The following is a 144179-nucleotide window of genomic DNA, read 5'->3' as shown; positions in this document are numbered from 1 at the left end:
TGTTGGCTTATGAGAGCAGAGATTCTGTCAGTGGGGGCGCAGTAAGTGCCACAATGGGATGTTGTAGATGGCTGGGTTTATGGACTTTAGAAAGCACATAGAAAGTAAGAGTCAGAGAGTGGTAGGTGTGAGGGGAGAGATGGACTCTGGAGAGAGGTTCTGGGATGGGCCTAAGGATTTCAGGAGACCCTGGAGATCTTGTTGGATTTCTGGAATGGGGTCGCTGTGGCAGGATTTGTAGGTGGATGAATCTGCCAGCTGGCAGAGTCCTTCTGCCAGGTAATCACTGTAGTTCAAGACAACAATGGTGGAGCCTTTGTCAGCAGGTAGGATTATAAGGTCATGATCGATTTTTAGGTGTTGGATTGCAGTTATTTCTGTGGATGTAAAGTTAGGTTGCATGTTGAGGGATTTGGGGAATGATGGCAAGGCAAGATTTGTGGTTAAGAAATTCTGGAAAGTTAACGGGGTGATTTGGGGGCAACGGGGGTGGATCATGGTTGGATGGGGGGGGGGGGGGGGGGAGGGTGAACTGAGTCAGGCAGAAATCAACACTGGTCTTTGGTTGAGTCTGATTGGTGGTGAAATAGTGTTTCCACTGTGTTTCAAGAAGGAGAGAAGGTCTTTAACAAGTCCTATCTGACTGAATTTGGGAATGGGACAAAACATGAGGCCCTTGGAAAGGACTGATATTTCTGTGGGTCTAAGGCTTTTGGATGAAAGGTTCATGAAAAACTCAGCCAGTATGAAATTCTAGAAGCTATCCCCACACCTATTATTCAATTATGCACCTCTTTTAGATGATGTGATATCATCTACTTTTATGTAGGAGTTGTGATAAGTAAAACTTTGGCCCTCAATCTACAAGTAAATAAAAGGTTCTAAGCTGATGATTCAAACAATGGAAAATCCAGGATGTAATGTAACAATATCATGAGAAGGAAAGTTGCTACTCACCATATAGCAAAGATGCTGAGTCGCAGATAGGCACAGCAAAAAGACTTTCGCAATTAAAGCTTTCTGCTATTGACCTTCATCAGCAACAGACAGACACACACACACACACACACACACACACACACACACATGCAAACGCAACTCACGCACATGACTGCAGTCTCAGGCAACTGAAACCACACTGTGGGCAGCAGCACCAGCGCATGATGGGAGTGGCGACTGGGTGGGGGTAAGGAGGAGGATGGGGCAGGGATGGGGAGGGATAGTATGGTGGGGGTGGTGGACAGTGTATTCCTAGGTATGTTTATTCATGTTAGTGAAATTGCTGAATTGTGTAATTCCATATGTAATTTTCCAAAAAATGGTCATTGAAGTAATTTTACATTAAGCAAAGGATCAACACATTAAGAAGTTGAGGTATTTATCTTTGTCTTATCATCATTTTATCTTTGCTTTATCATCTTTTGACTCAGTGATGCACTTGAAAATGGGCGTATAACCCAAAACCTAGGTTGTGCAGCAAACATAATAAAATTTGTGAAATAAGGCAAAAAACCATGTTTGTTTAGTTAGTTTACAATGTTTCAATAAGCACCCACAGTCAATTCAATTAAAATGATATTTAGATAATTTTAATGCCTAATGTGTTAAATGACTGCTGGGGTCCTTTATACTTAGCATCCACAAAAGAGCAGCATTGTCAGTGACCACAGTGAAATTTCTTCTGTAAAAATAACATTTTAAGATGTTAACTCCAAATACAAGCACTAGGAACTCTTTCTTCTTGGTACTGTAATTGGCTTCTGCTTGATGTAACTTGTGGCAATCATCGAACACCAGAATCAAGTGTCAACACAGTGTGCTATATTTGAATTATCAGAATCTTTGACTATTCAAGTTAGTGCCACCATTGTAATTTTCTCTTCAGTCTTATTCCAGCGCTGGTCATGTGATGGTGTACTGTGTACAGTGTACATAATAGATATGGAGTTTATATACAGGGTGATTCAAAAAGAATACCACAACTTTAGGAATTTAAAACTCTGCAATGACAAAAGGCAGAGCTAAGCACTATCTGTCGGCGAATTAAGGGAGCTATAAAGTTTCATTTAGTTGTACATTTGTTTGCTTGAGGAGCTGTTGACTAGGCTGAAAACCAAACTACCCGAGGCAGCCCGTGACAGAGCACTTCATCACTGGCCTCCAAGAAGCCCCTATCTTACCCCATGTGATTTTTTCTTATGGGGGTATGTTAAGGATATGGTGTTTCGGCCACCTCTCCCAGCCACCATTGATGATTTGAAACGAGAAATAACAGCAGCTATCCAAACTGTTACGCCTGATATGCTACAGAGAGTGTGGAACGAGTTGGAGTATCGGGTTGATATTGCTCATGTGTCTGGAGGGGGCCATATTGAACATCTCTGAACTTCTTTTTGAGTGAAAAAAAAACCTTTTTAAATACTCTTTGTAATGATGTATAACAGAAGGTTATATTATGTTTCTTTCATTAAATACACATTTTTAAAGTTGTGGTATTCTTTTTGAATCACCCTGTATAAAGTGGTGTTTACATTTTTAATACAAGAATTATATGATCTGTTCCCCATAGCCGTGTCTCTGGCCTTCTGTGGTATGACCATGCACCTGTTTTCGCTGCACACATTTTGTATTATTCATGAGCCATAAAGTACTAATGAAGCACCATGTGGAGTGTGATTTGGAAGCTGCCATGAGTTTACCTGCAGTCTCTTCCACTGATGAAGTGCCAGCAGTTTGGACATCGACAGTTGCAAGTACATTTTCACATCTGTATGTTCCCATGCCAGCACAACATAACCTAATCAGTACTGTCCATAAGATGTGGAGCACACAGACTACACTGAGTCTACATGAATGGCAGTTCACAGACTTTGTACCACATCTGTAACAAGAACTACCTTCGCCACAGTGCCCCACAACATTTGAAGGGAAAACATTTCCTGCCAGCCCAACACATAGACATGTACTCCCACCTGACTCGCATGTCATTACATTCCCACAGCAACAACCTGCAACCATCTATGAAGCTGCCATGATGCCTGCACCTACCACATTTTCTCCCATGTCTTGTGTGTTGTGTGGACAGACACTTACACTGCATTACAGACAGATTGTATATCAGTTTCTGGGTAGCCACAGCCCATCTCCACCACCCCCTTGCACTGCCATCTTCCAATGACGCTACAGCAGCCACTTGTCAGGCAGTATCAAAAGCTTCGACAACCTCAGAAACACAACCCTACAATATGGTGGATAATATCCTGGACATACATGGCATGTCGGGAGACAACACATACTTCATGTGTTTGATGAGCCATCTATCTGACAAAGCAGACCTGGTCAGTGATCTATTGCTAATGCCACTGAGCAAGCACAAATATGCAACCACAAGAGCTTGTATCACCAAGCATCTATCGCATCCTCCTGCAGAGGCCATCCACCCTCTTATTCATGAAGTCTCTTTAGGGGACTGTATGCCTCCTCAACTTTGGTGCCACTTATGAGCTCAGGTCAGCGTTAACAAACTCCCCGACCTCATACTCTGGTTGTTGTGCCTCGCGACATTGCCATCAGATCTTCAGCTATATCTGTTGACCCATAAAAACTCCACCCTGGAAGAAAAGCTGCATGTGCAGGACCAGGCATACAACATCATTAAACACCACCAGATCATGTCCTCCTGTTTTTTGGATACACCAGAAGTTGGTAGCACAGCACTGTCCCCAAATCCTGCATTTCATCAGCCAGCCGGCAGAAGCTGGGTGTGCGGCATACAATGGCAGCCGATGGTGCCACCTAGCAGCCAGACAACCATACCTGCTGCCACTTCTCACCCAATTGCCCCGCCCACCCCCACCCCATGAAACCAGCTTCCTGGGCCAGGTGCCACACACAACATACCCACTATGTTGGCATCATGTTATATTGGGGGATGACGTGCATTCTTGTCGCACACTCTGCAATTACCCAAAAGTGAAGCGCATGTCTAAATAGGCACCATGACTCACACCAACACTTCAGGGCACCAGTCACATCTGCAGCTGACCACTCCCACTGCTCATCATCTCAGCAGACTATATATCTATGACAGGATCACCACACTCTATTTCCTTGTAGACACGGATGCTGATGCTAACGTCATTCCCAAGTTGAGCACTCCACCTGTGCTCTTTCTGTCTGCTACACTTCTCCAGGCAGCCAACAACTCCCAGTTCATGTCCATGGTTTGGCTGAACTTCACCTGCATCTCTTGTCTGCCTTCCACTGGACTTTCTGCATCATGGATTTCAACTGCCCCATTATTGGCATGGATTTCTTATGCAACCTCTGGTTCTCACCAGATCTCGAAGCAGCGACCCTCTTGCACTATGCTATCGACAGCCAGATATGAGGGGTCTTTGATACCACCCCACTGCCTCCTGCCACTCACTGTGACGACCTGTCTGCTGCTGCAACCGAATGTGCCCACCTCACTGCAGAGCTCACTGCGACTCTGGCCCACCTAACAACTCGGTACTGTGAGACCACCGACCTCTGTGTTGAAAACACGTGTCTACAACAGCTGATTACCACTGCATCAGCTGACCTGACATGCACACTCGACGCAGCAGAGGATGTGGCTGCAATGCAGGGACATGACCTCGCTGATACTGCCATGGTGCAGATGCTGGAGACACCCTTGAAGCGATGCCTACCCCGACAGGTCAGTGACATTCCAGCCTGTAATGTCGCAAGTGTTCCTATGGCTGCTTCCACTGTTGTTGCTCAGGGAATCCTATTGGTGGTAGGCATGATTACCAACAGTAATTGTCACTGATTGAACACAACGGAAGGCCCAACAGTGTGCCATGAGGCTCAATGCCTTAGTGCCACACAATTGCAGCACTCAAAAACCGCAGTACGAGAACTGCTCAACTCCAGTATTGTACACCTGTACAACAGTATCTGGTTCTCATCAATTCATTTAGTTCCTAAGAAGCATGGTTCATTTCATTTGTGTGGCAACTACCGGCAGTGAATGCCTGGATAATCTTAGACAACTAGCCCATACCGCACATACAGGATTTTGCCAAATAGCTCCATGGTGCACAGGTATTCAGTGTGATAAATTGTCAGAAAACACACCACCAGATCCCAATGTGTAAGGATGACATCCCTAAGACTGGGATAATCACCCCTCTACTGCTACATGCCATACAGCCTTAAAAATGCTGCACAGACTTGACAATGTTTTATCAGTTCCATACTATTCTCACTCCTGTACTGTTATGAATATCTAGACAATATTCTTATTTCATTAACTGCCTCTGAGGAGTATGAACAACATCTGTCAAGAGTCCTTAATATAATCACTGAGAATGGGGTTGTGATCAGTGACAATAACTCACAGTTGCGAGCTGCTAGTGTGATTTTCCTAGTGTATACTGTCTCCGTGCAAGGGATCCGCCCCACGTCAGAAAGAGTCACCTTTATCTGTGGCCTTCCTCTGCCTGAGACTTACCATGATCTATGCCATTTCCTAGGCATGATAAACTTTTTTTCTACAACATCCCACATGCTGCATCCCTGCAAGCACTGCTGACTGATGCACCTGCAGCAAAGAACACTTCTGTACTTCACATGGTGTGATGATATGCAACCAATGTTTGACATGTTAAAAACTGTATTCATAAATATTGTCACTCTCATGCACCCAGTCTCCGACACTCTGATATCAATCATGGTGGACTTGAGTGATACAGCCATTAGCACTGTGCTTCTTCAGCAGGTCGAGGGTGATGCACAGCTGCTTCATTTCTTCTCACAAAATTGTCTACCTCCCAGCATAAGTGGTCCATTTTACCGAGAACTTTTTTTCCATTTCACAATGATGTCTAGGGCAGGTCAATGACCACAGATACGGACAACAAGCCATTGGCTGATGCAGTGTGTAACCCCACAGCCAACCTCCCTCTCTCATGCTTGTGACTCATAGACCTAGTATGTCAGTTCACCACCAATGTCAGTTACATCAAGAGTGCAGACAACATCATCGCTGACTACATGTCATGAGTTGGTATGATCACATTCTCTTGGGGCTTCAATGAAGTAGTGGCCTAGCAACAGATAGATGATACATACAGCAGTTACTACACAGTGAGTCTACCTCACTTTCCATTGAGCCCCACAGAATTCCAGGTTGTTCCCTATTCGTCCTCTGTGACGTTTCCACAGGCACTGATTGCCTCCTGATTACAGTCATCTTGCACCATAAGATATCTGCTGCTATCCATAACCTGACACATACTAGTATTCCGGCCACCATGCATCTAATAACATAGCTTTATGTATGAACCAGGGTTAGGGCAGACTGCAAAAACTGGACCCGTGCACTCATACCCTGAAAATGCTCCAAGGTCGGTTCCCATGCATACCCATTGTTGTGCTCATTTGACATTCTTAAAGGTAGGTTCTGTCACATACATCTTGACCTGGTCTGCTCACCTCCCCCCTCAGAGGGTTTTCAATACAACCTGTCTATCATTGACCACATTAGCCCGGGGGTCAAGGCCATTCCTATCACAGATATAACGGCTGACTCTGTTGCATGGGCCTTTATCGCCTCCTGGACTGTGCAGTTCAGCTGCCTGTCTTTGGTCATGGCAGACCAGGGGTGACAATTTGAAGCTGTTCTTTTATCCAAGCTGTGTGACCTGTGCAATGCAAACAAACTACGATATGCAATCAAAAGTATTTGGACACCCCCAAAAACATACATTTTTCATATTAGGGGCATTGTGCTGCCACCTGCTGCCAGGTACTCCATATCAGTGACCTAAGTAGTCATTAAAAATCGTGAGAGAGCAGAATGGGGCACTCCGAGGAACTCACGGACTTCGCACGTGGTCAAGTGATTGGGTGTCCCTTGTGTCATACATCTGTATGCGAGATTTCCACACTCCTGAACATCCCTAGGTCCACTGTTTCCAATGTGATAGTGAACTAGAAACATGAAGGGACATGTACAGAACAAAAGCGTACTGACCGACCTCATCTGTCGACTAACAGAGCTTGCCGACAGTCGAAGAGGGTCATAATTTGTAATAGGCAGACATCTATCCAGACCATCACACAGGAATTCCAAACTGCATCAGGATCCACTGCAAGTACTGTGACAGTTACGAGGGAAGTGAGAAAACTTGGATTTCATGGTCGAGTGGTTGCTCATAAGCCACACATCACGCTGGTAAATGCCAAACGACACCTTGCTTGGTGTAAGGAGCATAAACATTGGATGATTGAACAGTGGAAAAATGTTGTGTGGAGTGATGAATCAGGGTATACAATTTGGCAATCCAATGGCAGGGTGTGGGTGTGGCGAATGCCCGGTGAACATCATCTGCCAGCATGTGCAATGCCAACAGTAAAATTCAGAGGTGATGGTGTTATGGTGTGGTCATGTTTTTCATGGAGGAAGCTTGCACCACTTGCTGTTTTGCATGGCACTATCACAGCACAGGCCTACATTGATGTTTCAAGCACCTTCTTGAAGAGCAATTCAGGTATGGCGACTGCATCTTTCAACATGATGTAGCATCTGTACATAATGCATGGCCTGTGGCACAGTGGTTACACAACAATAACATCCCTGTAATGGACTGGCCTGCACAGAGTCCTGACCTGAATCCTACAGAACATGTTTGGGATGTTTTGGAATGCTGACTTCATGCCAGGCCTCACTGATCGACATCGATACCTCTCCTCAGTGCAGCACTCCATGAAGAATGAGCTGCCATTCCCCAAGAAATCTTCCAGCACCTGATTGAATGTATGCCTGCAAGAGTGGAAGCTGTCATCAAGGCTAAGGGTGGGCCAATACTGTATTGAATTCCAACGGTACCGATGGAAGGCACCACGAACTTGTAAGTCATTTTCAGCCATTTGTCCAGATACTTTTGATCACACAGTGTATGTGCAACAGTCAACCAACTGCAGAGCAATGGGTTGGTCAAATGCTGACACTGAACTTTAAAAGCCTCGCTGATGTGCCATGACATGTCTTGGTCAGAGGCTCTCTGCTGGATCCTGCTTGACCTCTGGATGGCCTATAAAGAGGATTTAAAAGGCTCCCTAGCTGACCTGTTGTAAAAGGAACCTCTCGTCCTTCTGGCACAATTCATTAAGGACTCTGTCTGAACTTCTGACACTAGTAGAACTTGTCTGACACTTTGCCACGCACGTACACCCCCACCACAAAAGGCACACATGGGCCCTCGTGTCATCGTGCACAGAGACCTACACATTTGTGACTATGTGATGACACAGTACGACCCACACTGCACCCTCCTACTTGGGCCCATAAAGTATTACTCAGCTTGCTGCAGACATTTGACATTCTGGTCCATGGTAAAAGACAAGCAGTGTCCATCTCGCATCTCAAACCAGCTCTTGGTGGCTCGACAGAGATGCAGACTTGGAGGACGACTCTCCCCCCGATTCCAGTTCCACATGACCCAGTGCTCTTAATGATCTGAGCTCTCCCTCTGACTCTGATAGTGCATGTAATGACACATGTGATGCTAGTGCTTTGTGTCCTCCACCCAGCTCAGAGATTGCGCATGATGTTGCATGTGAAGGATTCCCATCACTTTCCTCCCACCCTAATGATTCCACTGACCAGCCAAGCCATCCGATGACACCTGATTTCTTGTCTTCCACGTCAACATGTCATCCTTTCCCATTGAGGACCTCTTCCTGCAGCTACATGACAGTACAGTGTTCACCCTGCATGCCCCTCCATGCACACTGGACGATACCACCTTCCACTTCTTGCTCCTCCGCATGTTTGTGATCCCTCCAGATACAGAGGAGACAGCCATTACCACCTCAATTGAAGACAACAGCCACTTCTCCATTGATGTGCCACTCATGGCGCCCCATGCCTCCACATTGCTGGGCCACCCGATCACGGTTTCCCGGTTCGGCCGCCTGTTTCGCCCACCGTAACTTCATCATTAACAGGATCCACACCTGCAGGGATGCCTTTAGACACAACCATGACTTAGCATCACGCCAGTCTATGTCATCACCTCTCCCCATGATATGCACGAGGGAGGGGGGCTCTGTGGCACTCATCAACCACCAGAATCAAGTGTCGATGCAATGTGCTATCTTTGAACTACCAAAATCTTTGACTATTAAAACTGCGGTTTCTTCTTCAGTCTTATTTCAGCACTTGGCATATGATGGTGTATTGTGTACAGTGTTCTTAATAAATATGAAGTTTATACACAATTTTGTGTTCAGGATTTTAATACAATGAGTGTATCACCTGTTACTCATAAACTGTTGCAAAGTGTAGCCTATGGGCATTTCTTAATAGAAGAGAGCTTGTCAGAACTTCAATTTATTTCATAGCTAACTAACAGTCTTCCATCCACTCAAATACTGCACCTTTCTTTAGCATTTTAGTTAATGGCCTGTCTACCATGGCATACACGAACATGAAACCAGATCAAGTCACCAACTATATCTGAGCAAAAAAAAAAAAAACAAAAACACAGAATAGTGTACTATACAATGGACTTAAACTACTCAACAAACTTCCACAGAATATAAAAGATAGAAGTGAAATACATGCCTTCAGACATAGCCTAAAAAGTTATTTATTAGAAAAGTGATTTTATACTGTCAAAGATTACCTGGAAAGTAGGTAAAATTTCGTCAACAACGTGACTGATTAAGTACTGTAACTAGTGGCTTTCTTTGGCATGTTCAATAACAGAGTGGTACAACATGTATAATCATGAAACACATTATACAAATAATTGTAGTTTAAATTTAGGAAATGCAATTGTACTTTTATATACCCTTGTGTCTGTATCATACATATGTACTTGTTGACAAAATCCTTATAATTTATATTGTCTATGGATGGATAGAAAAATAAAATAAAATAAAATAAAAAATGAAGTCCTCTTCACCAATACCTTTGAAGGTCCTGGGAGTAACATCTAAAACACAAACATACAAACATGAACTTTTCAGATTCATGGATGGAATAATACATAAAATAAAGGAAAGGCAACCACTCACCTATAGCTGATTCATGTGAGATGCATTACAGAAAATAGTCTTTACACTCGCTTTCACGTTCATATAACTACCATTTTCTGTTGCATGTTTCTATGTGCCACACACCAATCAGCTAGAGATGAGTGATTGCCTTCCCTTTATTTTTGCAAAAAAATTGACAACTCATACACTTGTTTACTACAAAATGGAAGAATAAAATGGTGACAATATTCTTTAAATCTTACCTCCATAACTTGACACACTTTATCTGAAAGATTTGTCTTCTCTTTTATTTCAGCTGATCACTCTTGTGCTTTTCTGAGGCCCCTTTGGTTCCTAGCAATAATAAGATATTTCTTTACTTTCTTTGGAGAGTTCATGTCCTCTGCTGTGAAATTGCCCAGTTTCTATGGTGATAAAAATGTATGTAAAGATAAATATAAAATCTATTGATTTATGAACATTTTGGAAAATATGTGAGGAGGAAGTTCGGGTAGGTTACACCAAACAACACTCCCATTTTGCAGTAGTTCATTTATTCACCTCTTTACACAAGCAAGGCTTACAAAGAACTGGCCACGACAGAAGAGAACAAAGATAATCTTAGCTTGGTGTCCAAAGACAATGCTCGGAGTCTAGAGACAAACGTATATCGATGCTGGTGTCGACCTCATCGGCACCACTAAGACCCCCCCCCCCCCCTCGCAGTATGGAGTACTCTTGAGAGGCTGGAGGGGGGGGGGGTGACCAAGGCATCGGCAGGGGTGATCTGGACCATGGTCAGCTCGACAGTGTCGTCGGGGAGCTGCGTGGGTAGATGTCATGAAGGAAGCTTCGGCCACCGAACCTGGAAGTCGATGAAGCATGCCGGGCGTTGTACTGGGCGTGCTGGTCGTGTGGCGACTGGTAGGCTGGCAGTTTGTGGGTGGAACGGAGCGACAACAACGATGTCTCCATGAGTGTGGCGAACACACGAAGCATGTCCAGGTCGACGTTGGGCGAGGGGGGAACACATTTCACCAGGTGGCAGGGAATGGAGGAGGTTGTGTCATGAGCTCCGGATAAGGGAAACACACGGCAAACAGTGTATCATCGTGTAGTATTATAGAGACATCGTGGATTATGTCTGGGGGAACAGGCACAAACACCTCGAGTGAGGGCACGTTCAAGATGGGGGCATGATAAACCTCGACAGGGCGAGGCAGGCAACGGGGGAGAGGTTGAAGGGACTGGCGAAGGGCCCAGTGGCAAGGGCGTGATCGTAGGTAAGCTCGATGTGGGGAGCATGGGGTCACTCAATGGAGTGTGTGAGACCAGAGTAGGGGCAAGGTTAGAGGAGAGCTTGACGATTGGACCTGGAAGTCACTCGATTGAGTGTGTAAGTCCAACCTGGAAGGAGTGGTCGGAGTGTCGTGAGCCACAACAGTGAGTGGCATGGTCGTGGCCTGAAGGGGGGGTAGAAGAAGGCTCGATATTAGCAGGATTAAGTCTGTTGAGAGAAAGTGTAACAGCCGAATCTTTTATCTGGATGTGATAGGTGTTGGCTGAGCACCGGAGAACTCAGTACAGGCCGGTATATGGAGGTTGGAGGGGAGCACGGACAATGTCATCTTGGAGCATGATGTATTCGCAATTGTCCAGAGATTTGAGGATGTGAACCTTAGGGCGGGAGTGGCTGGCAGTCAGAGGGATATGGACGTCGATGAAGTGGTGTCTTCTGACGCGGTCCACAAAGGAAGGTAAGTCAGACTGAGGGAGAGAAGTGGAAGGGCTCACAAGTTCGCCAGGGAGAACAATGTTCTGGCCATATACGAACTCGGCTATTGTGCCTCTGAGGTCTTCCTTATAGATCACATGAATGCCGAGTAGCACAGGTGGAAGGGCTTATGTCCATAGAGAGTCGCAGCATCGAAGAGCTGCCTTGAAAGTGCGGTGCCAGTGCTCAACTAGCCCGGTACTTTGCGGGTGATATGCTGTGGTATGGATGCGCCGGATGCCACAGATGTTACAAATCTTGTTGAACAGGATCAACTCAAAATGTCTGCCCTGGTCAGTCGTGATGATAGCTGGACATCCGAAACACGATACCCATGACTCGACGAAAGCTCAAGCAACAATTTCTGCCGTGATATTGGGGAGGAGGACAGCCTCGACCCAGCGAGTTGTTCGGTCGATAGATGAGAGAACATAACGAGAGCCATTAGAGGGGGGTAGAGGGCCGACAATGTCAATGTGAATATGCTGGAAACGCCCAGGAGGGATCGAAAAGGTGCTGAGGGGGGGGGGGGGGGGGGTGAAGTGTGCTTGTTTACTTTGCATCTTTAGCATGTGACGCAGGAGCGTGCCCATTGCTGGCAATCCTTGTTGACATTTCTCTACACAAAGCACTCTGCTATGAGGCGGGCAGACGCACGAACACCAGGGTGGACTAAATTATGCAATGCATTGAGGACAGCTCGACGGAGCATGGTGGGGACGAGGGGGCATAATGTACCCATACTGTCGTCGCACCAGATCTCACCAGAAATGCCAGGGAAGGTGGTGCGGATGAAGTGTAGTGAAGAGGTAGAGTCTGAGATCAGGTTTTGTGTGTCCTCGTTGGCGGGTTGGAGGTTAGGCAGTTCAGAGAGGTCTAACAGCGAATGGATGGCGTCAACTCGTGAAAGCAAATCAGCAACTATATTGTCAGCACCCTTTAAGTGTCTGACATCGGTGGTGAACTGAGATATGAAGTCCATGTATCTGAAGCAGTGAGGAGGCAGGTCAGCTTGCATGTTGTAATGGCTGCAGCCAGGGGTTTGTGGTCCATTAAAACATAGAAACTGCATCCCTCAACGTCAGTCTTAAAATGCTTGATTGCTTTGTAGACCACGAGCAACTCCCTGTCAAACATGGAATATTTCCATTGTGCATTGGTGAGCTTGCGCAAGAAGAACTGCAGAGGCGAAGTCTGGCCGTCCATTGTCTGGCTAAGGACAGTGCCGATGACAGTATCGCTCGCGTCTGTGGTGATGAAAAGCTGCACATTGGAATGAGGATGCACAATGGTGCAGGCCTTGGCAAGAAGACCTTTGAGGGCAGTGAAAGAGTCAGTCATAGCAGGGGCCCATGGAACGGGCTGAGATCCAGAAGTGTTGGTGCCTGCTAAGGTGTCCATCAGTGGAGCCTGAATCTCCGCAGCCCGAGGTAGATGTCGGCGATAATAATTAACCGACCCCAGAAAGCGCCAGAGCTCTTTGAATGACGCAGGTCTAGGTAGGTTTAGTATTGTTTGTGCCTTCTCAGGGGGTGGTGAAATGCCGTCGACAGAAAACCGAAAAAAAAAAAAGTGACAGCGGGTTGATGTAGCTGCAATTTGTCCTGGTTGGTCTCGATGCCTGCTGCTGCGAGAGTGTTCATAACAGTTTGCACATGTCGAATGTTGTCCTCGACAGAGGAGCTGAACACAAGAATGTCATCAAGGTATGCAAAGCAGAATTTTAGGTCGAATAGCACTTCATTGATGAAGTGTTGCCCGGTTTGGGTTGCATTTTTCAGACTGAAGGGCATGAACTGAAACTGAAATAAGCCTATTGGGTTGGTGATTGCTTTCTTCTCGATATCTTCAGGTGCCATGGGGATCTGTTGGTAGGCCTGTTTGCAATCAATGACAGAGAACGTGGTCGCACCTGCGAGGGAACTGGTAAAGTCGGCAATGTTGGGTATGGGGTAGGTGTCCATAATTGTTTGTGAGTTTAGTCAACGGTAGTCTCTGCACATGCGGCAGGACCCCTTTCTTGGGTGTCATATGAATGGGCGTAGACCAGCTACTGGCAGAGGGTTCAATGACGTTGGAGCTTAGAAGTTCAGAAATCTGCTTTTTAAGGTCGGAGAGGCGCTCGGGACAAAGTCGACATGGTTTACTGGAGATCGGGGGGCCTGGCGTGAGGCAAAGCTTGTAACCATGCTGTTGGTGACGACGGAAATGTTGCTGGTGGCGTGAGAGGTGGTTTGTTTACAATGTGTGGCGGGTGGGTCAGGCGAGGCGTGGTCGTGGTGTTTGGAGCCACTCGGCGGATCCGACGGGAGCCGAGGCGGCGAAGTGCCCCAGGAGTCAATGTAACAAGATGGCCTCCATGGTCGGGTGTGCTTGGTAGAGCTCGTAAAGCGTTAGTGAATCCATTGTCCGAGGGCGCGGCCTGTGACAGCACGGTCGCGGGCGAAGTGCTAGGTGCGAGTGCACTGTTTGTGTTGTCAGTGGCGGTTGCACGGTGGCGCACAGTAGCAGAAGTTGCATAGTCTGAGGTGCTGTCTGAGAGGGGAGGGGTAGGAGCTGTCAGTTTGGGAACACGTGCCGCTCATCGTGCATGCGCACTCGTGTCGGCCGAGTGTCAAATGCTGCTGTGTTAGGGTGGTGTGGTCCTGCGGAACTGTCACTACACGTTATGGTAGACTTGATAGCACAGTTGTGAGGGTAGTGGGAGGCAAGCACACGGAGGCTGAATTGCTGGGACTACAAGCACATTCGGATCGTCGCCACATATGCTTACATCAAGGTACCTATAAGGCCTCCTCTTGTCTTCTGATGTTGAGGGCACTGAAGGAGACATATCATTTTCACTGTTATTTCCCTGCACATCATCCACATTTTGGTAACATTTATTGATGACCTGATTAACAGATAAGATGAAGTTCAACATATTTCTTTGGAAGAATATCGAAAATAAAATCACAAATATGGTAAAATTAACACATATCAGTACTTGGTAAATTTCTTTTTGTTGGCAATTTTCTTGAAGTCACTTTTGGTAACAGATGTTGCAGAAAATCAAAAACTGTTAGCACAGCATCAGCCTTTAACCATACATTTCCCAACCTCTCCCTACTGAAACATTGTTGTGCAAAGTGTTTATAGCACACTTTTGAATATTTTGTTGGGACAAAACTCTTCCTTTTTATTTTCTGGAGCTGTGTTTTGACATTCTGTTTAACTTTTTGGAAAGTAAAACAGAAAACTTACATAATGTAGGAAAATGTTTCATATAGAAGTACTTAGATCTGCACAAGGGTTTCAGAACCTGCATCAAACAGAGTAAATTAATCTGATTTTCACATGGAAATTTTAGTTGCACATGAATATAGCATGAATTTGTATACACAGACTAACAGTTTACTCAAATATACTTCAGATTTATCTACAACCAGTCCTGTAAACACAAGACCAAAAAAAATCACAAAAATTAGCTCTAAAATATGAAATCATATAATGTCACATCTTGATATTTTGCAACATATAAAGTCCCTTATATCAATACTGCATTTACAAGGAGACGTAAGTTGTATGTACCTATGACAAATAGCTAGTCCTCCTTTCACGTACTTTTCCTTGCATCCATAGCAACAACATTACTGCACCATAGCTGCTACTAATACTCCCGTATATAGAAAGGCATGTGAAACAAGGCAAATATGTGTAATGTTCAAGTTTTTCTGATATTATAATATGCGACCCAGCAGCGTTCTCCTAATACCATTTGACTAGCCTGGTCTGATAATGAGAACATGTGAAATAGGCTATACTCACTCCATAGATATTTATAGTCCATGAATCTACCACTGTCTGGTGCTGGTGCTGGAAACTATACCATAGGATTACAGCAAAACCCTTCCTGTGTCTTCTCACAACATCCATACTGGAAGTATACTTCTTACAATCTATCTCCAGATTTGCAAAACAAGTTCTTGAGGGTATTATTACTTCTTTCCCTAGTTCATTAACATTTTAGCAGTGGCATGAGTGCATGCTTATGGTTATGAGAAACAGATAATACACTGATTTAAGCCACTGTGTCTACTAATACTTTGACAGTCCTTCCACTGCTTCTACCTTCTACCTTGTTTACATTTACACATCAGACAGGAATCATTACTTGTGTTGAGGAAGAGGATGGATGGCGGGGCCTGCCCCCTTTATTGTGTCCATTACATGGGTGTGCATTCTGTCTGTTATTTCATGGATAATTCCACTGTTGGTAATTATATCTCTGATTCTGTGGTCAGCTGTTGCTCATGTGTCTTACTACATGGCATTTGACACAATGCAGTGCGCAATAGCACATTGTTGGCAAAAACTTGGTGTGGCCCATTACATTGTAATATAGCACAAACAACCATTCAGCCTCCTCCCACAATGAAGCTAATCTTACTGCCTTGTGCAATAAATTTGGTGAGGCTACCTTCACCTCATGATCTATTTGCAGATTTATACCCTTAATGAATACATCAGCAGCATGGGCTTCAACCTCACAATCAACACTTTATTGCATGTAGCATACCATCCCAGCACATACTCGTGATAAGATACTGCTCTTATTCAAACAGCAAAAGCTTTGAAATTTTTGTTCGGCTTTTTCTGCAATGTTGATAAATGGTCTCTGTAGTAACTGAGCCCTCTTTTGTCTGAATAGTGCTCTGCTAAACCATTCATCAGGATTTCAAATGCTACTGCATTTTGTAATGCATTGACAGATCTATGTATGCATGTGCATGACCTGACAATTTTAATTGTTATAAATCATTGGAATTGGTCCCGCCATGAACACACATGACTAATATAGCTGATGTTCCATAAAAACTTATTTATTCTCTCATCAGGTTTTCCTGTAAAGGGGAGAATTAAGGCAACCACAATGGGTTATCTACAGTAGCAGGTTGCCGTGTGATATTTTGCTGCTCAGTCTCTAGGTCCTCAATTTGATCCAGTAGCTTGCTCAACTGGTTACTACTAATTTCATTACTGGTTTATTTTATCACTACTTTTCTTGCTTCCTCACTATTTGCCTCCATTTGAGAGGTGTTTTTATTAGCATCTCTATGGTCCTATATTGTTCTTATCTTGATTACTCTGTAGGAAAGTAATAATATTTTCATTCAGATTCCCAGGGAAAGTACGAATAAAAGGTACAACAGGGAAGCTGCTTGCAGTGTAGGTATAGGGGTAGCAGAACCAGCTGCAGATGCTCCAACGAACTTGTAGAAGTCTGATTGGCTTTTTGCTTAACTTCATGCACTCACAACAGTTCATCACACTGTTCCTGTAACTCTACTTGCTGATGGGTAAATCTGTTAATTCATTCAGCTAGCAGAGTGGCAAGGTCTGTCCTGGCACTTTCAGCAGTGGCCTTCTGCCTATTTGCTCCACAATGCGTATCAGGTATGGTTACAAAATACAGGAAAAATGGTTACTTAAAGATTACAACACTTTAACAAAAATGAGTTTCACAGTATTCAAATGAAAATTAGGTCCTAATCATGACAGTGCCCAATGGCAGCTCAAAATGAAGCAGCAACAAAGTGCAAGTATGCACAAGTGTTGAGACTTACTTGACTTCTGCAAGGCGTTTGATACAGTTCTCCACAGTCATTTAATGAACAAAGTAAGAGCATATGGACTATCAGACCAATTGTGTAATTGGATTGAAGAGTTCCTAGATAACAGAATGCAGCATGTCAGTCTCAATGGAGAGAAGTCTTCCAAAGTAAGAGTGATTTCAGGTGTGCCGCAGGGGAGTGTCGTAGGATCGTTGCTATTCACAATATACATAAATGACCTTGTGGATGACACCGGAAGTTCATTGAGGCTTTTTGTGGATGATGCTGTGGTATATCAAGAGGTTGTAACAGTGGAAAATTGTACTGAAATGCAGGAGGATCTGCAGCGAATTGACGCATGATGCAGGGAATGGCAATTGAATCTCAATGTAGACAAGTGTAATGTGCTGCAAATACATAGAAAGAAAGATCCCATATCATTTAGCTACAATATAGCAGGTCAGCAACTGGAAGCAGTCAATTCCATAAATTATCTGGGAGTACACATTGGGAGTGATTTAAAATGGAATAATCATATAAAGTTGATTGTCAGTAAAGCAGATGCCAGACTGAGATTCATTGAAAGAATCCTAAGGAAATGCAATCTGAAAACAAAGGAAGTAGGTTACAGTATGCTTGTTCGCCCACTGCTTGAATACTGCTCAGCAGTGTGGGATCCGTACCAGATAGGGTTGATAGAAGAGATAAAGAAGATCCAATGGAGAGCAGCGCGCTTCGTTACAGGATCATTTAGTAATCACGAAAACGTTACGGAGATGATAGATAAACTCCAGTGGAAGACTCTACAGGAGAGATGCTCAGTAGCTCGGTACGGGCTTTTGTTGAAGTTTTGAGAACATACCTTCACTGAGGAGTCAAGCAGTATATTTCTCCCTCCTACGTATATCTCATGAAGAGACCATAAGGTTAAAATCAGAGAGATTAGAGCCCACACAGATGCATACCGACAATCCTTCTTTCCACGAACAGTACGAGACTGGAATAGAAGAGAGAACCGATAGAGGTACTCTGGGTACCCTCTGCCTCACACCGTCAGGTGGCTTGCGTGGGGGAGGGGGGGGGGGGGGTTAAAACACAATTTGTCTGTACTGCAAACAAAATTTGAAGAAATAAAACTTTTTATGAAAAGTGAAGCTTTTTCCACTCATTCTGTCAGTCTGCCAAGCACTTTGTGAGATGAATGCTAATTCCCCACCAACTTTCACTCAAATTTACACAGTTTTGTCACACCAAATATTGACATCGTGAGGCTTCCCTGCCTGGGAGTTTCACCTTTTCTTTCTTTCTACACCACTCTGTGCCAAGGTCACCCACATAAAATGGACTGAAAACTCACAGTGGATCCTGCCTTTGTTATTAGCTTACTCAGAAGTGTAAGACATTTTGAAATAGCCTCTGAATACCACAGTTGTTACAACGACTATAAACAGTGATTATTATGCTCTTAGTATCTTTGAAAAACAATTATTCATGTGTTTCCTTTTAATAGGTAGTCATACAATTGATATCTCATTTATTGATTATTACAGTTACAGTTTAAGCGAAAAATTTTAATAAAGATTTAGCCAAATTTTAGCTGTTACATTACAATAGTTATTCTTGCATCTTAATTAAGCTTCCTTGTGACCCTTGTGACACTTTGTGCAGTCACCACAATGGCAATATCCCTCAGTCACTATGATGTCATTCTGCTACATTGCTGGCTTAAGTGCTTGTCTCATTTGGAGTGTCACATAGCTCCGTGTTTGCTGCTGCACCATCAGTGGCGCTTTCTTGCTGGAATTCTGCCTGACTATTAACCTGTTGTGCTCTGCCTCTGGTTTTTTTTGGGGGGGGGATGATCTTTGAAATTTTTCTGGCTGCAACAAATATGCTGCTCTGTTGTGCAACATTCCCCCAGCCTTTAAGAAATCCACTTCAGCTTTCTCTGAGGTGCTTCCGAAACAAGCTTGACATACACACATAGGACACAATTTATACAATGTTTCTGATTCCTCACAAAGTCAGAGATAAAGGAAAAAGCCTCAGTGTGAAAGTATCCTGGATTCCTGTGCTGCAGTGAATGATTGTTGCAGGTAGCAAGGGAAAACTGCAGTAGAAAAAACCACAGTGGTAATCACCTTGGACATTGGCATACCAGGTACACATAATCTGCAGCTGCAAGGTTGACTCCAGTCCATCACTGACAATGGAGGTTGAAACTTTGGCAATGTCAGCCACTCGTGCTGGTGAAACATCAGAAAAATCATCAAGAAAATGTCGGCCAAAGAATCTGACACAGAAACCAAAAGGCAATTTGTCCACAAGTGACCACAAAAATCTTAGCAATTTTGTACTATGCATCTACATGGAGGAGATTTACAGATTGCACCAATGTCTTGACCAGCAACAAAAGAAGAAAACATGACTGATATCCTCTCTTGATGTTCTGTGCGTAGATGAAGGGGCCACACCAAAAAATTTGTTATGTAAGCACCTAATCACCACTGCCCAAGCTCATCATTTCTATGACAGAATGGAACAAGCTTTTCTTTGTGAGACATGTTCAAAAGAACAGATGCCATCTTCATATTGTTATGGCTAACTGGCTGATGACCTTCTTCAGTTTGGATGCGCATGAATTGCCTGAACTCTTACGGGACTCGGTAGATTGTCCGCCGCTAGTAATGGGTATAATGGAAGGGGGCTATGAATAAGTTGAGAATGTGGGTCTCATGGGGAGGATGCCAGTGTTAAGTCCCTGCAGTCACACTATCCTCTGTGCCCTCAGTGTCTGAGATGGATAGAGCATCTGCCATGTAAGCAGGAGATCCCGTGCACACGTTTTCATCTGTCCCCGTTGATGCATATCAATGCCTGTCAGCAGCTAATGGTATTGATTTAATTTTAATTTTGCAAAGAAAAAATTGTCAACATGAAAATTCCTTCTGTAGAGAAGGGCACTCACATCTACTTGTTAAGGGAAGCTGTAGAAATACACAAACATGACAACAGTTTCAATAAGAAAGAAGAAAGCCTCAAGGTGAATAAATGCTGGATTTCCATGTGTAGGACCATTGCAATTAGAAAGGGGAGAACCACAGTGGTAATGGCCATGGAAAAGCCCAAGGACCTTGACACACCAAGTACATATAATCTGCAGTCACTAGCTCAGTTCCGGTGCATCACCAGCAACAAAGGGTTAAGCTTTGATAATGCCAGCCTCCTGTGCTGGTGAAACATCAGAAAAATCTTCAAACAAATATCAGCTGAAAAACCCAAGACAGAAACCAACAGTAATTTATTGGCAAGCAGACACAAAGCCATAACAATTTCCTACAATGGTACTTGTAGTAAAGTACCTACAACACCTTTAAAAGGCTTTACATGTCCTACATGCACAACAGTTGTTTTCACTGGCAGTTGCAAATTGAAGGTGACTATAACCTGGTGCAGTCCTTCATACCAATTCAAGAATTTCTTTGTTTTCCCATTAGGAATGTAGGAACTCATTAATAAAACCCATTGTCCAACTCTATATTGAGGTAACCTAGTAGGTATGCTGTTTCATCTTTTCTTGTCATTCAAGCACTTTGTATTTGTTTTTTTCCCTTTCTGCCAAACATCGTGCACCACCTTTGCAAATGTTTAAGTCAAAAGGTGATGATAACATACTTTTACTGATACTTCTTTGTAAGGTGATGAACACATTCTTTTTTTCCATTTGATTCGGTGTGTAAAGTGCTGGTCCTAAGCTTACAAATATGTAGTAAATGGGCTAGGTGTTTCATTAGATTGAATTTACACACATCAAAAAAAGTTTTGCATCACCCCAGTTCCCAGAACTCCTGAAGATAGACATTGACTGTGGATACTGCATTACAGACTCAGTCCCTTTGACTGTTCAGAGATGTCACTAAACCCACCCAAAGATGTAAGTAACCATGCATGAGCAGCACCTATTAGATGGAGGGGGTCTGACAGCTGATCACTTCCAGTTATTCCACCGGAAAGGAGGTACATGGCTTGTGTTGTCTGTAATTCAACCATGCCTAGACAGTCAGTACTGTGGCTTGATCACATTCACATTGTTACTTTGTGCCAGGAAGGGTTCACAACAAGGGAAGTGTCCAGGTATCTCAGAGGAAACCAAAGCTATGTTGTTTGGACATGGAGGAGATAGAGAGAGACAGGAACTGTCAATGACATCCCTTGCTCAGGCCACCCCAGACTTCTGAGTGATTTCAGTAGCCAAAATTAATGAACATTTTAACTGAACTGTAATTGGCAGGAGTGTGGAATGTTATTGTTATAGAAATGAGTGGTTGCTGGACAGGGTGATGCTCATGATGGACTGAATGAGTCAGTTGTCATTTTTTTTCCTTGGTATTGACTGTGAACTGTGAAATATTCTTATAAATGTGAACTGTGTTTTGTGCCACAGTTAAATAATTAGCTTACCCACTGAGCTGTTGATAAGTAATTGTAGGTACTGATCTGGTTTTATTGGCTGGAATATTAGTAATTGAACTTGGTGAAGAATATCTGTGTTACAGCAAACTAAATTAAGGTGCTGTGCACATCTTTAAACAAACACTATACCACACTCATTTAGACTTTTAGCTTTTTGATGATCAAAATTGGTGCTCCCAAGGAGACACTATGAGAATCCAGTCAGTATTGCTACAAGACCCCTACATTTCAATCTGCTTGGTAGGTCTCAATCTAATTGATGGGTCTTTTAATCCCAGTAACCACTCCAACACAGTACTACCTTAAATTTTCTTCAGTAAAGATAACAATGGAAGTATGTATTACCATAGAGGTCAGCCAAAGTTTCCTTTTGCAAAGTAGAAGAATTTTGTTCTGCTTTATTTAACTGTCTGACTGCACATGCCACTGGGTATTCCTTACCATCTACACTTTGGCTGAGGATACATCTGATCATCAAATTGTCTTATCACATAATAATATTAACTCTTTTTTAATGTTTGGAAGTACCAGTACTGGGCTCAGCACTAATTCTTGTTTTATCTTATCAGATGCAGTCTGACAGTCAGTAAACCATTGAAACTTTGCCCCTGTCTTTCACAAGTGATTTAATGGCTCAACAATTTTGGAAAAACCTCTCTAACAAATTTTCAGTAATAATTACAAAGACTGAGAACTGACTGAAGCTGCTTTGTTGTCTGTGGTGCCAAGGTACACGTATTACTGCAATTAAATGTGAATCAGTTTTCACACCTTAATGGTTAATCACATGCTTCAGAGAATTCACCTCTATTGCTCTAAACTGACATTTATCCTCACTCAGCATCAAATGTGCTGCACATAGCCTCTTGAACACTTCCTCCAATTGTTCACCATGTTCCTCCATGTTTTTAGAAAACACGGCTATGTCAATCTTATAAACCAGGCACTCTTTTGGTTATAATCCTCATAGGAATCCATTCAATAAGCTTTGGAATGTGGCTAGGGCATTTCTGAGATCAAACGGCATTGTAAGGTATTGCCAATGACCCCATGGGACCATAAACACATTCTTGGGACAACATTCTGGAACCATAACCAATTGGTGATAACCACTTTTTAAAGCCATTGTAGAAAAGTATTTACACTGACCTATATTGTCCAAAACCTCCATTATGTTTGGTATAGGATATGATTGATGATAGTACTTGTGTTTAGATACCTGTAATCATAGCAGAGTCAATGCTTTCTGGTACCATCTTGAAATTTTTTCAGACAATTATGACCAGTGCACCTGATGGGCTGCTGCTATGTTCAATAATGCCATCAGCTAACTGATGCTTGATAAATTCCTCCATTATTGGGTGCAGCTGTTTTGGGACTATGTATGGTTTGCTGTTTACTGGAGCATTATTTCCTGTTGGTATTCCATGTTGTGTATATGGTGTCGCTGCTAATGGCCACCAGGATTAAACAGAACCATAAATTATAGTAACTAGCTTTCCATCACTGTTCTCTGTGATTCATCTTTTCATGTAACACCCATGCCTTGATGGTTTGCTTGTGGCAAAGATCTCCACCAGACCTCTCCAGGATGTCTTCTTCTAGGATATCTAGGCCGGCAACTAGTAAACCCTTTGGCAGGCTTACCTCACCCATGCCAAAATTATCTATGCTCACTGGGACCATATAAGATCTGTTTCCCAAGTGCATACTACACTTCGACATACAAAACAATGATACTAATCTGTCTTACCATTACAGTCCAATAGCTCTGCAACACACAGTAATTTGCTTGGAAAGTCAATACCCACATTTACTCAGATTAAATTTCCTGTACCTCTTGGTATATGGCAGTTATCATGTGAACAGGTCTTTTAATGCACACGTCTGCAGTTTCTTTAGTACCACCTTCATATTTGGTGAATCTTACAGCAGCAAGTAGCCCCAGTGATACAGTAGTTGCTGCAGTAGTGCTCAGCAGAAACAATGTCACACTGATTGTGACTATATGCCGCAAAAAGGTCAGTTTTACTATGATTGTTATCCAGAAAATCAAGTTGTAGGCTCACATAGTACCACTTGCTGATATGTAGCAGTACCTCAATATGCTCCTGAAATTTTATTCCAGTGCTAAAACTGAATAGTGTTGTTCCTAATTATGTCACATCATTGTACCTATTCCACATAATCAGTAATGTGTACACTTCAGTCTCTTTCTTCCTAAGAGGTCCAGACTGATAACCAGCACATGCCTACCGGAAATGTATGCTTCATTCCATTCAATGTGCCCAAGAAGCAGCATTTGGTCTTTGCATTTGTTATTGCAGTGTTTCATTTTACTGGGAATTCTGTCCAATGATTGTGGCATTTCCTTCATTCCTGAACGAGATTTTCACTCTGCAGTGGAGTGTGCACTGATATGAAACTTCCTGACAGATTAAAATTGTGTGCCGGACCAAGACTCGAACTCGGGACCTTTGCCTTTTGCGGGCAAGTGCTCTACCAACTGAGCTACCCAAGCATGACTCATGACCCATCCTCACAGCTTCAATTCTGCTAGTACCTCATCTCCTACCTTCCAAACGTCACAGAAGCTCTTCTGTGAACCTCGCAGAACTATCACTCCTGGAAGAAAGGATATTGTGGAGACATGGCTTAGCCACAGCCTAGGGGATGTCACCAGAATGAGATTTTCACTCTGCAGGAGAGTGTGCGCAAAGGTCCCGAGTTCGAGTCTCGGTCCAGCACACAGTTTTAATCTGTCAGGAAGTTTCATTCCCTTCATTGTTTAATAGATTATTGTTCCCCTGCATTCGAAACATTGGGGATCACTTCTTCTTAACATGACCTGTATGCCCATGCGCATAATATGTTATCTCCAAAGAGAACACGTTTCATCTTTGAGGAGAAAAGTCAATTTCCTCAAACTGCATGGCAGCTCTGATATCAGCACCTAAATGACTTGGGTTTTCCATTCTGATCCTTCTACTGATTCATAGTACTTTTGTGGCAGACTCATAAGCTATTCTGAAAAAAATTCTTGCACTGTCCTGCTTGTGGTACCATTGCTAACGCCAGTTCAAACGTCTGCACTTTATTTAATTCTTTGTGGTACACAACACAAGTCTTCACATCACCAACCAACCTCATGAGCATGTCTCATCCATCCAACAACCTAATTTTGCAGCAGCCTTCAAATCATTAATAAATAAATGTACATCCTCAGTTGTTTTTCCTGAAAAAGCAGTCACTAGCCTAGCTGCTACATGGTCTGCAGAAGGAATAGGTATCTTCAACAAGTTTTTTGTCTCCACTGACTTGGAGTGTGCTTGACCACTACAAGGTGTCTGCCTGCATTACTTTCTAACACTGTGGTTAATTGTCCTTTCAAAAGCTCAACCACTTCATGCATCATCACTGCACATGTTTCTGGGATTGTGTAACCTCCATCTGACAAATACATGAATTATGAGAGACTACTGATGGAATTATATAGCCAGATACACTAGAAAACTAATTGTTGCCCCTAATTATGACCCTGTGAGATTCCGTACACTGCTGTCTTTTATGGTCAACACTTCTATAAGTACTGCAAGTAACTGGCACTACCTTTGTACGTGGCAACTCATGCCCAGATAAATTACAATATTTGTACCTAACACACTGCAAGCCCTTAAACCATGACAGCTCAACATCGGCTGGCCACCCATGGAATTTGAGTATGCTGACCTGGAGGATAGGAGTATGTCTGACATTCAAAGGGGTTATTAAAACAGTATTACAATATTAAACATTACTGTCCATAAAAATACAAAAGTTGATGTATCAATGTTAGGGTGTGAGTGCAAGCAGTAAGTGCTTGCATGATATGTGCTGACCAGGTTGCATCCTGTAGCCCCAGCAGTGGTGGCAGAGTTTGTACCACCAGCATCAGTGTTGTCATGAGGCTGTTGCCCCACAAAGTTAGCAAGTGTTGCTGTCTGTGCTGTTCAAGACAGCCAACAGCTTCCTGGAAAAGATGGCCACAGTATCCACCACACTGTTGGACTGCACACAGGAAGGCATCTATCAGCTCTGCTCAGAGTACTTGAAGCCATGCAGAGAAGTGCTGGCATTTTCCATCAGAAGAGATGTACTGATACCATGGAAATCTGTCACAAGAACAGATATGAGCAGAAATAACGGCCCACTCATACAGTGACGGACAGTGATCTGCTCCCAAACCCTGCTAGTTAGGCCGTCAGAAGGCTTGCCAGATGGTGGAAGCCACTGCTCTCCATCAGTCTCAATTCTGTAGTCGGCACTGCAGCTCACAGTGACCAAGTCCCTATAGGCAGGACTTGTTGTTCTACAGGCGCTGCCCCTACCAGCATGTTCATTTATGTACTATCTGATTGGTAAGATACCACATTATTGTGTCCACTGAAGCAGTTTAGAAGCAAATCTAACTCACGTCAGGAACTGGGTATGTGATTGTAAAGTCATGCATCCAGCATGTCAGTCTCAGTACACATTTCTGGCAATCTTAGGTGTGTTGTCCTATCTTTCTGTGTACTTTCTATATATAATTAATAACTTATGTGGTCACTGGCTGTGTCCACAAATTATTACTGTAACTGTGTTTTATCCTCCCTACCCAGCTGTGCCAAGGTTATTCCCTTGTCTAATCATTAACTTTTGTTTTTAAGATGTAACTAGGTAACTTTCAAGTTCAAAGTCAATAAATCTATTTGTTATAGCAACCGTTTGTTTCCATTCATAGATAGAAAATCCCTCCTCCCATTAATACTGGGTGTACATAAAGTCCAGCAACACTTTCAATTATTTATTGCACAAGAACTAAATATCATACAGATGTCATTCATATTGCATTTTGAAGAGAAACTCTGAAAGTTTTTTTACAATCATACAATATGCGAACCATGAGTGACCTGGCAGATGTCAATATGGTAATCAACTTCTTGCCATATCCGTCCCAACATGGCATCATCAACTGTGTTCTCTCCCCAAGCTCTGCTACATCACATGGTAGAGGCGGTACATACACCAGATCTTTAATGTGTCCCCACAGAAAAAAGTCTGCCAGAGTGAGATCTGGTGATCGGGAAGGCTATTTTGTGAAACAGCTGTCCCCTTCTTTAGCACGGCTGATCCATCAATGTGGCAGCTCTGTGTTCAGGTACCCATGAACTTTGCAATGAAAATTGGGTGGAGCTCCATCCTGCTGAAAGATGAATGGACAGTCTGATTGCATTTAAGGCATGAGCCATTGCTGCAACACGTCCAAGTATGAATATCCAGTGACAGTGCTCTCGGTGAAGAAGAATGGTCAGTACAGTTGTCAGTGTGACAAGGCACAAGAAACATTTACCTTTGGGGAATCATGCTGAAATTAATGAAGCCATGTGGATGCTTTGTACCCCAGATCTGACAAATGGTTCTAAACATCTGTTGAACAGCTGTAGTGCACTTGTTTTTTTCAAACTCCAACACACAGGAAACTCACTTTGCACCTGAACTCACCATGTTTGTGACTAGCGCTGACTATCGGCAAATTGCCGAACTACACTGTGGTGGTATACATGAAAAACTTGCAGGGTTTCTCTTCAAAATGACATATATATGATATCTGTGCAATGTTTGGTTCTTGCGCAATAAATAATTGAAAGTGTTCCCATACTTTATGTACACCCTGTAAATAAATATGTCAGTGGTGTGGTACTCATTTGTTTCATGCTTAATTAGACCCCCTCTATTAACCGCTATTAACATTCACCTAAATAAGATGTTTTCCATTGTGCAACAGTATCCTTAATTTCAATTAATTTGTATGATGATTTGAGGTAGCTTCTCATACTGCTGGGTACCTGAATCTGGTTTTGGGCATCCTAGGGGTATGCTACTATAACAGCCAATTCATGACAAGATCTTCTATTTCTCGTATTCAGCTAATATTCCTTTAACTAATTTTAACCAGAAAAGTAGGACAAACACCCAATAGTAGATAAACATCATCAAATTTAAATTAATGTTAAATGTATGTGCTTTTACTAATTCGAGCTTGTTCCTAGCAAGCAACAAAAAGTTGCTGAGTAAAAATCTATAGTTGTTCTGAGTTCTTGTCATTGAAATTGGGGGAAATATTTGTATGTGTTTGTATCTGATTAGAGCTTTGTTATTTTTCATGAAATAAAGGGAAAAATTTGGTTATTAAGGGGAAATATGGAGCCTAATTTGAAGGAGGGAAATAAGATTGGGACAGATTTTGAATGTGAAACACATGAGGAAAACATTAGTAGTCACTGCACTGAAATATTTGGCATCAGAATGAAACAGTGCAAGAGAATGTTTCAGAGAAATGGTAAAGAGAAACAACATGTTAGATGACCCATTTATATCAAAAGACATTATCTAGCTCTGTTTCAAAAAATTACTGTGTAGGGTGAGAAGAGAGATTGTGTTTGCTTTGTCTTCCTTGCACATTGTGTGGTTCTTTAGTGGATACAGGAATGAGGAACACATGCCATTCATGAACAGAGATTTCAGATACTAATTTATTTTACATCTAATATCAAATAGTAAAAATAATATATAATTTTGTTGCTCCAATTGCAATGTCAGTTGCTAACAGTAGCTGTGAATGCTGAAACATATACAGATACAAAAGATTTGTAAATCAGTCGTTCTCTAATACTGTGTCTATTCAGAAGATAGTGAGCCCTGTCCATGTTTTTCATTCTCTCCCCTGATACTGGAGAGTGGGCTGTTTCAAGGCTTGTGTTGCTCTTCTCAGCCATTTGTAGTTGTCTATTACTTTCTTTAGTTAAGATTTCATAATTTTTGCAATTTGTTTACAAAAGTGCCTTGTCATTATATTTACATTACATTTCATTGAAATTGGTTTTATGATTAATAAGAAAATCATAATCTAAGGAACTTAATCTATGTACATATATACAGTATTTTATGTAGGATTTTGTTTGGGGTATACAATATACAGATTGAGTTTGGACTTATTTGGGTTTTGCGAGATGTATATACATTTACATTGTTACTTAATATTGGTTGAGTCATACATGAGGGTATTAGGTGTATGGTTATGCAAATGTGTGGGCAGTTGGCTTTTGTGTGTGTGAGTGTGTGTGTGTGTGTGTGTGTGTGTGTGTGTGTGTATGAGGGTGGGTACGTGTGTGCATGTGTGCATGTGTGTGCTTATGTGTCTGTGTATCCTTCTGTGTAGTTTCATGGCTCTGGTCGTTTGTCTGGGTGTGGGTATTGTGCCACATTTTGTGTTATAGGTTCCATGGTGGTGGCGGTTCTTGGAAATATTTTCGATGTATTATGTCGTACTGTACACGTTGGTACTATGTATTTGTGTCAAGGTATTCTTTTGGTTGATGGTCTAGTTGTGATTATGTCATCCATGTAGGGGCATCTTTGTAGAATGTGTTTGCCGTAGTTTGGTCTGAGTCAGGTAAGTCTTGTCTGTAAGGACTCTATTTTTGTGATTCAGTATCCATCATTCCTGGGAGTTAGTGGGGGTAGTCTTTGTATACTTTGAAGCAGTCATCTTTTAGTGCTGTAGAGTAGGTTTGCAACTGGTCTTGAGATGCCTCCTAGGGGTGCTGTGGTGTATTCTTTTAGTGGTCTGATGAAAGTCTTGTATGTATATATCGCCATCTTGCTGTCACATCCATGGAAGTGTCCTTGGATTAGTCTTATTAGGTTTTGTCTTCTTCTTATTTTGTCTAGTAGGTGAGTTAAATGAATGCTCCAGTTCATGTATTTGTCCAGTTGGACCACTAGGTATTTGGCTGTTCTACTTAGTGGTGTGTCCCACAGTGTTAGTCAACTCTCTTCATTTAGTTGTGTTTGTTTTCTTGTCATGTTTCTATGTCTGAAAAGAATTGTGTTTTAGTAGGGTTAGGTTTTATCTGCCATTTTGTCATCCTGTCTTCTGTTGTATTGTTGTTGTTTTCAGTCCGGTACACCAGTATATCATGCACATACATTGCTACTGTCTCATCTGTTGTAATGATTTTTAATATATCTATAGTCTACAGCATGTACAGTAGCTGTGATTGTATTCCTCCTTGGGAGGTTCCTGCTTGTGGGGTAAAGAGGTCTGAACTTTGGTCTCCTACGTGTATTTTGCAGATTCTGTTGCTTATGTAAGCATTTATTGAGCAGATCATTTTGGTTGGTATTTTTAGTTGTGACAGTTTGAATAGAAGGCCCCAGAGCCACAGTTTATCAAAGGCATGGTCAATGTTGAGGAAAACAGCGAGCATGCATTTGCCTGTATTGTAGCCTTTTGTCACAGTGTTTGTTAGTTTAAACAGGGGGTCATTTGTTGGCTGGTTGAGTCAGAAGCTGGATTCTGTTGTGGGGATTAGGTCTTTGTTTTCTATGTGTTTTTTGAGTCTGTGTTGTGATGATGTGTTCATACGTCTTTCCTGTGATGTCTAACAGAGAGATCGATCAGTATGATTTCAGGTCTGTGCATGGTTTGTCTGGTTTTGGCACCAGTATTCTCTTACTTGCATTCCATGTAGTGGGGATAGTCTCATTTGTCAGGCAGTAGTTGAATATTATCGTTAGTATTGGTGTCAGTATGTGTAGTGATACTTTCTGGAAGTGTACGGATTGGATGTTGTTTTCACCTGGTGTGCAGTTTTTTCTTGTAAATACCCCATTTTCTGTTTCCTCATTTGTTATAAGTCCTGTTAGTTCTTGCCCATTTTCAGTTTTGCTTGTTAGTGTTGTGAGTGTTTGTTGTAGCTGTAGTACCTGTTTGAATACGTTAGCTTGCTCTTAGTTGTCAATCATTGGTTGATTATTGTCTATTAGGGGATATCCATTTTTTGTTTCTGTCCTGTTAGTGTCTTTAACCAGCCCCAGTAGTGTTCATTTGTCTGTAGTTTAGTTTGCTGCAGATCTAGTCCCATTGTGTTTGTTTGTGTTCTGTTATGATTCGTTTGATGCGTGCATTGAGTCTGTTCTAGAATTGGTTCAAGAAGTCTGGATTGTTGGTATGTCTGATTTTTTTTTTTTTTTTTTTTTTTTTAAATCTGTTATGCTGATTGGGAGGGAGAGTTGACTTTTTAGAATATCTCTGTACTTGTCCCAGCCAGCTTTCATGTATAGTCTTATGGTCTGTCTGTTTGGGAGAAGGTCATGGGGAACTGTAACATCTGTGGAGAGCATAATAGGTAAATTGTCACTTGTCACTGAGTTGCCCATACTGTAGTCGGTGATGGTGTTTACTAGTTGGGGGTTGTGTAGTAAGTGGTCAGGGGCTGAGATTCCTCTATGTCCCACAAATGTTGGCTGATATATAGGCAGTCTCACTATCAGTTCTGTTAGTAGTAAGTAATACAGTATTTTGGCATCGGCATTGTATGTTTTATTGCCTAGCATCGAATGCCTGGCGTTCAAGTCACCCAGAAGTATGAAGCATCCCAGTGTCGTTATGTACCTTACAAATCTTGTTGGTAGAGGTGTTCCTAGAGGGTTGTACATGTTAACAATGGCGACTGGTCATCCATCAGGTCCTTTGATTTTAATTAATGTTGCCTCTTCATTTCTAAAGTATGCTGGGAGAGTGAGTTCTGCTGCTGGTATGGTACTGTGCTTTGTTCCTGTCTTTTCTGTGGTATGAGTAATGTGGTATGTGGAATTTTTTTCTTAGTGTGATGCATGTTTCATTGAGACATGCCATGTGGATGTTTTTGTCTTTAGTGTGCTTTTCATTGTTTGGCTTATGCAGCCATATTTGTTTTTAGTGGTCTGTGGCGCTGTTTGTTTTGTGTGATGTTTAGGTTCCCTGGATGTGTGCATGTGAGATGTCTGCTTGGTGTAGGTGTTTTCAGACTGCCGATGCTCTTTAATGCTTATATGCATTTTGTTTCCTGTTTATGTTCCATGTATTTTTCTTTCAAGTCTCTGGTCAACTGCCTGACCTACCACTTCCACAACTTCCTCTTTCCTGGCTTGGAAGATGTTTAGTAGTGTGTTTATTATGACTCTTATGAAGTCGTCTGTTACGAGCACCTGGTGCCTGAACATGTCTTCATCTTTTGAGATTGTTGCGTATTCATCTGCTGATTTTATGGGGACGTGCGTTTCGGTGGTCATTGCCGTTTTCGGTCTTTCTGGGCACTTGTACGACAGCGCTGAGTGCGCACCTTTTCAGTTCATGCATTTTTCTCTGTACGCCTGCCGCTGCAATTCCAGGAAGGGGAAGCTTCCTTCTCATTGGCAGCCATGCGATTGATAGTGGAAGCACCCTCATGCCACAGTTGCGACTGTAGGAGACACAGTGGCATAACTTGTGACACGTTTATTTGAAAGTTCAGCTGACCGGATAGCAGCCGATTCTGCAGTGTTGATCAGTAGAGGCATGTGTGCAAAGGATGAATTTCAAGAATGGTTGGGAGAATTAAGATTTGTGCATGAAATAGATGGACAGGAGTCATCATACAGAGAATATTAAGTACGACAGAGGACAGTTCGTGTTGCGTATAGGCTTAGGGTGTGAAATTTCTGTACATATAAATTGAATCTGTAAGATTTGTATATTATCTCTGTGATCATCATGTTTGTGTTGATAAACTATGCAAACTGAGTACAAGTTGTGTGTGTTGTGTGTCATCTGCTGTGTCAGGGTGTTTGTCAGTTTTATAGAATTTTGGGTGCTATGATTTGTGATTAATTACAAAAAGCAAGAATATTAGATGCCATACTAGCGGAAGTTTCCATTAATTAAGGATGCCAGTTTCGAGGAGACAAGAGAACTTGTAGACAATGATACACTGCATGCGAGGCTGTGCTGCTGACATGTGTTATTGGAAGTAACAGTTTCAGGTTTGCTAAGTACTACGATCTTACTCACCATATTATTAGCTGCAAAAGGCAGATGATTTGCTTTGTTGGTGCTGCACAGTTTAGTGATTTTTGTTTGAGATAAACTCACACCGCAGTGTTCTTCTTTGGCAAGCCAGTGTAGAAGTGTGCACAGAATCAGTTCAGTGCAAAACCCGCGCAATACGCACGTTTATTTAGTTTATTTATATGTTGTTGTTGTTGTGGTCTTCAGTCTTGAGACTGGTTTGATGCAGATCTCCATGCTACTCTATCCTGTGCAAGCTTCTTCATCTCCCAGTACCTACTGCAGCCTACATCCTTCTGAAACCCGAATTTTTCTCTTATGTGAGATCACTTGTACAAGATCGTGTGTCGATTTAAAGTTCTATTTTCGCATATTTTACTGTTTGTGTCGCTTCTGTGTAATCTTTCACTGATTGCATCAATACCCATTTGTATTGTGAAATTTTGAACATTTGCGATTGCCGTGATGAACTACACTACTGGCCACTAAAATTGCTACACCAAGAAGAAATGCAGATGATAAACGGGTATTCATTGGACAAATATATTATACTAGAACTGACATGTGATTACATTTTCACGCAATTTGGGTGCATAGATCCTGAGAAATCAGTACCCAGAACAACCACCTCTGGCAGTAATAACGACCTTGATACACCTGGGCATTGAGTCAAACAGAGCTTGGATGGCGTGTACAGGTACAGCTGCCCATGCAGATTCAACACGATACCACAGTTCATCAAGAGTAGTGACTGGCATATTGTGACGAGCCAGTTACTCAGCCACCATTGACCAGATGTTTACAATTGGTGAGAGATCTGGAGAATGTGCTGGCCAGGGCAGCAGTCAAACGTTTTCTGTATCCAGAAAGACCCGTACAGGACCTGCAATATGCGGTCATGCATTATCCTGCTGAAATGTAGGGTTTCAGAGTGATCGAATGAAGGGTAGAGCCACAGGTCGTAACACATCTGAAATGTAATGTCCACTGTTCAAAGTGCCGTCAATGCGAACAAGAGGTGACCGAGACGTGTAACCAATGGCACCCCAAACCATCATGCCGGTGATATGCCAGTATGGTAATGACGAATACACACTTCCAATTTGTGTTTACCATGATGTCGCCAAACACGGATGTGACCACCATGATGCTGTAAACAGAACCTGAATTCATCCGAAAAAAATGATGTTTTGCCTTTCGTGCACCCAGGTTCGTCACTGAGTACACCATCACAGGCGCTCCTGTCTGTGATGCACCATGAAGGGTAACCGCAGCCATGGTCTCCGAGCTGACAGTCCATGCTGCTGCGAACATCATTGAACTGTTCGTGCAGATGGTTGTTATCTTGCCAACGTCCCCATCTGTTGACTCAGGGATCAAGATGTGGCTGCACGATCCGTTACAACCATGCGGATAAGATGCCTGTCATCTTGACTGCTAGTGATACGAGGCCATTGAGATCCAGCACGGCGTTCCGTATTACCCTCCTGAACCCATCGATTCCATATTCTGCTAATAGTCATTGGATCTTGACCAACACGAGCAGCAATGTTGCAATACGATGAACCGCAATCACGATAGGCTACAATCCGACCTTTATCAAAGTCGGAAATGTGATTGTACGCATTTCTCCTCTTTACGCAAGGCATCACAACAATGTTTCACCAGGTAATGCCGGTCAACTGCTGTTTGTGTATGATAAATCGGTTGGAAACTTTCCTCATGTCAGCACATTGTATGTGTTGCCACCGACGCCAACCTTGTGTGAATGCTCTGAAAAGCTAATCATTAGCATATTGCGGCATCTTCTTCCTGTCAGTTAAATTTCGCATCTGAAGCATGTCATCTTCGTGGTGTAGCAATTTTAATGGCCAGTAATGTAATATTATTATCATCAGCCTTAGGATTAATCTGAATTGTGCTATTTCAAAATTTTTAAGACCAACAGGCCTGTCCTCGCTTATAACAATCTTTCTCTAATTTAATTGTACAATTACGTGAAAAATAGGATAGTTTCAGAATTTTCGGATGCTTAAAAAACTATATATTCATAAGTTAGCAGTATGAATGTTTTGGATACGAGATTTAATTCGTAGCAAATAGTGTTTGTGGTTCACAGTTCAAGCAAAGTATACATAATTCCTGTATTTCACCGTACGCAAATAAAACGTGCATATTTGAGAATTTTCGGAAGTTACCATTGCCCTTTGCATAATCTACGAGCAATTCATAACAAATCAGGGTTAGTGATTTAGTTACTGTAACAGATTTTCTAACTAATATATTGTGTTATATCTAGTTTTCCCTTAAAGAGGAAATAACCCCATATATTTTCTGCGTATATCATAAATTAACTCTGTTTTCGAGTTTGCTAACAATGATAGTTAACATCAAAACATTTTAGAAAACTAGTAATTTTTACTCCCGGTTTTTGTATGGCCTTAACAGAAAACTCGTTTTTGTGTATGTGCTTCAATTCATATAGAGAATTAGCAACTTTTTAGTTCAGAGGATTAAAAGATAGTCAGCTGGTTTAATTTTAAGTCATTTGTTCACTGCCTTGAAATAAATTGCACCAGACAAAATGCTTTTCTCAAACATGGGATAAGTTGGTTGATGTTCATAAGCATCTGGAAACCACCCTGACAGTCAAACAATTGGCAGCTACTGTGAATTGGTGTGTTGGGAGAGCTCCTGAGAGTTGTGCACCTGTGATACCTGTACCAGAGGTACCTCAAGTACTATCCTGTGGATTCAGTCCACTCTGCAGAAAGTCATTACCAGTACTCTTGACTACAAGTGGGTGTCAGTGATCGAATCTAAGCCGCACTTTTTTTGCTGTTTTTGCAATGCAAAAAACCGCTTGCCGCTTAGAATCGAGTGCAAAGCAAGCGGATGTTCTGAAAAATGTTGGTAGGTGCCGCCACTAACTTCTGCCGTCGAATGTATGTAGCGCTACACAGGTATGCTTTGTAGGAACAAAGATAAATACTGGCACCAAAACCTCTGCGTCAGTAAATAAATTTTAAAAAAAGGTGGTAAACGAGCTTTTTTTTCTCCGCTCCGAGTTTCGACCACTGCATTTTCGTACATTATTCAACGAAGTAAATACAAACTCCGTATTGTTCATCTTCAGATGTAGCAGAAATTCAATGTACTACGAAAATCCGACTGGCAAGACTGTTCGGGATGTTTGTCAATATGGCCAACTCTACGTTCTGAATTTTTTCCTACCTGTGAGAAGAGGTGGTTGCTAATAGGAACCTGATGAAATGTGAATCACATGCAGCATTCTCTTCACCATAAGAATAATACGAATATAAACATTTTGCCATGTATTCTTTCGTGTTTGCTGCTACCTCATTTAAATCTTGTCTGCCTAATAAACTACGAAACTAGAGTGAGACAACAGCAAACGCGGAAGAATATACGTATCGTGTCATGTTTATATTTGTATTATTCTTTTGCCTAGTAGTGATACAGTCAGAAATGAAGCACGGCAACTGACTAGATTTTTAAATCTAAGATTACTCTAATTTCTGTGTAGAATTTTATGTACTAAAGACGCGGCCGCAAAGATTTTCAAACGGAGAAAAATTTTCGTCTAACTCTCGTTCAGAACATGTTCTATCATACTCGGTCTATTATTTGGTTCTTGTTGATCATTATCAAAGAAAGCAGCAGTGTAAGTAACAACAAATAGCAGTCTCTTGCCATTGTTTCGCTAATGAGACGATTCCTCTCTTTTTGTTCTTAATTGTAAGCGGCGGTAGCGTGCACAAAAGCAAGCCATGCAGCGAGCGGCGACAGGCCGTAAACACGCACTATCAGAATGCGACAAACAATGCATGACACAGTACAGTAATGCATTTTCAGCTTAAAGTGACGTAAACACCTATTACAAAGAAACGGCACTTATCAAGTCAAAGCAAAATAAGCAATCGATTAAAACCAGACGAAGCACGTGAAAAAGGAAGGGTACGCGTATAAATACGAACGGAGCGCCTGATGCATAGCAAAGGCTACCTGGTAAAGCTTAACTGCTAAGCTTACGACTCGAACCAAACTACTGTAGGTGTATCGTCATTCATTCGACCTAAATTGTGTCTCATATTACAATGGACCAACTTTGTTTCGATTTGGAGGTGTGGCCTAAAACTTTTCTCTCCCCTTGAATTTCGAGTCTCAAATTTCATGTGCGGCTTAGATTCGGGAAATTTTTGTTTCCTTTATTTCGGGTCTCATTTTTCAGGTGCGTTTTAGATTCGAGTGCGGCTTAGATTCGAGTAAATACGGTAGGCATCCTGTACATGATTGATGAGGACCAAGAAGGGCTCAAGGTACTGTACCAATCCCCCTAACCAACATGTTTGAGGTGCTGTCTTTCACTGAAACTGAAACTGAGCCAGTGGGGCTAACTTCACTTGTTTCGGGAAAACATTTATTTATTTATTTACACATCAAGCCCCGTAGGACCAAACTGAGGAACAAATCACCAAGGTCATGGAACATGTCAGTACATGAAATTACATCATAAAAGTAATAACAGATAAAAATAAAAGTTTATGAACCCGTAAAATGTCAGCCCATAAGTTTAAGTAAAGGTAATCAACAATACAACAAGAATCAGCTTAATTTTGCAAGGAACTCCTCAACAGAATAGAAGGAATGGCCCCGTGAGGAAACTCTTCAGTTTAGATTTGAAAGCGCATGGATTTTTGAATTCGAGTGGTAGCTTATTGAAAACGGATGCAGCAGTATACTGCACTCCTTTCTGAACAAGAGTTAAGGAAGTCCGATCCAAATGCAGGTTTCATTTCTGCCAAGTATTAACTGTTTGAAAGCTGCTTATTCTTGGGAAGAAGCTAATACTGTTAACAAGAAATGACAGTAAGGAATATATATATTGAGCGGCCAATGTCAAAATACCCAAAGTCCTGAACAGGGGTCGACAAGCGCTTCGTGAACTTCCATCACTTATTGCCCAAACTGGCCATTTCTGAGCCAAAAATATCCTTTTAGAATGGGAAGAGTTACCCCAAAATATAATACCATGTGACATAAGCAAATGAAAATAAGCAAAGTAGACTAATTTTCATGTTGAACGATCACTCGCTTCAGATACCATTTGAATAGTAAAAAGGCAGTATTAAGTCTTTGAACAAGATCCTGAATGTGGGATTTCCACAACGGTTTACTATCTATCTGAACACCTAGAAATTTTAACTGTTCAGTTTCACTAATCATATGCCCATTCTGTGAAATTAAAACGTCATGTTTTGTTGAATGGTGTGTTAGAAGCTATAAAAACTGAGTCTTACTGTGATTTAGCATTAGTTTATTTTCTACAAGCCGTGAACTTAGGTCATGCACTGCACTACTTGAAACCAAGCCAATGCTGCACACAACATCCTTTATTACCAAGCTAGTGTCATCAGCAAACAGAAATGTTTTAGAGTTACCCGTAATACTAGAGGGCATATCTATAAATAAGGAACATAAGTGGCACCAACACTGATCCCTGGGGCAGCCCTCACTTGACCGTACCACACTCAGACCCCACTCACAGCCATTCTCAACATTGTGAATAATGATCTTTTGCTGTTTGTTGCTAAAGTAAGAGGTGAACCAATTGTGAGCTACTCCCCATATTCCGTAATGGTCTAACTTCTGGAGCAATATTTTGTGATCAACACAACCAAATGCCTTAGTTAATTAAAAAAATGTGCCTAGCATTCGAGACCTTTTGTTTAACACCTTCCACTACCCATTAGAGGAAAGAGAATATAGCATTTTCAGTTGTTAAATGACTTCTAAAGCCGAACTGTACATTTGATGGTAAATCTTGTGATATAAAATGATCAATTATCCTTACATACACTCCCCTTTCAATAACTTCAGCAAACATTGATGGCATAGAAATAGGTCTAAAATTGTCTACATTATCTCTTTCTCCCTTTTTATAAAGCGGCTTTAATACTGAGTACTTTAACTGTTCAGGAAACTTACCATTCCTAAAAGGAAAAATTACAAATATGGCTAAATACAGGGCTAACATATGCAGCACAGTACTTTAATATTCTGCTAGGCACTCCATCATAACCATGAGAGTCCTTAGTCATTATGACCTTGTGCTGCTGTCCAGACACTTCCTTCACAACTGACCATATGGTTTTAATTTTATTCTGCGAATTAGCTATTCTATTTGCATATCATGTACTCTTTGCCTTCCTAATAATATTTTTAAGCACCTTACAATACTTCTTCTAATAATTTCCGGGTATGCAGCCGGATCCCGTCGACATTCTGCCACGATATTTCGGCCCAGAGATGTCCGGCCATCATGGCAGAATGTCGACGGGACCCGGCTGCATACCCGGAAATTATTAGAAGAAGAAATACGCCGGGAAAATTTCAGAAGTCACACCTTACAATACCGCTTGTAATGGGCTGCTGTAGCTTGATTGTGACTACTTCTAACATTTTGATATAATTCCCACTTTGTTCTACATGATATCCTTATCCCACTATTCAGCCACCCGGGCTGCCTATTACTGCTAGTACCCCATTTAGAACATTCTAATGGAAAGCAACTCTCAAAGAGCATGAGAAATGTGTTGAGGAAACCATTATATTTATCATCTATGTTATCAGCACTATATACATCCTGCCACTCTTGTTCCTTGACAAGATTTAAAAAAAACTGTTGCTGTTGCATTAACTTTCCTACAAAGTTTGTGTTGTGACAGTGCCACGACATTTAACAGTGCCGCCACGTCAGTACGCGCAAACGGCGATAGAGGCGCTCCGCAACTCGTCTGAGCGCGGGAGCGCCACCTAGCGACGAATGGCGCCGGCCGCATGTCACGGCACGGCAGTCGAATGACCGATACGGAATTGGTAGCATGTAACCAGCTATTGTTTCTACGCTTGTATATCCACGCAATTTATTAATGATTAAAGGTTATAACACTTTTTGGCGACGAGGATGGGATATTTTTGTTCCTGCGTTGTGGATTTGTGTGTTCCTGTCGGGGCAGACATGGAACAGCTTATGCAAGCGCTCATTGAACAGCAAACACAGCTGACAGCTGCTATTCAGGCGTTGCTGATGTCGCTTACTCATCGTCTGTCTTCCTCTTCTCCGCCTCCGTTCCCCCCCTTACGACGAGGCCGCTGAAGACTAGGAGGATTATAAGAAGCGTTTGCGGCAACACTTCTTGGCTTTCGGCGTTGTCGACGCTCCTATGTGTAAGTCGTTATTTCTATCTTGGATTTCCCCATGGATCTATCAGCTGCTATCTCAGTTAGCCCCGCTGCAGGAACCTGTCTCTCTGTCCTTCCAAGAAATGTGTGACTTATTGTCTAACTATTACCGAAAAAACACCCACGTCGTTGCCGCCCGCGTGGCGTTCTACCGGTGTTGTAAACAGCCCCATCAATCTTACCGGGCTTGGGCGGCGGAACTACACGGTCTGAGTAGGAAATGTCAGTTTGTCACGGACACTCATCATGAGTCTTATGCTGATTCAATGGTTAGGGATGCTATTCTACAGCTTGCTCCTGATAAAGAAGTTCGGCAACGTGCCTTACAACTGCCAAACCCGTCGTTGTCGGAAGTTCTAAGCATCGCTCAATCTTTTGAAGTGTCTCACACTGCTGGTGCGCAAATAGACGCGTGGTGTGATGTAGGCGCTATACAGAGCACTTTCGACACCGACAATTTGCTTGTTTCCCAGGGGACCGACAATGTGGCGGCGGTTCACTCGCGTCAACAATGTCACGTTGGGCCGCCACACTCGCAGCAAAAACAGCAACCACAGAAGCATGTTTGTTCCGCACTTCCTTCTTGTCTATGTTGTTTCGTACAGCATGACAGGGCCGTGTGTCCAAAACGTTGGGCCACGTGTAATTCATATAGGAAAAAAGGCCATATTGCTTCTGTGTGTCAGCCCCCTAAAGTTCCTCTCGACGAGGACGAGGCATCGGACATGGATGTTAATTGTGTGCTTTCTCAAACAAATAAGTTGTTTGTTACTGTTCATGTTCTGGATAAAGACATTCGCATGCAAGTGGACACTGGCTCTGCAGTAACTCTCATTAATTCTCGCACGTATTTGGAGTTGGGCTCCCCTCCCTTGTCTCCAGTTACGCGAAATCTGAGAACTTATAATAAACAGAAAATTCCTATCGTTGGCCAGTTTGATGCTTCCACTGCCTACAAGTCTGTTGTTAGGCCCCTCACGTTTTATGTGGTGGATCATGCGGGCACCGAAAACCTGTTTGGTTATGATGCTTTCCAGTTGTTCGGGTTCTCCATTGATGATGATGTGCACCTCATATCTGAGGATATTCCATATCATCAGCTGGATGGATTGTGTTCTGAATTCTCGTCCGTGTTCTCTGCTGGTCTGGGTCGTGCCAAGGATTTTGAAGCCCACATTACTCTTAAACCTACAGCTCGCCCTAAGTTTTTCCGGGCACGCCCTATTCCAGTGGCGTTGCGTGCACCTGTCAAGGCTGAGATAGACAGGTTAACAGCTTCAGGGATTCTCCTTCCTGTTACCTCGAGTGAATGGGCATCGCCAATCGTGGTGGTTTCTAAACCAAACGGGAGTCTGCGATTGTGTGGTAATTTTAAAGCCACTGTCAACGCTCAGAGCCTCATTGACACTTATCCTCTTCCCCGTCCTGAGGAGTTATTTACCAAGCTCGCTGGGGGACAGTTCTTTTCCAAACTTGACTTATCAGAGGCGTACCATCAGTTGCCGTTGGATGTGTTTTCTAAGGAATTTCTCGTCATCAACACTCCTTGTGGGTTGTATCATTACCAGCGGTTACCGTTTGGCGTCGCTAGCGCGCCGGCCTTTTTCAGCCGTTTTTGGAACAGCTCACGGCTTCCGTTCCCAGCTGCATAAACTATCTGGATGACATTGTTGTCACGGGGGCCTCCACTGAGGAGCACCTTCGTAATTGCGTTCACTGTTTCGGGTTCTGCATTCGGCTGGGTTGAAGTGCAATCTGGACAAGTCACAGTTCTTCCAACCCTCCATCGTGTATCTTGGTTTCCACTTGTCCCGTGAGGGTATACGTCCTCTACATCAGCATGTTGCTGCCATTACCGCTCTACCCCGGCCATCTATGGTAAAACAACTTCAGGCATTTCTAGGCAAGATTGCTTATTATCACAAATTCATTCCATCTGCAGTGGCGGTGGCTCATCCTCTGCATCAGCTGTTATGCAAAAACGTTCCTTTCTGTTGGTCCGACGAGTGTGAGCAGGCTTTTGTCTGCCTGAAGGGTCATTTGCAGTCGGCGCCTTGTCTTGCCACATTCCGTCCGGGTCAGCACTTGGTTCTGGTGACTGACGCGTCACAGTATGACCTAGGGGCTGTTCTCGCCCATCGGTATGAGGATGGGTCGGAACGACCCATCGCCTTTGCTTCCAAGACCCTCAACGATGCGCAACGGCGTTATTCTCAAATCGAAAAGGAGGCGCTCGCTATCATTTATGCTCTAAAAAAGTTCAGCGTTTTTTTGTATGGTTCTAAGTTTCACCTCATCACCGACCACAAGCCGCTGGTCTCTCTGTTCAGCCCATCGGTGTCGCTTCCAGATAAGGCAGCTCACCGCCTGCAACGTTGGGCCTTATACTTGTCTCGTTTTCACTATGAGATTCACTATCACCCCATGGCCCAGCACGCCAACGCTGACGCGTTGTCGCGTTTGCCAATGGGCCCCGACCCGGTTTTCGATCGAGATGAACTACTCTGTTTCCACATTGATGAGGCAGAACGTCGTGCGGTCGAGGGTTTTCCGCTTACAGGTTCGCAGGTCGCGTCGGCTACTGCGCGGGACCCGGTCCTGTGTCACGTAATCGGTTTTATTCAACGGGGTTGGCCGGACAGGACCAAGGGCCGGGCATTGGATCCCCTTCGCAACTACCATGCCTTGCGCCTTTATCTGTCTGTTTGTGATGGTGTTGTTCTTCTGGCCACAGATGGCGCATCTCCACGGGTCGTGGTGCCAGCCTCTCTTCGCAAAGATGTTCTCAAACTGTTGCATGAGGGCCATTGGGGGATTTCTCGGACTAAGTCCCTGGCCCACAGGCATGTTTATTGGCCCGGTATTGATTTGGACATCGCCCACGTGGTGGCTGCGTGTTGTCAGTGTGCTCAACAACTGGCTGCACCCCGTACAATGCCCTCTCCGTGGCCTGACCCGGCGCAGCCATGGGAACGGGCGCACGCTGACTTTGCTGGCCCCTTCCTCGGCACTTATTGGCTGCTGTTGATTGACGCCTTCACGAAGTTTCTGTTTGTTGTTCGACGTCTGTCACCCACCACTGCGGCAACGACGCTGGCTTTGTCCAAAATCTTTGCGCTAGAAGGTCTTCCATCCACGATCGTCACGGACAATGGCCCTCAGTTCTCTTCGCAGGCCTTCCGTGATTTTTGTACTGGACACGGGATTCATCATGTTACAGCACCACCCTTCCATCTGCAATCGAATGGGAGGTCGAATGCCTTGTCCGCACTTTCAAAAGCCAGAGGAAAAAATTCCTTAGTGATTTTTCCACAGATGACGCTCTGTTGCATTTTCTGAGTCCTTATCGCTTCACACCTCTGGGTGATCGCAGCCCTGCTGAACTCTTGCATGGCCGCCAACCGCGCACTCTACTGCACCTGCTTCACCCTGTCAGGCCTTGTACTGTGTCCCCTCGTGCGGGAAAATACTCGGTGGGCGCCGACGTGTGGGCACGAGGGTATGGATCTCGCCCTAAATGGATTCCAGGGGTGGTGAAGGCTCTTCGCGGCCGCCGGCATTGTGAAATACGTACGGACGACGGCACGGTTGTTCGCCATTACGACCAGATGCGCCCACGAGTGGTGGCCACGCCGGTGCCACCGCCCCTTCCTTCGCCTCCACCAGCCCGTGAAGCCAGTCCTGTCGCTGCTGCCGATCTCCCATGCGTGTTGCTGCAGCCGACGTCACTACTGCTTCCGAGTACGCCGGAACCGGCCCCAGTCACGACGCCGCCTTCTCCAGGACCCATCTCGCTGGAGCACACCCCCGGGTCCACGACACCTATGGATGCTGCTCCAGAGTTTTCACCCATCATCTCGTCCAGGAGGCACGTTCCACGCACGGGCTTCCGTCCTGGCCATTTTCGACCGTACTCTCGTGTTTCTCCGCGGGATCTTCTCGGGGCCTCCCAAGAGGCCATGGATGTCTCCGCACTGTCCGTGTCTCCCAGGAAGTGAGTGTTTTTTTTCAAGGGGGGAAAAGTGTTGTGACAGTGCCACGACATTTAACAGTGCCGCCACGTCAGTACGCGCAAACGGCAATAGAGGCACTCTGCAACTCGGCTGAGTGCAGGAGCGCCACCTAGCTACGAATGGCGCCGGCCGCATGTCACGGCATGGCAGTCGAATGACCGATACGGAATTGGTAGCATGTAACCAGCTATTGTTTCTACATTTGTATATCCACGCAATTTATTAATGATTAAAGGTTATAACAGTTTGTAATTAAATGTGACATTTGTTTGAGTACAACAGCCTTTTAGTGTTAAAATTTGTGCAGCATGGCCTTAAAGGCCATTCACCCTTTTACTAAGAGAATGCCCATCTAGTAATGAAGAATGAATAAAAATATTGTCTATGGCTGTGCTACTGTTCCCCAGCACCCTAGTTGGAAAAAACACAATCTGCATTAGATCATATGAATTTAGGAGATCTACCAACATTCCTTTTCTTGTATCATCATATACAAAATTTGTAGTGAAGTCACCACATGTAACTAATTTCTGGTACTTCCTACAAAGTGAATCGAGAACACTCTCTAGCTTGAGCAGAAATGCTCTGAAGTCAGAGTTAGGCAACCTATAAACTACAACATTTAGAAGTTTAGTTTCACTAAATTCAACTGCCCCTGCACAACATTCAAATATCTGTTCAGTGCAGTGCCGTGATACATCTATGGACTCAAATGGAATTTGAAAAACAGCCAGCTAATCTGTATCCTGGAAAAGGAAGCCTCTGAATTGTCAAATTAGTAAAGTGGCACTCCGACATAGCAATAATTTCAGAGTCAACCTCTATAAGCAGTTCACTAACTTTATCTCTAATACCTCTTATATATTGATGAAATATGCTAATTCCTTCTCTATTTGAAAACATGACATCCTCTGAAGGTGAGCCCTTAGTTAGAGGGACTTCCTTTAAGCAGAGAGGAGGCAAACATAAAAGGTGTGGGTCTATTAATCATCAGCAGCTCAAACATATGGACAATGATGGCACCCCATAGGGAAAATGGCAGCAATGGACAAGAAAGGACCCTGGGTGGCCTCATTACGTATGCCTGGGGGCCTCATTCGACTTGCTGAAGAGGCTGTTCCAGCAGCCATTGAGGGAACCGGGAGCAACCAACTGTAGGGTGTGACGCATGTTGGAACAAATGATACTTGCCTGGGCTCTGAGGTCATTCTTGGGTCATTCCACCAACTGACAGAGAAGGTTAAGAAGACCAGCATTGCACATTGAATTTCAACAAAACTCACAATTTGCAGCTTTTCCCCAGGACTGATCATGGTTCTTTGGTTCTGATTTGAGTGGAAGGACTGAACCTGAGACTTCAAAGGTTCTGTGACAAGCTAGGGCGTGACTTCCTGGACTTCACCACAGAGTTGAGAACTGTAGAGTTTCCCTTAATGGGTCAGATGTGCACTACACATCTGAGGCTGCTATTAAGGTAGCTGACTGTATGTGTGGTGCACACAAGGATCTTTTAGATTAGGCAACTCTCCATCCGATCCAGGTAGCAATAGAAAACACATAAATATCAGTGTAAGGTCCAAATAAATGCTTTCCACAGGAGAGAGTAATGAAATCATAATGATAAACTGCCAAATCATTTGCAACAAAGTGCCAGAGTTTGAAGTTTTCATGAAAAGTAGTAAAGCTTACATAATATTAGGTACAGAAAGCTAGTTGAAATCTGAAATTGATAGCAGTGAGATTTTTTGGAGAAAATTTAAGTGTAAATCAAAAGGATAGGCAAATGGGAAATGGAGGTAGTGTATTTGTTGCAGTAGACAAGAAACTCAAATCCATTGAGATAGAAATTGAGGCTCCATGTGAGTTTGTATCAGGGATGGGTGTAACATGATAATAGGATCCTTCTGTCACCCACCAGACTCATCTTCTGGTGTAACCAAAATCTTCTGAGAAAATCTCAGTTCACTTGCATATAAGTTCCCCAGTCATACTGTAATCATCAATGGAGACTTTAATCATCCAACAATTAATTGGGAAAATTATAGTTTGTGATGTTTGAAATTTTCCTGGGTACTGATTGTTCCATAAAAACACGGGAGAACTGCCGTAAGTCAGTAACATCTTGCCACGCTAAACAGTACATGTGCAGTGCATGCGCAATGCAGCCCCCTTTGGCTTTAAATAGCAGAGCTCAGCGCATATTTGCCAGTACTTCTACAGCTGTACTCACTTGAAGATGGCCAAAAGACTTTGTGCTGAAATATCGTGGCAAGATGTTACTGACTTACGGCAGTTCTCCCATGTTTTTATGGAACAAATTATAGTTTGTTAGTGGTGAGCTTGATAAGACACCCTGTGAAACTTTACTAAATGCCTTCTCTGAAAACTACATAGAACAGATAGTTAGGAACCCCACTTATGATGGAAATGTATTGGATTTAATGGCAACAGATAGACCTGACCTCTTTGAGGATGTCCATGTCTAAACTGGTATCAGCAACCATGATGTGGTTGTGGCAACAATGATTACCAAAGTACAAAGGACAACTAAAACAAACAGGAGGACATACATGTTCAGTAAACTGGATAAAAAAATTAGTAATGTCATATCTCAGTGAGGCTCCTGAAATTTCCAGCACAGGTCAGGAGCATACAGAGGAACTCTTGCTAAAGTTTAAAAGAATAGTTGACCGTGCACTGCATAGATAAGTACCCAGTAGAACATTTAAAAACAGAGATTACTGCATAATAGGCTTAAAACAAAGTGTAGGGCTACAGGTAGAGAGATGCTGAATGAAACATGTTTGTCTGTCAAAAAAGCAATGCATGATATGAAGGCTATCCACAAAGTACATTATGTTTTGAAATTAAAAATAAATAAAGTATTGGAATTTTTTTTATTATATACAGATGAAATCCACACTTAAATACTACTTTTCTACATAGTTGCCATTTAAATTAATGCACTTATCATAGCAATGGACGAGCTTGGAAATTCCTTCGTCGTAAAATTCGGCCGGCTGCGCCTTCAACCACGTGGTTAATCGGTAACCCGGTAGAAATACGATTTTTGTGGATTTCCTGGAAGTAGGCACTACAATAAACTCTCAAAGGTATTGCCAAACTCTGCACAACCTCAGAAGAGCAATACAAAACAAGCGCAGGGGAAAGTCTGGCTCAAAGATCTTGCTGATTCACGACAACACCCGGGCCCACACGGCAAATGCCACTCGTGAAGTTCTTGAATCTTTTAAGTGGGAGTTGTTTCCTCATCTGACCTGGCACCGAGTGACTTCCACTTATTCCCAGCAATGAAGAAGTGGTTGGCTATGCAGCGTTTTGATGATGACGCACAGCTTCAAGAAGAGGTAACCACGTGGTTGAAGGCGCAGGCGGCCGAATTTTATGATGAAGGAATTTCCAAGCTCATCCATCGCTACGATAAGTGCCTTAATTTAAATGGCAACTATGTAGAAAAGTAGTATTGAAGTGTGGCTTTCATCTGTATATAATAAAAAAAATTCCAATACTTTGTTTATTTTTAATTCCAAAATGTAATGTACTTTGTGGATAGCCCTCATATGTTCAGTGAGTACCATAGCAGAATATTGTCAAATAAAATTTCATAAAATCCAAAGAAATTGTGGTCATAAGTAAAGGTTCTATACTGAACTGTGTCTTAGTTAGCCCATTTCTAAATGTAATCTATCATAGATCCCTTGAACAAAAAACTGTATCCAGTTCTTGGAAACAGCTCTAATGTTAGAATTGTAATGCATTACAAAGAATACAGTAAAATATTGAAGCAAGTAATCCAGAAATCTAAGCAGCTTTATTATGATAAAAAGATAATTACATCAGGCAACAAAATAAAAACTGTGTAGGATATAGTGAAGACAGAGACAGGTGGGGCCAAAAAGGAAGAGGAACAGATAGATCTAAACATAAATGTGACTTTCGTAACAAGTACGTGTAGCGTTGCAAACCTCTTAAACAAGCACTTCATTTCTGTTACTGACAGCTTGGTGTTATCAGGGTCGGTGAACAGTGCACTGGAGTATCTGAGACCAGTCCTTAAAAATAACTTCAGTAAAATGGAAATGACACTCATGTCTCCCAAAGAAGTAGCATCCATCATAAAACGTATGTATTCCAGTAGGTATGATAACATATCAACAAAGTTAATCAAAGAGTGCTCATGCGAGTTGTGTTCTATCTTAAGTTATTTGTGTAATCAATCTCTTATCAGTAGAACATTTCCAGACTGGTTAAAATATGCTGAAGTTAAGCCTCTTTACAAGAAAGGGGAAAAACAGATACCATCAAACTATTGATGAATTTCACTTTTGTCAGCTTTCTCAAAAATATTTGAAAAGGTTGTGTTCAAAGCATCTCCTTAAGCATCTGACTGCAAACAATATATTGTCCAAGTCACAGTTTGATTTCTTAAGGGTTCTGATATAGAGAAAGCTATTTACACTTACAGTAAGAATGTCCTTAAATCATTAGGTAATAAATTAGAGGATACTGGCATTTCCTGTGACCTGTCAAAAGCCTTTGACTGTGTGAACCACAGCATTTTCTTAAGTAAATTAGAATATTATGGTGTCACTGGCAAAGCTGCGAAATTGTTTGAGTCATATCTGTCTAACAGGAAACAAAGGGTGTCGTTGCGAAATACCTGTCCAGTAAGCAGTCAGTCTTCATCTGACTGGGAATTAATTACATGTGGTGTTCCTCAAGGTTCCATCTTGCTTTTTGCTTTTTCTTGTGTACATTCTGTTACATTGCCAGATGCTAAGTTTATTTTGTTTGCAGATGTTACAAACATTGCATAAGTAGCAAGTCAAGTACAGATTTAGAAATAGCTGCTAATCAAATTTTCACTGTCATTAATAAGTAGTTTAAAGCTAATTCACTGTCATTAAACTTTGAGAAGGCACAGTATATGCAGTTCACAACCTGTAAGAAATTTCCTTCCAGCATGTCTATAACATATGAAGACATGCAGATCGAAGAGGTTGACACTGTTAAATTTCGGGGATTACAACTCGATAATAAATTCAGTTGAGAAGGGCATACCACAGAATTGCTTAAGCGCCTAAACAAGTCTGTATCTGCAGTGAGAATGATGTCAGATGTAGGAGACACAAATATAAAAAAACTTGCATACTTAGCTTGCTTTCATTCTATTATGTCATATGGGATCCTATTCTGGGGCAACTCATCAAACCGGGCAAAAGCTTTTATCATGCAAAAGCACGTAACATGAATCATTTGTGGTGCAAATTCAAGATTATCATGTAGAAACCTGTTCAAGGGACTTTGTATTCTAACTAATACTTCTCAGTATATTTATTCCTTAATGAAATTTGTTGCAAGTAATACATCTCTATTTCCAACCAATAGCTCAATACATAGTATCAATACTAGGAATAAGAACAATCTACATAAAGACCTAAAATCACTTACCTTGGTCCAGAAAGGGGTCCAATATTCAGGAACACACATTTTCAATAAATTGCCAGTAACCATTAAAAACTTGGTTTCAGATGAAGTACAGTTTAAACAGAGTTTGAAAGACTTTTTTGATGAGCAACTCCTTCTGCTCCATAGATGAATATCTCAACAGAGACTGTTAAGCCAGCTTCAGTAAAAATGTCTGTTAGTTTTAAGTTTTTGACAGCACTTGGTCACAACAATCAAGATTAGGTATTTTGTGTATGATAAATCTATTAATAGTGCATAGCAATGTTTCACTCTGACAGCGTGTTAATCCTGCAAATATTCCCTGTTCCAGTTTATCACATTTTATTCACCTATTTTGACAATCTCCTGACAAATGATCAGGGTAGTAAGTATTATATTCAAATGTTTTATGTTTTTATGGAACACTTTCTGACATGTTCCACACCGACAAGAATCATCTCAGTGTTTGGGTCTATGGAACAAAAACTGAATCTAATCTAATCTAACAGGCACAGGTCACACTGTTCTACAAGAACAGTAGTAGAAGTGATCCACAAAGCTAACGTCCAATAACCTTAACATTGATTTGTTGTAGAATCTTAGAACATATTCTGAGCCTGAACATAATGAGGTATCTTGAACAGAATAGCCTTGTCAATACCAAGCAGCATGGATTTTGAAAACATCAGTCATGTGAAACCCAACTCACACTTTTCTCACATGACATAGTGAAAGTTTTGAATCAAGGTAACCAGGTAGATGTAGTGTTTCCTGATTTCTGAAAAGCATTTGACTCAGTACCACACATATGCTTATAGTCAAATGTACAATCATATGGGGTAGCAAGTGAAATTTGAGACTGGATTGAGGACTTTTTGATAGGGAGGACACAGCATGCTATCTTGGATGGAGAGTCATTGTCAGATGTAGAAGTAACTTCAGGTGTGCCTTAGGGAAGTGTGTTTGGACCTTTGTTGTTCGTGTTGTCTATTAATGACCTTGCAGACAATATTAATAATAAAATCAGGCTTTTTGCAGATGATGCAGTTATCTATAATGAAGTACTCTCCGAGAGAAGCTGCATAAGTATTCAGTCAGGTCTTGATAACATTTCAACATGGTACAGAGATTGGTAACTTGCTCTAAATGTTCAGAAATGAAAAATTTTGCATTTTGAAAAACGAAAAAATGTAGTATCCTATGACTATAAAGTCAATGAGTCACTGTTGGAATCAGCCAACTCATACAGATACCTGGTGTAACACTTTGTAGGGATATGAAACAGAATGACCACATTGGTTAAGTCGTGGGTAAAGCAGGTGTTATACTTCAGCAAAAGAGAATGCTTACAAATCACTTGTGCAACCAATCCTAGAATGTTGCTTGAGTGTGTGGAACCCATACCAGATAGGACTAACAGGGATATTGAACTTACACACAGAAGGGCAGCACGAATGGTCACAGGTGTGCTTAATCCATGGGAGAGTGTCACAGAGAAACTGAAGAAACTGGACTGGCAGACTCTTGAAGACAGACGTAAACTATACCAAGAAAGTCTACTAACAAAGTTTCAAGAACAGGTGTTAAATGATTACTCTAGGCATACACTATAAACACCTACATATCGCTCACACAGGGGTTGTGAGGAGAAGATTAGAATCATTACTGCAGGCACAAAGGCATTCAAATGATCATACTTCCCATGCTCCATACGTGAATGGAACAGGACGAAACCCTAAAAGCTGGTATAATGGGACATAGCCACTGCCATGCATCTCATGGTGGTTTGCAGAGTGTAGATGTAGAGGTCCAGGCAGGTTGGAAATCTCTGTCTTAAATAATGTAAAATTTATTCTTGTTAAAGGTACTTATTATCAGATACTTTTGGGATTAAAAATATGTAACAAAATGGACTAATTTTAAGACAATAATTATTTTTGTAAAAACTGGATATCAAAATAAGTAACTGTCTACATTTTTCTATGTCAGAAGGCTCTAACTTAAAAATTCGGGCCACAAATCTAAAAGTGTTGAAGAACTTTTACACAGGGAAAAATGGTCACAGGCACAACATGGTTGAAGAACTAGAAATTTTCAAGCATGGAACAATGGCACTAATCCACTACTCACAGATTTTTGATTCCTTTATTCTTTACTATATTTCCCTGCCTCGTTTGCCAAAACATCTTTTTCATCAACTCTCTTATAGATGTGTACTACTAAATTTTCCTTCATGCAGATGCTTTTGGACTATGCAGGTATATGTGTAAATATTATATAATACTCTGTATTTTATATAATGGGCATTTCAGTAATGCCTAATAGATGGCTCTTAGTTGTACTTCATCTACATGAATAGTTTCTATTTTCAAAAATGCGTTAAGCTCTCATTCTTTAATTTTTTTAATAATTTATGTTGTTTAAATCAATTATTTCCATTACAACATCTCGTATACACATATGTCACTGTCTGCACCTGGTAGGTGGTGCAACTTGTGTTTTGTTTCCCTTGCAGCTTTGCACACCACTGAGCCACTCAGTCTGATGTTATTCCTTGTAGGATGTAGGTACGAAAGGCTGGAACATTTTTAATTTTTGGCTTGAGCATATTTGCTTTTCACTTTGAATACATCCTTAGAGGTATTGAAACCTAGGTAAAAGTACTAAATAATTATCTGTAACTGGTTGGCAATGCTATTTTTAGAATGAAACTTTTGTAAAGAGCTGAAACAGAACTTTCTGTATAATTTTTCTCACGTCTTCTACACTACTAACATTTTGCCTGATGGCCATGCCATAATCATTTTGGATTTTATCTATGACAGATTTTGTGAATCTGTTCTTACCATCTAATCCTCTGCCATCATCAAATTTCTGTCTGTTGCATGCAGTTTTCAGTAGCCACAGTCTCATACTCATTTGCATTTGTACATGACCTTGAGTGAGTCAAGTTTAGTGATAGTTACATTTTTGCCATAAGGCTTCTCTTCCTCAACTGCTTTTAAAAATTTTGAATTCCTGTTTCTTAAATAATTGGTGAATCTTACCTTCTTCAGCTGTTCATATTCTTGGAAAATGGTGATGCCCACACAGTGTTTTGCTTAAATGAATGAATGAACCAGAACTAATGTAATAATATAATGTGTATCACTGGTACGGGGATATTCTGCATATTAAGATTAGTGAAACAAACAGATATTGAAATTTTCAAGATTTAAACTAGTACAGATTCCTTTAAAGATTGAACTGGACTGTTGATCATGAGGCTCCACAATTTCAATTTGCAGTTATGGGAAGCAGGGATGCATGTATATGTAATTGATAATTAAGAAGTTTGTCTAGACATGGGGTCATGTAAAGCATAGTAAGCATTTTTCCCCAATATAGTGATAACAAAGTTCACTAGGAACTATGTACATTTGAAATCAGAAAGGGTATGATTAGCCTGTGTACTGTGTGTTGTTTGAAAATACTGTTCACAGGGTATGTGACATGTGTATGACAAAAATTAATGCCACAGTGATTAAAATATTTTCACAACAATAATACTGCCCATAGTGTGAAAGGAATTAACATAGTTACAAACAGAGATAATGTGGAGTCCACTACAGGTATGGCAAGGAAGTATTTGTATTAAACTGTTGAATTTTAATGAGTGCAATTAGAAAATTTTACACCTTTTGAAGTAATTAAACGTATATTAAGTTCATGATCATTGTATGTTCCAGGACAGTCTCATGAAAACAAATTTAATTAAAAAGGAGGACTATTCTAAACTTGAAAAGAAAGGGAAAAGACAGAGACAGTGAGTGAATAACCAACATGTAAATCACGGAGTATAATCGCTTATGCTACTGTCACCATAGTTGATCATAGGCTATGCCAATAATTGTAGAAGTATTTTAAAAAAATCTACGTACAAATGAGGACTGCCATAATTATAATACTAGAACTCATAAGAATTTGTATGTAGAAAGGGTAAGGACAACACAAACCCAAAAGCATGTAAGTTATTTTGGAATAAAACTCTACAATGCTCTGCCAGTGTACATGAAGGTAATAATAGATGAAGTAAAATTTAAGACTGAACTTAAAAATTACCTTTTAAGGAAAACTTTCTATGACGTAGATGAGTACTTTGATTGTGTGTAAATTTATTGCCAAAAATTTTAATTTGTATGTCTAAACTTGTACTTTTAAAAAATGTCTTGAAAGTGATATTCCATTATTATGTCTGTAGTACTTGTACTAGTATGATAACTTTGTTGTGACAATTCCTACATCATGTAAAAGATATACAGGAAGATAATAAAATGAAATGAAAAAAAATGAAAATGAAATGATCAAACTGCATGCTATTCACCACTATTTTCATGTCTTCTAAAGGTGACCATCACTATTAATGAGTTCCTCAGTCAACAAATTTCATCATATACGTAATAAAATTTTCTGGGTATGTATCCCAAGGCATGTTTGTACATAATTTAAATAAAGTCTTATTTAAAGGCCTAAGAACCTCAATTCTTAATATATTGTAAACTTGTGTTGAGGCCCCAGAGATGTAAGTAAATTGGACTTAATTTCATAAATATGTTTAGAATTACAAGATTTTGCAAGGTAATAGTACCCATAAAATATTTTGTAAATGTGGTTGACTGTTATTATGCCAATTAGGCAAAGTAACTTTAATGTTTTGATGTCAAAATAACTATTGTTTACTCCATTTTAAAGTTTTTGAGGCAACTAAACCATAATCGCTATTATTGCATCACGTTGAAAAATACAGATGAGAGGAGAACAGAAATAAGCTCAGGGGACTGGACCCTCCCGGATTGGTAAACTTTAATATGTAGGTATAGTGGAGGGTGCATTTTGGACTGGATTGTAAACATGTGAGTATAGTGGAAAAACAAGTTTGACCCCCTCCCCCACCCCAGAATTTTTGAGTTGCCGATGTATGCTGGAGACAGTCACAGTGGGAAGCAAAGACAAAAGGAGACAGTGTAAATGAGAGAGGAGACGGTGTCAGTGGGATAGACTGTAAATAAGTGAGAGATAAAGGTACAGTGGGAGAGATGTGTTTGTAAACAGCGAGAGTGAGAAGGAGATGCTGAGTATGAAAGCTTAACTATAAAACAAGACTGGTAAAAAAATTAAGAATACAAAAAGCCTAGACTGCTACTCACTAGAAAGCGGAGATGATGAGTCATAGACAGGCACAACAAAAAGACCAGTAAACACATAAGCTTTCAGCCAGAAGGCCTTCTTCTGAAATAGACAACATACATACTGAGGCCAGACTGCGAGAAACTGCGCTTGATGGGAGAAGCCATCGGGATGATGGGGTTAATGAGGAGGCTGGGGTGGTGAGGGGGTGGGATAGCAGGGTAATGATGGGGATGGTAAAGTGCTGTTTGTGGCAGAGAAGCGTACAGGGAGGAGGTAGAGAGGGTATGCAACTATGTGCAGTTGGGTGCTAGACAGAGTGGGGAACCAAAAAGGAGAGAAGTAAAATGATTGTAGGTGCTCTTGTGGATAAGAGGCTGTGGAATGGGAACAGGGGAGGGGATAGGTGGGTAAAGGACAGTAAAGAGAGGCTGAAGAAAGGACAGTTACAGGAACATAGGATATACTGAAGTGAGAGTTCCCACCTGTGAAATTCAGAAAAGATGGTGTTGGTAGGAAGGATGCAGATGGCACAAGCTGTGAAGCAGTCATTCAAATGAAGAATGCTGTGTTGAGCAGCATGCTCAGCAACTGGGAGGTCCAGCTGTTTCTTGGCCACAGTTTCTCGGTGACTTTTCATGCAGACAGACAGCTTGTTGGTTGTCGTACCCGCATAGAATGTAGCACAGTGGTTGCAGCATAGCTTGTATATCACATGACTAGTTTCACAGGTAGCCCTGCCTTTGATGGGATAGGTAATGCTTGTGGCCAGACTGGAGTAGGTGGTAGTGGGAGGACGTATAGGACAGGCCTTGCATCTAGATCTATTACAGGGATATGACTCACGAGGCAAGTGGTTGGTAGCAAGTGTTGTGTAGGGATGGACAAGGATATTGTGTAGGTTTGATGGGCAGCGGAATACCACTGCGGGATGGGTAGGAGATTAGTGGATAGGAGATTCCTCATTTCAGGGCACAGTGAGAGGTAGTAGAAATCCTGATGGTGAATGTAATTTAGTTGCACTAATCCTGGGTGGTACTGGACCACAAGGAGAATGCTCCTCTGTGGTCAGATGGTGGGACTTTGGGATGTGGTGTGTGACTGGTGAGATAACGCAAAAGGGATCTGTTTCTATACTAGGTTGGGAGGGTAATTATGGTCTGTGGACATCTCAGTGAGAGGTCCTTGGTGTATTTTGAGAGGGACTGCAATGACCATGAGCTGCTAGGCTGTATGGGAGGGACTTCTTGATATGGAATGGGTGGCAGCTGTCAAAGTAGAGATATTGCTGGTTGTTAGCAGGTTTTATATATATCGTGGAACTGATGTAGCCATCTTTGAGGTGGAAGTCAACATTGAGGATGGTGGCTTGTTGGTTTTAGGAGGACCAGGTGAAGCAAAGGGGGAGAAGGTGATGAGGTTCTGGAGGTATGTGGACAGGGTGTCTGTGCCATTTCTCTGGCGCGTAGCATATCCGGCAGTATCGATAGCGACTTGTATTTCTGTTTCCGTCTGGTTCAGCTTGCGCAGGTGCTGAGGCGGCTGCTACCCTCTGGAGTGTTTTTCATGGGGGGCCACGCGTGCTTGGCTCGGCAGTTGGATTCGCACTGAGCTGGTGGTATTTTGCCTTCCGCCCTGGCACGGAGGTGTGGTCTCGTTGTTGGCGGGCCTCGTTGATGTGGGCATTGGGCAGTGTGGCATGTTGATGATGTGGTGTAGTGGACAACTGATGGATCCCTGCACACGATCGCTCGAGGTTCTCCGCCTCTGAAAAGGGTGCCACGATATCGCTTGGGTTTCCGCACCCAGGAGTTGAAGGACTGCAGGGCAGGCTTTCTGTGAGTTTGCTCTGTCCGGTCTAAGTGGCGGGGTTCATTTCACCTTACTTCAGCTGTTGTTTATATTTTCTGTGTGATTCCATTTTAGCCAGAGTCTGGGTGTCAAGTTTTGTGCTGGTGTGTACCCGGTCGTCGCCCCTGTTTTTGCACGCGGGGGGCCGCCGTATCTGTTGGTGGGAATTATTTGGCAGTGTATGTTTTGCGTGGACCCAGTGTGCTCACGCGCCTTGATTCTGAGTTGAAATTATTGTGGTCAGGCTGGCTCGGTTGCTGAAGTGTGTGTTATTGGTTTTATGACTTGCTGGGAACTGCGCGTGCGCCTGTTCTGTTTGTGATGTGGCAGCAGTCTGATATTTTTATGTGTGCTTGTTAAGTTACTAGCAATTGCTTTTAGCCTTGTGCTTACTTATTTTTATTTAAATTTCTGGGATTGTCATTTGTCTGTTCCTTTACCTTTATTTATTTGTAGTGTCAGTTAAGCCTAAGACGATGTCCAAGGTGCTAGCAATTGATTTTAGCCTCGTGTGTACTTAATCCTATTTAAATTCTTAGGAACTGGCATTTGCCTGTTCTTTTACTCTTGTCATTTGTCTTTTATTTTACCTTTATTTATTTGTAGTGTCAATTAAGCTTAAGACGATGTCCAAGGTGCTAGCAATTGATTTTAGCCTCATGTGTACTTAATCATATTTAAATTCTTGGGCGTTGGCATTTGCTTGTTCTTTTACTCTTATTTATTTGTTGTGTCAGTTAGCCCTAAGATGATGTCGGATCTTGGTATCTGTCAACCTCATTTGGCTACTAGCGCTCAGGTGCAATATTGCTGGGCCTATCCTGGATTTGTCATTACCTGAGAGCCTTTTATACTGTATTTTCAGTAGTAGGTTTGGCAAGTGCACTTGTGTATGGTATTTATTGTGTCCCCCCCCCCCCCCCCCCTCTTCCTCTTTTGTGTAAACTGATTTTGGCAAGATTGCTAGGTGGCCTGTGTTATTACCTATGTAAGTTTGCCCGCTGGTGTAGTTGTAACATGTTTTGACCGGCAAGCGGCCCATGTTGGCGAGACTTTGAATGTGTTTTGCGCTGTTGATGTTGGGCTTTGCCGTACATATATTTAGTCATGTACGTGTTGTTGTGTTAAGGATTTTAGGACATTTTTAATTGAGATACCTGTTGGAAATTTTATCACTCTTTTAAAGAAGGTATAGGAAGGAGTAACTTCAACTGAAAATTTAATTGTAAATTATACATTTGTGCTTCACATTTAAATATTTAACTGTATTAGGTGAAAGTATGTAGTTTAATGCACAATGAGTATTTGTTAATGTATCAAATTGTAAACAGTTTTGAAGTTTCTCTGTTTACCCGGGGTATATAACATTTTTATTAGCTCATGTTGTAAGCAGCTTTATTTGTTTGTGTCACTATAATTTGGTAAGCCACAGTGTAATTTATTACAATTAATTAATTGTTTTGGGGAAATAAACCTTGAATTGTATGTCCCCTTTTCATTAACCGAATCCCATCCAAATCGTCCGGTCAATGGTAGCAGAGCTACCATCCTTCCTCAGGAGGGTTTTTGCACACAAGTAGTTTTAATCATAAGTATTTTGGCCTTGTTTGGTATTGTACTCATTTGTTCTTGTACTGTGTTTTCAGTTCAGACTGCTGTCATGGGTGCGGGACCAGTTCCTGGACTAGGTTATCTGTGACATGATCAGCTCCGTAGTGAGCTGCACATTCGCGGCCAAGCTTTATATTGCACTGTTCCCGAGTTGGCGTCACGATTGCGCGCAGCGCTCGGATTACCGGTCAACATTGTCATGGACAATTTTCCAGCATTGCGTGAGTCCTTGGCAAGCGTAGCACATAATCTTCAGCAATTAGAGCTGGTTGTGGATTTGTTTACAGGAGAGACACCCACTCAGAAACAGGTAGCTCATATTCAGGCACACCTTTTGCATTATAGGCAGTTTCTTATAGATCTTCTCTTGTTGGGTCAATCTGGTGAGGGTAAGAAGCAAATTGAAGACCTATTGACGTTGTTGCAGTCATTGCAGATGCACTTGTTATCAGTATCTTTGATCGAGAATCAGTCCGGGGAAAGTAGTCAAGAAGCAGTGGATGTGTCGAGTTGTGCTTCCTTGGTCAGAGATCAGACAGCTTCCTTCGATAGTAGTTTTGTCCGTTTACCACATCCGCTAGCCTTGTTAGTTCAGAGGATTCAATGTTTAGATGTTGATTCATTGCAGCAGCTTAAATATCTGCTTTGGCTGCTGGTTGAGTTGCAAGATCATGCTGATGCTTTACAGATTTCACATTCCTTGATCCTAGTGGTGCTTTACCCGTTAACTAAGGGTTGTTTAACTTCTGTCTTGGCTGAGTATCTGCAAAATGGGGGATCATTGGTGGCATTGAGGAGACGTATTTGCACTGAGTTTCTCTCGGCATGCATGCGCAACCAGTTATTGTCTGATTATTTCTGGAAGGTGCGGGCCGCGGAAGAAACCTTAGCTCAATATTTTGAAAGAGTTAACGTAGCTAGGCTAGCCTTGGATGTTGATATTCCGGAACAGGAGGGAGTTGCTATGAAGGTATGAGGCACAAGGATAGGGTATCCTTTATGTGGGCCGAGCGTCCAACTTCATACAAGCAGTTTAAAGCCCTGATTTCTACGGCACAAGAGTTAGCTTTCGCAGAATTACAACGGGATCAGAATAACCTTATCTCCTATATTACTTCCTTGCGCACTCCACAGAGTTTGTCTGAGTGTCATGTTGAGAAGCCCAGGGAGTGGCGTTGTTATTGTTGTGCTTCTTCTGAACATTTGGTAGCTCAGTGCCCGGTACAATGGAAACCTCGTGTTTCTAAATGATGCCAGGTTATAGGGAGGAAAAGGAAGTGCATTAGGAACTGGCCCGTTAATTGTAGAGCCATTTCCTACCCTAAAAGGCGCTCAGTACCGTATTTATGCCTTGCTATTGGGCAAGAGCCTCAGTGTGCTCTCTTGGATTCCGGGTGCCCTCTGTTGGTCATTGATAGATGTTGGTATCATGAATTTAGACGTTTGTGTGGTTTTACTTTGCCCAAAACTAATGAAGGTAGATGTCGGCTTGCGGATGGGCAATGGTTACCTATCTTTGGTTTGGTGAAGGCAAAGGTCTCTATACAAGGTTTTTCATGGCCGACCCCTTTCTTGATTGCTGAAAAATTAAGCACCCCGGTTATTTTGGGTTGTGATTTCATTCAACGTACGCGTTTGGTCTTGGATTTCTCTGGGAACACGTTTTATTTTAAATTCAGTCCTAGCACTTCTATCATCCTGTGTTCCTGCAATCGTGAGAATCCAACCAAAACCCTTTGTGTTATACAAGACGAGGTGGGTGTTGATCTGGATCATCTCGAGCAGGTGTCTGCTAGCCAACTTAAGCACTTAATTGAGAAGTTTCCTGAGGTAATTACTCAACGCTTGGGTATGACTGCCCTGATTCAGTATGAAATACAGATAACTGATGACATCCCCATCCGTTGGGCACCTTACCGCCTTTCTCCATCAAAAATGGACATTCTTCGGCAAAAGATTGAAAAGATGTTACAACAGGGAGTCATTCGCCCTTCTACTTCGCCTTATGCTGCCCCAATGTTTTCATTACCGAAAGATGGCCAAAAGGACTTTAGGCCGGTGGTAGATTATGGCGAACTTAATACAAAGGTAATTTTGGAGTCTGTTCCTTTACCCGATTTACATAACTGTTTTTGCTGGTTCAAGGGGGCTACCATTTTCTCGGTACTGGATCTTAAACAAGCATATTACCAAATTCCTCTCGCTGAATCATCGAAGCGAGTAAAAGCATTTTGTATGGACTGGAACCTATTCGAATTCAACCGGGTGCCTTTTGGTCTCACGACCAGTGCAGCTGTGCTTTCACGCTTGCTCGATAATGTACTACATGACTTAAAGTTTAAATGTGTGTACAATTATTTAGAAGATGTTGTTGTCTTTAGTAAATCCTTTCCAGAACACCTTCACCATCTTGAACAAGTCTTTCAAAGGCTTAAACACGCTGGGTTAGTGGTCAGCCCTGTCAAGATGACCCTATGTAGAGATAGGATTTTGTTTTTAGGGCATATTGTTTCAGCCAAAGGCGTCGGCATTGATCAGGAGTGAACCAGAGCCATTAGGGAATTTCCTCTGCCCCACGATCAACACAGAATAGCTCGCTTTGTTGGCATGGTTAATTTTTTTCGTAAGCATGTCCCTAACTTTGCTCAGTTGGCTGCTCCTCGTAATTATTTAAGAAAAAAGAACGTGTCATTCGTTTGGGGGGAACAGCAGCAACAAGCCTTTTTGGCTCTTAAGAGTGCTATTAGCAATCCCCCTGTGTTAGCGATCACAGATTTCAATCTCCCCTTTGTGGTTCAGACTGTTGCGTCTCATGCAGGCATAGCGGCTGTCTTGTTGCAGGAGGAAAACAGTGAGAGGTGTCCTGTAGTCTATGCCTCTCTTACTGATATTGAAAGTAAATACTCTGTGTATGAATGTGAAGCTCTGGCTGTTTTGTTTACCATTGAGAAATTTGCCTTTTTCCTTGAACATAGAGAATTCATTTTGGAAACTGATAACCAGGCTTTGAGCTGGATCTTGGCTCGTCCCCGTAAAACAGGTCATATTGCTAGATGGGCAATTAGGTTGTCAGCATTTCGATGTAGGGTTCATCACATCAGAGGTGTCAATAACAAGGTGGCCGGCGCATTGAGTCGTATGTTTACTGAAGAGCCCAAGGTTGAAGTACATGAGTTGGCCGTTAACACCATACTGAGCGAAGTGCCAGATCTATTTTGTGATTTACCTCAAGAACAGAAACTGGATTCTAAGTGGAGTGATATTTATACCCGTCTCCAGAGTGGAGAAGGGGTGTCTGGCTTTTCCTTGCGTCAGCAAGTCCTCTGTAAACAATGTGCTCCCGGAGCGGATTGGAAAATTTGTCTTCCTAATAGACTCATTTTGAGTGTCTTGCACTATTTTCGTAACTCTGCCCTGGGTGGTCAACTTGGTTTTTTTTAAAACCTTAGCGAAGGTCCACGAGAAATTTTTCTGGGAGGGCATGTATCGCGATGTTCGTTCTTACGTCAACAATTGTTATGATTGTAAAAAGGCTAAACCCGACTCCAGGGCTCGGAAAGGTCTCCTACAGTCTACACGCGAGCAGTATCCTTTGGATGGTGTATACATTGATTATGTTGGACCTTTGCCGCGTACTAAGAGAGGAAACAAGTACATCTTTGTGGTCGTTGATGCCTTCTCTCGCTTTCTCTGGTTGAGGCCTACCGCTGGAGTTACTGCCTCTGTCACCGTTCAGGAGCTAACCCAGATTTTCGCCTGGTTTGTACCCCCGAAGAGTTTGGTTTCTGATAATGTGCCAGCCTTTTTGTCTCGCCACTTTAAGGGATTTTGTTTTAATCAAGTTATTAGGCATATTACCACTACCCCTTATTATCCACGTCCTTCATTTGCAGAAAGAGTTAACCGCAATTTAAAGGCGGCTCTTTGTATTTATCACGCTCCGGCCTCTTCTAAGTGGGATACCACCTTAGGTTGGCTCAATCAGGTGTTCAATTCCACCAGGCACGAATCCACTGACTCTTGTCCCAATAATTTGATGTTTGCATATCAGGTCAATTCGCCACTCTCTAATCTCTGGACCATCAATGATATTCTTCCGGAGCAATTTACTCCTGCAATTACCTGGGAAAATTGGGAGAGAGTGAGGAGAAACGTCTTCGCAGCCTACCAGAAAGAGGCCGACAGGTATAATAAGGGAAGACTGCCACCATTTAATGCTAAGATTCGTGATTTAGTTTTTGTCCGTACGATTTCTGAGACTGGTGGACACTGTTTGGGATGGAAATTTACACCGCGGTTTCGGGGGCCCTGTCGCATTGTTAAAATCTTGGGACCTGTTACCTTTGAGGTAAGAGATCTCCCTTCCGGACATATTTCCAGGGTGCACCTCAGCCAGCTTAAATGCCCGTCTTATACTCAGTAGCGCACCCCCCCCCCCACCCACCTCCCCCCCCCCCCCCCCCCCCCGAGTTTGGCCTTTGGGGGAGGGAGATGGTGCCATTTCTCTGGCGCGTTGCGTATCCGGCACTGTCGATAGCGACTTGTGTTTCTGTTTCCGTCTGGTTCGGCCTGCGCAGGTGCTGAGGTGGCTGCTGCCCTCTGGAGTGTTTTTCATGGGGGGCCACGCGCGCTTGGCTCAGCAGTTGGATACGCAGCAAGCTGGTGGTATTTTGCCTTCCGCCCCGGCACGGAGGTGTGGTCTTGTTGTTGGCGGGCCTCGTTGATGTGGGCGTTGGGCAGTGTGGCATGTTGATGATGTGGTGTAGTGGACAACTGATGGATCCCTGCATGCGATTGCTCGAGGTTCTCCGCCTCTGAAAAGGGTGCCACGATATCGCTTGGGTTTCCGCACCCAGGAGTTGAAGGACTGCAGGGCAGGCTTTCTGTGAGTTTGCTCTGTCCGGTCTAAGTGGCGTGGTTCATTTCACCTTACTTCAGCTGTTGTTTATATTTTCTGTGTGATTCCATTTTAGCCAGAGTCTGGGTGTCAAGTTTTGTGCTGGTGTGTACCCGGTCGTCGCCCCTGTTTTCCCACGCGGGGAGCAGCCATATCTGTTGGTGGGAATTATTTGGCAGTGTGTGTTTTGCGTGGACCCGGTGTGCTCACATGCCCTGATTCTGAGTTGAAATTACCGTGGTCAGGCTGGCTCGGTTGCTGAAGTGTGTGTTATTGGTTTTATGGCTTGCTGGGAACTGCGCGTGCACCTGTTCCGTTTGTGATGTGGCAGCAGTCTGATATTTTTATGTGTGCTTGTTAAGTTACTAGCAATTGCTTTTAGCCTTGTGCTTACTTATTTTTATTTAAATTTCTTGGATTGTCATTTGTCTGTTCCTTTACCTTTATTTATTTGTAGTGTCAATTAAGCCTAAGACGATGTCCAAGGTGCTAGCAATTGATTTTAGCCTCGTGTGTACTTAATCCTATTTAAATTCTTGGGAATTGGCATTTGCCTGTTCTTTTACTCTTGTCATTTGTCTTTTATTTTACCTTTATTTATTTGTAGTGTCAATTAAGCTTAAGACGATGTCCAAGGTGCTAGCAATTGATTTTAGCCTCATGTGTACTTAATCATATTTAAATTCTTGGGCGTTGGCATTTGCTTGTTCTTTTACTCTTATTTATTTGTTGTGTCAGTTAGCCCTAAGATGATGTCGGATCTTGGTATCTGTCAACCTCATTTGGCTACTAGCGCTCAGGTGCAATATTGCTGGGCCTATCCTGGATTTGTCATTACCTGAGAGCCCTTTATACTGTATTTTCAGTAGTAGGTTTGGCAAGTGCACTTGTGTATGGTATTTATTGTGTTCCCCCCCCCCCCCCTCCCCCCTCTTCCTCTTTTGTGTAAACTGATTTTGGCAAGATTGCTAGGTGGCCTGTGTTATTACCTATGTAAGTTTGCCCGCTGGTGTAGTCGTAACATGTTTTGACCGGCAAGCGGCCCATGTTGGCGAGACTTTGAATGTGTTTTGCGCTGTTGATGTTGGGCTTTGCCGTACATATATTTAGTCATGTACGTGTTGTTGTGTTAAGGATTTTAGGACATTTTTAATTGAGGTACCTGTTGGAAATTTTATCACTCTTTTAAAGAAGGTATAGGAAGGAGTAACTTCAACTGAAAATTTAATTGTAAATTATACATTTGTGCTTCACATTTAAATATTTAACTGTATTAGGTGAAAGTATGTAGTTTAATGCACAATGAGTATTTGTTAATGTATCAAATTGTAAACAGTTTTGAAGTTTCTCTGTTTACCCGGGGTATATAACATTTTTATTAGCTCATGTTGTAAGCAGCTTTATTTGTTTGTGTCACTGTAATTTGGTAAGCCACAGTGTAATTTATTACAATTAATTAATTGTTTTGGGGAAATAAACCTTGAATTGTATGTCCCCTTTTCATTAACCGAATCCCATCCAAATCGTCCGCTCAGTATCCTCACCCTCAATCCAGATCACAGAGGTGTCATCAATGAATCTGAACCAGATTCTGGGTATTTAGGAAGGATTCCTCTAGATGCCCGATGAATAGTTTGGCATAGGATGGTGCTATGAGGGTGCCTATTCCTGTACCTTGGATTTGTTTCTAGGTGATGCCTTCAAGGAAGAAGTAATTGTGGATGAGGTGACCAGGAAGGAGCTTGTAGGTTTGAAATCCATCAGGCGTTAGCAAAGGTAGCGTTCAATAGCGGCTTGGCCATGGGCATTAGGAATGTTTGTGTAAAGGGAGATGGCATCAATAGTGACAAGCAGGGCACAATGTGTTAAGGTAACAGGAACTGTAGATTGTCGTGGAGGAAATGGATGGTATCTTTTACATAGGAGCATAGGTTGCGGGTAACAGGCTGAAAGTGTTGGTGTTCGAGAGTAGAGATTCTCTCAGTGGGAGGACAGTAACTGACACAGTAACTGGGCCCTAATACTGTGTTCCAACTGCAAGAATCCTATTCAGGGACATGCATATTGGTACTCCAAAATGGAGGAGTAGCACACAATATGATTTAAATTAACAATTGGAAAAAAAGTACAGGTCATTATGATAAACTCTGTAATGTTGTTCCAAGTTATTTTTATTGGTGTGAAAGCTATGTTTAATGCACCTAACAATAGCATTCTACAATTACGTTGTGTAGTAATTGCAAATGATTCTTTCAAGTGAAATCAGTGTTCAAGCTTGTCTCAGTGGCTAAAAAACACAAGACATAGGAAACGTCACCCACACAAAATTTTTATTGAGAGAATATGGCTTATGATGGGACCAACAGAAAATAACATGAATGGCACAAAAACAGAAAATCTGCGAGGTTAGGATAAGGTTTTACTGTAATTATGCTGTTAGCCTGTTTATGATTGTGTCATTGACCAGGTAGTAAAAGTGCGATGTAGAAACTATAAGCCATTAACAGTGTCCTTAAAATTTCTAAATCAATTATACGAGGAAAATATTTTGCCCTACTGACATAAGAATCTGCACCTCACTGCTACAGATAAATGGTGCCATCAGATGTCACACCTGTCGGTTCAGCAGACTACAAGATAACACTACAGAGGTCACCAAACCCATGGCAAAATATGACTGTCAGGTAGGCTTTTTGATGACCTGAATCTAAGCAATCCTGAGGGGAATGCTATTCAGAGAATTTTCTATGATCATTGAAGCACAATGTCATGCTACATATGTAGATGTTAATCACCTGACAACAAACATGAACTCCTATGGTATGCTATGACCCTAAGTCATGTCAATCAGAGACATGTAGAACATTGTTGTTGTTCTTAACATCTTCCGTATTGTGTATTTGTGGTAGAATGAACATTTTATATCACACTTACCACACCACTTGTGAGTCATGAATACTGTTGTGATTGCTCACATAAACTACTGAAGTCTTGATAAGTTTTAAAATAGTAACTCTGTACTCTATGTTGCTGCTTGCTGTGAGTGGTGTGGAGATAGACTAATTACCATGAAGAGTAGACTATAAACATAAATGATACACTAGTCAGCCCATTAACTCTTGTCAAGGTTTGTTATTTGCACAAGGAACAGACTTTGGAATTGTGATTTGTGTCGCACATCCACAAGAAGTTTTGGCTTGAACTGTCAACACTCAATAATTTGTATGCTCATCTCTTGTGTGTCGAATGTTGTACTGTTACTTTCTGTGTGATGAACAGTGTTGTAATGATGAACAGTGATGTAAATTGTGCATTGCACTTTGTATTTTGTGTGACTATCATGAACTTTTCAGATATAATTGGTAAAAGACTGGCCATGCCTTGCGACCATTGTAGAAACTGTTCTGGTTACCAACATTAATTATTATCTGAAGTTTTTAAGCATGCATCAATGTTGCGTTATATTGGTTGCAACAAATGCCTATCTTTTGTTTAATCATGCACTCAAGTAACATTTTTTATCACTTGCCCTCAGACATGTCACAATTATTTTTAAAAATTATCGTCAGTATGTACTGATAATTTTCTCGATACTGTAATTTTCTCATACTGCCTTTGACTCTTTTTATAATTACTTATTGTCACAACTGTTTGCTGAGGAGCGGTTATTGTAAGCATTTGCAAGATTAATATCCATTAACAGAATTTTAATTTATTCTGTGTTGATTCTTGTGTATTTATAGGCTTGTACTTCTATACGAACACATAACAATATCAGAGAAGGAAAGTTGCTACTCACCATATAGCGGAGACACTGAGTCACGATAGGCACAATAAAAAGATTCACACAATCAAAGCTTTCGGCCATTAAGGCCTTTGTCAGCAGTAGACACACACACACACACACACACACACACACACACACACACACACACACACACACACACACAGAAATGCAACTTGCACACAAATCTGCTGTCTCAGAGTGGTGAGACCAGACTGCGAACAGCAGCACCAGTGCATGATGGGACTGGCGACTAGGTGGGGGTAAGGAGGAGGCTGGGGCAGGGAGGGGGAGGGATAGTATGGTGGGAGTGGCGGACAGTCAAGTGTTGCAGTTTAGATGGAGGGCAGGAGAGAAGGTGCAGAGGGGGGAGGGGGTAAGATGAGGGATATCATGTTTGTGTCATCACATGATATCCCTCATCTTAATGACTGCTTCACAGCCATATGGATCCTTCCCACCAACACCATCTTTTCTGAATTGCACAGGTGGGAACTATCCCTGCAATACATCCTACGTTCTCGTAACCCTCCTGGCCTCAACCTTCATTAGTCACTGTCCTCACCCATCCAGTCCCCTCCCTGTTCCCATTCCAGCACTACACAGCCGTCATTTCACCACCACACCCAGTCTTTTAATTTCTTTTATTTCTCTCCTTTCTGCTACTTACCCCCTCCCCCCTCTGCACCTTCTCTCCTGCCCTCCATCTAAACTGCAACACTTGACTGTCCGCCACTCCCACCATACTATCCCCCCCCCCCCTCCCTGCCCCAGACTCCTCCTTATCCCCACCTAGTCGCCAGTCCCATCATGCACTGGTGCTGCTGTTCGCAGTCTGGTCTCACCACTCTGAGACTGCAGATTTGTGTGCAAGTTGCATTTATCTGAGTGTGTGTGTGTGTGTGTGTGTGTGTGTGTGTGTGTGTGTGTGTGTGTGTGGTCGCCAGTCCCATCATGCACTGGTGGTGCTGTTCGCAGTCTGGTCTCACCACTCTGAGACTGCAGATTTGTGTGCAAGTTGCGTTTATCTGAGTGTGTGTGTGTGTGTGTGTGTGTGTGTGTGTGTGTGTGTGTGTGTGTGTGTGTGCGCGCGCGCGCGTGCGCGTGTGTGTATGTGTGTCTACTGCTGACAAAGGCCTTAATGGCCAAAAGCTTTTATTGTGTGAATCTTTTTATTGTACCTATTGTGACTCAGCATCTTCGCTATATGGTGAGTAGCAACTTTCCTTCTCTGGTATTGTTACATTCCATCCTGGATTTTCCATTGTTTGATATATGAACACATAGTAATGCAAGTTTGTTAAGAATAATTTTTACGTACATTTTGTTTTGTTTTGGAAATGTGTTTTTCTAACTGTCATTTTATTGCCTTTCTATACAATGTGTATTCCTGTATGATTTTTATTTTTCATAATTTTGTTCATATTTCCTGTAAAATTAGAACTTTTTGTGACATTATGTATTATGTAGTAGGCTATGGTTCAGACTGAATGATAGGATGAACCTATAAAGTAAGAGGTATGAACTGAGGTCATTTATTGTAAACAACACTGAGTATTTGTAAAAATTAACAACAAACCATCTCCATGAATGTCTGGTATTGTAATTACTGTTGTTCCTTTCTTATTATGAGTTGAAATAATGTCTCCATTACACCAGTATATTTCATTGAGTGTGAGATGGTCTCCAATGGAGAGTGCTTGAGGAATTTTAGGATGTACTGCTTGGCACTATGTTGAATTCTTGACTACAGCACTTCTCTAGTTAGCCAACAGAAACAAAAATAAGTCAAACCAGTTGAAAATGTCTTTCATGAGCTTCTGCTACCAATGAATCTTAGCACAATTTTGTATGGATCCATTTCAATTCACAACAGAGGTGTGATGTAACATGGCCATTTTTCTTTGAAAAGGGCCTCTAACGTATTTCAGAGGATGATAGGCAATGCCTTTGGTCATGTAGTTCTTCATTGCACTGCTCTGTGATTGCCAATCTGGGTTAGCATTACCAATGACTGTTTTTGCTTCATTGTTTTTTTTTTTTTTTTTTTTTTTTTTTTTTTTTTTTTTTTTTTTTTTTTTTTTTTTTTTTTTGGTGGAAGTTTTATAGACCAGAAGGCTCACAAGTTGGATGCGCGAGATAAAGGGCCTCTTAAAAGGAATTTGACACTATAAAAACTGTTGTACTCTGGGCAAGAGGCTCATGCACATGTAGTAAATGTGGCCTTGTTGTTCCCCTAGCTCGCATTGCAGGAGGGTTATGGAACCCACATTCTTCTTTCAAAGGAAACATGGAATTCTTCACAAAAGCTTTTTTAGCCAGATAAGAGGTCTCTAGGCAAGTGTGGCATCTCTCAAGGCATGTGAGTGTTCAATACAATGCCTCAGAGTAATGTCTAGTTTCAACTTTCAGAATATCACATTTTGATTCAGTCATTCTGTATTTTTCAGTAGAGCGCACATTTTTGCGCTGTGCCTACATGTGGAGTTTTTCATTTGTCAACTTCAGAATCATGTCATAGAGTGGGAATAGTCTCCTGGCTCTAGCTGCCTGTCTCTGTGCAATTGGATGAAGTATAGTGATATAGAAAATAGTAAGACATTGTGTAACATTGTTCCATATTTTTCATTTGTCAGAACTTGGAAACTCCGCACTCATTGGTGGTGAGTTCCAGTTCTGGAAGAAAGACTGCCGAGTATCAGACACCTGTTGGACAACACACTTTTTGTCAGGTTGTTGTAGAGTAAATAGTTCTTTTCAGGCTTTCATAAGTACACTTCAGTTTAGAATTTGGCAAAGTAAACACCTCAGGTTAGGACAGGAGAGCACGCTGATGAAATGAGCCTTGCTACTGCTGGGAAGAATGTCTGCTCTAAAGCAATAAGTACAAAAAGAGGGCTGAGATCACATCCTCCAGCTGCTGTCACTGCCAACCTGTTTATTTACACACTGACTTTTTGGTAAGATGGCACATCGTCGCATCTGCCAAAGGAGTCTATAGATAATCTAACTCTCTCCCTTCACGATCCAACTATGTATCCAGCTCACTGCACATTTTTGGCACTCTTATGGTATTTACACTCATCTTTCCATGTACTTTCTACATCTAATTAACAACTCATGCAGTCACTGGCTGTGTCTGTGAATTGTTAACATAAATGTGTTTTATCCTCCCTACCAACCTGATTGTACTTTACGTTGTATTCTCTTGTCCATTTTAAGAGGTCTGTGGACTACTTTCATTTTCAAAGTTCAATAAATCTATTTGTTATAGTGTCCTATTTGTTTCTATTCTCAGCTAGAAGATTCCTACTCCCATTAATATATCTATGTGAGTGGTGTGGTATCCATTTGTTTCATGCCTACTTGGGCCAACTCTATTAATATTCACCTAAATAAGATGTTTTCTGTTGTTTGACAAGTATCCTCATTTTATTTTATTTGTATGATCATTTGGGATGGTTTCTCATACTGGTGGGCACCAGAATTTGGTTTTGTGCATCCTAGGGCTATGCTGCTACCACAATCAACACCCCACGACTAGTAGTGATGGCTGAGCTAAATGTTCCCTTTTTTTTGTTGAATTCCTTTGTACAGTGTGTATTCCAGTTCTACAGTGCAGTTAGTTGCATTTGGAAGGAACTTCCTATAGAATCCTACCATTTCAAGACAGGACTTTCATGAAATACACTTACATATTGTGAATACATATTAGCATCAGCTACTTGTGGAAAATGAAAATTTGTGCCACACCAGGACTCGAATCCAGATTTCCTGCTTGTCACGAGCGGTCATCCTAACCACTGAGCACTCCCCTAGATGATGATGTTTTCTATTTGATAGTACAGGGAAAAGTTTAATGGTATCTAGTCTGTGTGGGCCAGGACTGATTCCAGTTGTATTCACAATGTTTCCCAAAAATTTTACCTTCTGTCAACCAAATTGCAATTTTGTTAGTTTATTAATAATCCCCTATGAACTTGGTGTTTTGAAAAATTTGTCCAAAGTTTGAACATTTTCACTCCATGATGTAGATACAACTACTGCGTCATTAATGTAAATTAAAACTTTATCTCTAAACTCGCTGCCAAAGGCTCTGTCTAATGCTCATATAAATACTCACATTGAGATGTTCAGTCCAGAAGGTACTACTTGAAGTAGATATGGCCTACCTTCAAATAGAAAAGCTGTGTACTTTTTGGAATCCTATTATAGAGCTATTTGCCAGTATCCTATGTGAGACCCATTGTGCTAATGTATTTTGCTCTTACAAATTTCATTAACATTTCATCTATTATAGGTGGTCTACCTCTTTCAGGTTCAGTTATTTTACTAATGGTCCTCATGTATGGGTTTCTTAAATAGGACTCATGGCTCGTCATAATTATCAGTGTGTTCAATGATATTCCGCTTAATCATTCTGTCAATTTCTTTTTCTTCTTTTCGGTCCAAGATGCTGAAGTTCGAGGTCATGTGTGCATGAGATGTGCTTGCTTTGTGTGTGTGTGTGTGTGTGTGTGTGTGTGTGTGTGTTGTACAGATAAAGGCTATGGTTAAAAGCTTTATGTAAGTGTCTTTTAATTGTGCCCGTCTGCAACCTGACATGTCTTCCTTACGGTAAGTAGCAGTCTGTCTTTACCTACATTGTTGATATTCTTTTTGTACTAATATCTTCATAGACACTGGTACTGAGTGTGGTCTTATATAGAATGGGTCATGAGGTTTAATCTTTGGATTGCAAACAAAGTCTTTAATTATTCCTGGTTTCACTGAGGAAATGGCTCAAGAGAGGAGCATGTAGAGGAACTATGCCTCAAGTTTAAAAGAATAGTTGACCATACACTGGACAGATATGTACTCAGTAGGATGATTCATAATGGGAGAGATCCTCCATGGTGTACAGTCACTGTAAAGAAACTTCCAAGGAAACAGAAACTCCTGTATCATTGGTATGAAACAAAGCACAGGTCTATAGATAGAGAGATGCTAAATGAAAAGTTGTTTGGCTGTCAAGAGGGCAATGTGTGACACCTTCAATCACTACCATAGCAGAATATTGTCAAATGCACTTCCACAAAACCCAAAGAAATTGTAGTACTATGTAAAGGCTCTTAGTGCCACCAAAGACAGTGTTCAGTCACTCATGGATAAGACTCGAATTGCAGTTGAGAGTAGCAAAGCAAAAGCAGGAATGCTTAACTCTGTTTTCTTTTACAAAGGAAAACCGGGAAGTATTGCCTCAACTAAATTCTCACTGAAAACATATGTGAAATAGATATTAGTGTCAGTGGCATTGAGCAACAGCTGGAATTGTTAAAACCTGAACGAGACCCTATGGAATCCCTAGCAGATTCCATACCCAGTTCACAGCTGAATTGGTCCCTCTGATAACTACAATCTATTGTATGTCCCTAAAACAAAAAAACTGTGCAAAGTAGTTGGAAGGAAGAGCAGGTCACACCTCTCTACAAAACAGGTAGCAGAAGTGATCCACAAAACTACCATCCAATACCCTTGACATTAATTTGTTGTACTATCTTAGAAAATATTCTGAGCTCAAAGACAGTGTAGTGTCTTGAACAGAATGCCCTCCTCCATGTCTACTACAATGGGTTTCGAAAACATAGATCATGTAATACCAAACACGCACTTTTCTCACATGACATCCTGAAAGCCACAGATTGAGACAGTCAGGCAGATGCAGTATATACTGATTTCTGAAAAGTATTTGATTCAGTACCACATCTATGACTCTTATCAAAAATATGATGATATGGGGTATCAAATGAAATATGTGGCTGGTTTGAGGATTTCTTGGTAAGGAGCACACAGTGTGTTATCTTGGATGAACAGATACAGAAGTTACTTGACATGTATTACAGGGAAGCGTATTGGTTGCCTCCCTGTTCACGTCGTACATTTATGATCTTACAGACAATACAGGGTGTTTCGAAAGGACTTCACAACTTTGAAAATTCATGTAATTTAATTCATAGTACCTACAGAGGTGATTGTAGTGTTAATTTGTAGGGAAATACATCAAGTTTTGAGTGCTAGCGGCTGCTGTGTTAAAGGTGGCTGCCTTCACTGGACCCAAACATGCTAGCTGTGTGTTTTGGTTTGAACAATTGAAGTCGGCGTCAACAGTTCAGCGTAATTTCCATACCAAGTACGCTAAAGATCCTCCTAGTAGGTATAAAATTTATGAGTGACATAAATGTTTTGTAGAAACAGGGTGCTCAGTAAAACATGGGAAATCATCAGGCCATCCAAGTACATCTGACAATGTCGTTGAGTGAGTGAGACAACGTTTCGTCAACAGCCCTACGAAACTGACCTGGTGTGCATCTCGTGAACTTCATGCAAGATGGTGCACCACCCCACTACCTGTCTAATGTCTGGGATTTTCTCAGTGACTGCTTTCCAGGTCCATGGATTGGCTGTGGTATGCCAATAGCATAGCCCCCACATTCCCCAGATCTGACACCACTTGACTTTTTAAAATGGGGATTCATCAAGGATATCGTGTTTGTACCCCCTGTGCCAATTTCTCTACCTGAACTTAGATCAAGAATTTATTCCACCACTGAGCAGATTACACCTGCAATGCAACAGCAAGTTTGGGAAGAAACTGACTTCTGATGGGGTATGTGCAGGATAACCAATGGAAGCCACAAACAACATCTTTAGTATACGGTAAAAAAAACTTGATGTGTTTCCCTACAAAATAACACTAAGCCTAGCTCTATATATTTTTTAAACTTCAGACTTTTTGCAGATGATGCAGTTATCTACAACGAAATACAGTCTGAACAAAGCTATACAAATATTCAATCAGATCTTGATAAGATTTCAAAGTGGTGCACTCATTGCCAGCTTGCTTTAAATGTTCGAAAATGTTAAATTATGCACTTTGCAGAATGAAAACAACATAGGGTCCTATGAATATAAAATCAATGAGTCATTGTTGGAATTGGCCAACTCATGCAAATACCTGGGTGTAGCACTCTGTAGGGATATCAAATGGAATGATCACATATGTTCAGTCATTGATAAGGCAGGTGGTAGACTGTGGTTTATTGGCTGAATACTGGGGAAGAGCAACAGTCTACAAAGCAGATTGCTTACAAATCATTTGTGTGACTGGTTCCAGAATATTGCTCAAGTGTGTTGTGGGACCCATACCAAATAGAATTTGAGGGGATATTGAATGTATATGGAGGAGGACAGTGTGAATGGTCACAGGTTTGTTTGATCCATGGGAGAGCATCACTGAGAGGTTGAATGAACTGAACTGGCAGACTCCTGAAGATCTGGCCTTAAATGATGAATCAGGGGATATGTTAAAACACCCTACATATCACTCCCATAGGGATCATCACAGAGCCATTTAAACAACCTTTTTCTCACACTCCAAATGTGAATAGAGTGGGAAGTGCCAATAATCAGATCAATGGGACGTGCCCTCTGCCATGCACTGCACAGTGGTTCACAGAGTATAGATACAGATGTAGAATCTATGTACTTTATCTCATAACGTAACCACATCTCTTACTTTTGTGTTAAGATCTTTTTAATTCCCAATGTTAGTAATTATATCATTTGCTTCTATTGTAAATTCTAATTATGGAATCCTTTGATTTTACTCACTAACCTAGGTTCTACTATAAGCGCTGCACCTAACTTTTGCGTAGTTACTGATGTTCCACTTTCATCCTTGTTCACTGACAAAAGACTTTTGTAGAAACTGAGAATGTAATTAAGGCAGTTGCAAAGAGTGAAAATCACATTGTGCATGTGCTATTTTTATGTATGTGCAGATGAGGTGCTGCAACACATCAAGGAAGGCCTGATGACAAATGCATGTCTCCTCCTGCTGTGGAGGCCTGCTTGTGACAGTGTGACAGATCTCCTCACGATGTACATCTTTCTGTGGTTTTGAATAATTATTTGTTACCATCTGACGACATTAGTGTTATAACAGATCTATCAGCTTAAATCACAGCAAAAATATTTGTGAGTACAAGGATTGCACACTTTGGTGTCCTCTTCATTTTATGACTGATCAAGGACACCAGTTTCAGTTCGTGGCTCGACTGTGCCATTTCTCAAGATATCACACAGCCAACTTCCATCCCGCTAATACTGGTACGGTAGACCATTGGCACAGAACATTGAAAGTATCCCTAATATGTCACCAAGAAAAATGGACATACACACTTCCCTTAGGCTTTTGAGTGGCACATCAAACCCAAAATTAGAGCATCCATGGCAAAAATGGTTTATGAGATTCTATTTAGTACCAGCATCACTGCCAGATACAGAGGAGCTTCCACAGTTGGTACAACAGTTAAGGCAACACTGCAACAATGTACACTGCCTGCCGCCTTCTCGCCATGGTGACCATCAGATGTTTGTACATTAAGATTTTAAGAGCTGCTTACATGTGATGCAGGGAATGAAGTCAATCAGATTGTCTCGACAGCCATGGTACACTAGCCCTTTTGCAGTGTTCAGCAAATGTATCCATGTCATATACATATTGTGCAATGGCACACTGTAGAAAGTATCAACTGAATGTGTCAAACTGGCGTCGATTTTACCCGCAACCAGCTCACACGCCTCAAGACACAACATTGATTTAAGTCTTGCCATCATTAATGCAATCTTAGTTCCAACACTACATATTTATTTGCGATTTGGACCTTGCTCTTTGTATTCTTCACTGAGCAGATACAAAGTGCAAGAGTTCACTGCTCTTAAACACTTCTGCGCTCAGTTAAGTTGACAGACTCTCACAAATGCTCTTTAGTTATCCATTAGTTAGCAACTCTACTAAAGGAGTACTTCAACAACTTGAAGATAAACACATTACTTAATCTTCTCTGACATACAGTGACTGACTTGTGCTGATTGTAAAATTTAAATGATCAAACAAATGCTGATATGAAAAGCATCGACATAGTCGACATTATTGTCTGTAGGACATTTGAGTTGTCGGTACTCTTTGAAGCAATATATGGTGCAGAGGTGTCTCTGCTACACTTCAAGACGCACGCAAAAGACAAGCCGCAGAATGTACATCAAGAATGTGACACTGCAGATCTTACTATTGCCAGTAGCCATTTCTAGCAGGGAGTGAGCAGATGTTTCAGACCAGTTCAAAAATTCTTAACTGTTTATTTAAATGCATGAAAGCTCTCGACAGCATGTGACAAAGTTAAGACCTATAGTGGGTACCTTTTCATTGATATATTGATTTTCTGTGGGTCACACATGGAACTGAGTGTTCGCAAAGTATGTTGGGCAAGCCAACCAGTGTCACAAGTTTGTTGAAGAGCCCGTATTTCTCATGGGCCTTCTGTACTTGTGATGACATGAGGCTCAGCTTGACTACACTTGGCACTGCGTGAAGCCTAAGAGGAATACCTCAGGCAGACAGACTGAACAGCAACAGAGAGTAATCTAAATTAACACTGATTTCAAATACAGGAATAACTTTAATCATTGAGAAAATGATATCCAATTTCCCATTGATGTGAAATTCTTCAAGCTTGTTCGTATATTACAAAATGGGTGTTTCCAAGCAGTCCACTAACTTTAACCAAAATTATTACTTATAAAAGCACGGAAAACCTCGTATGCTCTGAAATGGCCATCACACAAAATTTCCAGTTCAACAGACTTCTTGGACTGAATAAAGTGCCGATAATGTCTGACTCATTAATTTTACTATCAGCTCTCGGCACCCTATCACTTCAGAGGAACAATAATTACTTTATTCATAGTGTTCACTGAAAAAGAGAACCTTTAGTGATCTGGAACGAGTCGAGGTACACATTAACATAAGACAAGCACATTAGAAAAACTTTTTCTGTGTACTGTAAGAACAATAAACTATCACCACACTGCTTAATGCTATTCACACATATCCCAGCTAAATCCCAACAGTTAATAAAAATGTATGTATGAATATGTGTATGTTCCACACCACCTCCTAAACCAAAGGGCCGATTTTAGCCAAACTTGGTACACACATCCCTTATTCTCAGGCACAATCACTGTGGGGGCAACAACCACCCAACTACCATAGTTCAAGAGATATGACGTCATAAACAATTAAATGTGTGAAAAACTGCTGCATTGTGCTTGATGTTTAAATTTATTACTTCTTTGCTCCTAATTCTATTCGAAACATATTTCACACACATTAGTCACATATACTGCTGAATGTATCTAAACAAATATATCATTGTACAACACATAGTTAAAGGGAAATCAGCACATAAACACCGAGATGCACAAAAAATGTCGCATCATGAATCAACTTTAATATATTTACTCTTTACTGCACAGTCACTCCTACAGTCGAGACAAGTTAATGAAATCAAGACACCTTTCAACTGTGAATCACAAACCGCTGTAGGTGAAAGGAATTGCTGTCTATAGAGCTATGAAATGGTAGCTGTCTATAGAGCTATGAAGTGGCGTTACCACAGATACTTTTACAAAGTCGTGCGGTAGCTACTGAACGTGTAACTAGAAATATTGTTTATAACCAAATTAGAGTTCAATAAACATTACTGAGAACATGTATTCTACACATTATGTTTCTCAATTTAGATCCTGTACTTAAAGACATCTGCACATTACCCTAAGCATATTTTCTTGCAGAAGTACGTCATAATTTCAAAGGTGTTTTTTGAATACATGGAAATAAATTATTATTATTATTATTATTTCCTTTTACGGCCTCATTGGACCACTTTAGTCAATCATTTCCTGGTCCTCTTCTTCGTTCTTTCTTAACTGCCCGTATTTTTTATATTAGACTACAAACACAGTTCACTTTTTGTTTTAGTTTCTAATAGAAAATTGGTAAAATGAATATCTGGGCAATGCCGAGTTTTGTCAGCTAGCAATAAAATAAAATGGCATGAAGACAATTTCAAGCAAGAGCAAACAATTTTGTCCAGCTAGACTTCTACACAGAAGTATCTTTTGGCATCCTGTCAGAATTGCTTGCATAATTGTTAGATTTATCCCCTCTGTACCTTGCACGATAATTTTATGAGCAAATGGAGCATGGTTACACAAAGACATGAACATTAGTATTCCATCACTTCTCATATTTCAACATTTAACTGTACAGCTACCGTCAATGCTAGCTGGTGACCAAACTGAAATCACTTGACACAGTAGATCATTGTGTCAGTGGTCAGTGGTATTAATTAAGCTATCAGACATCATCCAACTGGAAACTAATTACATGCAGAGTCCCACAAGTTACCATTTTAGGGCTCTTACTTTTTCTTGTGTATATAAATGACCTTTCATCTGTAACATTACCAGGTGCCAAGTTTGTTTTGTTTACAGATGATACAAATATTCCAATAAATAGCAAATCAACTAGTCTTAAAAAGATCGGTTAACAAAATTTTAAAAGACATTAATAAATAGTTCCTAGCCAATTCCTTGTCACTAAACTTTTACAACTAGTAAGGAGTTTCACAGCAGGAAATGCGTACAATGTGACAAGCAGACAGAAGTTTATAGTGTTAAATTCTTGGCATTTCAGTTTGATGATAAATTCAATTGGCAGGACCAAACCAGAGTACTACTGAGACAACTAATCAAATAGCTATTAACAATGTGAATGTTGTCAGGTGTAGGTGATATAAGAAAGCTAGCACATGGTGCTTACTTCATTCCATAACATCATATGGGATAACTTTCCAAGTCAAGCAAAGATTTCCAAGTCCGAAAACGGGTAATAGGAATTATTTGTGGTGTGAACTCAAGAACCTCCTACAGAGGGCTGTTTAGTGAATTATGGATACCAATTACTGCTTCTTAATATATTTATTCCTTAATGAAATTTTTCATTACAACATTGACATCTGCATACTTAATGATTGACTGTTCACTGCCAGGCCAGGCACACAGCTCTGCTGTGGCCAGCATTGGCCAGACTGCAGTCAATGTGTAAGCAAAATAAATTTAACTAAAATTTTACCAATAGACGGAGCTGTAAGCGTCTTAATGTAAATGAGATAGGCTATAAATGACTGATGAATTGAAATACGACAGCTATGGTTTGAGTTGAACATTACGCCATCCGTACTGTTCGATGTGAATGACTGCACGTTTGGCAGTCAACAATGACACTGCTAGTTAGCTAAGCCCACTAACTGCAGCAATGTCGTATCACACTGGATGAGAAAAATCTGTCTTTAATTCTCCAGAGACCAAAAACCACAAATGACAATGGTTTTTAATTGGGGCAAAAAACTGCATAAAATGCAAAATGCAATCAATTTCTAATTGTCTCACGGTTGGCGCAAGCCATGTTCAATATACCGTTCCCCGTTTTCTGCCACAAATTGAAATTGAGAAACAGCAAGTTCCACAGCTTATTGTTATCTCTCGGAGGTTATGTTCAAAATGCGTTGTGCAATGTGTGCTTCAATTCAGCTATGTTTGTTAACTTGAGCACTGAACACACCATCTTTTTGATAACCACACATCCAGAAGACGCAAGGATTAAGATCAGGTGATCTGGACGGGTAGGCCATTGGAAAACAATGGCTGATAATTATAGCATTCCAAAATGCCTCTGCACTGGCTGTGCAATATGTGGAGGAGTGCCATGTTGCATAAAAAGGATTATACTCACACACCCACACTGTTGAAGGATCAAAATGACATGGTACACAAAACGTTCTCATAGCATTTACCAGTGACTTTACAAGGAACATCTCCTCAAAAAAGTACAGCCCTACAATGAAAGATGCCATCATTCCGCACCACACAATCACCTTTGTAGAATGCAGCAGCACCAGTGGATGTGCGTTACCCATATAGTCTGCAATCCTATGTACTGACATGTCCTTGAAGTTGAAATGGGCTTTGTCTGTCCACAGAATGCTGTATGGTCATTCACAATCCACTTCCATGCAAGCAAGAAATTTCAGAGAGAACATTTGTCCTGCTGGCAGGTCATCAGGAAGCAACTCCTGAACATGGGTGACTTTGTATGGATAGCAGAGCAGGATGTTTAATATGATTTTACGCATTGTGCTTGCAGGCGTGTCCAACATTCGGAAATTCCCTGTGCACTGCATGTTTGCACACCACCACTCAACCTCTCCTGCAATTCTATGGCCACATCATTGATAGATGTCGGACCAACTGATTTCCTACCTATAATGATGCAGGAACCAAATTTCTGTGATAAGGAGTTACTTTCTGCCAAGTGCCTCCTTGAAGTGTGGATGAGCAGGTAAAAGGCAGGTCATACTCTTGCTGTTGGAGTGGGAAACAGCTCCTAAAGGTGGATGAACAAAAGACCAACAGCAAAGAATATTGAGGGCAAGGGGAAACCACCAAATTAAAGATCCAAATGGTATCACTAGTCCCACTGGACTGTGTTCTCAAATATGGTTGTTCTTAAGAAATTCCAGAATAGGCCCACAATTGCAACTTTGAATGGACTTTTGCCCAGGATAACTGTGCACTGAATTAAACTAAAATAAAAGTGGAAAAGGGTAACATCTCTATTGAGGACTGCTGCATGGAATGTGAAAACAATGAAAAAGAAAGGATAATTAGACAAAGGAAGAGAGAAATGGAGAGAGATAATACCAGTCAAGGATAATTTTGATCTGGAGAATAATTTACAAAGGAACAGAAAGGAAGGAAAGCATAATTGGAATTCTATACAAGAAACATATAGGCAATAACGAAATGTTGCTTATTCCAGTTAGCGACAGGGACAGGTTAGGGAAATTAAACAGTAACACTGCAGATACAGTGATTATTCAAATTTACATGCCAACATCAAATGCAAACAAATAGGAAGTGGACAAACGATATGAGCAGATTAAGGCAGTCTGTGAAGAAAATGGGAAAGGACATATAAAAAAAAAACCAGTCATTATTGGCAACTGGAATAATACATTGGGAAAGGAAAGAAGAAACAACATGGCAGGGGACAATGAACTGGGAAAGACTAATGAAAGGCGAAAAAACTGATAACCTTCTGTGAATGATTTAATCTCTAGATTGCAAATACTTAGTTTAAGCATCACAAACAGATTACCTATGTGGACAGCTTCAGATGGTATTGCTAGCTGTCAAATACATTTTGTTATAATCAACGAGAAATTCAAAAACAGTATTAAGATGGAGAAAATGTTCCAAGAGCAGATGCTGATACAGTCCATAATTTACTCATAGCACATATAAGGACAAGATTAAAGCAAAAGACAACAGATAAATAGTGAGATGCTGGGAAATTAAAGTATTACAACTTTCAAGAAGCGTACAGTCACTACATCAAAAATATTTTGGACAACATACAGCAAAGGGCAGAAATCACTGAAAAGTGGAATACCATTATAAATACAATATTTAAAGGATTTGAGATAGAAATTGTAGAAGTGAAAAGAAAAAGGAATAAGAAAGAGTGGATCACATGAAGTATATTGGATAAAATGCATGAGTGCAAGAAGTGGAAAAATGACAATTCAGAAGAAGGCAGAAGACAGTACTGAAAACTTAACAATGAACTATGAAGATTAGCTGATCAACTTGAGATAAGTTAGAATAATTGGAAAAGAAAGAAAAATTGGAAGAAATGTGTAGAACAAAGAAATCTTTAACAAAAAAGGAAACAAGAAACATAAGCAAACAAGGAATGTTAAATAAACATGGGAAGAAGACGGTATTTGTAAAAGAGGAGAAGGAAGTTTGGATGAATCATATGTAACAATTATATGGTGCACAGGTGAATAACACCAGACTGTTTTGGAAGATGAAGGGCAGCAGAATGAAGATATTGAAATGGAAATTGCAGAAATTAATTCTGGCACTCTTGGGGAAAGAAGGCATTTGGCTGTAACACAATACCATTTGAGGCACTGAAACCTGAGGTCCAAATTTAACAGTCAGATTGACAGGAGTAGTGAACAGAATTTTACCCCAAGATCTGTTTAAGACCATTCTAGTACCTTAACCTAAAAAGTGAAATGCAAAAGAATGTAATGACTATAGTATAACAATAGTTTTATCATTCATGTTACAAAGGTTCTGATGAGAGTAGTACTAAGGAGAACTGCAAAAGATAACTGAAAAAGAGCAGTTCAGATACAGAAAGTGTAAATGAAGAAAAGATGCAACATGTTCTCTGAGGAAAAGTGGAGAATGGAATGATACAAATCAACAAGGAGCTGCATCATCGGCTGGAAGCAGGCATCTAAGAGTCAAATGGAGTACTCTGCAGAGAATTTTAAAAGATGTTGGTATAGACTTGAAGGTGGGTTAATTAAGGTGATTTACACAAAACAGGAACTGACAGAGAATGACATAAATAAACAGGAGAAACGAGGATTGAAAGGGGTATCAGACTCGACGCTGTCACCGAGGCTGTTCTGTATATAAGGAGAAGAACAGATAGGTAAAGCCATATATGATGGAAGAGGATAAAGAATACAAAATACACTTATGAAGAGCTGTGGTGGTGGAATCAGAATGCGAGCTAAGCAAGGACGTGCTAGTTAACATACTCTTAAGAAGGTAGAACAATCCTTTTTGAATCCACAAAATTTAATGACATGGAATTGAAGCTGTACAGAAGAAATAAGGAGGAGGATATCCATGAAAATATAGCAGTTGAAAATATAAAGCAGTTACTGACAGAGGAATTCCAATGGAGTTGACGAAAACAATTTGCTAAATGTTGTGTGTTATTTAGCAGTGAATCATGGCCTGCTGAAAAGATAGAATAAAAATTATTATAAAATTTTGAAATGTGGCTATGGAGAAGAATGCTTAAGATGAAGTGGACTGAAACGAAGAATAGAGGGAGAAAATAGGAGAAGACATAAGATTATTGGAAGCTATCACAAAGAGGAGGAAATCTTAGCTGGGATATAACCTGCATAGGAATTATTTGTAACAAGGAATTATAGAGGGAAACATGGAAGGAATGAGAGGAACAGGTAAGAAGAGAACGGGCATGATTGACAAGATTTGAGATGGACAAACAAACAAACAGATGAAGGAAGATGCTCAGCAGAGGACACAGTGGAGAGCAATTGAAACCTTTCGTAAGGCATACACTAAAGAAGAAAAATTAACTATTCCAAACATGTTAAGTGTATGAAAACTGTTACTGATGATGAATAAGGAACAACATACCATTTATTCCTTTACAACAAATACAAAAATATATCTACATCTACATCCATACTCCGAAAGCCACCTGACGGTATGTGGCGGAGGGTACTCACAAGATGCTTATGTTCAAGGCCATGAGACAACCTAAATTCATATTAAAACTGGAGATTCTGTACTTGGTAGTTCTTTACATTTTGTAACTTAAAATTGTTTTCTGCATATTTTCTTTTTCCAAATAACAAACTAATTAACATTTTCACATCCATTGTTACAAGCACTACAAAGTGCACAGGCCAGTAAGTTATATTCAAATCATGTACATGGAAATAGCTCTGTTTGAAATTAATCTTCAACTGTCCTATGTTCCACAATTGTTGTTAGCTCACTTTCACTATTATTTCAAGAAATGTTGTTGTTGTATATATCTTTATTTTCCCACATTTTGAAAGACAAGGATCAGGAACAACAATGTCATGTACAATTTTTGATGGGATACAATAACTTCCACTTTATTGGCATTTGAACAGCAGTTATTCTAAACTGGTAGTAATGTCTGTCACACAATTACCACACAGTTCTTTATTATAATGAAAAGCACTTTCTGTTTGATAAAACACACACAATGTCCAGAGGCAGTCAAGTTTAAAAATTGACAGAGGGACTTGAATATGAAAACGTTTCACAACTCACATTAATCAACAACTTTGGCAGAATTATTAAAAATACAGGCAAGTACAAAATGGAATAATCAAATATGAACTGCTTTACACTTCAAACTACTAACTGTTCTCTGTCCCAAGAAGACAAATATCAATGACTCACTACATAGGTTCTTAAATGCAGCCAAATACGCTTGTGTATATGATGCAACGAAAGGCTTGTATATAATGTCCGTCATGGTTAACAACACTTTACCATCACATATAATAATATTATTTCCAATTCACACCCACAACACCCTGATTTCTCTATATAATGGAAGAGAATCTTTCCATGTGTGTATGCTCTTGTTTATAACCACTCACTTTCTTGACACACTGTTCCGAGGAACACATGTTACCGTGGTGGAAGAGGTGCACGATATTTCTTTGTTGACTTCACCTGTGAAAATTAAACATTTCACATTTTAAAAATGAAGCAAAATCCTGAAGAGTATCTTACATCACTGTAATTACATAAACTAAATGATCCTGGAATATGTACAACAATGGTAGTTTATATTTACACAGGATGTTCTTTAACTATCTTTAAATGTGTTAATACCAGCACAGTTATGAAGAATTATGCAGCATCGTTAGCAAAGATAAAAATTCAATTTAAAGTTAAATTTATATTCCCAACAAGTATCATGCCAACTAAAGTGATAACATTTTAATGTCATCTTCGAGAACGTAACAGGCCTCATAACACTGTTACAAGCAGAGAGAGGACAGGGGGGAGGAAAAAAGAACAACTTTTAATGAGGAGATAACAGGGAAGGTAAGTGTAAAGGAATAAATGATACAGAGGAGGAATGGATGTATGAGAAAGAGAGATGTCTCAGCAGACATTACAGTATGTTAAACTCAAATGTCCAGAAAGAGTAATCTGCCCAGCACTGAAACATTGCAACAATGGGTAATTAGTAAGAAGATGAAATAAACTACCAGACATAAAAAACTATTTTAGCTCTTAATATGTCTTCTCCCTGGGATATAATTGCCACTACACCATTTATTATTTTTCTATGTTTTGAAGGTATAATACCGATGCAAAAAGCCTGACCCTTCAGTACCAGGTGATCCAAAGTGTACCAAAATTCAAGCACACATTCTGTATACTTTATTGTATTTCATTAAGTTATGGGCCTACAAATAACACCACCAGTCCAAATTTACTAGCGTGGAAGGTGCTTTATCTTACCTTGCTAAATGTCTTTAACAGCTGTGAATTAGTAGCTAACCCAATGTTTCTTTTTTAAATCCCACAACGCTCTAACTATGCAATCCAAAAGCAAGTGAAATCTTCAACATGTGAAACCACTTTTGCAGGTTGCCACTGGAAACAGGGTCTAACAATTAGTCTAACCCCAAGGTATGGCTTCTGGTATTTCACACAAAGGAAACTTTTTATACATTAGAATTAAATCCTTGTCCTAAACAGTCATTAACCTCTGTGTATTCACTATCTGGCCTTGACTGGGGCATGTGCACATTACTGTATACTCAAACACAGTAACACTCTTACACTCAAGTTGCCAGCTGCTGCACTACAATGGCCATAAAAGTGAAGTTATGGCTCTTCAGGCACTTTCTATTGAGCCTCAGTTTTGATGTCATACATGTGTACCCATGTTTTGTCACCTGTTATAATCTTCTTTATAAGTTCTGGATCATTGTAGAATTAATTGAGTAGTTCCTGAGTGATGTCTACGTGACGTCATTTTTGGTTGAAATTCAATAATTTTGGAACAAATTTTGCAGCTAAACATGTCATGCCCAAAACACCCAAAAAAATTGCTTGGGACAAGCCAAAGAATACGCCGACATCATCAGCAACCTCTCTAAATGGTGAGTCAGCAATGTCCTCGAACCATTTTCTTTATTTCTTCCACATTGTCATCAGTAATTGATGTTCTAGGGCATCCAGGGCAGTCACTGCCTTCAACATTGTCTTGACCGTCTATGAAACGTTTGTACCACTTGTATACTCTTGTCTCACTCCCAGTAGATTTGCCAAAAAGCTACAGTCAATATTTTAAATGTGATGATGCACTTACTCCATTCTTCAAGCAACTTTGATGCAAATTATTTGATCCATCTTTTTTGAAAGTAAAAATTCGCTAAGGGCTTGAAAACATGTATAACCTTTTTGATTGTTAACTAAGTATTCAACACAGCTGAAAACACAAACATATATCATATACATGCATACCAAGATAAATAAATTTTGAAAATAGGATTTATAAAGCCTCCAAAATTAAAACAATTGCATTTTTTTAATCACACCTCGTATAGTATATTTAATTGTATCCATGTTATTAATACTTAATGTTTCATTACTGTGAAAAATTTAGGATGTATGTTTGGTAATTTTCCCAATAATGTAATGGAAATTATGAATGCTAAAGTATCTACATGCAGTTCATAAAATAAGGAAAAGGCAACCACTCACCTACAGCAGAGCGATGTATGGTGCACAGAAACACACATCAGAAAACATCATTCACACTAACTTTCGAGCACTAGCTCTTTTTCTACCCAAAGCACTTAGAGACACACACACACACACACACACACACACACACACACACACACACACACACCTGAGTCCACAAGTGTGTGCACTTGTTCCATTATTGTTCTACATGCAGCTCATATGAATTTACTAAGGCACTAAATCCATGCAAAAGGAGACAATGATAAATAAAGCAATATCATGCTATTAAGGAACGATGATCAGAGTTCACAATGTTCTGTTAAGACTGAGGTCATTAGCGATGGGATTTTGCTATATTCAGAGAACTATACATGCACTAACAACAGTGAGTGAGTGAGTGTGTCCCACATGTGAAGTGTGTTCCCATGATTCTGCAAGTGCTATCCACACTAAACTGCAAATACTTATACAACTTTCCCAGCAAGTGAACTGGTTCAAATGGCTCTGAGCACTACGGGACTTAACTTCTGAGGTCATCAATCCCCTAGAACTTAGAACTACTTAAACCTAACTAACCTAAGGACATCACACACATCCATGCCTGAGGCAGGATTCGAACCTGCGACCATAGCAGTCACGTGGTTCTAGACTGTAGCACCTAGAACCGCTCGGCCACCTGGCCGGCCAGCAAGTGAATTTCCAAACTTGTTAACTTTTACATATCACCAGAACATAACAGTGTTAGCTTTTAACTCTCCACAAAAATAAAAATCCCTGCCCAACTGAAATAAGCACCTAACCATATCTAAGAAAGAACCCCTTCATATCCATGTACACACTACTGCAAAGCACTGTCATCTATGGTCTGCCTTTAACATTCTTATCCCACGTCCCCTCCCTCTATCAAATTTGATATTCCTAGATGACCAATGTTGTGTCCTATCAACCTACCAAGTGTTAAGGTCAAGTTGTGTCATAAATTTCTTTTCTTCATTCGATTCAGTATCTCTTCATTAGAGATCATCGTAGTTCCACAAATTTTCTGTACCCTCCCTCTTAAGAAACCTTCTATTCTCCTCTTGTCTGTACCAATTCACTTCCATATACGGCTGCACTCCGGACAAATAATTTCAGAAAAAAACTTACATGTAAGTAAGTTTAAATTCAGTGCTAACATATTTCTCATTTTCTTGCTATTGCAAGCCTACATTTTATATCCTCTTTACTTCATAAATATTAGATATTTCTCTGACCAAATAGCAAGATTCATGTAACACTTTTGTGTCTCCTTTCCAATTTCGTCAGCATCACTTGATTTTTATTCCATTCCACTCCATTAATCCCCCCCCCCTTCCCCCTTGCACCCTGTGGTTGTAAACAGCATCACTGTACAATCCAAACTCTTGCACCACCTCTAATATCATCCGTCAGCAACAGGGTGTCAAATTCTTATCTCCCTTTATGTGGTTCAGAAAAGTATGCCCTTGCCTTCTTGTTACCTGTAACCTGAATGACCCAGACAATTGCTGGAGCTTAAGATGTGATCTAAATGATAAACATGCAGCAACTTTACACTTTTTCATACATAGATCATTACTAGAAATAAAAGTAGACAAAGGTGGTGGACAAAATCCTAAAGCTGCATAGCAATACAATGTGGATCATAAGTGATTTTAGTCTGATGCTCCCCAATCACCCATCCAACAAGTCACATTTGTAGATTTACAGTAGTAATATGCAGATTTCTTCTATGTACAAACTTATGACAGAGTCCCAATGGAAAACATGAAAAGAAGTGTTATGACTCTTGGAAAATAATGTGCACCCTTGTCATAATACAGTCTTAAATCAAATATACAAAGGATTTTATTTAAAAATATTATTTATTGAAAAATAAAAGGCAAATAAATTATTATTTTTCTACATAGTTCCCTCCATTATAAATATGTTTTCCCCCAGTGAGGAGGAAGTTTCTTTTCTTTTTTCATCCCAGCATTGAAGAATGCAGCTGGTTGCACCAGGAACCAACTGAGCATGAATCTGCCCACACCCTCAACTTCAGATTGTTGTCCTCCTACAACTTCTTAAAGTGACCCAAATAAACGTAGATTGGAAAGTGATGGGTACGGGCTGTAGGGAAGATGGTCCAGTGTATTACTTCTCATTTCGAGATTATTAGAGATGCAGCATAGGACCTGGCATTGTCGTGGGGGAGGTTGACCCCTTGAACAAATTGTCCTTGTATTTTAGTGTGACATGCGGCCCACACCTGGCCCAAAACCTTGCAGTTGTAAGTGGCACTGATTGTGCATCAGTCATGCAAAAAATCAATGAGAAAAATGCCTTATCGGTCGAAGAAAACAGTTGAAAGAACCATGCCAGCTGACAGCTCAGTCTCCACTTTTGTTACGGCTATCTTCCTTTCCTTCGCCATTCCGTACTGGCTCATCTGGACTCAGGATTGTAGTGGTGGAATGACGTTTCATTGCAGGAACCTAACCTAACCTAACCTGACGATGCTGTAAGCCTCTGACATTTTGAGAAATGTCTCAACTTTTGATCTGTGCTCAAAAGGCAAGGGATGCACCTGTTACAAACTTTAGCGAACTTTAGGTCATTTGTGATGATCACTTGACAGCTCCTGTAACTTATTCCAATCTGTTCTACAACTTCGGGTACACTCACCTATAAATCTTCTTTGAGAATGTCTCAAACTGTGCGAATATTTTCATCCATAATGCTGGTCCGAGGACAGTGACTGTGTTCCTGATTCACTTGTTCTTATTCTCGCCCTTCCTTGAATTCTTTATGCCACAAACACAGAAGTCCTCGACAATATTTTGTCCCCCAACTGTGCGGCCAATCTACAAAAAATTACCATTGCTCGAAGTCCTTCACAAGCAAGAAATTGCATAATTAAGCGTTGTGCAACAGAGGAGTGCACATGTTGCTCTGACATCTATTCCTTATCACCCCCTCCAAGCATACTAGCAGCATGGGAGCAGTCATACCAACCGAAGATGCTCAGGAACAAAAACCCAACTTACATCCGATTTAACCTTGACAAGGTATGTGAAATGTTTTCCTCAGAGCTCTTTTTACCATATTGTCGAAATCATTTTTGAAGATTTATGCCCTTTATAATGTAGAATGTTTCTGCAAAGTTTTGACTACCTTGTATTGTATGACTCTTACAATGTGCTTCAATTTGCCTTTGGTATCATGAATTTTCTCATTAAATCGTATTTTTACAAAATGTGGCGCGAAAAGGCCTCTCTGACTAAATAGCCTTGTGTTTGATGAAATGTAATCTATCAACTTTATTTAAATAAATATTCAGTTCTTAATAAAACTGTGCATAAGGAACAAAATACTATTGGTCTGATAACAAATGCTGTGTCCATTAAGAACGTAATCAAGAAAAAACAAGTCATAAAATGAAGAGAGTAATTTTCCAGGAATTCATCTGTATGCCTGAAATTCACAAAACCATGCAATTCAGATCTTTAACTACGTTAGTATGTTATATACACACACATGCCAGAACGTTTCCCTGCCTTCTGCTTAGGAACTGCTCCCGTTGAGCCATTTCGACGTGTGTATCCATTTGTATAACTGTAAACAAACATAACCGTATTAATGACTGCCAATGTTACTGCAGAAATTTAAAAATCAAATTGGAAAATACAGGATGGAATAATGACAACGATATGGAAAGGATAGATTGCTGCTCACCATATAGCGGAGAAGTTGAGTTGCACATAGGCACAACAAAAAGACTGTTAAACAAGTAAACTTTTGGCCAAAAAAGCCTTCTTCCAAATTAGAAAATGTATGCGCACACAGGTGTGCTTGCACGCACACGCACACGTGCACGTGTGCACGCACACAAGGCTACTGTCTCTGGCTGTTGAGGCCAGAGGCCTCAGCATCCACAGATAGTGCTGCTGTACGTGTGTGTGTGTGTGTGTGTGTGTCAGTACTTTTGTTGTACCTACCTGGGGACTCAACATCTCCTCTATATAGTGAGTATCAACCTATCCTGTCCATAATATTGTCAGAAATTTAAAAATTACGAATAAGGGTTAGGAAGAGCCTTACTTTGTGCGAGTATTCAAAAGGCTTGATGACAAGTCATTTCCTGACCTCTCACTTACAGAAGCCATAGAGTACGCTGAAATTATAAGAAGAAACGAGAGAAAATAAGTCACCTTGTCAAATAACTTGTCACATGGCAGTACATTAAGTTAAGAAACAGGTGGAGATGCACTCTCCAGCAATCTTGAAAGAAAAAACATACTTACGTTCTGAAGATATATTATTCATTGGTCTTCGAAGAGCTGCTCGCACTTCCATGAGGTACGGGTTTCTATCATCCAATTCTCCACTTGAAGTTGGTGAAGTTTGTCGTCTTGGTGGGAAAAGTCTGTGCTCACTGGACTGATTCAAGAACTTTTTCGTACCTATATTTGAAGATGATGTTCCTGGTCTGAGATGATTTACAAACATAGTGTCACCGGACAAGAAGGATGATTCACAGATGTCCTAGAGAAAAAAATACCTTGTTACAGGCATGAAGTTTGCAGGAGAAAAAGACTTTCCATTATGTAACTAAAGTGAAACACACAAACCTGATGCTGAAGAAGTGCATGCGGTGGGAAAAGAGCGCCACAAAACTCACAAGGAAGCCCATCATCCTGAGGTTCTGGCATCTTTCTATTTTTAGGTACTGATGTCGCCTGAGACAAATACGTTGTCAGCTGTGGCTCGCAACCAGTCTGTAAAATAGGTGATATCATACAAATTTATGTAAGTAATTCTACTTAGAAGGGCAACAATTTTAGTAATTCAATGTGAGATCCTATGTTTGTCTACAACAACTCATCACAGTAAGTTAGCTATTTATCATTCCAAGTACAATCATTCAGGATGATATATACCTTTTGTTATTGAAGTACATGCAAACTGTATATCACAATTTTCAACACCAACAATTTATGAATCAAAGTCAGATGTTCCTTCCAGTTATACTAGGCTTCAATGCCTATACAATGCCCGTCCCATTTTCTATCTGCATGATCCCTATAATATATTATCATTATAAAAGCTTTTCAAAGCAATGTGTTCACTGGTAATTTTGTATACTCCATCTTCAACTCTATGCTGTTGTAGTTACATTCGGTAGTTTCTGTTGATAGTAAAAATGTCTGTTGCTCTGCATATAACTGGAGTTAGAGGTTTCCTTAGGCATTGTGTTTCCGGGACTGTTTCAAGGTCTTTTAGTCTACAGCATCATCACATACTTATGCAACTGTGACACATATATGTACTTCAGATAATCTGTAGATGAATCTAAATGACATTATCAACATCATCGGGAATTTTTTATTCTGTCCCTCCTCATTACTCTACTGTGCTTCTGTGAAATTTCATTTCATGCACCTATATCATATTTAAACAATTTTTTCCCCTTCAGTGTCCACATTTCTGAAGCACAGGGCTAATAGGATCAACATATTATTCCTTTGGTCTTCTGTGTTACATCTTTATTCCACAACAAGTTCCTGACACTTCTAAGGAATTCTTGCTGCTGCCACTTGGCTCCCTCTCACATTGGCTTATCATTTCTTCCATTTGTTCCCACTACACTTTCTGACATATCTGAAGCTGTCAACTGCATGAGCATGAGACCTGGAGTCACCCTCTTCCTGATCACTACCATGAGGTGCTTTACCCTCACTTAATGTTTGTACCATATAATTCAACCACTCTGCCCATGAACCTAACTGCTGTTGCAACTTCACCTTCCTTATTCTTCAGATCATTAGGCCATCAGCAAAGGCCATTAACTCTCATTACCCTCTGTAACTCACTCTGACACCTTGTGGATAACACTACCAATAACAACCACAAAAGGTAAGGATGACAGTACACTTACCTTCAAGTCTAGCTGACATTATAAAATAAAAAGAAATCGAAGATAACTGTGGTTAGGACACACAACAGCTGGTGATCAGTACCCACGCTGTCTAGCTGTAAAAAATATCTCCTCACAAACAGACAACAGAAAGTATCTTCTTTGGTTCAGAGTAACTTTGTACATCCAACCTCTCTTCAGATAATTTATTGCAATAAGAAAATGTCTGAAATCCTAAAGCACTTGCTCAACAATGCTAGACTTTTCTTAAGTAGAGTTCCTAACTGTACATCAACAATCTTACTGCCTCATTTCATGGTTGCAGTTGTCAAAAATGCAGTTGTGTTTTGTTATGGAAGACAAACTTGTATCCATAGTGACATAAATTGAAGCTGCAAGAGATTGTCTGGGCTAGATTCAGTATCATGGGTGGGCATAAACTTACAATTAGGTCCTTCTATTGACTACCAAACTGATTCCCAGATGTAACAAAAAAGAAGAGCTAACAAGTACATGCATTTGAATCCATATTCTCATAATTGGAAAACATTTTAATCGCCCAAATATTAACACGAACAATTACAGTTTTGTGAATTGTGTGGGTAACACGACATCCTGTGAGACACTATTAAATGCCTTCTCTGAAAATTACCTCAGACAGTTCGGAAGCACACTCACATTGGAAAATGTTAAAACTTACACTAACAAAAAGGCTCTTTGAGGATTCCAGTATGAAAGTTGTGTCAGTGAACATGAGGCAGTTGTAGCAACAGTGATTGCCACAAGTACACAGTTAAAATAAGTAGGAAGATTTACATATCTTTAGTAACCAAGATGGAGAGGCAGTTGTGTTATATCTCAAATAGGAACTCCTAACATTTATCCCTGGGCAGGAAGATACAGAGGAAACGTGGCTCAAGTTCAGAATAATAATTGACCATGCACTGGATAGATCTGTACCTAGTAGAACAGTTCATGACTAGAGGGATACTCCATGCTATACAGTAATTGCTACAAAACTTCTAAAGATATAGTTACTACTGCATAATAGGTGTAAAACGAAGCAAAGGGCTAAAGATGTCGAATGAAAAGTGTTTGGTTATCAGATGAGCAATGTGCGAAGCCTTCAGTAACTATAATAGCAGGAAACGATGAATGCTGTAACAAATGATCCCTTTCAATGGATGGTACAGAAGCTGTGCCCCAGTTTAATTCTCATTCCTCTGTAAAGATGAATGACGTAGATGTTCGTGTATGTGGAGTTCAGAAACAACTGAAGTCAACAGAATTAAAAAGCACTCAAAGGTCCGACAGTATCACTGTCAGATTCCATATGGCATTGACAGCTGAGTCAGCTGCCATTTTAACCACAACATACTGTAGATTCTGCACACAAAGAACTCTGAAGTGGTTTGAAGAATGCACAGGTCACAATTGTCTGTATAAAGGGAAGCAGGAGCCATCCATAAAATACTGTCCAATCTTGTCGACATCCATCCATTGTAGACTCCAGGACATAAAGCCATGTAACAAGACAATCAGGTGGCCTGTAGTACTTCTTGACTTTCAAAAGCATAGGCACAGTAATGCACAACATTTACTCATAAAAGTATTATTGTATGAGGTATGACACAAAATTAGTAAATGGACTGAGAATTTCCTGTTAGGGAGGATACAGCCTGTATCTTGGATGGGGAGGGAGGGAGGGAGGGAGGGAGGGAGGGGGGAGAGAGAGAGAGAGAGAGAGAGAGAGAGAGAGAGAGAGAGAGAGAGAGAGAGAGAAGCAGAAGCAACTTCACTCATGTTGCAGAGAAGTCTGTTGGGACACTTGGCTGTTCTTACTGTGTACTAACTGCCTGGCAGAAAACGTCAATAGTAACCTAAGAGTTTCTGCAGATGATGCAGTTATCTACAATGATGTACTGACTATAACAAAATCTGCACAAGTATTGTAGGTCATGACGATATTATGACGCTGTGCAAAGCCTGGCAAGCTGCTTTAAATAAAGGGATATGTAAAAGTTTGCAATTCAGAAAAATAGTATCCTATAACTGCAGTTATCAATGAGTCCTAACTGGAATCGGTAAATTCATACATATTCCTGGACGTAACAATTTCTAGTGATACAGAAAGAAATGACCACTTCGACAAATCAGGGGCAGTCTTCAGCTCATGAGCAGGATATGGGCAAAATATAATCAGTCCACATAGGAGACATGCAAAATGTAATCACCCCACATAGGAGACTACGTAGAAAACACTTGTGTCTCCCATCTTAAAATATTGTTCAAGAGTGCGAGACCCACACCAACTGGTACTATTGGGGGATTTTGAGGAATTCAAAGAAAGCTACCAAGAATAGCTAAAATTTTGTTTGATGCTTGTCAGAGAGTCACATAAATATTGAAAAACCTGAATGGCAGACACTCAGAGACAGGCAGAAATTATCCTGTGAAAATCTATTTAAAAAGCTTTGTGAACAGTATTAAATGAACAATCTACAAGTATTCTCCACCCACAACGTACTACTCCCACAGCGGCCACAGAGAAGAGATCATACTAATTACAGCACACACAGAGGCAATTAAGAAATCATTCCTCCTGTGCTCCACAAACTATTGGTACGAGAAGACACCCTAATATTGGTAAGACACTAAGTACCCTCTGGTATGCACTTCACAGTGGTTTGCTGAGTATGAATTAAAATGTAGATATGACCTGTGAAGTCAAATCTCAATTATCAGAGTTTTCTGTCTGCCCAGACACAGACATTTTCTCATTTACAGAGAACTGTGATACGAGTGATACACTTATGTACTAATTATTAATGTGGAACAGACATCTGATAATAACTTACACAGACAATGTGGCAAATATCAACACAATGTCAGCATAAGTAAAGTGTCTGATCCTGTCTGTGTACAACACATGTAATGACATATTATTCTGGGATATTTTACATCGTCGTTCAATTGTATTGTACAACAAGCCACCTTGCTCACACAAATTATGACGATGTATCCCGCCTTTTGGCAGCTTACACTAATCAACGTATATTCTTTTGATCTGAAGATAGCTTGTATGTGTGTCTAATAAAATAAATTGCATCTTGACTTATCAAAGATTTCTCTGAATACCCATCTTCAATTACGTCAATTTCGGTGTTTGTTTTCATTTATTATGGACTGAATATTCCAAAATAATTGCAATGTAAGAAAGTAGCCATAAAGTTAGTTAAATCAAAGCATAGTCTACTGCAAGATTGCTTGAATCACACAAAAGAGGAATAGCCCAACTTGCTGTAATACCACTCCTAATATGGACACCATTTTTTTCTATACTCTTTTCTATGCATAATGTACATATGAAATATACAAATTCTTATCCAATTTTTCACAAAGACTGTTATTCAGTGTATAATTTATAGACTACTAATAACAGTATAAATACATCGTAAACAAACATTAAATTTAAAGAAATATTCAAAATTTACATTTTCTTACATCCATGTGCATATCAAAATTTGGCTCCGCAAATAGTTCTTTTATAAATGACCTATCTTATCTTAAAGCACTCATCCTTTCCCCACTAAAGAACATCTTATCTTTTCTGAAAACGAGTAATTAAAAAGTTAGATTGTTGGTTTCCAGAATGTTTGAATCTTTGAATGTAATTTTTCAAAAATTCATCATCACTGTCTTATAACCTTAATTTCTCTGTTGCCAAGATGTCTAAAGTTACTACAGTACTGTATTAGTCAACATAAGATATTAATTAGAAAATCTGAATTTCAAGAACCCAGGGACAAAAGTGCATACTGAATATTCTGATACATAAAAATAGTACCTATTATTTATGACATTTGAAAAATATTTTCAATCTACACCACATGGATGGTTCAGTCAGTAGCTCCCTCCATATCACACCTACCAACACCATCCACTTCAACAGCTACCACTCATTACACACTGAGGAGTCGTTTCCAGATAGCTTAGCCAGCCATTGATATCGTATGTGCAGGGACGAGCTGCCTCTCTACTAATTTGTCGAGAGTCACGTCGAAGTCTTCACAGATGAAAATTACCCTACCATCTTGCACAAAAACAGATCTCCCATACCTTGTTTCCCTAGTCATTTATCCCACCACTCCCCATTTACCCACTGGCTAGCAACAAGGATGTGTCTTATGATTCAATAGCACCCAGGACTTGAGCAACTGAATCATGTTCTCTGCCTGGGTTTTGACTACTCCACTGCTCACCAAATCTACATAATATCTGTACCTGTCCCTAGTCCACCCCTGCTCCCTGCCTCTTGCACCACAGTTCAAATCTCTATAGAAGACCTAGTTTCAAGAGCTGTCCCATAAATCCTTCCTCTACCATCTACTCCATTTCTGTCACAGCCATTTCCTATTCCATCAAAGGCAGGGCCACGATGTCCAACTCGCATCAATCACAGTGGTATTCTACATGAACATGCTATCTGTCTGCAAGAATGGGTACAGATGAACTGTGGATGAGAGACAGCAAGACCTCTCACTTGCTGAGTATGCTGTGGACAAACAGTGTGTTCAACTTCAATGGGTGCTTCACAGTGCATGCCATCTGGATCCTCCCACCAATAACATGTTTACTGAACTATGAACATGGGAACTCTCTCTGCTATATATCGTCCCTTCCCGTGATAATCCCACCCGCCCATCTCCCCTCCATCCTCCAACTGCCTGTATCACCTTTCCCACTTCCACTCAAGTCCCACACATGCCTTCTATTTCTCCAAGACACCCGCACAGTGCTTTCTCTTCTCAGCCAGACAGATTTACTGCACACATTTTGTGCTGGCGTGGGCTGCTCAACCAATCCCACTAGCATGTATTTGGTCAGTGCAGGACAATAACGTATGCTACGGATTGCTTGCAAGACTGCCTGCGTGTCTGCTGTTCGCCTACCCATGTGCACCTGTGTTCTTGCCCACTCTGCTAACCCCAGGTGGGCATATATGCTGGAAAAATCTACATCAAAGATTAGCGGAATGTACTTAGTGAATCTGTGTCCAGCATTCTGAAACTAAATTTAAGTTTCCTTTCAGTGATCTATGAAGAGCCAGGATGGCATATAGCTACATGTGTATAGCCACCACTGAGCTAAAGTCATCTACAGTCACTTGTATAAGTTCATGACATAAAAGCTCATAATTGAGGATAAGATAATAGATGTGTATAAAAGTGAAAATCTGTTTTGGTGGTATTGTGTAAAGATATTTAACTTCAGTCAAAGCACCAAGTCATGATCGACTGCATACCATGAGAACAAGGAGACTGCTTTACAAAGAAGCTCGTGTAGTAATGTGAGGAAACAAAATGTAAGTCGCATGCAAAACCCTAATTAGAAACTTTTAATTGATATGCACTGGTCGTCTAACACTCTTAGTAACAGGCTTGCCAGCCACAAGCACATAATACACCTTATGCACAGCAGCAAGGAGCCAGATATCAAATCTGCAACACAATGAGTGCTGTGGAGCTCAACTATGATGATACACATGTAGTTAAACATATTATAAGTGGACTTAGTATATTTAATGAGTGTAGCTTTGACTTCACAATCATTGTACCACAGGTTCTAATGAAATTCACTCATTAACACTTACCGCCTGGAAATATTACAAAATTATAGTCTCAGTAAACATTTGTTGGTTAAATGCAGGTAATATCGATACATGTGTAACCAACATAACAAAAACCTGAAGGAGTCCTTTTATACATGAAATGTGTCATGGAGTAGTACAATAGAGCTCAAAATGTACAATACATTCATTGCCTAAATTTAACAAGTGATCACTATAGTTTCTATATCTGAGAAAAAATTCTTGCTATAACATTATGAACTAGTCTTTTGCTTTCAATTCCGCCATTCTTTCACTTCTCACCATTTGGCTCAGGTATTTCTAGTTTTTCGATCAAGACATGCATTCCCTGACTGGTAAAGTACTGTCTAAGAAATAGAAAGAAACAGAATTCTCAATAGATCCCCATATCCTGTACTGCACACAACTGTATACGGTAGCTTTCTCATCCAGTCATCTACTTCCCAGGTATTTGTTGGGTGATGTCTACATCTATGTACATCTTTCTCTTCAAAGTACTATGTGGGCACAAAGTTTTACGTGGGTTGGCTGGTACATACGTCACCATTAATGGCAGTGTAACGTGTCACAGGTAAATTTATCACTGATGTTGTTGTTGTGGTCTTCACTTCAGAGACTGGTTTGATGCAGCTCTCCATGCTACTCTACCCCGTGCAAGCGTCTGCATCTCCAAGGAACTACGGCAACCTACATCCTTCTGAATGTGCTTAGTGTATTCATCTCTTGGTCTCCCTCTACGATTTTTACCCTCCATGACGCCCTCCAATACTAAACTGGTGATCCTTTGATGCCTCAGAACATGTCCTACCAAGAGATCGCTTCTTCTAGTCAAGTTGTGCCACAAATTCCTCTTCTCCCCAATTCTGTTCAGTACTTCCTCATTAGTTATGTGATCTACCCATCTAATCCTCAGCATTCTTCTGTAACACTAAATTTCGAAACCTTCTATTCTCTTCTTGTCTAAACTATTTATTGCCCATGTTTCACTTCCATACATAGCTACACTCCATACAAATACTTTCAGAAAAGGCTTCCTGACATTTCAATCTATGCTCGATGTTAAGAAATTTCTCTTCTTCAGAAACGCTACCCTTGTCATTGCAGTCTACATTTCATATCCTCTCTACTTCGACCATCAGTTATTTTGCTCCCCAAATAGCAAAACTCCTTTACTACTTTAAGTGTCTCATTTCCTAATCTAATTCCCTCAGCATCACCCGACTTAATTAGACTACATTCCATTATCCTCGTTTTGCTTTTGTTGATGTTCATCTTATATCCTCCTTTCAAGACACTGTCCAACCCGTTCAACTGCTCTTCAAAGTCCTTTGCTGTCTCTGACAGAATTACAATGTCATCAGTGAACCTCAAAGTTTTCATTTCTTCTCCATGGATTTTAATTCCAACTCCAAATTTTTATTTTGTTTCCTTTATAGCTTGCTCAATATACAGATTGAATAACATCGGGGATAGGCTACAACCCTGTCTCACTCCCTTCCCAACCATTGCTTCTCTTTCATGCCCCTCTACTCTTATAATTGCCATCTGGTTTCTGTACAAACTGTAAATAGCCTTTTGCTCCCTGTATTTTACCCCTGCCACCTTTAGAATTTGAAAGAGAGTATTCCAGTCAACATTGTCAAAAGCTTTCTCTAAGTCTACAAATACTAGAAACATAGGTTTGCCTTTCCTTCATCAATCTTCTAAGATAAGTTATATGGTCAGTATTGCCTCACGTGTTCCAACATTTCTACAGAATCCAAACTGATGTTCCCCCGAGGTCGGCTTCTACCAGTTTTTCCATTCGTCTGTACAAAATTTGTGTTAGTATTTTGCAGCCGTGACTTATTAATCTCATAGTTCGCTAATTTTCACACCTGTCAACACCTGCTTTCTTTGGGATTGGAATTATTATATTCTTCTTGAAGTCTGAGGGTATTTCACATGTCTCATACATCTTGCTCACCACATGGTAAAGTTTTGTCAGAGCTGGCTCTCCCAAGACTATCAGTAGTTCTAGTGGAGTGTTGTCTACTCCCGGGGCCTTGTTTCAACTTAGGTCTTTCAGTGCTCTGTCAAATTCTTCATGCAGTAGCGTGTCTCTCATTTCATTTTCATCGACATCCTCTTCCATTTCCATAATATTGCCCTCAGTACAGTGCCCTTGTATAGACACTCTATATACTCCTTCCACCTTTCTGTTTCACTTCTTTGCTTAGAACAACTGGTTTTCCATCTGAGCTCTTGATATTCATACAAGTCATTCTCTCTTCTCCGAACACCTCTTTAATTTTCATGTAGGCAGTATCTATCTTAGCCCTAGTGATATATGCCTCTACATCCTTACATTTGTCCTGTAGCCATCCCTGCTTAGCTTTTTTGCACTTCCTGCCTATCTGATTTTTGAGACGTTTATATTCCATTTTGCCTGCTTCATTTACTGAATTTTTATATTTTCTCCCTTCATCAATTAAATTCAGTGTCTCTTCTGTTACCCCAAGGATTTCTACTAGCCCTCATCTTTTTACCTACTTGATCCTCTACTGCCTTCACTATTTCATCTCTCAACACTACCCATTCTTCTTCTTCTTCTTCTGTATTTCTTTCTCCCGTTCTTGTCAGTTGTTCCCTAATGCTCTCTCTGAAACACTCTACAATCTCTGGTTCTTTCAGTTTATCCGGATCCCATCTTAAATTCCCACCTTTTTGCAGTTTCTTCAGTTTTAATCTACAGTTCATAACCAACAGGTTGTGGTCAGAGTCCACATCTGACCCTGGAAATGTCTTACAATTTAAAATCTGGCTCCGGATTATCATTACTGACACATTATCACTGAACTGATTAGCCAAAAATCCCAAATGGCTGGTATAGTGCTATATCTCAAAGGATGCTTCTAAAACCTGAAAAGTAGCAATGCATGGCAGTTCCATTTCTTCTGCAACTATCAGAATACAGCACATTATATACTGCGGGCACAATGTTGTGGCAGTCGGTTACGAGTGTAAACAAACTAGAACTTGAGCCACCAGAGAGGAGAGGATCAGTGCAGGGAAACAAACCCACCTACTCATTGCAGGACTGACAGCCTACACATGTAGTTTACACTTCTACAAAAGCTGAACTGATGAGGGGCCATGGGTATCATCAGCCCCTTCTGTTGTGAAAACTGTACTGAAACCCCATGAAGGACCAGGATTAGTCTCTTTATTCATTTCAAAATAAGAAAGAAAACAATGAGTTACGCATAAGCCTATTCAAGGTGTTCATTCGTACATCTACCACACAACTGCTTCCTTACGTGGGCAGTATCATAAGTGGTACTTTAGGTCTGACCTCTAGCAGTATCTTATACTGCCCTAGCTCAGAATTTGCCCCCCCCCCCCCTCCCCCCCACCCACCAACTCCCACTGGAAAGTGTTACCTTAAAGTGTCTGTACAATACAGAGATATTTGCAAACAAATCAATCATGGCTAATTTCACATCTCTGAGTAAATGTTTTATCGTGTCTATTACTGGCGATGTTTTGATCTTTTTGGGCAGAAAAGATCAAGACAATTTCACAAACATTCTAAGCACAGGACTCAAAAATACAAAAATTACAAACCTCATGGAGAACTAACTGATTGGCAGGAACCATGGCATGGCAAAATTCACATGGCAGTGCCACTAATTCAGTCTCGTCTCTTTCATATGGTGGTGTGTGCTGACGTTGTAATGAAGACGTCGTCTCCTGTTCCTGTTCAGACAGCCGCAGTGCCAGAAGACGATCAATATCAACTTCTTCCTGTCCTAGAAAGGAAAGCATGTGGTTACTACTTTACATGCATTATATAAAAAAAATCTTAGTTCCAATATACAATAATTGGGGAAATTAGTGCAAACAGTCTCCACGTTAATATCAGTAGTCAAGAAAACCTCTCCACAACCCCCCTCCAAATCCTTCCCCATTTTTGATGAAGTAGCTTTATCTACATCAAAGTAATATCAGTTTACATTGAAACATTGAAGATGCATTTTTACTTCTTGATGCAGTTGAAACGGCACAATCATATATGTTATTAAGACCTCCTTCTGCCTGAGCAGTTAATCCTGAGACTGCTGTGGATGTATTAACACTGCAGAGTACCTTGCCCCATGTGTTAAGGGTGTGTTTAAAACTTCCAGTGTCACAGATGTATTTGCTTGCACCATCGCACCCAATGCCATGCGCTTCAGATGTATTTGGATGCTCTGCATCTCAGTTGCATGTTGACTGCAGATGTGTTGACATGCAGCTGAACTTCTACCTGTTCTTTCTTTGGACGCTGAAAGTTGTTGGAGAATTTGCGCATGTTTTCCAGTGCAGATGTTGCTGGTTCAAAGTCCAGTGTATGTTCCTGTTCTTATGCCACAGAATAATTTCTGTGTACATGCCTAATTTTTTTTAAGGTTCTACCCACCAAGCTCTGAGTTGAGGTGGCTAGTCTCGGCCAATATGCCAATCAGAATATCAACACGGCACACTGCCAATATATTGGATGCACCAGGCAAGCATCGCCACACAACCTCCAAATGAGGTTGCATACAGTGCTCCACTGCAATAGTCAAATGCTGCAGAAAAACCTGAGCTCAGCGACACAGAGTAATTACTGAACCATTGTGGTGAGCTTGAACCTCCAATGCAGGCTTGGCTCTTCAAATAATGAGGCTTTTAGAGCACAAATACACGTGCAGTCGTGCCGTTGTTCTGTCCTCGCCACTAGAACCAGAGAGAATGACGGTATATCGAGTTTCAGCGAAACTACAAAAAGCTAATGGTGGTCCACCTGCTACACACTTGCCAACTTAAACATCGAGACACAGCTAATCTGACAAACCACAGCCATGCATTAGCCTTCCTCCACTAAGGGTCAATCATGGATATCTACAAGCTGTCATCTCTACACTGTCCAGGTGTGGCACTTCTGAGCAGCTCCCTAGCCAATTCGTGAACATCTGCAGCAGTCTCAGTTGATTTGTGGTGGATGACCAGGGCCTAGTCTTCACGACAATCAACATCCTGCACCACAGTCAGTCATCTCGACCTAGACGCAACATGGGCAGTCTACGACAGGACGTGTCAACACTTCCTTGTGGCTCACGCATGTACCAGCCCACCTTCCGACATACTGATATACTTTAGAAAATACTGCTGTGTCACTAATGCCTCAGTGTGTACTCTGGCCCACTCTCCCACACTCCGTGCTCAGCCTCCTGCACACAAAGGGACCCCATCTCCCCAGGTCACAACACATTATACGAGAGTGGTATCCTATAGTTAGTCCTATTATTCCCCAGTTCTTTTTATAGGTGGAGTACTTTTCATTTTAACAAAGAGGATGACTCATTACCATGGCTGTTCAAAGGCAGAAAAACTGGGAATTTCAATTGATTATAGACCCTGTGGGAGTACTTCGGACATCCATTTGTCAGTTACATTATGTCTAGAGACTATTTTTGGTTAACTTTCAGACTAGTTCCGTAAAGTGGCACTTTCATCAATGCTGACACCGACAATTTCAAAATTAGGAACACTATTAGTGAAGCTGGACAGTGTTCTACAGCCATCCCCAGATCTACGATATTTCCAAACCGGGGCAAAAACTTGAAAGTGATGCCCCATCCACCCACCAACGCAGCCTCATGGGGGAGGGGGTTGTTTGGTTTGTGGGATTGAAGAAATCAGACTACTAGGGCCATCGGTCCCATTTTCCATGAACTTGAAACCCCCACAAGGAATAAAAACAAACAATGGAGATGACAAGAGACAACACAGGACAAGCAAGGCACTGACAGAGACCAGAGAAAAGGAATTAAAATCACACAGAGTGTGACTGGCTGGCTGACCACAGAAAAAAGGGAAAAGCCAACCACCAAGAAACACACTAAAAACCCCAGTCTAAAATCATAGACCAAAGGCCAGACTCAAAAAAAGAGGACAAACATGTAGATCAAGCGATAAAAACCCCCTGCATGAATAAAATTCTGCCATCGCAGCGTCATCTGATAAAAGTGCAGGAAGAGTATCAGGCAGCGCAAACGTCTGCCTGAGCAGAGTTAAGAGCGGGCAGTCCAACAAAATGTGGACCACAGTCAAAAAGCTGACCCGCAGCGACAAAGGTGGGTCGTCACGGTGCAATAAATAGCAGTGCGTTATCCAGGTATGGCCAATGTGCAGCCGGCAGAGGACAACAGAGTCCTTGCGAGAGACCAGCATGTAGGAGCACCACTTACTGGTAGCCTCCTTGATGGTCCGAAGCTTGTTGGATGAAGGAAAGGTGCACCATTCTTCACCCCAGCTGCGAAGTACCGTACCTTCTGCCGCAAAACTGACCTGAGGTCACTCTCAGAAAGGCCAATCTCCAAGGCTGGTGCACCGACAGTCTGTTTGGCCAGCGTGTCAACACGTTCATTTCCCAGGATGCCTACATGACCCGGGGTCCACAGAAAGACCACAGAGCGGCCGCAATGGGCCCAAGTATGGAAGGACTCCTGAATAGCCATCACCAGATGAGAGCGAGAGAAACACTGATCGATAGCTCGTAAACTGCTCAGGGAGTCACTACAGCTAACGAAGGACTCACCTGAGCAGGAGCGGATATACTCTAGAGCGCGAGAAATGGCGACCAGCTTGGCAGTGAAAACACTGCAGCCAGCCAGCAATTAATGTTGTTCATAATGATCCCCTAGAGTAAGAGCAAAACCGACACGACCAGCAACCATTGAACCGTCAGTATAGACAACGTCAGAGCCTTGAAATGCAGCAAGGATTGAAAGAAAGCGACGGCGTAGGGCCTCAGGAGGGACTGAGGCCTTTGGGCCCTGTGCTAAATCGAGCCAAGGCATGGGCGGGGCACACACCACGGGGGTATACGCATAGGGCCCGGAAAAGAGGTGAAGGTGGAAAACCTCAAGCCTAGAGAGAAGAGCTCTGATGTGAACCGTGATCACACACCCTGACCGGAGCCGCCATTCCGGAAGGTGGATGACCGACTGAGGGAACAGGAGACGATAATTGGGATGCCTGGGCAAGCTACAAATGTGTGTATCATAAGCGGCCAGTAATCATTGGTGCTAGATCTGCAATGGAGGGTCACCTGCCTCCACAAGTATGCTGTTGACAGGACTTGTCCGGAAAACTCCAGTGGCGAGTCAGATCCCGCTGTGAAGGATGGGATCCAGCAAAGGCAATGCGGAAGGGGATGCTGAACCATAAGCCAGGCTCCCATAATCTAGACAGGACGGTATTAACGCCTGGACAACCGTAGAAGGGTAGACCGATCGCCATCCCAGCTGGTGTGACTCAAGCAACAAAGAGCGTTAAGATGCCTCCAGCACGTTTGCTTAAGCTGCTTAATATGATGCAGCCCAGTCAACCGGGTATCGAAAACCAACACCAAAAACTGATGCGTCTCCACCACAGCAAGAGGTTCACTGTCAAGATAAAGACGTGGCTCAGGGTGAACAGTGCGTCGCCAGCAGAAATGCATAACGCAGGTCTTGGCAGCTGAAAATTGGAAGCCCTGCACTATTGCCCAAGACTGCGCCTTTCGGATAGCGCCCTGCAGCTGCTGTCAGCAGCTGCAACGCCGGTGGCACTATAGTATAGGCAGAGGTCATCAGCATACAAGGAAGATGAGACAGATGTTCCCACCGCCGCTGCTAGCCCATTAATTGTAATCAAAAAGAGGCAGACACTTAAGGCAGATCCTTGCGGTACCCCATTCTCCTGAAATCGGGGGAACTATGGGAGACCGCAACTTGCACACGGAAGGAACGAAGTGACAGAAAATTTTGTATGAAAATCAGGGGCAGACCCCGAAGACCCCAAACATGAAGCATAGAGAGGATGTGATGTCGCCATGTCGTATTGTACGCCTTCCGCATGTCGAAAAAGACGGTGACTAGATGCTGTTGGATGGCAGTCTCCAGGCACACCAGATTATTGGCGGCAGAGCGGCCCTTACGGAACCCACCCTGAGACAGAGCCAGAAGGCCCAGAGACTCAAGTAGCTAACTCAACCTATGGCTCACCATGCGTTCGAGCAACTTGCACAGAATGTTGATGAGGCTAATGGGGCAGTGGCTGTCCACCTCCAGTGGGTTCTTGCCAGGTTTCAACACGGGAATTACGATGCTTTCCCGCCATTGCAATGGGAACTCACCCTCAACCCTGATATGGTTGAAAAGGTCTAGGAGGTGTCGCTGGCTGTCCACTGAGAGTTGTTTGAGCATCTGACAGTAGATGCAATCTGGCTCGGGAACCGTACCAGGGCAAGCGGTTAGGGCACTTTGGAATTCCCAGTCACTGAACAGAGTATTGTACGATTCAGGATGACGTGTGTGAAAGGAAAGGCTCTGACGTTCCAGCCGCTCTTTCAGGGAGCAGAAGGCCAGTCGGTAATTCGGAGAAGCGGAACTCTGAGCAAAATGCTCCACTAAGCGGTTTGCAATTGTGTTGAAGTCAGTACAGACTGCTCCATTCAGTGAAAGTGCAGGTACGCTGACAGGGGTCTGATAGCCAAAGAGTCGCCTAATCTTGGCCCAAACCTGCGATGGAGAGGTATGGAGGCCAATGGTGGAGACATACCTCTCCCAGCAGTCCTGCTTGCATTGGCGAATGAGTTGGTGAGCTCGCGCACAGAGCTGTTTAAAGATGATGAGGTGTTACAATGAGGGATGCCGCTTGTGACGCTGGAGTGCCTGCCTACGATCTTTAATCGCCTCAGCGATCTCGGGCGACCACCAAGGCACAGTCCTCCGCCAAGGGGACCTGGAAGAACAGGGAATGGCAGATAGTGTGGCAGTAACGATGCTGGTGGTCGAGTGAACAACCACTTCGATGGAGTCATTGGGAAGAGGTTAAATAGTGGCAATGGTGGTGAACAAGTCCCCGTCGGCCTTATTCATGGCCCATCTGCAGGGGCACCCAGAAGAGTGACACTGTGGCAGTGGCAGTGACAGAAAGATCAGAAAGCAGTCACTACCGCACAAATCGTTATGCACACTCCAGTGGACAGATGGTAATAGGCTAGGGCTGCAGATAGAAAGGTCGATGGCGGAGTACGTGCCATGCGCCACAGTGAAATGTGAGAATGCACCATTATTTAAAAGAGAAAGGTCGAGTTGTTACAATACTTCAATACTTGCTCAATGATGCTGCCTCGGCCTGCTGCCACTGATCCACCCTACACAGGGTTATGGGCACTGAAGTCGCCCAGTAACAGAAAAGGTGGTGGCAATTGGGCTATCAGTGCAGCAAGGACATGCTGCGGGGCATCACCATCCGGTGGAAAATAGACAGTGCAGACAGTAACAGCCCGAGGCGTCCACACCTTAACAGCGACAGCCTCTAAAGGTGTTTGTAGAGGGACAGACTCGCTCTAAAGGGAGTAAAGGACGTAGATGCAGACGCCACCAGATACCCTCTCATAAGCTGCCCAGTTCCTGTAATAACCCCGATAGCCATAGAGGGCGGGGGTTTGCATCACCGGAAACCTTCATTGCGGGTCATTTACCCTGATGCCACCCATTCTGACCAAGGGCCCTCTCCACGGGCGCCACCCTGCCTCAGCAAGGGCCACCTGGCAGGATGGCCACTGCCGCGAGTCCCGATGCCCCATGGAGATAGGCATCTACTCCTTGGCATACATGGGGAGTTAACGGCGCAGGCATCAGCAGAGCGATCCCTGTGCTGTCATGGGGCTACAACCAACAGGGTACATGGCGGCCCCACCACAATGGACTGGTTACCGTGCTGGATATCAGGTGCAAGGAAGCCCATGGTTGTCGTCTCTGCAAAAAGCAACACTGCAAGGTGGAAATCGCACCCAGGAATGAATCTTGGCCAAGAGATGGAGAACGACGGGACGGCAATGTGACGACGAGAAAGATGGCTAAAGGTCTCAATGCACGATGGTCACAAGGCACCATGTAAGGTGCCCTTCCCCAATTGGCTCGCTCTTCAGAAGAATTTGGAAATATGGAGGTCAAACCCAAGAGGGGACCATCACATATAGGCCGAAACGTTTGAGACTCCATTCAGTTGCCTCTTATGACAGGCAGGAGTACCGCGGACCTTTTCTAACCCCCTAACCCCCGAACCCGCGGGGGTGGGGGGGTGGGGGTGGGGGGTTAGACTGATATTTCGAAACTGTGTTCATTATGTAGCAAACATATTTCTGAAGAGTTTGATGTATACAACATATACGTTCAAGGAAATGTAAGACACATTATTCGATCTTAAGTGTGCCGAAGTGCAGTGCCATGCCACGCCATGCCATGCCTCTTCACACAGCATTCTTCTGTTGCATGTCACTGTATTTCCCTCTGTGGAATTCAAACGTGTGTCTTTTGTAGTGGAAGCCATCAAAACTATATTCACGACATCCTTGTCATCCTACCCCCTTTAAAAAATAACTCACAATTCATACTGGGTGGTATTATTTATGACTGGGAGAATATCTCTTGTGACCAGGAGAATCAGAATTCCTCAGAAAATTTGCACTCTTTATTGTCTATTAACTAATAATTTTCTCTTTTGTGTGACATAAAAACAGTAAAGAGAAGAGGCAAGCAAGACAGTACACATTTCTTCAGTCCTTGTGTCCCAGCATTTTTTTCTCTTTAATCTTGCTACAGCTTTACATGGTGTGCTTTCCTTTCTGCAAAAGAATCTATTATCTCATTAAACTTCATCAAACGTTTTGCTACTTGAAAACCCAAAATGTTGTTGTCTAATACTGAAAAAGCTTTTAATACGAATAGTACCAAAAACTGGTGTGGTTCCTTGATTTGACTGCATCTATTTCATCACTGTCTACTAGTTAACTGAAACAGACCTTCTTAATATTGCAGCAGTTTTAACACGTGCCAAATAAGCGAGACTGTTTTGGCACAAATTGTCATTTTTATGCACCTCATTTACATAAATAACACAACAGAACATAATTCATGATTTACCAATATCAAATGCCTATTAGGCCTACCACAAGCAAAAAGTTTTACATTAGGAAATAGTTCCAAATTTCATTCATACGCTCCAGTTTCTCAAGCATGAGATCTGAAAGTAATACTACCAAATTTTTATATAAAATTGAGATCATCATGTTCATCTGTATAATGTGAGTGATGTCCCAGTTTCTTCTCCTGCCCCATTCTAACAAACAATCTTGTCATCACTCATTCTGTAATGGTTCCTGCCACTGTCAAAACTTAGCGGCTGGTTAACTTCAGTAACTCCAACATATTCTCTGGTTAGGTGTCACTGTACGCATTTGTACAACACATTTTCTATGTTACTCTGAAGTAGAACTTAACGCACCTGCTAACCAGGGACTGCATAACTAGTAGTGCAGTGATCTGGCAAAAATTTTCTGTCAAGAGTTCATTGTCTTGGATACACCAAGAAGAAATATGTAATCTTTCTTACCTATTATTCCTGTTTGTCTTTTATTTCCATTATCATAGTCTAAATCTATGAATTTCGCTAATTATAATAACAACACTGATCATTTGCACACCCAATCAACCACATAAACAAACACCGATTGGCATTCATCCATTCGAGTTTATTTTCTCAGCTCAACCCTTTTGTCTGGGGGAACTTTTTTTTTTTAATTTCTAGATGCGACGAGGACTCCCATGGCAGAGACATCACATACACTATGCACACATTCAAAAATCAACTTATGATTCTTAGACTGTGTTAAAAAATGTTCAAAAACCAACTGGAATGCATTTCAAAATCATATGAATAATTGATAGACCAACGCATGCTGGATGCTACGTGCTTTGTGAAACAAGGTTTTTTCCTTCAAGAATATAAATTTGGTGCCCCCTGAAACTACCACCCGGGACAGGTATCCCAGCCCCCCCCCCCTTCTCCCCCGTGATCTGAGCCTGTTTACAGCATATTTCAAATATACAAAAAAAACTCTACACTAACAAATTATTATTGTACTGCAGAGTGCAAATATCCTTCAGACATTTTATTCAAACCAAACAAAGGTGCAGCAACAGAAATGTGTTTCCACCATCTAAGGAAAGCGGTGATAGTAACAAAATTGTTTAACCTCAAACCCAATACGAAATACAGTTGTTTCATTAATTATTTTAATTTAATGACTATTGGAATTTTGGCGAAATATTTTATCTATTACACAAGAAATTACATTTCTGCCTTGCAACTTTACTAATCCCGATCCAAAGCCTAGATAAAATTATTAAGATGGAAAATAACTACAATGAATCTACACATATTCAATGTGTTTGTGTGTGTGTGAGAGAGAGAGAGAGAGAGAGAGAGAGAGAGAGAGAGAGAGAATACTCTATGATCATATGCACTTAATTCTTGATATCTCACGTTCCTTCAGATAACAGTTACCGTAATGGCTTTAACTCACTATACTTCTCCAAAATCTGCCTCATCGTAAATATTTTAATGGAAGTAATGTGCAACACACTAGACAGTGAAATCCCTTTATAGGTTTTACAATCCCTTCATTACTTTAGCTGCTTACAGCAACAATTGTAGTCACTGGTTTCTGCTCCTCTGCTTATTTGTTCCTGTGCCCACAATGTCTGCAGAATATTGTACTATTCTCTCAGTAACCCTTGCTTTCTTACCTTCTAACATATGTGCTGTTATTCTATATCCTCCTAAGGCCTTTTTTTTGTGCTGCTCTCATAACCTCTTCATGCTGCCTAATCAGTATAATTATTCTGTATTTGTGATACATAGCTAGACATGAGGCTCTTTTGACGTTCACATAGAATTGCTTCAGCCGAGTCACATTTCTGTTACTGACACAAAGCCAGTTTAATCTAAACTACCTAATATTTGTAATTTTCAACTCACTATCAACAAAATGTTACGGATATGTTCTCTAATATAGAGAAGTTTATGATGATCCAGTCATGAGACTAAATTACTTTCCAAAAGGTCTATTACCACTATTCCATCATCAGATTCATTGTTTATATATGTAACCAATAATTACCTATAATTATTGAATTGTAACATTATCACGTGAAATGAAGCAGAGGAAACTATGGAAACTTAGTGATGAACATAAAATTTTTATCAACGTTGGTCAATTTCTTGCCATTCGTTGGTTTGCCAGCATCACTGTTTCACCAGTCAGACGTTCACTCATTAACAAAGACAATGAACACATTACCAAAATTATTGTGTGTGCAATGGAAGTTACTGCAGTACCAGACAAATGTACATGGAGACAACCCTAAGATCTAATAGCAGAATTATACTGCCCACCATCTCAACTGCGAGAATATTTGACAGTATCACAAGAAGTATTCAGTAATCCTATTCCTTAACCCTCAGTAGAGAAAAGACTGCAGAAAAGTGAACATTCCCTTCCCTGCATAAAAAAAGAAGCAACATAAAGGCATTGTCTCTTAATATACAAAATTTCAAACTTAGGAAAATGCTAAATTTTGATATTAACTTTGCTTTCCATGAAGATTACTTGTTATTATCCCTCATTATGTTGTGTATACTATCTAGGAAAACACTGATGAAATTGCAGTAATCAGTGTAGAGAATTAAATTAAAAGCCAACAATAGCCTGAATTAAAATTTTTTTTTTTGTACATTGTGTTCCACAGCTCTGACTTTAGAAATGACGTAATATAACACTGTAGGCTGTTGTTTAAACTGCAGTTTACAATGTTATATAATGCCATTCCCCAAATAAAATAAGTAAATGTATAAAGCAACAACCACAGAGGCATAAAACAGAAATGTACCAGAAACACCCTTCATAGTAATTATAAAGCAAATTACATGTATACTACGAACAATGGAAAATCGAGGATGGAATGTAACCATATTACGAAAAGGAAAGTTGCCACTCACCATACAGTGGAGATGCTGAGTTGCTGATAGGCACAACAAAAAGACTGTTCCAAATAAAGCTTTTGGCCTGTAAGGGCTTTGTCAAAAATAGACGACACACACACACACACACACACACACACACACACACACACACACACAGGTGTGTGTGTGTGTGTGTGTGTGTGTGTGTGTGTGTGTGTGTGTGTGGCGCGCGCGCATATTTTTGACGAAGGCCTTACAAGACGAAAGCTTTATTTGGAACAGTCTTTTTTTTGTGCCTATCTGCAACTCAGCATCTCCGCTATATGGTGAGTGGTAACTTTCCTTTTCATTACATGTATACCATCAGACAAAAATTTTACCTTTCTGAATGCTTTGTTTGTGCACTGCTTTGGGGGCACTCAAAGCTGTTGATGAATTAAGTTGTGGCATGTCATTGGTGCGTTTACTTGGTGACAGCCTATTGGAAGTGGCTGTTGGCCTCACAACATCCTGACTGGCATTTGAAACTTTACGCTGTCGCCCCAAGTCGTTGAGAACACTAGTAGGAACACTGCGAGAATGTAACCAAGATGGTGCTGGACCAGGTTCTGAAGCAAAGAGATTTTGTTCAAATTGTTACTGAATAATACTAAAAAAAGAAAGTTCACTTGAGAAAATTATAATTACACGCAGATTGGCTGGGCAGTACTTTCCTTCAGAAGACAAAATTCCATAAATGTACATGTAAACAGTATTGGAATCTCACTTCCTGTTCCAACATTCATTCTCTCTGTAGTTGTGCAATGCTGAAGTATAAGAGTTAAATACAGTGGCATAAAAATTAAAGCAACAGACCACTATTTCTCAGTCCTGTATCTAGTTGATATAATCATACAAACTGTCAACATTTGTCCATACGATCGTGTTCTGCACGTAAGGCAGCATTCCAGTCAACGGACAATCATGCCAACAATAAAGTCAGGGTAGCTATCAAATGGGGTAGCATTTGCTGGGTACTCCCACATCCACAATCGCTGTGTACACAGTCACAGATGATTCAGTACAGCACAGAGAAGATGCCTACAAGACTCTTTGTGCTGGAGGGCCGTAGGAAGAATGGAAACAGGACTGACTCTGACTGATGTGGCCCAATGGGTTAATTTGAATCATTCCGTTGTTTCTCAGATGTGATGACAGTTCATAGAGACCAAAACTGTATCCGGAAGACCAGGGCATGGTCAATCACTTGTGACATCAGAAATAGACCAGGGAATGGCCAATCACTTGTGACATCAGAAACAGAGTACCATTTTCAGCTGTAAGTGCACGATGGTACTGCATTAGTACTGCACGGCAACTGACATCTGACCTTGCAGCACCCACTGGGTGTGTGGTATTGAGGCAAATAGGATACAGAAGGCTTCAGCAGAGTGGTCTTTATTGTTGGAGACCTGCATTATGCGTAACTCTGATACATCTTCACAAAAGGGAGCATCTACAATGGAGTCGTCAACAAGCCACCTGGATGTTCACACAATGAGTCAATGTTCTTTCCACAGATGAGACCCAAATTGGTCTGAAGAGTAATTCTTGGATTCCCATCTGTAGGGAGCACAGAGCATGATTTCAAAACCCAAACATTGTGGAAAGAGACTGATATCTACGAGGATCCCTTATGGTGCGGGCAGGGATTATGAAGATCACTTGAACATCTCTTCCAGAAATTGTATGGGTGGATCGGCATGTATTGTGTTGAGATCTTGTGACATCACGTGTGGTTGTTGCGAGGTGCCGTGGGACCAGACTTCGTATTGATGGACGAAAATGCTCGACATCACAGAGCACACGTGGTTGAGGTTTTCTTGGAAATGGAAGATACTGCACACAGAGTGTGGTCTGCTCGCTCTCCCAATTTGAATCCCACAGATCATGTCTGAGATGCATTATGGAGACAATCTGTCACATCAGCATCCACCAACCACTCTCCAAGCCTGTTGGAAGAATGGCTATTATTGCCTCAAAATGAGATTGATGACATCATTTACAGCATGTCCTACTGCTGTCAGGCCTGTACTGCTGCCAGAGGTGGTCACACCCCATACTGAGCACAATAACCAGTTATCGAAACGTGTGTGCAAATCCACTATATTGGAAAAAATGAACATTTTTATCACTGTTATGCATGTTGCAGTTGTTTACATTCTGTATTCTTTCCATTGTTTGTACTTAACTATTACCCTTTTATACTGTTTTGTGGCAAAATAAGACACAATTTTTCAAAATTTCCATCTGTTGCTTTAATTTGGACACCAGTGTGGTGCCAGTCATTTTTACAATGCCACGATTGATTTTATTTTATTAATATAAAATATACTACATTATACCATATTCATGGGAATCTAATGCGCCGTCAAATGTAATGTGCATGTTTTGGAAAGATTTTTGATGTGCAGGAACGTGTACATTGCATATTTTCGTATTACGAGAGTATAAATTCGAATTCCACTAAACACCGCATATTACTTTCTGAAGCATTAAAATTGAGATAGCGATGCACATGATCTCACCAGCCGATGACAGTGGATATGCAGGGCATAGGATACGTGATGTAGTCAGCCAATAACACATCAATATGAAGTAGCACAAACACACAAACAGGAAAAGTTAATGGTTTAACTTAATGTACACAGTGTTACTTCAAGAAAAAAAGAAGCTTTCACACAAAATATTGTCTCTCTAAGATTAATAAGCCACAAGAAAAGTTAATATTTCACATACAATGTTGAACTTTTTTGCACATGTTACACTTTAAGATACATCACACAAATGTGCGAGTAAAATTTTTAACAACGACATTAATCTTTAATCTTCTTGGCTCAAAATTCTTCTAAATGGTCTCTCAAAGAATTTATTTTTAAATGAGAGTCAAACGCTCTGTTAAGAAATTCATCGTACATTCTCGCACAGAGTTCATCTTGCGTAAAAGGAAATTCACTTTGTAAGTAAAGCTTTTCGAACAACCACTCGCAATATTTTCCGGCTACCTATCAGAAATAGGTTCATTTCAGCAGTTGCCAGAGAGCACCAGATAATGGCGTCACCGCGCTTGCGCATCTACGATCACGCTGCAAGCCCGTATGTTCATATGTGTAAAACATTAAAAGATCTAACATTATGCCATAAAAAGAACAAGACATTAGATGATACTACAAGAACAATGGAATTTCGTGAACCATACTAAAATGCATAATTCGGCTTACAGTGCACATTCGTACACTATGTGATCAAAAGCATCCGGACACCTGGCTGAAAATAACTTACAAGTTCGTGGTGCCCTCCATCGGTAATGATGGAATTCTATATGGTGTTGATCCAACCTTAGCCTTGATAACAGCTTCCACTCTCGCAGGCATACGTTCAATCATGTGCTGGAAGGTTTCTTGGGGAATGGCAGCCCATTTTTCTCGGAGTGCTGCATTGAGGAAAGGTATCGATGTTGGTCGGTGCAAGCCCCCTCCATGAAAAACATGACCACACAATAACACCACCGCCTCCAAATTTTACTGTTGGCACAACATACGCTGGCAGACCACCACATTTTGTACTGTGATTTGTCACTGCACACAATGTTTTTCCACTGTTCAATTGTCCAATGTTTACGCTCCTTACACGAAGCAAGGCATCGTTTGTCATTTGCCGGCATGGTATGTGGCTTATGAGCAGCCGCTCAAGCACGAAATCCAGTTTTCTCACCTCCCACATAAGTGCCATAGTACCTGCAGTGGATCCTGATGCAGTTTGGATTTTCTGTGTGACGGTCTGGATAGATGTCTGCCTATTACACATTACGACTGTCTTCAACTGACAGTAGTCTCTGTCAGTCAACAGACGAGGTCGGCCGGTACGCTTTTGTGCTATGTGTGTCCCTTCATGTTTCCACTTCACTATCACATCGGAAACAGTGGACCTAGAGATGTTTAGGAGTGTGGAAATCTCGCGTATAGACGTATGACACAAGTGACACCCAATCACCTGACCACGTTCGAAGTCCGTGAGTTCCGCGGAGCGCCCCATTTTGCTCTCTCACGTTGTCTAATGACTACTGATGTAGCTGATATGCAGTAGCTGGCAACACAATGCACCTAATATGAAAAACGTGTATGTTTTTGGGGGTGTCAGGATACTTCTGATCACGTAGTTTATGCCCAGATTCGAATGTAAACTTTCGTGGAGTACCAGTTTATCTCATGTTTGGTCCTTTATTACTGCATAATGCTGTATGTGCTAGAGCATGAAAACATGCACTTGAAATGCAGCGAACAGTTGAAACTAGCCAGTAGTGTGGAATAAACACTTTGTTTCAAATAAATTTACTACCTCTGCGGAAAAGATTAATAAAAGCCACATATCTTTAGCAAACTGACAAAAATAACTTAATTGTTCTGCAAGGCGATTAATGCTCGACTGTTAGAAAGGTCGAAATAAAATAAAATCTGAAACTAGCAACGTATTTTAGCCTTCCGTAATTATGTGAATGCATTTTACTTCACTTGATAGTACCCGGTCACAAAAACATGATTTGTTTCTATTTGGCATAAGAGCAAGAAATGAAGAGGAAACAGCAAAATAACTAACTGTAAACACGGGTCACCTCCCCACTACAACTCAGACTGCTCTGTGCATCAGCTCCAAATCTACGATATTTCCGAACTGGGGCAGTACTAGACGGTGGCGTGATGGTGGGATCGAACTGGTATTGACCGTATAGGCGTGGTTGAACTATAAACAACATGAGCTGTGTACTTCCTTCTTGGTGGAATGATGAACTGATCAGCTGTCAAACCCCCTCCATCTAATAGGTGCTGCTCATACATGGTTGTTTACATCTTTGGGCGGGTTTAGTGACATCTCTGAACACTCAAAGGGACTGTGTCTGTGATACAATATCCACAGTCAACGTCTATCTGCAGACCTTGCAACAGGCCACAGCCAGTCAGGAAGTACGCTGAGCTGCTCTCTGTGAACACATTGGTTTCTATCACTCTCACTGCACTGCACTCATGCCAAGTACCCCGCAAACTTTTTCACACAATTTTAAAGATACTATTTGGTCAAAAACATTTTTTTTCATTAATTATAGCTTTATATGTTAACTTCATGATGAAGTGCCTATCATTCCATTAAGAAAATCGCAGAAAACCTAAATCAGGATGGCAAGATTGGGTTTAAACAGTCATCCTCCCAGATGCGAGTTCAGTGTCTTAACAACTGAATCACTTTGCTCAGTAAAATGGGTTGCAATATAGTGCGTTCATTTCTGCAAGTGTGTGAACTAGAGTGGAGTATCCACAACATCCCTTAGGATCATAAATAGTTTGAGGTATCGAAACAAGATTTTGGCACAGGATAGCATGGAAAGAGGAGAATATTTGTTATATGACCAACATGCTGAATTTTCTTATGTACTCTGATATTTGAGTAACTGTAGACTTTTGCAATGGAATAGATGTAATTTCTTAAGTCTTTGGATAGCTGATGAAACAAGAATTAGTGTGGCTTTGCTACAAGATAAGAGAAGAAATTACACATTTGTTCCAATATCAAAAATGTGAAACTTCCTGCAGATTAAAACTGTGTGCCGAACCGAGACTCTGCAGGAGAGCTTCTGTAAAATTTGGAAAGTAGGAGACGAGGTACTCAGTTTCTCATTTAATAAGGCACTGTTTCAGTATTCTGTCACAATTGGAACAGCATTAGAATGTAAGTGATGTGAAATTATGCAAACTCAATTTTGTTTTGCCAGAAGAAGCAAATTTTAACATGGCAATGAGAGAAATGTAGGTGATACTCTAAATTTGCCACTGATGAACGAGTGGTTGTCAGGTGACAGCAAGTTTTAGTTGCTACAAGTATAATGATGGTGCTGGACCAATGACCACTTTGACAAACTTATACTATCATATCATGAAAGTGACACAAACATTACACAAGTGAGTAAAGGTCGGACATAACAGATTGTTCGTTTGCTTTGTTTTAGGGTGCAAAAATAACTAGAGTCATACATGCCCATGTCAAAACTGTAAAACACAAGGATAAAGAGGAGTTAAAGATGACTACACGTTAATCCCAACTGACAGAAGACAAGATAGCTAAAAAAAAAAAAAAAAAAAAAAAAAAAAAAAAAAAAAAAAAAAAAAAAAAAAAAAAAAAAAAAAGGGACATGGAGAAAGGTCAATAAAATACGCCACAGAGAACCTGAGGTCCAGAACTATAAATTAAATGGCCTTCGCCATACTACTACAATGGATAAAAAGTACAATGAGGTCGACAGCCCACGCATCATTCACTAAAACAGCCCATAACTCAGATGGCAAACACAAATGAGAATGTAAGTGGTTAAAAAAAGGATATTCCGTCAGGAAATAGCACACCGTCAAAGGTTGAGCACAATGAGTACAAGGTGATAGGGGAGCACCACTTAACAAATGGTGATGGGTAAAAAGACAGTGCCCAATGCGCAACCTAGCTAAAATAATCCTCTCACAGCGAGAGGGCCAAGAGAAGGTCATCTAAACTGCTGGGAGGGACTTCATTTCCCGGAGCTTGTTCCCATGAAGGGAGGACCAGTGGTGATGCCAAAGTGACACCACCGGTTGACAGATGGCAACACAAATATCATCAGAGGCATTGGAAGAACTAGGGGACCGAGGTATGAGGACTGCAGCCTTGGCAGGAGTGTTAGCAGCCTCGTTTCCAGTCAGACCGAAGTGACCAGGAACCCACATAAACATGACAGTGGCTCCATAAAGAGTGAGCAAGTGACAGCTTCCCTGGACCCACTGCACTAAGGGATGGGCGGTGCACAGCACACAGAGGCTCTGATGGGCAGAGAGAGTCAGAGCAGATGACACAACTGAAAAGCCTGTGTCGCTGGATATACTGTGTGGCCTGATACAGGATGAAGAGCTCTGCTGTAAATACTGAGCAGTGTTCCGGAAGCCAAAACCAAAAAACCATCGGTGCCAATAACGAAGGCACACCCGACACCACGGTCAGTGCGAGAGCCACCACTGTACACAAAGATATTATCGCAAAGTTCCATTCTAAGCTCGCAAAACTTAAGGCGATAGAATGAGGCTGGAGTAGTGCCCTAAGGAAGCGAATAAAGGCTAAGATGAACATGGGCCGCTGCATGAAGCCATGGTGGTGAAGGGTTTACACCCACCGGGAACGTTGCAGGTAGTGTGAAGTTAAACTGAAAGAGCAAGAGCCAAAAGCGAACTCCAAGAGGTAACAGAAGAGGGACATGCCACATACTGGCAATCAAAGGAGGCAGCATAGGATGGGTGGCCATGCATGGCAGACAAACAGCATGCATACCTGCTGAGGAGAAAGTCATGGTGGTAGGACAGTGGGAGTTTGGCAGCGTCTTCATACAGACTCTCAACCGGGCTAGTGTAAAAGGTGCCAGTGGCAAAATGGATGCCACGATGGTGAATAGTACTGAGACGGTGTAAGAGTGATGGATGTACAAATGTATTAATGAAACATTGTCCTTACAACCACAGAATGTTCCATTCCTTGCACTTCCTCTTTACCACGCCATGTCCAGGTCCCTTGGTGGACTGAGGCATGCCGCAATGCAATTTGCGCACAGACATGCTCTCAGTGTTTTTAACCATCATCCTACCAAGGCAAACTGCATTCATTATAAACAGTTGTGTGCACAGTGTCATCACATTCTTCTGGATAGCAATAAAGCTAGCTGGATTTGATTCACTAGTTCTTTTAACAGTTCCACTCCCTCTTCCATCGTGGGGGCTAACCTCCAATGGTTCTCTGGGACCAAAATCCATTCCCCAATTTCCGGCCTGATAGTAGCAGACGATGTCATCATGGACACTATTGCTATCTCCAACACTGGGCCACCATTTTGTGGAGATTTTGAGCTCCTCCCACCATCACCTTGCCTTCCACCAGTGGAAACGAGCTGAGGCAGCTTGGGCTACAATGCCGCCTTTACTATGAGGGAGCTAGATCATGCTGTCACTTCATCCCGATCCTCTGCCCCAGGACTAGACAATTTCCCGACCCTCTGCCCCAGGACTGGACAATTTTCACATTCAGATGTTGCAGCACCTTTCTCTTGTGGGCAAGCACTTTCTGTTTCATATGTACAACCGCATCTGGGCAGAGGGCACATTTCGCAGACGCCGGCATGCCGCTGTTGTACCCATACCTAAGCCTAGTAAGGACAAACACCTTCCTTCTAGATACAGCCCCATTTCTCTCGCCAGCTGTGTTTGCAACGTGATGGAACATATGATTCATGCCCACCTGGTATGGTGGCTAGAGTCTCGCAATTTACTAACCACTGAACAGTGTGGATTTTGAGTGGGCCATTCTGTAGTTTACCATCTCGTCACTTTGTCCACCCACGTCATTAATGGTATTCTGCAGAACTCCGAGGCAGTGGCCATGTTTTTTTTTTTATTTGGAGAAAGCCTACAACAGCTGCTGGAGGACTGATATCCTCCGTACTCTCTACATGTGCAACGGCTTGAAGGTCGATAGTCAAGGAGATGGGTTGACTATGAATGTCATCCCGTGTGAGCAGCATGACTCCTCCACGAGACGGAATGACGTCCTTAGGGGGAAGGTCAAAATGGTTAGGGAAGAAATGCAAGAGGTCAAAGCAGTCGAGAAGATGCAATTTTGTTTCCTGGAGGCGGAGAACAAGAAATCCAAGGACAAGCAGATGTTGCAATTCTAAGAGAAGCTCTAAATAGGAGAGTCATGACAAGGAAAAAATGAAGGGACATCACCTCGGCAGCTGCCGAGGGCCAACCTTCAAAGACTCACTGCTACAGGGCACAGAGGCAGGAGAATCCTGCTCCATGAGGTCTACAGAAGTGTTGGCATTGTCCTTCTGTTGGCCTGCGGAGTCTAGGGCAGAAAACGGGTTGGTGGTGCACACTAGCAACACGGAGGTCAGCCAGGCGAGGGTATCACGTGGCAACACCATTTGCCCTCGTTTGACACCTTGGAGCTTTTGCAGTTGGCACAGGAAGGCTCAGATGCTGGTTGGCTTGAGGTATGTAGGAAATCTTCACAGGAGTATTCCTTCTGTCCTTACTGGCCTGCTGGTTGTGTACCTGGTGACTTCACCCCCCTGAGGCGAAAGTTTGATGGCATGTTGCACAGGTGGAGGAGGAGACGGGGACGCTACCATGACGGTGGGCAACTTCACAACAGCAGTGCTAAATTTGAGGTCACTTGTCTGCATGGCCATGTCCTTGACGGTGCGAGATGTAGCTAAAACAGTACTGTAGGTACCAGATCGTAGAACGAAGGGTTTCTGACTAGTCAACAACTTGCGAACGACCGGGTAAAGCACTTTCTCCTTAACCCGGATCTCCTGGACATCCCGCTCATTGAGATAAACAGGACAACTGCGGGAGGAGGCATCATGGTCGCCATTGCAGTTGATGCAGCGGGGAGAAGGAGGCGGACAATCACCATTGTGAGCATCCCTACCACAGGTTACACACTTGGCTGGGTGTCAACAGGACTATCGAGTGTGGTTGTAATGACGACACTGGTAGCAGCGCTTTTCAGGTTCAAAATATACAGTCTGACTATGATAACTTTATAACTTGCTTTGATCTTTGACAGAGGAACCTCTCTATCAAAAGTGAAAAAGAGTGTGTGTGGACACTAAGGAGGCATCTACGTTTCTCATCACCAGATAGACTGCTATGACAACCTGATCAGAGGTACGTTTCGATTTCTGCCTTGGTCAGACAATCGAGCAGCCTTGTGTAAATAACACCAGCAGAAGAATTCAGTGTTCAATGGGCCTCGACATGAACAGGATAGCCATGGAGGAGCAAAGCTGCAAGCAGTTGTGCCTGATAATCTGAAGTAATCTTTAAAAGGAAGTGCCATTCCATAAACAAGAGCAGGAGTTAACAGGGCCAGCAACTGCATTAACACCTTTCTGAATAATAAATGTATTTACCATAGCGAAGGACTGACTGCATTCAGTACATGAAACCATAAGGAACCTTGGTGTAGTTGGAAGGGTCTTTGAATCGTTAGCCTCACTCCGTTTAAGTTTCATAGCCGGTGACTGTGAAGATGATTGGCTCATTGCTAGAAAATCCCCCGCATCTCCGATGGTGCACTCCTTCTAACTGGGAGCCCCCTCCACAAGGGGGCGCACCCACCTTAGGTGATTATTCACATCTCAGATCACACCTCTCAAACACCTGACAGAGGGACCGGTCAGTAATTTCGGAAGGTAGCAGCTGAGGCAATCGCCCCTCCCTGGGCCTGGCCTATACCAGGGGATACATGCGAACCCTACCTATTTACCCGGGGCTGGGAATTACGTGTTACCCAGTCACACGTTACATGTCAGATACGTGGGCCAGCCTTCAGGAGCGCACAGGGAAGAGGAGGAGGAGGAGGAGGAGGAGGAGGAAGAAGAAGAAGAAGAAGAAGAAGAAGAAGAAGAAGAAGAAGAAGAGGAGGAATGAGAGGAGAAGGTGGGGGAAAAAAAGGGGAACGAAAAACATCTGAGAGTATTCTGATATTGACTACCATTTCCAAAAACAGCCCAGACATATTCCTCAAGGGAGGCGAAAAAGATCAGCAAGAGGACAGACATGCAGTACGGAAAGGAAAAGAAGCTGCAAAGGCTGGAGCCCCGTGGTAGCCAAGTATGAATACTCCGAAGAGCAGCAAGCCTCCTGGGGGGACATAACAGATTGTAAGTAACATCAACAGCTTTAGCAACAAACTGTTATAAGATGCAGAAAGCAAGCCATATTGTATGTGTGTTTCATTACAAACCAATGATGATATTTTATTCCAATAAAACAAAATGCATTTGGTGTGACTACGGCCTCCCGTCGGGTGTGACAAAAATACACGTTGCAAAAAGAAAGGTGATTTTGGTGACAAAAAATATGTATTACCTTGCAGCTGCAAAGAGGGATTTAAAACACCTTTGATGATTTCAGAAATGAGCTTAGGAAGGTGTAGACCTCATGAAATAAGTGTAAAATGGGGGTATGAGTTGTATAAAGGTCAAATTCTTCTACAATATGTTCCTTTTGCAGTGCACATCTTTCTGAAGAGTTTGGTATATAAAACACATATGTTTGAGGAAATGTAAGATATGCTATTTGATCTCAGTGTGACAAAGTGCAGTGCCGTGCATCTTCACACAGTGTTCTTCTATCGCACATCACTGTAATCTGCTCTGTCGAATTCAAAAGTGTATATTTTGTAATGGAAGCCATCAATCCTATAATCAGGATAGTGGAAATTAAAATGTCCGTTGAGGCCTTTCCTATTCCCAGTTGGCTGGTTTGACATCCTAATCCTAACAACCTCAAAATAAAGCAGAAGAAGCAACTGGGTGGGGTTATTTGTGGCCAGGAGAACAAGAACTCTTCAAAAAATTTGCACTCTTTAATGCCTATTAGCTAATAGTTTTCTATTTTATGTGACATAAAATCAAATACAGGAAACATAAAACTGGTAACAACAAGAGACAAGCAATACAGTACACATTTTTTCAGTCCTTAGGTCCCAGCATTTTTTCCTTTCTAATCTTGCTAAAGCTTTACATGGCATGCTTTCCTTTCTGTGAAAGGATCTATTACCACTCAAAAAGTTCGTCAAATATTTTGCTACATGAAAAATCAAAATGTTGTCATATGATACTGAGAAAGATATTAATACAGATAGTACCCAAAACTGGTGTGGTTTATTAATTTGATTATGTCTATTTTGTCACTGTCTGCAAGATAAAACAAAATAGGCCTTTCCAATATTGCAGCAATCATAACACACGCCAAATAAGTGAGACTGTTTAGGCACAAATGGTCATTTTTATCTGCCACATTTACACAAATAACATGACGGCATCTAATTCACGAAGTACCAATATCAAAAGCCTATTACACCTATTACAAGTAAAAAGTTTTATTTTAGGACATTGTTTCATATTTCAGTTACATGCTCCACTTTTGCAAGCATGAGATCGAAAAGTAGTAGTAGTAGTAGTAGTAGTAGTAGTATGAAATATTTGTATAAATCTGAAAATTGTCATACTCTTCCATATAATTTGTGTGATGTCCCTGTTTCTTCTCCTTTCTCATTCTAACAACCAATCTTGTCATAACTAATTCTCTAACTATTCCTGCCATTATCAAAACTTATTTTCCAGTTAATTTCACTAACCCTGCCAGAATCAATGGTTCAGTTATCCTGCGTTTATTCTCCATTTAGGCATTACTAGGAGTTCGTACAACTTGTTTTCCATGCTGTTCCGAGAATAGAACTTAAGTGGCTGCTAACCTGGGACTGTAGAACTGGGCCTTAGTACTGTAGCATTCTGGCAAAAATTTTCTGTTATTCCTGGTAGTCTGAATTTATGGATTTCATTTGCACACCCAATCAACCACATAAACTAACAGTGATTGGCATCACCGTTCGAGTTATTCGGCTCAGCTCATAAAGCCCTGTCCTGATTCGTCTGCAGGAAGCTTTTTATTTCTTGATGCGACGATGGGGATTCCCCAGGCAGAGACATCATGTACACCCTGCAGACGTGCAAAAATTAACCTATGGTTAGTTCAGAATGCATTCAAAAATTTTCATAAATCAACAGGGATGTGTTTCAAGATCATATGAATAATTGATAGATGTAAGTGTGCTGGATGCTGGGCACTTTGTGAAACAAGATTTTTTTTCTTCAAGAATAGGAACTGGGTGCCCACTGAAATTGCCGCCTGAGGCAGACAACTGAGTTTGTTGCCCCTGCCTCCCCAGTTCCAGGCTTAGTGAACATCACTGATGAGCAATTGGCTGAGAGTCGTAACTTCCTGATACTTCTGCACATCTGTCGACCTGCCTTTGCAGCTGCTCTGGACTCTAGTAAATACTTTTCCTATGCATAAGAGAAGTCAAAGAGTCACATGTCAGAACCAACTAAAATGATTGGGTTAACAGAAAAAGGTGCTGCCACCTTGGCATCTTTGCCACTTTGGCAAATTAACCACCTATAATTGTAAGTAAGGGATGTATTTTACTTGTGTAGCACATACACTACTGTCAAAACACTATTGCATCAAAAGAAAATCTTTTCGATATTAGTGGTGGTGGTGGTGGTGGTGGTGGTGGTGGGGTGGGTGGAGGAAGGGGGGTGGGGTGGGGTGGGGTGGGGTGGGGGGAGATCTGGCTGGACAAAGGCAACTGGGTCATCAACTCTCAAGACACCTATGTAGATAGTTTCCAAGTGTAACTGTACACCTATGTAGATAGTTTCCAAGTGTAACTGTTTGTGGCCTGCAAAAAGGCAGCTGTGGGAACATTGTAGCTGAGGCCAGATGAAAATTTTAAATAAGGGTCATTCCATGCCTAGTGGTCTTGATGTTCCCACATGACCATATGGATTTTGATAAAATTTTCTATGAATATTCACACATGCTCCAAATACACGTTGATAAAGTTTCACTGCCACAAATACAATACTCCCAGAGATATAGTCATTTGTTTGACTCCATGATGCAGCTATCAATGGTGCACCCATGATTTTCAGCAACTTGCAACTTTGCGATATTTTCGTGTGTGTGTGTGTGTGTGTGTGTGTGTGTGTGTGTGTGTGTGTGTGTGTGTGTGTGTGTGTGTGTGTGTGTGGGGGGGGGGGGGGGGGGAAACTGATGCTTGAAAATGTGAAGTTTAGCTTTTATACCTATGGAAGTGATTGCGAGACAAATCTGAAACTTCACACATAACTTATCACCACAAAGTCCTAGAATGTGAAATTTCATTATCTTTCTCCTCTTAGGAAACAAAATTTCATTCTCCTACTGCTTTCCAATAGTTTACAAACTGAGGGCAAAGATGGCGATTTATTTAAAATGCTTAAAATGGTTATTTCTGGTCTACTTTTACAAAAAAAACTGTGTTTGGTTTCACAATGCAAGCATATAAGGCCCTCAGAAATGATGACACTATGGAGGAGCATCAAAAATGGGTCTATATTCTGCTGGTGCTTGAATCTGACATTTTTATTACGTATTATGCATTTGGTATTCTCTGGGAAGACAATATCAGAAGTCTTGATAACTTGGAAGTGAGATATAGTCCAACTAACTTAAAAAACTTAAAAGGGTTGGGGGAGTGGGGGGGGGGGGGGCAGGGGGGAGGGGAGGAAGGGTGTATTTTTGCCACGACTCACTGTGAAATATTTCAGTCTGTGTTTCTGCTACAACTAAGGAATCAAACTGATTATAAACTTCACAATTTAAATGTCCATAATCAAGATATTTGAGATCATGGCAGTGAAATTGTTGCATAACAGCTGCAGCATACATCTTATAAACAGCCTTCAGGTTTTACACAACCATCACAGTATGAAAATTTTGGACAAGTTCAAACCAGTCTTCATGACATATTTTGGAATGGATTCATGTTTTAGACAATTATTAGTAGGTCTTTTTATTGTGTAATGCCATTGATGTGCTAGATTAATTCCCATTTAAGGTACAGCATATGACCTATAGCTGTGTAACAGCAGCCACAGGTAGATTTCTGTACCACAGGTTCCCAAATCTGATAAGCGCTTCTTTACTCACGATCCCAAGCCTGATGATACATTTCTATATGTGTCAGAGGCCGAAGCTAGAAACGGTCTCTTTTAGGACTCTTAAGCTTATGTTTATGTCACGCTACTTGAACATTTTTACAGGTTTAATTAATCTGCTGTAGCATGTCACAAGGAAAACCATACTGCTGGCCAGATGATGTAACTGATGGAAGTATTTGAGAAGAACTTTTAATAAAACAGAAACCATAAAATTACACTTTTTACATGTGATTATCTCAAATTATTAGAGCCACAAAAAAAGAGAGACCTATTCTTTTCCTTATTCTATTTCATATTTTTATAAATGCATTTTGAAGAGCTGAATGCTGTAGAGATGTCTAAAAAAATAAAAAGACTAATTATTTGCAGTTTTTATGACTACAATTCATTTCCTGGCCATCAGGACTTCTGATATTACTTTCCACAAAGGAAACTAAAAAATATTGTGGAACATAATAAAAGCTGTCAGATTTAATTTGAGTACCGGCAGAATAAGGACCCCATTTTCAATGCACTCCCACAGTGGCATTTTTAAGGGCCTTATATGCTTGCATTTCAAAACCACATACAGTTTCTTTTAGGTAGTTTAGAACATGGTCTTTTCAATGAAAAGAGTTTATATGAGTTTACAGAAGACTCTTGTTTGTAAAAGTAGTCCAAAAATAACAATGTAATAACAATGTTTGGTGTTCTTAGAAAAATTGCCATCTTTGCCCTCAATCTGTAAACTACTGAACAGTGGTAGGAGAATGAAATTTTATTTGTATTGGTAACCTGTTGCGTATAAAGTTTCATGTTTAGTTTGCACTTATTTTTGGAGATACAGAAAGCTAAACTTCACATTTCTTTTGAGTGTCTATTTTTTTGGTCAATACTGCTTGAAATTATCCACTGAAAATTGCTCATGAAATTATTATTTTTTGATCAAGAGAGTTTGAGAGTCGTATGAGATGACCTAGTTCTGTTTCTTTCACAAAAATACTACTGGAGATATTACGTCTCAAAGTCATCGAAAATTCACAGATGCACTGCTGATAGCTGTGCTATGGAGTCAGAACAATGGATATATCTCTGAAGTACTGAACTGGTGATCGTGAAACTTAACAGAACATTTTGAAACCAATATTTGGATGTTGGTGTTCTATTTATACAAAGCATCAAATCTTAACTTTCTGAGAGCCCCACCTACCTTTGTGACCCACAGTGCTGCCTGCAGCCCCCTGTGGATCTCTCCTATAGGGGCCGATTACAGTAAACAAAGAGGCATTTAATAATAACAATTTGTAGAAGATAGGTTTGGATGTAGAACCACAGTTCTGCTGTTGAATATGACCACGTTGGGGGCAGCTCATGTGCAAATCAATTGCAACTTTGCCAACAACTGCGCTGTCATAAGCATTATTTTGTTCTTTTATTATGGCGCTCATTACAACACAGCCTGAGTAAAAAGGACTCGAAGTCATGCAAAGAAAGGCTTCTCACTGGCAGTAACAAAACACTTAAGGTGAAAAACTGATGTAGCCCTCTGACAGTCATGCTCTTTCATTGTTTCATACACGAATTCAAATTCCAAATCAAAGTTTCCGATGCTAATTTTAGCAGCCTCTTCATGTTCCAGCCATAGCTGTTTCTGTACAGCTTTTTAATTTTCAACTACAGTTTTTATTGTGATAAAAACAGTACAGAAACCATCTTTAGATATCACTCAAACAATGGCAAAAATACACATATGGTGGTGGTGATAGTAACTTATGTACTACAGAACAGCCCCCCAACCCAAACATTTAAGAAGAAATACAACAGAATTCTTACCATCTTCCAGTTTCAAGAATCCATGATTTGTGTCTCTGTGCAGTTGCTGATACTTTAGCATTACATACTCTCCACAGTCTTCGCATTTTTCTGTTCGGCTACCACAGTAATTCTCATGTTCCGCAAGGTCTCCAGCTTTTGTCTCTATATGACAATAGCTGCAGCAAATCTCACGCCTTGAGCATGAAGAATTCTGAAACAACATAATGATTTGAAATTAGATAACTACAACACGAGAAAACAAACAAGACATTATAAATAGGTAGCAGGAAGAATTTGAAGAACGAGCAACAAAATAGTAGTTCAACAGAACTGAATTCTTTCTAATAAAGCTTCTAGGCTGTTCTGGTAAATCCTCTCTCTGGCCCAATACTATCAATGACATAAATGTATTAATCACTGATCCAAGACTAAAATCTTCATGTCTTCAATTATGCTTAAACTGTAAGGTCGATTCATAAACACTGCACACTTTTTCCTTTACATATATAATGAATGATTATACAATATCTATTTTGATCACTCAATATATAGCCTTTCTGCCTTTCGGCTGACAGTTAAGGTACCAGAGACCCAACTAGAATACATTTCAAGCACACATACTGCCAAGCGGCACATTATTTATGAAATAAATGATTGTCAAATTTCCTGATAGTTTATCTTAAGCATCAGTAGGATTGATTGATTTTCTCAACCTACTTGACAAGTTTAAACCATGGTATCCAAATAAAACAGATAATAATTTACTTATAGCACTAGTTTTTACTGTTCCACATACAAATTAAGCAATATGTTTTCCATACACCACACTAACTATGAATGAAAACGGCACCTTCATGTAATTTCTCTATTGCTAATAATTATTATCTACAACAATCAAATGTGGTTTCAATTTTTAAAAAGATTTTATTTGGAAACTGCTTATACTAACTGCAGAATCTGAAAATTAGGTTTGGTATGGTAGTGTACCATGGGTAGGCTTGTCCGAGACCCAACTACCCCACCTGAGAGCTTATGACGTGGGAATTCTTGCCCTGGTAAAGCGTGCTGATAGTGAGGGGACTCGGGCAATTCCTGTACACTAGGGTGCTCATCAGCTACTTGCATACCCACACCGTCTTATATGTAGTTGGGATATGTAAACAATAATGTCAACCTGGGAGACCCAGCAGCTTATTAATGCAAAATTAGGGAAAAAGTTTAGAATTATTCTTCAGTGAGAATTCTTGTGTAGACGTTGAAAATTATTAGTATTTGCTGAGAGCAATACCATGTTAGCCCTTATAAATTCATCTACATATACATTTACACTGAAGCACCAAAGAAACAGGTATAGACATGCGTATTCAAATACACACATACGCAAACAGGCAGAATAAGGCACAGCAGTTGGCAACACCTATATAAGACACCAAACGTCTGATACAGCTGTTAAGATTGGTTACTGCTGCTACAATGGTAGGTTATCAAGATTTAAGTGAGTTTGAATGTGGTACTACAGTCGGCACACAAGCTATGGGACACAGCATCTCCGAGGTAGCGACAAAGTAGAGATATTTCCGGTACGACCATTTCACGAGTGTACCGTGAATATCTAGAATCCGGTAAAACATCAAATCTTTGACATCGCTGCAACCGGAAAAAGATCCTGCAAGAACGGGACCAACAACGACTGAAGAGAATTGTTCAATGTGACAAAGTGCAACCCTTCTGCTAGCTGCTGCAGATTTCAATGCTGGACCATCAGCAAGTGTCAGTGCGCAAACCATTCAATGAAACAACATCAATATGGGCTTTCAGAGCCAAAAGCCCACTTGTGTACCTTTGACGACTGCACGGCACAAAGCTTTATGCCTTGCCTGGGCCCGGCAACACCAACAAAGGACTGTTGATGACTTGAAACATGTTGCCTGGTTGTTTTAAATTGTATTGAGCAGGTGGAGGGGTACGGTTATGCAGAGAACCTCATGAATCCATGATCCCTGCTTGTCAGCATGGGACTGTTCAAGTTGGTGGAGGTTTTATAATGGCGTGGGATGTGTGCAGTTGGAGTGATATGGGACCCCTAATACATCCAGATACGACTCTTACAGGTAACACGTACATAAGCATCATGTCTGATGATCTGCGTTCATTCATGTCCACTGTGCATTCCGACGTATTTGGGTAATTTCAGCAGGGCAATGCCTCACCTCACACATCCAGAACTGCTAGAGAGTGGCTCCAGAAACACTTCTCTGAGTTTAAGCACTTCTGCTGGCCACCAAACTCCCCAGACATGAACATTATTCAGAATGTCTGGGATGCCTTGCCATATGCTGTGCTCCACCAGCTCGTACTCTTAAGGATTTATGGACAGCACTGCATGATTCATGGCGTCAGTTCCCTCTAGCACTACTTCAGACATTAGTCGAGTCCATGCCACGTTGTACTGTGGTACTTCTGCATGCTCGCAGGGGTCCTACACGATATTAGGCAGGTGTATCAGTTTCTTTGGCTCTTCAGTGTATATTATACTTCCACTTCCCTCTTCTGTTCATGAATGATGTGCAGCATAAATGACTGTCTTAAGTCTCATACGAGGTCTAATTTTGGAGAAATTAGATCTCTCCAATTTCCTCATTACAGCCATTTGCAAAATGTATACTGAAGGAGGTGAAGTGTTTCCTGGCTCTTCTTATAACATCTCCATGACATGTAACATCATGTACCATCTGGCAGTCTGATGAGTATTTCCACAACATTCCCACATTTAATAAATGAACTCTTGAAGAAACATGCCATTCTCCACATCCTCTCTCTTTCTCCTATTAATCATACCTGATAAGACTCCAACTGACAAGTTACGTCCAGCAGTATGTCAAAGGAGAGTAATACATTCTCTTTTATAAATGAATCACATTTTCTTATGATTGTTCCAATGACTTTCAATTTGGGATCTGCAGTCCTACTTTTCGTTTTATATGGCTGCTTTACTTTAGGTCACTCCAGATGCATACATCTATAAATTTAATAGTTGTTACAGTGATCTGTTATCAATATTATATCAGAGGGGTAATTAGTACTTACAACTACTTATGCACGGTACTTTACTTTTATGCATACTGAGAGTCTATTTCCAATCCCTCTGCCAAGTGTTGATTCTCTGCAGGTTGTCCTGCATTTTGCTGCTGGTTTTTAACTTCAATTCTTCCCAGTATACATTAGCATCATCTGCAAACACCTCACAGGGCTTCTACCACCATCCATCAGATCATTTGTATGTATTTCTAATGTTAACAGCCCTGTATCACTCCCTCGAGGTACTCAAGAAGTTAATTTTGCAACTGAAGATCTTACCCCATTAACAATGACATTTTGAGTACTATCTGGCAGAAAGTCCTGAATCTAGCCACAAAGCTCGATCAATATTCCATAAGCTCGTATTTCTCACAAAGAAATAGTGTAGAACTGTACTACATGCCTCCTGAAAGGGGAGCCATTATCAGTAGCCCTCTGGGTCTCTCTGAGAACAGAGATGTAGATGTAGTAAGTTGAGTTTTACAAGATCTGTGTGTCTGGAATCCACACTGTCTTCTTTAGATAAGATTTTTCTTCTGCATTAAAGAAACTGTACAGGCCATAACAGACCTAAACTGGAACCAAACTTATGTAAGTAAAATGTTGCCAGTTCAATTAAGCAGCATAATTTCAGCACCTTAGAAAATGATTGTCATACTAACTGGGATGAGGGGTTACATTGTGAGGGATGGTTGGGTAAAGAAGGTTGATAACTCAGAGGGATGCAGCAGGTGTCCAGGATTTTAATTAAGGAGAGCAGGGCAGCTAATATATGGGCTAAGAATGTGACACATGTACCATGACAACAGTGAGTTTGTGTACTGCACGATAACAACGACGTGGACACTGGACTGAGGGGGGGGGGGGGGGGGTGTGACAGAACAGAGGAAGAGGAGACTGTGGGGAGGAGGGTGTGGGTGCAAGATGAGTGAAGTTAAGGGTCCTGGGGTAGTAGTGTGGGAATGAAAAATGTGTTGCAAGGATACTGTATTTACTCGAATCTAAGCCGCACTTTTTTTCTGGTTTATGTAATCCAAAAAACCGCCTGCGGCTTAGAATCGAGTGCAAAGTAAGCGGAAGTTCTGAAAAATGTTGGTAGGTGCCGCCACAACTAACTTCTGCTGTCGAATATATGTAGTGCTACACAGGCATGCTTTGCAGGCACAAAGATAAATACTGGCGCCAAAACCTCTACGTCAAAAAATAAAAAAAAAAAAAATAAAAAATAAAATTAAAAAAAAAAAATAAAAAAAAAATAAAAAAGTGGAAGATGAGCATTTTTTTCTCTGCCCCGAGTTTCGATCACTGCATTTTCATACATTATCCAACAAAGTAAATACAAATTAAGTATAGTTCATCTTCGAATTTAGCAGCATTTCAATGTACTATGAAAATCCGACTGGCGAGACTGTTTGGGATGTTTGTCAATATGGACAACTCTATGTTCTGAATTTTTTCTTACCTGTGAGAAGAGATGGTTGCTAATAGGAACTTTCATGAATTGTGAATCACATGCAATATTCTCTTCACCATAGGAATAAAGCGAATATAAACATTTTGCCATGTATTCTTTCGTGTTTGCTGCTATCTCATTTAACCTGTCTGCCCTCTAACTACGAAACTAGAGTGATACAACAGCAAACGCGGAAGAATATACATATCATGTCATGTTTATATTCGTATTATTCTTGTGCCTAATAGTGATACAGTCAGAAATGTAACACGGCAATTGACTAGATTTTTGAATCTAAGACGACTAATTTCTGTGCAGAATGTAATGTGCTAAAGAGGCGTCTGCAAAGATTTTCAAACGAAGAAAATTTTTCGCTAAACTCTCGTTCAGAACATCTTCTATCATACGCATTCTATTATTTGGTTCTTGTTGATCATTATCAAAGAAAGCAGCAGTGTAAGTAACAACAAATAGCAGTCTCTTGCCATTGTTTCGCTAATGAGACAATTCCACTCTCTTTTTTTCCTTTAATTGTAAGCGGCGGTAGCGTGCACAAAAGCAAGCCATGCTGCGGCGATAGGCCGTAAACACAGAATGCAACAAACAATGCATGACACAGTATAGTAATACATTTTTAGCTTAGAGTGACGTAAACACCTATAACAAAGAGAACGGCACTTATCATATCAAAGAAAAATAAGCAATCAATTCAAACCAGACGAAGCACGTGAAAAAGGAAGGGTACCTGTATAAATACAGACGGAGTGCCTGACGCATAGCAATGGCTACCTGGTATAGCTTAACCTCTAAGCTTACGACTCGAACTGAACTACTGTAGCTGTATCGTCATTCATTCGACCTAAATTGTGCCTCATATTACAATGGACCAACATTGTTTCGATTTGGAGGTGTGTCCTAAAACTTGAATTTCGAGTCTCAAATTTCAGGTGCGGCTTAGATTCAGGAAAATTTTTTTTCCTTTATTTCGAGTCTCATTTTTCAGGTGCGGCTTAGATTCGAGTGAATACGGTAACTCACATCTATATACTTCAGGAAATCAGCTACTAGGGGCAAACACGTACGGTAGATGACATGGGTTGTGCAGCAGCCATTGAAATAGAGCATGACATGCTCAGCAGCACATTGTGACACTGCGAGATCAACTCTGATCAAGGCTACAGTTTGGCGGTGCCCATGAACTGGATGGACCATTGGCTGGTAGTCATGCCCACATAAAATGTCCTGCAGAAATTGCAGCAGAGTGAGTACATGACATTGCTTTCACAGGTGGCCCTGCCTCTTGTGGGACAGGGTAAGCCTGTGACAGGACCAGTAGGATATGCTGGGAGGGTAAATTAAGCAGGTGTCGCACAAGGAGTATTTCACAGGGATATGTCCCATGTGAAAAGGGGTTGAAAGTGGGCATGGCATAGGGGTGGGACTAGGATAGTGCTCAGACTGGGTGGGCAGCAGAACACAACTTAGACCAGTGGGAAGAATTGTGGGTTTAATGTTCCTCATTTCCAGTCACGTGTATCAATAGTTATTGGCCTGGTGAAGGATATGGTTCAGCTGTTTCAGTCTGGGATGATACTGAGGGATGACAGGGTGCTCCTTTGAGATGGCCCATAAACACATTGGCATAGGAGGTTGCCATGGGGTGCCCATAGCTGTGCTGCATATTAGTTTGTACAGGGTGTCAATTATTAAGGTTCCAGTTTCATAACACTATAGAGAGAGGACCACTGCTCAGAATGACATCAAATTTGAAAAACATATTGTTGATGCAGGGGAGGTGCCATTCAATGTACAAGATGGCACAAGTGCAGCAGTCAACAATTGTGGCAATGTTAGTTAGGTAAGCCCATCCTCCATGCAACAAGGCTGTATCACGCTGTATGGGAAAAATCGGTTTTTAATTGTCCGAGGCCAAAAACCACATACGAAGCAAAATGGCATCAGTTTTTAACTGTCATGAGATTGGCACAATACAAGTTCAATATGCTGCCCCGTTTTCTGCCACAAGTTGAAATCACGAAACAGCATGTTCCACAACAGAAAGGAGTGTCTCGGGATCACATTCAGAATGCATTGTGCAATGTGTGCCTTCAATTCAGCTATGTTCGTAACTAGTGCACCGAACACATTTTTCACATAACCACACAGCCAGAAGTCACACCGATTAAGATCAGGTGATCTGGATGGCCAGGCTGTAGGGAAATGGCAGTTGATAATTATAGCATTTCAGAAATCCCTCTGCAGAATCTGCTTCACTGGCTGTGCAGTGTGTGGAGGAGTGTCACCATGCATAAAAATGATCCTACCTGCACATCCACACTGTTGAAGGGTTGAAATAACATTTGTGCACAAAAGAGTTATCACATTTACCAGTGACGGTACAGGTAACAGGACCCAGAAGATTCATCTCGTCGAAAAACTGCTGTCCAATGATAAATGATGCCGTCATCTTGCACCGCATAGTCACCTTAGCAGAGTGAAGTGGTACTAGCTGATGTGTGTGTGAATTATCAGTTGCCCATATTCTGCAATTCTGCATACTGACATGTCTTTGGAGATGGCTTCGTATGTCTTCAAAATGTTCCATGATTATTACTGCCTACGTCCATGTGAGCAAGGAATTCCAGAGTTAATGCTTGTCTTCCTGGCAGGTCAGCATGAAGTAACTATCAAAAATGGATGATTTTGTATGCACGGCAGTGCCGGATGTTTCATAAGATTTTATGTACAGTGCTCACACACATGTTCAAACGTTCAGGAAATTCATCATGCACTGCATGTTGCACACCACCGCTTGACCCCTCCTGCAATGCTGTGGCAACATTTTCGACAAACGTCGTATTAACTGCTTTCCTCCCTGTCACATTTGAAAATACATGTTCTTTAAATGTGCAATCATTTTCTTCAGATCCTATGCACACATCAGTCCAAATCTGTCTTCATACCCTTGAGTGTTCGGAACTTTTGCAGGGCTACTAGCATTCTTGTACAAGAGCTTCACCAGCAGTGAGAGATTCTTCACAGAGACAGTCACATTGGGTGTATCCGACACAAACTGAGGGTAAGCCGTGTGCCATGTGCCTATCAGTGTGCATATTTTGATGCTTACAGCACTACCAATTCCTCAAATTTGTATTAATTTCTTTTTGTTCACTATCTTTCCCATCTGTGTCAATAATATGTTGTTCAAATTTGACATCATTCTGAGTAGTGCTTTTCTTTCTACAGCATTTTGAAACTGGAACTTTAACTATGGGCACCATGTATACCTCCCCCTCAAAGTAAAAGCAGTTATGTGTGCGCATGTAACAAGTTGGTGGGTTTGGAGCAGTGAAGACAGCGGAACACGGGCATGGGATATATAGATGTTATAGGCAAGTAGCTTCAACAGTGGTGAGCAGGGATCCAAGGGGTGATGAGATGAGAGTCACTGAATACTAGGATGCAGCTTTGAAGGTGTTGGCTGACAGAAGTTTATAACAACAAATTTCAAAAGTAAAACATTTACAGTTGAATTCACCTGGCAGGAAAAATATATGCAAAAAGCTAATTTAGCAATGTCCTTTTGATTTAAATATAGAACCAAGACCAATAGTTGTCCACAGAATGCAGCAAAACAATGCCACACCTACTGATTAACTCAAAATAGTTTTTGACAATGAAATAATGGATCACATTTGTAAGGAAATTTTCAAGTGTTCTACAATCAAAGCCTATACAAATTTTGAACTGTTACTAGGCAAATTACATAGCATACTTATTTGGGATTGTACTGTTTTATGGATACATTAAACTGCCACTTCAAACACTTTATTGGAGACTGAAAAAGGTACTAACAACTGTGCTGTCTCTACAGCTGTAATAAGGAAATTGATTTGAAACTATACACAGATTTCTACATCTCAATGATGATTCAGAAATTGATTCACCAGGTAAGTGTGTGAAATAGGCTACTAACATTAAGATCAAGGAATATTCTGAACCCGTGGGTTCCACTTTCTTTTCGGCCAGGACCATTGGACTAAACTGGGAGTGGTGGGGGCATTTGATGACAGTTCATTAGACAAAAACCTATAGATCTGGTTTTAAATTTTGGTTTATTGCAAAGCCTTACAGTTATCTAGTAGAGTTCTCACTCTATACAGGAAACAATGATACGTATATCAGCAAAATGTTAGGCACTTCAGTTACTGAAAAGCTTTCCACAAGTTTTATTTAACCTGGAAGCTGCACTTATCCAGACGAATATTTCATTTCTCTGTCTCTGTCGCCTTTGCACAAGAAACGGTTCACTTAGAAACCTTGCCAAAAGTCCACGTGGTTCCCTTCATGCAGTACACACTTTGGGCAAAGAAATTACTCTTCTGGGATGGAATGATGATAGTCTGGTGACGAGTGGTATAAACATATCAGAAGATGCTAACCCACACCATATACTGGCAAACATAGAATGCAGATCAGAATTTATGCATTCCTCAACCAACTACCGTTCATCTCTACAACCATGGTATGGGAGCAGCAGATCTCTTCATCAGCATCAAATCCTATACAGAATTTGAGTCAGATCAAATAAGTGGTGGTGGCCCTACTGCAGATTCTGCCAAAGTGATGCGATGGTCAACATGTGATTATTATACTGGAACTTTTCACCTGGTATTTCCTACTTAGGTTTGATATGAGGAACAACACTGAAATTATCAACAGCTCTGAAGATAGGAACACCAAGTGCTATAACCCTGAGAAGACTGAACTCGGTACCTCTGAATATCCGTCATACTGGAGTATTCCACCTTGTTAAAATACAATGCACTAAGTGTCATCATGCATCTTTTGAAATGCTGCAAAGTGTAATGTAGGGTTACATCTTGATAAATGTTTTGTGAATCATCACACTACAAATTTGACATAAACTAAGAAAATATCATTTTAAAACAAAGAACTATTTATAAATCATACATGGTTTCCCAATTTCTATAGTGTTTGTATTGTATAAGAAATAGTCGTATATGGACTACATACAGGTTCTTCCATGTTCACTACTGTAGCCTATTATACACTGATGTGACAAGAGGCATGAGATAGTGATGTGCACATATACAGATGGCAATAGAATTCTGAACACAGAATGGTAGATGGAGGTAGATGCATGGGACATTCCATTTTGGAAATCATTTACGGAAGTCAATATTCCGAGATCCACAGTGACAAAGGTGTGCCAAGAACAGCAAATTTCAGGCATTACTATGTATAATACAGTGGCTGACAGCCTTCACTTAATGACAGAGAGCAGTGGCAGTTACATTGTGTTGTCAGTGCTAATAAACAAGCAACACTGGGTGAAATAAATACAGAAATCAATGTGGGACATACGACAAACGCATCTGTTAGGACAGTGCAGTGAAATTTTGCATTAATGAGCCATGACAGCAGATGACAGTCACGAATGCCTCTACTTGTATGCAGCACCTCTCCTCAGCCTGTGACCATTTCGGGTTGGACCCTAGATGACCTGCTCAGCTGGGTTCCGATTTCAGTTGGTAAGAGTGGAGGCTAGGGTTTGAGCATGGCACATACCAAATAAAGCCATGGACCCAACTTGTCAATAAGGCACTGTGCAAGGTGGTGGTGGCTCCATAATCGTGTGGATTGTATTTTCATTGAATGGAGTGGGTCCTCTGGTTCAACTGAACCAATCATTGGCTGGAAATAGGTATGTTCGGCTTCTTGGAGACCTTGCGCAGTCATTCAAAACTTCATGTTTCCGAACAACAATGGAATTTTTATGGATGACAATGTGCACATGTCACCGGGCCACAACTTTCACAATTAGATTGAAGAATATTCTGGACAATTTAAGCAAATGATTTAGCCACCCAAATCGCTCAACACAAATTCTATCATAAATTTATCGGAAATAACTGAGAGATCAGTTTGTGCACAAAACCCTGTACCAGCAACAGTTTTGGATGGCTGTATACGCAGCATGGCTCAATATTTCTGCAGGGGACTTAGAATGACTTACAGAGTCCACATCGTGTTGAGTTGCTGCACTATGCCGGGCAAAAGGAAGTCCAACGCAATATTAGGAGGTACCCCATGACTTCTGTCTTCTCAATTTACATTAGAATTCATTAGACACAACGGTAAAGAGGCCAAACAAAATACAATTTTCAAAAAAAGGCCTGACGATGGTGCACTGAAGCACCAAAACTGGTAACCATATAATAAATAACATCGTAAGGACGGCAGTATTTACTCCATTTTATTACATAAAGAATTTGTCAGGAACCTGCATTCCACCAGGCAGGGAGAAATATTAACTCCATAAAGCAAATTTGAAGAGCACACCACAACTTGTCATTATTAGTCATGAAGGGAAAACGCAATAATTCAGACAATGGTTTATCAATTCACCAGAATCAGCCTACAAACATGCAAAAATTTACACTAGATATGGAACTTTTGACACTCAATGGAAGCAAAAAGGTTCAGCCACCTCATTTCAGGAGTATCATTTCCACAGGCATAAAGGTGAAAATCAGTAGTTACCATTATCTTTTCATAATTTTTGATTGGTCACACGAATCTCTCACCAACACAAAAAAATAAGAGAATCATTTGCTGAAGTAACAAATCTGTGGAAGCATGAATATGTGTCTACCAAAACTTGAGGATGACAAAGCAATTTGATGTTCGATTGTTACTAGTCTACGTTAGCAGAATTTAACAAAAATATCATCAGTGACGTGAACTAGACAACACAAGGTAGGCCTACTACTAAATATAACTTAACATTCAACAAGCCACCATCAACTACCGCAAAAATAAGTTACGTACACACATATACGAACCGCTACTATAATGTAACAACTGTTTTCAGAAACTGGTGGAATTAATTCATGCATAAATGCGACAGAAGACTTAGTAAATTACGTATTAAGCGCAGAGCCCACTGATGAACAGTCAACACTTCCGCAAACCTATCCCATTTCTAACCCGGAAATAAAACGGTTAAAAATAGGACACACAATTCCAGAAATACTTGTAATAAACAACACACCTTATGTTCTTGCAAATATCTTTGTTCCAACTGAAGACCACAGTCCGGACATTCGACTATGGAATGAAAATTCGCATTGTGAGCCGCATATTCACTATGTGGAACTGGCTCATCACACTTCTGGCAAAGAGCAAGCTTTCGCTGACAGTGAATTATATGCATCATGAAATTTCCCCCTGGGATTTCTCTTTTGCTAAAACAAAAACATGGTTATTACTTCAACATTCAATTCGTCTGTTAGCGCGCCGTATGACAGCTATGCTAATAACCTAACTTACCAATTAGAACAATACTTCACTTCATTTTCATTCATCGTCGCTCAATAATTTAAGCAATGATGCTATCTATATTTGCTAAAACCCTCTATTACACGATACCTTACATTCACACTTCTCTGCACCGATACAAACTACGCTCGTTAGTGCGGGGGAGCCCTGTCACAGTCTTTACAATTTTCAAAGCACTCCGCTTGCCGTTCTTAAATATATTCGCTCAGGATGCAGTACTAGTAGGAGTTGACCGATTCAAACAATGGTAGATCTTGTAGTATCGGCACAAATTAAAATAAACCGTACTGCTGAAAATAGCTATGCCTGTATAAGACCTTTAATTGTTTAATGAAATTCTATTTAACGTTCTCGACAAAAACGGGAACGACAGTGGCATATTCGTCAGTTGTTCTACACGCGGTCTAATTACTTAGACGACAAAGTACACTGCTCTCATTTAGATATTTTTAGACCATGTCGCTCGCACGGAATTTGCTGTCCTCGACACCGTCCCGAATCTACTTAGCTTGTAAAAATAGACAAATCATTCATGTCGAAGATTTTAACCCGTTTTGCTTAGTAAAAAGGTTTATCCCCTGCACAATAGTCAGGTTTTGTTGTTGCCTCCACATGATTTTGATTGATGGCCTTCTGTCCAGTGGGCTATATTTACATGGTACACTCATTTTATTCTAAAAAAAAAAAAATGTAGATGGAAAAAATCAGCGTTCCTGCATTTATACGCTGTCGTAGCCATACTATATTCGGACGAAATCAATACGGGCATTTTCAAGAGAGCTCGTTATATTAACATTGCGTATCGACAACACCACACAATCATAATCTGTTAAACGTGGTTTCAATTACACATCAAATAGATGGCTAAAAAATTTGTATGCTAGAAGCCAATAGAAAGGGGAAAAAAATATTTCAAATAATGCCTTTTACTCCTACGCGCGGACTACATTGTAGGAAATCGCTTGCTCCAGATTTTAACAACCTGGGCGTTATGTAAAATGCTAGTGAAGCACTCTTTCTGATTTTAAAAATATGCTAGAGTGAACTTCAGTCTGCCGAATATTCTGTTACCTGTATTTTAATAAAAGCGAAACTGGTGCATATTTCTTCTATAGACTTATAGCACTCTCCAGACATTTACTTGCATAATAATTCAGTGCCGATAAAAAAAGTGATCGACTTCCTGTAGTTAGTCTGTGCTACCTATAGATCCAAAGTCCACGTTGGATTTGTTATTGGCAGCAGGTGTGGTCATAGCCTGCGAATGGGAGCCTGGAGAGTATTCCCTACAATTAGCCAGGAGCAAGCCTATGTGCGTGGACAAGAAACAAAGTATCATGTGTTAAACAGCTAGTAATTTTATACAACTGCCATTTTTGAGGTTCTTAGTTTTCATTATACTTTATGCTCTGAACATTATCTGATAAATGTCAATTAGGACCCTCTGCGGCTCCATCAACTAAAGTACGTCAGTTTCTTCTGCCCTGTACTATCTCCCAAAGACTTTCTAGATTGGAATCAATTACTTTTGTGGCATCTTCAATCTATCAATTAACGTAGTCTACATAAAAATACAAATCCTATTGGATCTACAGTTAAAAAACTCCTAGTTTGTTACAGTTGTGAGCTCTACCAAAGACAATTCTTATTAGATCAGAGTGGTGGGACTAAAACTGTTTTAATCTAAACATTCTTATACATGGTAATTATTTAAAAAATGCAATGTGAGAAAGTAACCATAACAGAAATGAAACTGAAAACAAAGGGTAGAAAAATGCTCTGTAAAATATGTCAGACTAGCTGCTTACTACTTAAAACACATGAATTCTTGTGAGCACTGAATGTCTTGCACACCTGTATTTTGAGTGTGAGGTGTAGACAGATGTGGTGCAAATCAGTAAACGTGTTTACACTTTTAACATATATAATTTTCCAAACTTGTCAGTTTTTGAAAAATGCAGTTATCTTAAAACTAAGAGTATTAAAAATTAAAAGGAATTCTAGAAAATTAGTAGTTTTGTGTAACACTGTTGCTTGTCAGAGGGCCTGTCCTTGTAGGGAGGCCTGTAGGAAACATTCCAGCTGGGAAAGGCACACATTTTCTGGCTGACCATGTCTCCTGTCAACAACAAGGTTTGTGAGTTCACAGGTAGCATCAAGAACCACATGTTCCTATCATGTCTTTCTTGTATATTAAAACATAATTTTACTCATTCCATGTCACTGAAGGTTGGCCTTTCTCCATAGGATCCATAGAACATGACGAATGAATGAATTAATCAACAGAAAGTTGCATAAGGCAAGACATAAAGAGAGAGAGAGAGAGAGAAAAAAAAAGACTTGACTTTCCAAAAGTCAGCAGAAAGAAACACCATTCCCCTCTCTCTTTCACTTGCAGTGTGTGCATTCACAGTTATAGTGTTAAGTGAAATATTTGTAATGGTAAGTGGACACAATGAGTTTGTTTTGTGTAAGTTACAACAATGTCAAAATTACTGGTGTTTGTTGAAATTATAGATCGTAAATAAATTTCATGATGCATTTTTTTTTTGTCAAATTCTTTTCAGATGAGATATTTTTGTGCACTGCTATTTTTGGGCAGCAACACTAAAGCAATGTGCTAAACATGGATGTAAACAAATAATAGTAATTATTATTATATATTAAAACATTTCATTGTTATTATTATTATTATTATTGAAGTGTTAGGTGTTAAAGTTTTAGGCATTAAAGTGTTAGCACATTAAATGGGGGTAGACATCAGGTTGTATGAGGAGGAAGAGGCAGTAACCTGTAACTCTCTGAACCAAACCATGGATCCTTATGTTGCCAACACACACCCAACACCTCATAACAGCCATTATCACTTACTTGTTGATGCAAACTGCGACTGTGGTTTAAAGTGAAGCTTTGTTTGAGCATGATACATAACCAGCCACCTTTTTAAATTCTAGATACAATTTATTTTTCGTACCATCAACTAGTTTTTCAGTCAATGTAGGCTCACCATCAGATGCACATTAACAGAAACATTATCAGGACAATGGGCAGCTATACGCTGTGTGACGTGCTGGCAAAAATAACAGAAATTTTGTGTTTTATAAACTTTCAGTTGTTGGCAACTAAATTTTAAGTATTTCAGCCAGCTTCACGACCACATCTAGCAGCACATGGTCCATTCCTGTAACATCTCCATCTAAAGATGAGTCCATTGTGCCTCAAAAACTTGTTAATGGTAAAAAAAAAAAATGACTGATTGCACAATACACCCAAATCAATCACCAACTCACCATCATATTTATCCCATTTATCCCAATGGCACACAAAATATAATCAAGTCCACAGGCAAACTGTAATCGGAAATTTTTAAAAAAAGTTGGTATTTTGCATAACCAAACTACAATACTTACCAAAGAAGAAATTCCTGTGTTGGTCCATTTCTGAACCGAGTCAGATTTCCTCAGAGAAAAAACCACAAATATTAGTCCTGTAATAGACCAAGTACCACTAACATCCTTTTATGCTGGATATTAAGCAGAGTGTAATGTCTTCATCTTCTTTGTGGAAGTGCAAGGTGTACTGCATACAAATGCATTATTCTTGTACAAAAAACTACATTGAATCAAAATGAATGACAAAACATATTACACTCTACGTTCTCTCTACCTTCCACTCTACGTTCTCTCTACCTTCCCCTGGATTGTGCACTGTTTGCCACCAGCCACTGCATGCCACCATGGTAAGTAGACCTTCAAAAACTTAGTACTGAAACAGTTGAGCAGCTGTGAACTGTATGAGTTTGGATCATCAATATTAGTAATAGCAAAATTTTGGTTCCCATCAGAAATAGCAGCAACTGCACAATTTCTCTTTACCAGTCACATAGTTTATTTACATATATCCAGTTTTAATACAGTCAAGACTTCAAAATCTTCCTTTGCTCAAGTTCCAGAGAACCTCAATTTTCTATTTCCTTTCAGGTATGGGTAATAATATCTGCATAGTATTAGTATCAGAAATTTGGCTGAAACTGGAATAGCAGTGGAATCCCTAATTCAGAATGTAATCTGCATTGCAAGGATGGGCTACACACAGTGGTAGTAACACATTTATTACTGTACTCTACTGTATCTAGGAAGGTTAGACCACTGGTCATACAGCATTACTATTATTTATTTATTTATTATAGTCAGACTATTACAGATACTGAATGCAAAATAATTTTGGTGAAATTAAGCATCAAAATTAAGTCA

At 41.0% G+C, this 144179-nt stretch overlaps 1 protein-coding gene across 3 annotated transcripts; it reads right to left on the bottom strand.

Moving 5' to 3' along the window:
- Positions 1-83425: 83425 nt before the first annotated feature.
- On the bottom strand, positions 83426-140240 carry LOC126418521 (TRAF-type zinc finger domain-containing protein 1-like). Of its 3 annotated transcripts, none has more exons than XM_050085321.1 (10): positions 139918-140240; positions 139640-139832; positions 128049-128241; positions 111952-112179; positions 101315-101499; positions 90773-90919; positions 90446-90686; positions 90243-90315; positions 89699-89756; positions 83426-84104 (listed from the first exon to the last, which is right to left on the bottom strand). In XM_050085321.1, exons 1-10 carry the CDS (start codon positions 139950-139952, stop codon positions 84060-84062), a joined length of 1398 nt encoding a protein of 465 aa, XP_049941278.1. In that variant the 5' UTR covers positions 139953-140240; the 3' UTR covers positions 83426-84059. The 3 variants fall into 3 exon arrangements, with proteins under 3 accessions (XP_049941278.1, XP_049941279.1, XP_049941280.1); XM_050085322.1 differs by having other exon boundaries at positions 89679-89756; positions 139918-140238; XM_050085323.1 differs by lacking the exons at positions 139640-139832; positions 139918-140240 and adding an exon at positions 139417-139437 and having other exon boundaries at positions 89677-89756.
- Positions 140241-144179: the final 3939 nt, after the last annotated feature.

This window comes from Schistocerca serialis, chromosome 9 (assembly GCF_023864345.2).
Source record: "Schistocerca serialis cubense isolate TAMUIC-IGC-003099 chromosome 9, iqSchSeri2.2, whole genome shotgun sequence".
NCBI lineage: Eukaryota > Metazoa > Arthropoda > Insecta > Orthoptera > Acrididae > Schistocerca > Schistocerca serialis.
The sequence above is the reverse complement of the archived record's forward strand: the minus strand, read 5'-3'. Positions and strand labels throughout refer to the sequence as shown.

Coding starts and splice junctions, on each gene's coding strand:
- LOC126418521 (XM_050085321.1), bottom strand. CDS start 139,952: ATGAATGAAAATGAAGTGAAGTATTGTTCTAATTG. Junction 139,833..139,917: donor GTGAAGTATTGTTCTAATTG/GTAAGTTAGGTT, acceptor TTTTTGTTTTAG/CAAAAGAGAAATCCCAGGGG. Junction 128,242..139,639: donor GATATTTGCAAGAACATAAG/GTGTGTTGTTTA, acceptor ATGTTGTTTCAG/AATTCTTCATGCTCAAGGCG.